The sequence below is a fragment of the Suncus etruscus genome, chromosome 7 (assembly GCF_024139225.1).
Source record: "Suncus etruscus isolate mSunEtr1 chromosome 7, mSunEtr1.pri.cur, whole genome shotgun sequence".
Taxonomy (NCBI): Eukaryota; Metazoa; Chordata; class Mammalia; order Eulipotyphla; family Soricidae; genus Suncus; species Suncus etruscus.
Window position 1 is genome coordinate 32371709 of NC_064854.1, and position 144179 is coordinate 32515887.

General features: G+C 40.7%; 2 protein-coding genes, 1 non-coding gene and 1 pseudogene across 5 annotated transcripts; 3 read left to right on the top strand and 1 right to left on the bottom strand.

Annotated features, from left to right (window-relative positions):
- The first annotated feature begins 682 nt into the window (after positions 1–682).
- WAC (WW domain containing adaptor with coiled-coil) lies at positions 683–82665 on the top strand. 3 transcript variants are annotated; one of them, XM_049777480.1, is made up of 14 exons: positions 683–763; positions 1192–1228; positions 3096–3291; positions 49518–49624; positions 52094–52209; positions 53086–53198; positions 58592–58900; positions 70081–70326; positions 72086–72208; positions 73656–73804; positions 76862–76980; positions 78867–79053; positions 80004–80131; positions 81671–82665. In XM_049777480.1, exons 1-14 carry the CDS (start codon positions 723–725, stop codon positions 81738–81740), a joined length of 1941 nt encoding a protein of 646 aa, XP_049633437.1. In that variant the 5' UTR covers positions 683–722; the 3' UTR covers positions 81741–82665. The 3 variants fall into 3 exon arrangements, with proteins under 3 accessions (XP_049633437.1, XP_049633438.1, XP_049633439.1); XM_049777481.1 differs by having other exon boundaries at positions 78870–79053; XM_049777482.1 differs by lacking the exon at positions 58592–58900.
- On the bottom strand, positions 31301–31434 carry LOC126014756 (small nucleolar RNA SNORA51). The gene has a single exon (XR_007497753.1). It is a non-coding gene; the product is annotated as a small nucleolar RNA SNORA51 (small nucleolar RNA).
- An 8210-nt stretch (positions 82666–90875) lies between the features above and the next one.
- Positions 90876–91017, top strand: LOC126014896 (uncharacterized; annotated as a pseudogene).
- A 22190-nt stretch (positions 91018–113207) lies between these two features.
- On the top strand, positions 113208–118689 carry BAMBI (BMP and activin membrane bound inhibitor). The gene is made up of 3 exons (XM_049777242.1): positions 113208–113416; positions 117211–117498; positions 117955–118689. The coding sequence occupies exons 1-3, from the start codon at positions 113341–113343 to the stop codon at positions 118371–118373; spliced, it is 783 nt and encodes a 260-aa protein (XP_049633199.1). The 5' UTR covers positions 113208–113340; the 3' UTR covers positions 118374–118689.
- Positions 118690–144179: the final 25490 nt, after the last annotated feature.

Sequence of the window (144179 nt, forward strand, 5' to 3'; positions counted from 1 at the left end):
CCGGAAAAAGCCGAAGAGACGGCGGCGGGAGAAGAAGAGGCGAGCCGGAGGAGGAGGAAGAGGAAGAGGAAGAGGCCGAGGCGAGGTGGGCGGAAGTGGAGAGCAGGCGGACTTCCGGGGCGGGGCTTACGGAGCGACGTGGGAGGGGGCGGAGGGAGGGAGTGGCGGAAACAGCCGAGCGCCGCCGAAGGCCGCCGCGGCCGAGTTGCCCGGATGTAGTTGGTAGCGCGGCGGTGGCGGCGGCATCAGCGGCGGCGGCGGCGGCGGCAGTAGCGAAGGAGCCGGCGGCAGCGGCAGCGGCAGCGGCGGGGGGGGAGGAGGGGCGGCGGAGGGAGCTGGGGGCGGCCGGGAAGGTGGAGGAGGAAGAGGAGGAGGCGGAGGAGGCGGAGGCGGAGGCGGTCGCTGCCGGCGAGCGAGTCGGAAGCGTCTTCGGGCTGGCCCCCTCCCCCCGCGGCCGCCTCGGAGTTGGCGCGAGCGGAGCGCGAGAGAGCGAGAGCGAGAGCGAGAGGGAGCGAGTGCGCGTGCGGGGCGGCGGAGGGACATGGCCCGGGCGCGCCGGCGCTTGTAACGCGGTGCGAGCGAGCGACTGAGTGAACGAGCGAGTGTGCCCGAGAGACGCGGCGCCGCCGCCGCCGCCGCCGCCGCCCGCGCTGCGCCTGCGCCAGCCTCTCGCGGCCGCCCGCGCCCCCCGCCCCCGCCGCACGCTCACAGGCCGGGCATTGATGGTAATGTATGCGAGGAAACAGCAGAGACTCAGTGATGGGTAAATGCGCTTCTCGTCTCGGGCCCGGAGCGGGCGGGCGGCCGGGCGGCCGGGCGGGCGATCGGCCGGCGGGGCGGGCGGGGGCGCTGCGCCGCCTCCTCCTCCTTATCTCGCTCGCTCGCCGCCATTTTTGTTGTGAACCCTGCGCCGAGGAGGAGGAGGAGGAGCAGCAGCAGCCGCACCAGCGGCCGAGGCAGCAACAGCAGCAGCCGCTGCCGGGCGGGCGGGCGAGCGATCTCCGCCCCGAGCTCAGGCCCAGCGTGTGCGTGCGAGGGAGGGAGGCGGCGGCCGTGCGTGGGTCTTCCCGCCCCCCCTGGCAAGAAGGGCGGTGGGGAGGGGAGGGGAGCCCCGTTTTTTTACCCCCCTCCGTCCCCCCCCACGTCCCCGTGGCTCACGGCTTGCTCTCTCTCTCTCTTCCTGTTTTTCAGCTGTCACGACCGGAGGGGGGACTCGCAGCCTTACCAGGTAGGCGATCGGCCGACACCCAGGCGAAGCGAGGCGCAAGGAGGCCGGCTGGCTGGCTGCGGGGGGACGCGGGGCGACGCGGGGGAAGGGAAGGGAAGAGAAGGGAGGAACTGCCGCCGCTACTCGAGCGCAGGCTTCGCCACTCGCTCTAGGCCCCTCGGCCGCCACAGCGCCCCAACTCTGCCCGCGCGCGCGGCTCCCCCCGTTGCACGGAACCCCTCTGCTGTCGGGGTGCGTGCAATTGTTTCTGCTATTTTTAAGCGTAGAGGTGTGTTTTTTTTTGTAAATTTTTGTCTTCATATTACGTGGCTGGAAGAGAGGCTTTAATTCCTTTTTTGGGACGGGGGTGTTTTTTTGTTTGTTTTTTTGCTTTTGCTTTTTTGTTTTTCAAGCCAACTTTCAGCTAGCTGCACGGGCCCTGGCTGGGTGATGAGGTGGTGAAGGGAATCTCCCTTGATAGGGTAATGTGGGAGCCCCCCCACCCTCCCCACGCCCCTTTACCAGGGGAAACTGAAGGGGAAAAGTATCGAAATTAGGTTGCAAGGCTCCCCCCTCCCCGGAAGAAACTTATTTTGACTCGCAACTTGTAACACGAATTGTAAATTTCTATCTGGCCATTGGCATTAAAGGGGGGATCCGATCCACAGCTAGATGGGCTCCTGCCGGTTAATTACGTGGTGGAGGGAATCAGTGATAGAGGGGATGTGGGAGCGAGTTCCCTGTTTCCAGTTGAAACTGAAGGAAAAAAGTATCGAATTTAGGTTGCAAAGACCCCCCCCCCAAAGAAACTTAATTGATTCGCTACTTGTAACGTGAATGGTAAACTTCTGTCTTCCCATTTGAATTAAATGCTCAATGAAAGAGCATGCTTTTGTTTATGCAAGCATTGAGATCTATGGATACTTGCAACCCGAAGTTGCAATTTAATAGATGTGGCTCTAGGGATGCGGGCTCCTCTTTGTTAGTCCAGTTGCCATATAAAATTTAAAAAATTGTGCTACATTGATTACTGTTTTTTTTTTTTTTTTAGGGGGGTGAGGGAGGGAATTTGTATTTTGTAACTCTCAGATGACACCAGAAGTATAGTTTGTATATTAAAATAGACCAGCAAGTTCCTAAACCGATCGTTTCTGTTAGGAGCAAATCTGAAAGCACTTTCTTCTCTGATCATGTAGAATGTACAGTGGATCTGTTCAAAAGTGAAACGCTGTTGAATGTGCCCCCTCTAAAACCCAATTTTACGTTGTTGTAAAAGACTCCTGGGTCATGAAGGTCTTATGTACCTGTTAGAATAAGCACAGAGAGTTAGTGCCATTCAATTCTACTATGCTAGGCGTTACAGCCAATATTCATAAATTTCATAAACCCTCAGATTGTCTTGTACACCCGTAAGAATGGTGACCTAGGTCTGAAATGCTTGAATCAAAGAATTAGAGAAATGAATGCTTTTTAAAAATAATTTGCAAAGATATTCTCTTCTTAATTTTGTCTGTCAACATAATAGTGGTAGAACCGAAAGAAGTTACAATACTCAGTTTCTAGTTTGCTGAAATTCAGTTTCTCAGAAAAACTTACTGAAGTGTTAGTGAACCAAGGTACTTTTGTTGTGTACATCAATTTGTACATATAAAATATTTAAAACGAGTAGTTTCCCTTTTAATTTTTATTTTTAAAAACATTAATTTTTATGAGGGCCCCTATGGCTCTTAAGTACTTTAGGTATTGTCTGTATAACTGGAAAGAATTGGAAATGGAAATTTTAGTTTTAGATGTAGACATTCATAAAATTAATAAGGTTACTACAACAAAATGTGATAAAATTAATATAGTGTTTTAATTTTTTCTCTCTTGGAATGATGTTTTGCAGGCACTTAAATATTCATCAAAGAGTCACCCCACTAGTGGTGATCACAGACATGAAAAAATGCGAGACGCCGCAGATCCTTCACCACCAAATAAAATGTTGCGGAGATCTGATAGTCCTGAAAACAAATACAGTGACAGCACAGGTCACAGTAAGGCCAAAAATGTGCATATTCACAGAGTTAGAGAGAGGGATGGTGGTAAGTATCATTTTTGTGGCTTTCCACATTTATTTTTACTAAAAGTAAACTAAGTGACAGTAACACAGTTTTTGGCTCTACCACATGGTTATGTCATCAAAGTACTTTATTTCTGTCAACTCATTGATACCTAAACATGCTACTATAGAATTAAAGGTGCTGTCATGAACTTTCAGGACAGATCATTAAAAAATACATTTGGGGGAGGTTCACATCTACTGGTGCTCAGCTTACTCCTGCTCTGTGCTTAGAAATCATTCCTGGTGGGGCTCCAGGTCCTTATGAAGTGTTGAGGATCAAACCTGGTTGGACAAGTGCAAGGCAATGTTACCCACTATACTATTGCTCAGGCCCCAATAATGCATTTCTGGACATAGTTTTCCAATTGCTCTATTAATGAGAGCCATGCAGGACTTTTTTCCAAGAAAGGAACCCTTTTATTAAGGTTTCCTTTCATTGGGCTTCATTTTTAAATATATGTAACATTTTTTAAGTACACATACAATGTTTCAAAATTATAAATTAGAACTTGTAAAAACTAAAACTTTTTGATGCACAGCTCCCAGTTTAAAACCATTTGATTTAGAATTTGTAAACATTTTAAGTTTTAATATTCTTTAGGACAGGGGTCTCAAACTCAATTTACCTGGGGGCTGCGGAGGCAAAGTCGGGGTGATCCTTGAGTGCAAAGTCAGTAGTAAGCCTTGAACATTGGGGGGTGTGACCCAAACAACTAAAACAAAACAAAGCTAAAAAAAGATTCCTCTAGGGCAGGGCCACAAAATGTTGTATGGAGGGCCGAGTTTGAGACCCCTGCATTAGGATCTTATTGATATAACTTCTATGCTGAGTTCCGATGCTCTTTTTAAAAAACAGCATCTCTTATACAATGCCATTAGCCTTAGCTTGCTTCAGGTGTATTGGTAGGATGCTGAGAAAAAGTAAATTCAGTAACTTCAAACTTCTTTCACAAAAATAACTAAGATAATTATTTTATGTCTCAAGTATATGTTAGAATAACCAACTTTCTTTAAGGTAAAGAATTTTTATTTTCTACACTAAGATTTTTATCTTTTTGTTTTAGTTATGCAATATAAAACATTGATTGTGCTTTTATAAGAACTTCATGAACTATGTGCCTTCCACTTGATTGTCATCATGCTTCTTAATACTTTGCTACTTTTAAAATATAGCTTGCCTCTTTTGGTCTTTTGCCTCCTATAGAAATCTGCTTTACTTACTATGATCAGATATTAGGAAACATTGACCTCCTCTACATATTTGCTGGGCTGGTGAAATTAATAATGGTTAGAAGATTGCATTAAGATGGCATAATTTCTATGACTGCTCGATGAGAGGAATGTATTGTTTTAATGAACATAGCTATAACTTGATGCTTGTTCAGATAAGTCAAAATTTTAGTAACAGCAGGTGGGTTTTTTTTTCCCTATCTCACCGGGATAGAAAATTTTTGGTAGAAGAATTTACTAATTTCAATATCGTGTGTAAGTTTTCCATAGAATTTTAGCTAATAGGTAGTCTGAGATGGTGGATTGCACTATATTCTATAGTCAATTTTATCTAAAATGTTAGCTTTCAGAAGGAAGGTCCTATTTGTACTGTGCTTTGTTGGTGATTGTGAGGTGGAATGTAGCATCTCCTCCTTTATGGACAACTATCTGAAGTTTTAGCAATACGATCAGGTTAGGGTATTTATCCCAAATCCAGAAATTACTCTGTTTAGATTTTTTAGGAAATTCTGGGTATTTTTACAGTGAATTATCCTAGGAACACAATTTCATGTAGCTTTCCATTGTCCTACTTCATTAAAAAATCAACATGTATATATTTGCATTTGCATGTTCACTACCAAAAATCTGTATCTTTCACCTTAAATTGGCCTCTTGGAGTATCCTTGTCTGCTTTACCTTTCTGGTGACCTGTCAGTTTTACAGTGTATATCTGTTTTATTAATTTTTTTATTCACATCTGTTTCCCAGTGTTACCTTTCATTTGAAACTCTTACTAAATTTATTTTTTTGTTTTTGGGTCACATCTGGCTTTGCTCAGGGATTACTCCTGGCTCTGCACTCAGAAATCACTCCTGGCAGGCTCGAGGGGCCATATGGGATGCCAGGATTCAAACCAGGGTCTGTCCTGTGTTGGCCACGTTCAAGGCAAATGCCTTACCCCTCTGTGCTATCGCTCTGGCCCCTACTAAATTTATTTAGAATTGTTAGGCCCCATTTGCAGACTTGCTTTTTAGCTGTTGGCTATCTTTCTCTCCAACTTTTAATTCTGTTCCTGTCTGCTTCATCTTTAATATACCTGCTTGTGTTCTTTATATGATCTAGGGATTTTAATAAATAACATAGATTGCTATCTTGGAGTTCAGCATGCATCTCGGATGCTAATTCTGTCACTTGGATGTTGCATTTTCCCCCCTCATTTGATAGTTATCTGAGGGTGATTTTTTTTGTTGTTAATGTGTTTGCTGCAAAACTTTTTAAACTATGTAATTTTAATAGCAGGTAATTTATATTACTTTAAGTTTTATTTTAAAACAAGTGAATTAGTATTTCACTTTGCAAAAATAACTATCATTCATACAAAGTCTAAACTTTCTAATGAAAAATGCAGCCAAATTGGAATATCTGCTCTCAGGATGTATAAAGAACAATATAAACAGATCCCAGGTTATTTTTATTTATTTATTTTTGGTGGGGAGGGCTTTGAGGCCATACCTGTGGCTCAAGGGTTTATTGGCACTGTACTTGGGGACCACTTCGAATCGGGCTCAGTAGTCCTTTGGGGTTTTCGGAATCGAACCTGGGTTGATCACAGATGTAAGGCAGGCAAGTTTACCTGCCTTACTAACTTTGCCCTCTGGATTCTTTTTTTTTATACTGTGCCCTTTGGATCTATTTTTTATTTAGATACTAGAAAATCCAAATGAATTTCATAAATACCTAATTTAGAAATAAACGTGCTATAGTGACCTCCAGTTTTACCAGCAGCTAATCAAATGTGGAATTAGTACATTTTTTTCTTCACAGAATTAATCTGTACTATTACTTACCTGTATTCTGCTTTTTAGAAAATGATTACTTCTTTTATGACACCTTGGCTTTCCTTGAAAAGTTCCAGTTCAGAAATGTGTAAAAGAGCCTTTGCTGTTAAAATGTAGAATGGGTGTTAGAAGATTTACCAGTGTTTGGATAAAATAAAACTTATTTCAGCATAATACAGTTGAGCTGTTAAAGATATTACCCTTTATTACAAGGAGTATTTGATAGTTTATTTATAGTTATTTATAGTTTGAGAGTTTATTACAAGGAATATCGACTATGTATTGTGAATCAAGGAAATTTTTGTGAGACTATAATAAATTCGTTCATTTATTATATATAATGCCAAACATGTTATTTTTGTTTAAAATAACCAGGACTAAATCCTTCTTGATTATGTGTGAAGCCAGTGTCTTCTCAGTCATTCTAAGGGGTACTTGGTGCAGCACTAAGGTGCTAGGAGCCATGCATTGCTGGGGATCTAATTTAGGATTCCTGTGCAGAAGCCTATCTTCTAGCTGCTCCTTATCTCCTGTTTAAAGGAAAGGGTACCAGGGGTAATACTCAGTTGTCAATGTGGTTCTGGAGCTTTTATATGCAAAGAATGAGCTCTAATGGTTACTTGTATCTTTTTTTTTTTGAACCATAATCTCATGCATTCCAGGCATGTGCTTTGTTTGCTGCTGAGCCATATCCACTCCCTTACCAGCCTTTAAAGCTATTTCCCTGACTTTAGTATCAAAGAGTGTGCGTGTGTGCGTGTGCGTGCGTGCGCGTGTGCGTGCGTGTGTGTGTGTGTGTGTGTGTGTGTGTCTGTCTGTGTCTGTGTCTGTCTTATATAGTCCACGCATATACTCTTGGCTTGGGCATACTCTGGTGCTCAGGGCTCACTCCTGGCCCTGCACTCTGGGATCACTCCTAGATGTTCTCAGGGGACCTATGGTTTGCTAGGATCAAACCCAGGTCATCTATGTGCAAGCCAAAGTGCTCTGCCCTCTCTATTGTCTCTCAGGTCTCTCATTTGTTGATACTGACTTTACCCTACTGTACTCAGGGTTTCTTCTTTGGCTCTGCCCTCAGGGATCACTCCTGGCAGGCTTATGGAGCATTATGGAGTGCTGGGATCGAACCCAGGTAGATCTGGAAAGGGCCTACCCATTGTACTGTTGTTATGGCCCTGAAATGGCAATTTTTTTAAAGATACAGTTGACATCAGATTCCAGAAGTTGTTATCAGCAAGAGACAGAAGTATGAACATAGAATACAAATAGTTTGTCCTTAGGAATTTTGGAATAATTTCCATTTGACAAGTTACATTATTTTTGAGGGCTAGTTGTGATTAGTACAGTTGATCCTTGAACACCATGAGTTTGAAGTACCCAAATCCTCTTATACTCAGATTTTCTTGTTAACTGTATTGGTAAGAACAGTGGGTACTATAAGTAGATTCTTCATATGATTTCTGTGCCTTTATTGTAGGAATATTGTTTAGAATATACTGCAAGGACCTGGAGCCATGTTGGATCCCCCTGCGTCCTTTAGAGTCCCCCAAGCCAGGAGCGGTTTCTGAGTACATAGCCAGGAGTAACCCTTGAGTGTCACCGGGTGTGGCCCAAATAAAAAAATATATATATACAGCAATATTTTTTTTGGTAGGCAGGAACACCTGGCGGTAATTAGGGCATACTCCTGACTCTACTCAGCTTCATTCCTGGTTCATGGGGGGATATATGGGCTGCAGGGGATTGAACCTACCTTGGCTGCTTGCAAAGCCAAGTGCCTTACCCACTTTACTATCTCAGTTCTCACAATAACTGTTAGAAATGTTACTGGTTTTTTTTTTTTTTCAGTCTGCTGCACACAGTTTTGGGGGGGTTATAATTGAGGTTGACTGAGAAGATCAGCAGCCTATTCCAAAATCATTTGTTTGATCAACTTTAGAAAGGCAGTTATCTTAGTAGGTATTCTGTAAATTCTGTAACTTTATCTTCATGGGACTTTTTTTGGGTTTTCCTTATTAGATTTAACTATAAGAAGCTAATTTCAGGGTATATTTGGAATACTTATAGAAACATCACTGGTGATTGGAGCAATAAAGTACAGTGGGTAAGGCACTTATCTTGCATGTTGACATAAATTGACTTCTGGTTTGATTTACATACTGCATACAACTCCAGTATCACCGAGAGTATTGGGTTCTAGCTTTGTTAGACTTGAGTGAATCTGCTCATATTTTTAAGATAATGTCCAAATATTTTAATCCAAAGAAAAATATCCATTAGCGGATAAGTATTATTTCTGAAGATTTGAAACCAGATTGTCTATATGTAAGGCATACAGTACCCTACTTAATGTATATCTACAGTTCCCTAGACAAGAACTTTAAGTGAACAAACAACAGATACACATACTCGCGCATGCACACACTTGCAAGTACTTTAAGTCGGTGCTTTTTATTTTCTGTCATGCCTCCCTAGAAAGAAGAAAACATTTTTCGCGTCCCTTGCGCGACTGTAAATAGTATCTTTGTTAAAACCTGCAAAAAATATATAAAATAATTTGAGCTGATTTTTTAATCAGAGGTGATGTCTGGATTAATGGCTACAATGAGCACATTTTGCAATGCATAGCTTTTCGAAGCGGGGTTTGAAGCAGGACATAGCAACTCTCAGCTCTAGAGACATACAGAGACATAAACACGGGGCTTCGTTTGTTATGACAGTGTTTGCTGAGGTTAAACGCACCCCCCTTTACGAAGCCCCACTATTTGAGAAGCACTGTTTTAAGTGAACAAACAGAACACACACACGCTTGGAACCTGATGCTGTGACAGCCCTCTCCTGCCCCTCGTCATTCCAGAGCACTACCACTATGAGAAAAATTTTAGAGAAAGATTAAAAAGTAGTTAGATATATGTGCATTGGATCTCCATGGGTCAGACCATAGGAAATTAACTTCAGTTAAAATTATGTGTTGTTTATGACAGAATAGTATTTCTTTTTCATAATAGTGTGGAGTTCACTTTGATCTTTTGAACATACTTGGGTGTTTTGGGATTTTTTTTGTGTGTTTTTTGGTGTTTGGACCACACCCTGTGATGCTCAGGGGTTACTCCTGGCTCTGCACTCAGAAATCGCTCCTGGTTTGGGGGACCATATTGGACACCGGGAGATCAAAGCCAGGTCTGTCCTGGCTCTGCTGAGTGCAAGGCAAATGTTCTACTGCTGTGCTATTGCTGCGACCCCTATACTTGGGGTTTTGGTTTGCAATTCATGGAGATATTGTGTATTCTATGTGTAGCTATATGTATTTCTTAGATTCCGTGTTCAGCATCTGTTTATTGTCCTATTGACAGAATAGTTTTGACGTATGTAATTTTGTTAGGCTGTTGGAAAGTGCTGATGAGAGAAATGAACTAGTGTTATAAGGTTCTGTACTGGGATCACATCTGCAACTGGAGTCTTTCTGAGATAATAGACTGAGTAATGGAGATATATTAATCATTTTGAAACCAATTATTTAGAACTTGGAAATACATCTTATATTTTATTGCTTTCAGTGCCCTTTACATGTTTCTCAATCCAGTTACATGGTTCTTTGAAGAAAGGCTATTAGGATTCTGATAAAATTATAATAAAAAGTACTTAGCCTGTTAATATTGGGAGAGCAAGGTTTTTTTTTATGTTTACCTTCAAATTAAACTCAAGTTTAACCAATTTTAGTACTTGTAATCATTATATTCCTGAGTCTTTGTTGGGTATATTTAGGTGTCTTTTAAATGTATCCGTTTTTGCTTCATTTCTTTACCAACACAGTGACCAAGTTGCTTTATTAAATTCACATCACTTTCATGTTCAAAACCCTGCAGTGACTCTTGAGGCCTATAAAAGACCTTGTGTAGTCTTAATCTTATTTTTTTTTTGAAGTAAAATAGTTTTGGGGGAGCATGAAGGGAAGGGCAGGCACACCCAGAGGTGCTCAGGGCTTACTTCTGACTCAAAGAATCACTACTAGTGGTACTTTGGAGACTAGGGTTGACTGCAGGGCAAGTGCCTTGACCCTTATAGTTCCTCACTTTGACTACAAAGTAAGAGAAAGGAAACACATTAAGAATGGAATGTTTCTCTGGTTTTCCAGCCTTGTCACCTAACATTACTGTTTGTGCTGTTCTGTGTAAGAAATTTTTGTTTATAGGTTTGGGGTAGGGGGGTTCTATTGCTTTCTGGATTTTTTCCCCCCGTTTTTTGTCTTTGGGGTGTACCTGGCCATGCGTAAGGATTACTCCAGACTTGGCACTCAGGAAGTACTGGCAGTGCTTGGGGGACCATATAAGATGTCGGGATAGAATCTGGGTCGGCTACATGTAAAGACAAGCACCTTGTCCACTGTACTATCGCTCTGCTTTCTGGTGTTTATCTTTCTGTTATCAACCTGATTCTCTTCTTCATCATAGTAATGGATCTGAGGAAAAGGACCTGGTGAAGGCCTCACAGAGGCCTTCTCTACAAATGTTTCTAACGTGTCCCTATCATTGCCCTTCTCCACTGCTGTGCTCCTTCTTAGAGTTAACAATCTGTTATTAATCGTTGTTCCACTAAAGTCTGACTGCATGCTCCTGAAACTGGAAAGCAGATTTCCTGAAAGTCAGCATGCTGTGCAAAATTATACCTCAGGGTTTATAGGGGGAAAGTAGATAGTGGCATAATAAAAAGAAAGAAATCTAACACATTATAGCAGTTTTAGAAAAGCATTCTAAACGTTACAGAGAAAGTGACATTTTACCTTGATAAGGACCTGAAGTTAGCAGATTCAAATAGTTGTGTGTTGGAAGGGTTGGCAGATTGTGAATTACTGGAAGCTATATCACCAGTTGTGAATGAACATAACTCATAACTCATACTGTGAGCTTTATTTTAGCTGGACAGTGTTTGGTATGTCTTTGTGAGCTTTGTAAATTTGTGTACAATTTGGTTCACATGGGTGCTTTGTTTCTCATAGGTGAAACTTAGAAAGTGGAAGTTTGGTAGGATGGTTCAGTGGTAGCTCACATGCAAAAAGCATGCCTGTGCCCTGAATGGGATGTTGGTTGTTGCACACTCCATCCCAAAAGTGGTAACTAAATGTTTGGTGGATGATTTGCTGATATAACGAGTATTCAAATAGATGAGCATTTTCAAAATGAGTATTGCAGATGTTGCTTAGTTTGTCTCCTGTGTAGTACCGGGTTCACCAGAATAAGTATAAGGTTCACTAAGCAAGGAGTTTGTTTCACCCCCTTGTTGCCTAGAACTGTGTGGGATATACCATGTAACATTTCAGTAAGTGAGTAGATTAAAAAAATATTGGCACTGTCATTGTTACAAAAGTGAAATGAAGTTTTCTGGAGCAGTCCTCAAATAGGAATGTGTATATTGATTATTTGGGGATATTAAATGTTTAATTGTAGTTCACTAGTCCTGGAAAGGGGCCCTAAGTTCTCTTTTTAACAAGATTCCCTGTGATGACCATGTTGCTGCCTGCTTGTGAGAAACAAATGTTCCAAATGGAAATGAATGTTCACATTTAAAAAGAAAGCTTTATTGGTGGGTATATTTAGATAGTGCCAGTCTTGTTTCTTTGCCTTTTTTTTTTCTTTTAGAAAACACTAGATACTGGGCCCGGAGAGATAGCACAGTGCGCGTTCGCCTTGCAAGCAGCCGATCCAAGGACCAAAGGTGGTTGGTTCGAATCCTGGTGTCCCATATGGTCCCCTGTGCCTGCCAGGAGCTATTTCTGAGCAGACAGCCAGGAGTAACCCCTGAGCAATGCCGGGTGTGGCCCAAAAACCAAAAAAAAAAAAGAAAGAAAGAAAGAAAACACTAGATACTGCAGTGTTTTGGTTTAATATGCTTGCTTCTGATTTTTGTAACAATATGACAGAAGAGCATGACCTAATATTGACTTCTGAAAGGCATTGACCAGGAACATTATTAGCCAAAGCAAACATTGCTAATAAAATGCATTATATTGAATGCTAGAGAGATAGTACAGGTTGAAAGGTGCTACCTTGTATGTAACTAACCCTGGTTCAATCCCTAACACCACATATGACCCCTTAAAAAACATGTGTAGCTTAAAAACAAAGAATACATGAGGTTTTTTTTTTTTTTAATTTTTTGGTTTTTGGGTCACTGGTCCGGAATACATGATTTTGAAATATTTTGGCTAAGATAAGGAGAGGATTATATTTAAAGTATTTCTCCATTTAATTGAAAAACCACTTACACAAACTTCCAACTTCACTGTATTGAACGAAACCTAGTGAGTTTGGTTAGTAATAATACTACATTACTGTTTTTTTAATCAGATTTTTAAATCATTTTATTGCGTATCTTATGAATAACCACCTAAGTCTTCACAAAACATTTAAATTTGCTTTTGATTTGGGCGCACTCTGTGGTGCTCCAGGCTTACTCTTGGCTCTGTTCAGGGAACATACTGTCAGGCTTCGGGGTCATATATGGGACCAGGATCAAACTGAAATTCCTGTGCTATTTCTCCAACTTGACATTAATTTTAGTGTTTTTATCTTTGGACCATACCTGGCAGTCTCAGGGCTTACTTGTGGGTATGTTCAGGTGGTGTTGAGGGGATCTTCCAGGTGTTGGGGATTGAATCCAGAACAACTGCATACACGACAAATTCCTTGCCCCTTTTCTATCTCTGCAAGTTCCCAAACTTAAATTTTTAAGGAATAGTAAGGGTCCAGTTTCAAGGCTATACTTTGTAAAACTAACCTAATTTTGTATTTTTCATCTGATTAAACCTGTTCTCTTTGGGGGCAGAGAGGTGGCTCGCGGTAAGGCTTGCAAGCAGCTGACCGAGGACAGACCAAGGTTCAATTCCCCCAGCTTCTCATATGGTTCCCAAGCCAGGAGTGATTTCTGAGCGCATAGCCAGGAGTAACCCCTGAGCGTCAGTCACCAGGGGTGGCCCAAAAACAAACAAACAAAAAAGTTCTCTTTAATTTGAATCAGTGTTTGTTATTTGATAGAGAGCAAAATATATGATCCTTAAGAAACATGCCTGTATGTCAATAAGAAGTAGATGAATTCCTAATACTGAGTTATAATTTATGAATGTTCTTAGGAAGAATATGCTTTAAAATTAGCATTTATTTTATCATTTAATCGCTAGACTTATTTTTAATGCAGGCATAGGAAATTGGAAATGTCTTAAGAGTATAAGTTAATTCCTTGTAAAATAATGCATGAAACTACATAAGGGTGGACAGATTAGAGCAGGGGGCCTCAAACTTTTTTTTTTTTTTTTTTTGGTTTTTGGGTCACACCCTGCGGTGCTCAGGGGTTACTCCTGGCTTTCTGCTCAGAAATAGCTCCTGGCAGGCACGGGGGACCATATGGGACACCGGGATTTGAACCAACCACCTTAGGTCCTGGATCGGCTGCTTGCAAAGCAAATGCCGCTGTGCTATCTCTCCGGGCCCGGCCTCAACCTTTTTAAATGGGGTCAGTTCACTGTCCTTCAGATCATTGGAGGGTCTGACTAGTAAAAACAAAACTTATGAACGAATTCTTATGCACACTGCATATATCTTATTTTGCAATGAAGGAACAAAACAGATACAAATACAATATGTGGCCTGCGGGCCATAGTTTGAGGACCATTGGATTAGAGCTTAATTATTCAGGTGTTGTTTCACTTAGCTAGTAGATAAGAGTTTGCCTAATGGTTATGATCTTTGTTAAAGTCTTGTTATCTGATGCTTTTTCAATGAAAGCTGTATAAAAATTTCATTGCTATGGAACCTCATTTTTACCTTGATTATCTATAATGGGTTGAACTCTAGATGCTCCTTTCCTGTTTTGAAACAGTTTTGGTAAATTTCAAAGATAGCAAAGAATGCAAAGAGGAAAGAATCAAAGCATGTTCTGGATGTTCAGTTCCTACTAATTGAACGTTATATTTCTATCCTTTGGCTGCGGGGTAGGGAATATTGTACACCCAGCAATCCTCGGTTTCTTCCTGGCTCTGCACTCAGGAATCACTTTAGGAGTGCTGGGGGACCATGTAGGATTTGGGATATCTAACTTAAGTTGGCTGTGCGTAAAGGCACGCACGCACTGTATTTGCCCTGGTGTCTCTCTGACCCTGGATATTAAATTTCTTTTATCAAAATTAAAATGCAACATTTAAACAAGGTAGAGACGAATCTGCTATAGCTCTTATCCTGACTTTATATTGGGTAAACGATAAGAGAATTGCTATTTTTGTAAAATCTATGTTCCCACCTAAATTACAGATTACATCACACCATCCCATTGTTTTTCATTGTGTGTACTTAAACGTTTCCCATCTCTCCCTGTTAAAATTGCAACTGTTTTGGGTTTTGGATTCCGGCCAGTGGTGTTCAGAGGGTACTCCTAACTGTTCAGGTGTCGGCAGCATGCAAAGTTTCTATTGATGTACTCTTTCCAGATCCTTTTTGTAATGGTTAGGGCTTCACTTGAACAGTGCTTCTCAGTTTCTTAGTAGGTGGCTTAGGAAAATACCGCTTTCCTTCTGTCATTTGCCAAGAAATATTCCAAGTAGATTTTGGATTTTAGATTTTTTTTTTAACTTGGAAGTTGAAAATACATTGTTTTCTTGAAGTTTCATAATGTTGAAGAATCTTTTCTTACTCAAAAATATTCATGGTTTTTATATGCTGGTGCTCATTTGCTTTTGTATCCATAAATAAGCAGCTCTATTAGATATTAGTTCTGGGCCAAGGTAAAGTAGTTTCATTGCATGTGTGTAGCCTTGGGTTCATTTAGCCCAGCACTGCACAAGAAAAGGATTTCCTTTTCTGTACCTGAGCAACTTAAATACTGAAGTATCTATTTTTGAAAGCTGTTTGAATTTTTTTCTTAGTGTAGCAAGATAGTTTTTATTGAATGAACTTTATTTAGAAAGGATCTGAAGGGAGAGAAAGCCAGGAACACATGCTCAAGAGGACAAGCCCAGTTAATTTTGCTGTGAAACTTTTGGTCTTTGTTGCCTTAATTAAGTTAGAACTTTGATTCTCTTTTCATTTTTATGATTATTGATTTATCTATCTCCAGTTTATTTATAATGTTACAGGTTTATCCAGAGAGTATGGCATGTAGGACACTTACTTGCTTCACACACTGCCAGTCTGGGCAATCCATCCAGATGGTCCCTCGAGCCTGACATGACAATTTCTGAGTGCACTGCCAGGAGTCAGCCCTGAGCATCACCGATGTGGCTGATATATGTGTATATGTAGCAAGAACAGCATTATTTAAAATTGAGCTGGAAAATTGTACATGGTGATTATTGTACCCATCTCTGGTTTAATTTCCACATCACATAGTCCCTTTCAGCGCTGCTGAGTACTGACTCTTGAAAGGTCCTCCTGATCCCCTGTTAAAATAATTTATATTAGACCATGTCAGCATTTTGCCTTTTGTACAATTAATGTATCTTGATCTTTTTTGTATTTGTTGTTTGGGGCTACGCCCAGCTCTGCTCAGGACTTATTTCTAGCTCTGCAACTCCTAGTGTGGCTCAGGGAACATACTTGGTGCGAGGATTGAACTCCACTTGATTCATGCAATGCCAGTGGACCTACCTTTTCTACTATTACTCTGGCCCATATCCTTTTTTTTTTTTTTTTCTTAAGAATCAAACTTAACATGCCTACACCAGTGCTACAGTTCATGTTAATTCAAGAGTGAGCCACCTGAGGTATGCACCAAAGTGTTAAAAGATTGATTTCTTACATAGGTAATTTTGTTTTATATAGTTCTTTTTTTAAAGAAGCTACAAAATTCTCTTTTGTTTGTTTTGGGTAGTGATTGGGATAAGTGCTCTCTCTGGCCCAGCCATTATTTGTTTTATTGGATTCCCCCCACCCCCATTTTCCTTTTACCTTAACTTAGTTGAATACTTTTTCTTTTTTTCTTTTTTCTTTTTGATTTTTGGGCCACACCCGGTGGTGCTCAGGGGTTACTCCTGGCTGTCTGCTCAGAAATAGCTCCTGGCAGGCACAGGAAACCATATGGGATGCCGGGATTCGAACCAACCACCTTTGGTCCTGGATCGGCTGCTTGCAAGGCAAACGCCGCTGTGCTATCTCTCCGGGCCCATAATTGAATACTTTTTCTTAACTATCAAAGCTCTTGTGTGCTGTCTGAATTTATTTTTATTGTTAACATGTAGAATATATACTGTATAATTATAGAATAACTTCATTTTTTTTATTCAGGTCTATATGTGATTTCAATTTTTCTTATTTGAACCACATTTGGTTATTGTTGGATGTCATTCACTGCACGATGCTCACAGAGCAAGCCGTTTTTACCAGGGATTGAACTCAGGCTCTTGTGTGCAAATCATATATTCCAGCTCTTTGAGCTATCTTCTTAGTCCCTAGATAATTTCTCTTTGTAGTCCAAGAGTATTATCTTAATTTTTCATTGCAGATTTTGTTGGCATTCTGGAGTTTATACTTTTCTCATAATTTATTGTATATTTTTCATTTTTTAACACTTTCAATGCAAGTTTTTTAATTATGTAATTCATACATATTTAATACAAGTTTTACTAATTTTAATTTGTTTTCTGGCAGGCTAGTTTTCCAGTATGATAGTTTGCTTACTATTTATTATATTGGTTTTAGGCCCATAAGCTGGTTGTGCTCTGAGTATGTAGTGTCAGGGAATAGGCCTCCTGCATATTGTAAAGCATTTGAAGCTGTTTGTTACATAGGTTTTGCCTTTGGGGTTTTATTTGTATTTAATATTCAGAACTTAACTTTTATGTGAATGTCAGTCTTGAGTCTTGTCATGCTAGTACATGTCTTCATTTTGTTTATATACATGATCTTTTAGATTAAAAATAATTTAATTGGATCTTTATTTTTTTCTGAAGATTATATCTAGATAATTAATTACTATTTCTTGTTGAAATAAGTGTAATGTCAAACCTCTTTCTTACTTATAGGAGGTGTGATTTATAGGTAGGAAGCATCTCCAATTTGCTCCATATTGGAAGGACTTGAATTAAATTTTTCATTCTGCATAATTCTGAAAAATGATCTTTATAAGTATAGGTCTTTTTTGAGCATTCTGATTATTTGTTTATCTGTGTTACATTCCTCAGTAGGTTTTCTGTTTGAATATTATTGTATCATGTTATCGGTACTTTGGATATTTGCTGTTTTGCAATTTATATTTGAGAATGTGTCTATATTGTCCTATAGAACATTTCTGTAATTGAAATGTGTTCTGTATCTAAGTTGCCCTGTATTGTAGGTTCTAGCTCATGGGCTAAGTAAACATTTTTAATGTGATTAGTATAACTCAGAAACTTGAACTTTTAGTATATTTAAATTTAAAATTTGACCCTGTGCATTTAGTCTTAACGCATAGCTATTGATTCTCTTTATCAAGTCCACTGACACCTTTTATTTTAGTCTTTTAATTCTTTCAAGTTATTTCTTCCTTGTTTTGTCTTCTGATGTTGGTTTTCTTTTTTTCCTTGTGTTCCTTGGTTTGTTTTTGGAGCCACACACAGTGGAGTTTAGTGCTTGTCCTGGCCCACACTAAGGGATCACCTTTTGGTGGGGTCTCTGAAGACTGAACTTCAGTTGGCTTGATACAAGGCGAATGAATACCTTACCCACTATACTCCTGACCATTTGTTTTAAAAATAGGGGCCACATCTAATAATGTTGGGGGTGGAAATGTATGCATGTGCTGATCCTGTTCTTTTGTGCTTTACCAGTTGAACTATCGTTCCATCCTTTCTGTTTTCTCTTGTGTGCTGTTTTTCAAATCATTCTTAAAATATTATTTACCTGCACATAAAAATGATAAATCCCTGAGTATTCCTGTTTTGATTAATGATTGGAAAATTATTCTTGGGTTCTCACTGTTACCATATTCTTTTGTTTGGTTTTGTTTTGGTCTACACATGGCAATACTGGGGTTACTCCTGGCTCTGCACTCAGAGCCATATTAAATGGTATGCTGGGGATAGAACCCAGATTGGCCACTTGCAGAGCAATGCTCTTACCTGCTGTGCTGTCTATCCGCCAGCCCCTGTTGATGTATCCTTTTTAAAGGATCTGATATCTGTAAGATTTTCTTACTTGCTGAGTAAGAATTTTAGATTAAATGTAAATATACTGGTCCCTTCATTTACCCTTAGGTTGTATTGATAACAATCTAAATGAGGTTTTCTCCTTTGTCCTATGGGGAATCATTCTATGCAGTTTATATAGAGAACACTGAAATGAAAATCGTTTATGCTAGAAAGCAAGCCCTTAGGATTGATTTTTTTTTTTCTGTTTACAGGTAGTACTTATCCAGTCCTGGAATATCATACACTGTTGGACTTTTATATTTCTTTTCAGTCAGACTATGCTGTACTCTTAATACCACCTTTTTTTTTCTTGGCATATCTTCTCATTTTCACTTAAATAAACATTTGCTTGCTATGCTGTAAGCTTTTAGAAGTCAGAAACTTTAATATTTTTAAGGCCTCTGTACATATGTTAAACTAGTGTCTTGATGTTAAATTACTGTGTTAACATATTATTTGACATAGCTAGTAAATGTAACCTTTAAAGATTTAATTTCCTTTATGGGGTTGTTTGTGTGGGGGTCACACCAAGAACTGCCCAGGAGTCCAACCCTATGTGGTGCTTGGAGTCTGCTGTTGTACAAAGCATTGCCTTAAATTAAACCTTGTACTATCTCCCTGGCACAAGTTAATTTTCTTTAATAGAAGCAATTTCTCAGATGTAGTAAGAGTGAAAGAATTTACTATTCTGGTGTTCTGTTAGTGGTTGGATTGAAGTTGTTTTTTAAATAGTTTATTCAGCTTCTCAAGAAAATATACAAAGTTTACTTGTTAACTTAAAATTTGTGGATGTTATTGATAAGAAATTCTTTTTCTTCTTCTTTGGTTTTTGTGTTACATCCTGTGCTGCTCGGGTTACTCCTGGCTCTGCACTCAAATATCACTTCTGTCAGGCTTGGGGGGCTATATGGGATACTGGGAATCCAATCCAGGACCGTCCCGGGTTGGCCTCTTGCAAGGCAAATGCCCTACCGCTGTGCTATCTCGGCGGATATGTAATTCTAATGCATTTCTAATATCTTTTTCTTTCTCACTGCTGTGTGTCGAGCCTGTGTGTCATGCATATGAAGCATCTGCTTTGATGGTGAATCATGTCCCTTTTCCCAATATTTCATTTGAGTTGATTTTGTGGGGGGAGCCTACTCAGGTGTTGGGGCTGCCAGAGCTCCACTCTGTGCTCAAGAGGCCACCTGCTGGGAATAAAATATGGGACCATAGGATTGAGAGGCATTGGCTACTGCACTTTGCTCTTCTTACTCAGTCTTTACATTGCTAATCTTCTAGTAGACTTTGATTGTCATAACTTGCTTTATTACCATCCCATAAAATATAATTTGCTGGTAATTGGGGAATGAGTTGGGTTATACCCAACTAAGGCTAAGGGCCTACTCCTGGCTGTGTGTACAGAAGTTAATTCTGGGTTGAATTGGTATTGGTCACATGCAAGACAAGCTTCTTACTCTCCCTAATGATATGCAATTTAATAATGACATAAGATTTTGTAAAAAAAATTTTTTTATTTATCATGATTTCTCATGTCTTCTTAAATTTATGTCCCACTATCTATAAGGAAATTTTAGTCTTCTCTATATAATAGTGGAATTGGAGACAAGGAATGTTAAATCATTTTAGACTGTTTCCTAATATAACCATAAATATTCAGTGTTTTACACCCTTTCTGAAATAAAGAATTTCTTTAGAAATTCTCACATGGAATGTTCCATTTCCTTTACCCTGAGGATGGTTGCTCTAATTATTTTTAATTAGTGATTCATTGTATAATGATATTCACTGAAGATCATTTTTATTAGAAGGGTGAAAATATAACTTCAACCTTTGAACTGCTACATTTCAATAGTAAAACTTAAAAAAGTAAATTGATATAATGCGTAATTCCAGTATAGTGATTGTTCAATTGAAGTCTTTTTGAATTAAATCCCCATCTTATGTAAAATCCAAAGTGTCAGTAGCAGATTATTCCTGATTTTGCCTCAATTTCACTTTTTCTGATTGTATTAGCCTTCTTGCTCTCTGCCTTATTTATTATTGTAATTTCATTCAGTTGTGTTTTGTTTTGTTTTACTGCATGCAAGGCTTGTGCCTTAATCCCTGTACATTTCTTTGGGATCTGATCACAATTTTTAATAGTAACATTTATCTTAAAAAATCTTAGATTAATATGTTTATTATATTTTAGACTCAAACTGATTTCTGACAAAGGTTTGTTTTGAGAATTAATATTGAAAATTCCTTAAGTTGATTTTGTTGAAGGTTTCTAATTGCATATGAAGTCTTTATTTTAATAATTACATTATTTTCTTTACAATTTTTTTCTACTGTTCTTAATATATATAGTATGTTGCCAGGATTTTTCTGACTTAAAAAAGTACTAATTGGATTGGGGATATAGCTACTCTTTTAAAGTTTGTGCTACTAGATTTGAGGCCCTGCTTCTGCCGTCACCCCTAAAAAGAAAAATCTATTTTTGCAGAGGGTGTATCATGGTTTTTTTTTTTTTTTCTTGTCTTGGAAACTTTAAAATTGAATAGGAAAAAAATCAGACATACTAGTCAGTGATCCCTAAGTTATGGTTTGTTGGTTTTGTCTCACTCATCTTTAGAACATATTTGATTGGTATCAGTGGAGGATGATTGAGAAGCATGGAGTTTCTGGGTTTTTTTTTTTTTGTTGTTGTTGCTGTTGTTCAGTTAATTTCAAAGACCTTAATTAGTTGGCCTATGGTGTGTTTTTTGTTTTTTGTTTTTCTTTGAATTTTGGGATAACCTGTAATGCTCAGAGACTACCCACAGTTATTTGCATCTTGTGGGTCTTAAGCTAGCAGTGATCCGGGACCAGGATGCCCTGTATCAGGAGTTGAACCGGGTTTTCTGGCTTTTTTTTACAAACATTTTAAAGCTATCCAGTACAATTTAAAACCTAAAAGAAGAGAGAACATTGAGTCATCAAACAGAATTCTATTATTTGGATTCTAACTATAACAAAGATATATGGATTTGGGTGTTCTGTTAAGAATATTACTATTTTGAGGGCTGACGAGATAGTATATTGGGTAGGGCACTCGCCTTGTGTGCAGCAGCACCAGTTTTAATCCCCAGCTTGGTACCCAGCAAGCACCAGCAGAAGCCCTGGGCGCCTATGTGTGGTTCAAAAACCAAAAGGAAAGTTACTAATTCAGTAACAAAAATTAAGCTTTTGTTTTGCTAGCTATTTAGATTTTGACTGTGGGTGAATTATGTAGCTTATTGGCTGCTGTTTTTTATTTTTAATTTCCCTTCTTATAACAGAGTTGTACTTTTTGATCTCTAAGGTCTTTTCTAAAATAATTGACTTATATTGTACAAGAGAACATTCTGATACTGTGTTTTTGAGTTCTTATATATGAAAACTCAGTCTTTGCTTGGCAGATGTACAGTATATATGACTTCTTTTGTGTGTGAAACAAGTTTTTATTCAAAGAAATTAAGACGTGAGGGGAGTGAGAGAAGGACCATGTATGTTCAAGAAGAACCACTGGATAGGAAGAAAAAGGTTAAATGCTCAAGATTGAGTACTTTTTCAATCATTGGGCTTGAAAAGGCAAGCAAGTTGTGTTTCATCGTTTAGTGTGGGAATGTTGGGGATATTTCCTACCAATGTTAACTTACTATTTCTATATTTAGAAGAGTAGAAAAGTATAGGTTTTGCTGTATTTACGTTTAAATTGAGAATTATAACAAGTCCTAGTTTTTACGTACTTGTAGATATTGTAAACATTCAGCTTCCTTTTTGTAAAATGTTTAATTTGTAATCTTTGACAGCATTTTCAACTTATTCAATCTTGAATTACTCTGAGATACAGTATACATTCTTTTTTTTTTTTTTTTTTTTTTTTTTTTTTTTTTGGTTTTTGGGCCACACCCGTTGACGCTCAGGGGTTACCCCTGGCTATGCGCTCAGAAGTTGCTCCTGGCTTGGGGGACCATATGGGACACCGGGGGATCGAACCGTGGTCCGTCCAGGCTAGCGCAGGCAAGGCAGGCACCTTACCTCTAGCGCCACCGCCCGGCCCCCAGTATACATTCTTAAAGTCAGAAAATTTTTCATGCTCTGAATTGAGTATCAAACATGCCAGGTTTAAAGACTAGGTAACCAATTTCTGCATACTTTACTTTTTAAAAAGTGAAAGATAGTTACATTTCAAAAATCTTGTATATTCTTTGTATTGGAAATCTAACACTTTTTTAACATTAAGAAATATATTTCAGGGCCCGGAGAGATAGCACAGCGGCGTTTGCCTTGCAAGCAGCCGATCCAGGACCACAGGTGGTTGGTGCGAATCCCGGTGTCCCATATGGTCCCCCGTGCCTGCCAGGAGCTATTTCTGAGCAGACAGCCAGGAGTAACACCTGAGCACCGCCGGGTGTGACCCAAAAACAAAACAAAACAAAAGAATATATTTTAGATGACTGTAAAACAAGGCTATTATTATTCAGTTACTTAGTGCCATTTCATATTGAGGGGGAGATCTTTAATAATTTTAAGTTTAAGGTGTCATGTGAGTAATAATGTTCTAAATTTGGTGAATTTTAATTCGTGAATATGTATATTTTGAGTTAGTGAGTAAAAAATATCTTTAATGTTCTACCTTTCTTTGGTTGTGGAATGGTAGATGAGTCCTTGGGTTTGTCAGATGTTCTTGTCGATTTACTGATTTTATGATCATAAATTTTCTTGGCATCTTTGTTTTCCTTTCCTTAGTTTTTGTGTGTCGATCTTTTTTATCCCCAGTGCCCCATTGACTGTTAGATCTTATCTCTGAAATTGTTTTTGAATCTACTCTTGGTGGGGGGGTCTCCCTAAAGCAGTGGGCGCACACTGCCTTGCCCTTTAGCCAGAATCGTCTTTGAAGAAAAGTACATTTACTCATTCTTGATGTAAAAACCTTGAGTTTTTTTTATTATATCCTACTGATCTTAAGATAAGGTACAAGTCAAAACTATATTTTATTTTTTAAAAAAACTTTTTAGTTTTTTTTATATATTTCAATTTTTTTAAGATGATGAGCTTTGCTACATGTAGTCACTTCAGATTTCGTCTGTTTTCTGGAATATTCTCCTTTAATGCCTTTTCTCTGCTTAGTTCCTTCCTAGTTTTCAGTTCAAAGGTTACTTTCTCAGTAGACTGGAGCATACACTTTGCATGTAGGAGGCTTAGTATCACCCAGAATGAGCCTTGAATGTTACCAGGTGTGTCCTCCCCATTGACTCTCTGAAAAGCCCCTTTCACGATGCCTTTACTATAGTCTAATACAGTGATGGCTAACCTTTTTGAACCCAAACTGCTGCACAAAACCAAAGAATTTCCTCAAAGATCCAGCACGTCCTCCCAATGGCCAGTCCAGCCCTGTTGCCAGGTGAGCTGCAAAGCAGACACCCACACATTGGCCCTGCCGCATATCTTAATTGCGGACCTTCCCTGGTGCCAGCTGCAAGGCCTTCCGGTGCCATTGCTTCGCCATCGAGGGTCTAATAGGCTTGAGGTAATTTTCTACTCCTACCTGCCCCCCCCCCATTGTTACATCTCAGATCATACGTTCTCAAGTGTTTGTCTTGGTAATTATAGTCATGCTTGACTTTTAGTATCTAGCACTTCAGACATGTTTTTCCCTCTTTCATCTTATATGAATATCTCATATCATCTATCATTTGGATTCTTTGAAAATGACCCATAAAATGTATTATTTTGGATAATTACTAGAAAAGTAATAGTATTGGATGGAATAATCAAGATTACTGTGTTTCTTAATGAAGGCATTGTTCAAATTCTTGGTATTTTATCTTTTCTCTTTACAGAGAACCTAGATAACTAAACTGAAAGAACCTAGATAACTAAACTGAAAGACAAATCTAATCTAGTGCAGGGCCAGAGCAATGGCACAGTGGTAGGGCATTTACCTTGCACGTGGTGGACCCGGGACAGACCTGGGTTCGATCCCCAGCATCCCCTATGGTCAAGCTTGCCAGAAGTGATCCGTGAGTGCAGAGTCAGGAGTAACCCCTGAGTGCCACCGGGTGTGGCCCAAAAATTTAAAAAAATCTAATCTAGTGTAGTTCTTTTGCCATTTTCTACAGAAACTTCTTAATTCTTTGTTTGGAGGCCATACTTTGCAATACTCAGGAATTCTTGGAGGTGCTAGTGGGATCATATAAGGTGCTGTTAATTGAACCTGGGTTGGCTGCATGCAAGGCATACAGTTATCCACTGTACTAATGCTCTGGCCCCTGTCTCATTTTTTTTAACCATCAAAATACTGATAGAATCTTGTCTGATTTTTAATTCTTCAGATCACATGTATTTGAGTGAAACATCTTGTTATTCTGTTTTCCGTGATCAGGATCATGAAGGCTGGAACCAATGATAGTAGAGCAAGTTGGGCACTTGGCCTTGCATGAGGTTAACCTGGGTTCCCCAGGACCCCCATAAAATCTCCCATGCCCACCAGTGCAGAACACAGTGGATGTGCCTCAAAAACAAACAAAAAACTTGATCTTCCCAAGGTTCCACTTTTTATAATTGTATTTATTCTAGAAATGTGCCACTATGGGATTCCTTGAAGTAAACAGTAATTGTAGTCTATGACAAGTGTACTTAAACGTGGAGGAAATATGTGTCAGGCAGGGAACAGTAAATGTAAAAGCATCTGATGGAAGTGCTGTGTTTGAACAGAATAGCCACCAGTGTTTTTTGGGAAGTGATAAAAGATAAACTCAGATAGCAAGGGTCAGATCACTTGGGGCCTTGTAGGCTTGAGAATGGACTTAGATATTTACTCTGAACAAGGTGAAAAGCTACAGAGATCACTATTGCATAGTCAAAAGTCAGGGATAGTATTGGTTTGGATTAGAACTGTACAAGTAGTGTGGCTTTGGATATATTTTGAAAGATCAACTAACAAAGTAGAAGTTAAGGATGAATTTAAAGTTTTTACCTTCTTAAACTTATTGTTTAATTTTTTATGGTGTCTCAGGGGTCTTTTGGTGTCAGGATTGAATCCATGGTGCATCTTATACAAATTTGAGTCAGTTACTCTTATCGATGAAAAGTGCAAAAGATGTTGAAGAGAAACAGGAATTTTGTTAGAGTATTCTTTTGGTAACATACAAAAAGTATGGGGTAAAATAACAGCCTAGGGTTTAAGAACTGGAAAAGATAGTTGGGGGCTGAGATGATGCTTTGGGTGTAAGATTACATCCCTAGCAGTGCTTGGTACCCTAGTTTTCTTGGACTTGGTAAACTCTGAGCATGGCTGGATGTGGCTTGTAAATCAAAGCCAAGAGAATATGGACAGGATTCTTTCATATAGAATAATTTTAATTTACTTTGAATGAAGGTTATTGGCAAGAATAAGAGATCTACTTTCTTTTCTGTGAAGGAAAAATTAGTAAATGCTTTTGGTTTTACAGCCGAATTCTCTCGGAAAATACCTATGTACTGGAGGTGCAATAAGGGTCAAACCACATTAAAACACATTTTGCACATCCTTGAGTAAAATACTTTAAAAAACCTGCTTCTTGGGCCTGGAGAGATAGCACAGCGGTGTTTGCCTTGCAAGCAGCCAATCCAGGACCAAAGGGGGTTGGTTCGAATCCCAGTGTCCCATATGGTCCCCGTGCCTGCCAGGAGCTATTTCTGAGCAGACAGCCAGGAGTAACCCCTGAGCACCGCCGGGTGTGGCCCAAAAACAAAACAAAACAAACAAACAAAAAAAAACCTGCTTCTTAAAACATTATTTAGTTGATCTTTCTAAATATACCCAAAGCCACACTATTCTATTGTACCATTCTAATCCAACCCAGTATTATCCCTCACGTTTGACCTGTCTCTTTAAAAAGTGAGCTTTTCATTCATGGTTATATTTTTTGTCAAAAGAAAATGGATAACTTGCATTCTTAGATTAAATAAAAAATGGGAATAATAAAAACAAAATTAAGATATTTCAGAGGGGGCCCGGAGAGATAGCACAGTGGCTTTTGCCTTGCAAGCAGCCGATCCAGGACCACAGGTGGTTGGTGCGAATCCCGGTGTCCCATATGGTCCCCTGTGCCTGCCAGGAGCTATTTCTGAGCAGACAGCCAGGAGTAACCCCTGAGCACCACTGGGTGTGACCCAAAAACCAAAAAGAAAAAAAAAAGATATTTCAGAGGAACTTAGAATGATATGATAATTTATCATCATCTTGCATTATTACCACCTTAGTGTTTTCTCAGTTGAGAGCCATATAGCCCCTGGGTCCTCAGGATAGTCTAAGGAAGCAAGGAAAGGAAGCTAGTAAGGAAACAAGGTCAGAAAGGGCTCTCAGTCAGAAAAAAAGGCCAAGGATCATTATTATTTCATGTGAAAAGAATAAACAAAGTTGTTCTAAACAGTTAATTTTCTGAAATTGTTCAAAAGAAACTTAAAATAAAATTTCAGTACAAAGAAGTAAATGACATGAGAATTAAAATTAATCTCTTCCATAGATCCTAATCCTGCAAATTATGTTTTTTCTTTTTTCTTTTTTTTTTGTTTTTGGTTTTTGAGTCAGACCTGGCAGCACTTAGGAGTTATTCCTGGCTCAACGCTCAGAAATCGCTCCTGGTAGTCTTGGGGGACCATATGGGATGCAGGGATTTGTACCACTGTCCTTCTGCATGCAAGGCAAACACCATGCTATCTCTCTGGCCCCACCTGCAAAATATTTTAACAACACACCCGCAGCACCAACAAGGACAGTAGTTGTAAGAAGTAGACTTTTTTAACAAAAAACTTTAAAATAAACTAAAAATATTTTAATGTTACTGTAGTGATTCCTCTAGCTATAAAGAAGCAGATAATCAGTATGGACACTGTACTAGTGATAAAGCCGCCTTTTTTCTTATTTACGAAAAATTGCTAATGCACCAAACGAAAGCTTGTTTGTTTGGTTTGTTTTTGGGTCACACCCGGCAGCACTTGGGGTCTCTCCTGACTATGTAGTTGCTCCTAGCAGGCTCCAGGGACTGTATGGGATGTCGGGATTTGAACCACCATCCTTCTGCATGCAAGGCTAACGCCCTACTTCCATGCTATCTCTCCAGCCCAAAAATGCATGCATTCCTTTTACTTGGTAACAAGCAAGAGATTAGAATGAGCAGTCATACTTGGAACTAAATTTTAGCTAGTCAAAAATTTTTTTTCCTTTTCTTTGGGGGGGGGTTGTTTTGGGTCACACCCAACAGTGCTCCGGCAGCGCTCAGGGCTTCCTCCTGGCTCTATGCTTAGAAATCGCTCCTGGTGGACTCGGGGGGACCATATGGGATACCGGGATTCGAACCACCGACCTTCTGCATGCAAGGCAAATGCCTTACATCATGCTATCTCTCTGGCCCCAAATTTTTTTTTTCATTTGTACATTTGCATGCAGTGGCTAAAGTTTTTTTGCAAAGAAATCTAGTAAACCCATTATCCAATGGTTATGATGGTCATTAATGTTGAATGTATACTCTTAACCAAGAAATTGTGGCTAATAAAATTATTTGTACTTGTTCTTGACCTCATCTATTTTGTCTATATCTTCGTGTATGTTTTAAATTCCATTTATTTTTATTGCATGAACAAGTTAATATGACTACATGGACAGTCAAGGTACAGAAAAATTACTTGTGCTTGGTTCTGCAGCCAAAGCTATTTACCTCTTTTCCAAGACCTAGCAACCATTAATCTGTTCAGGGATTTAAGTAGATAGATAGTCTTGATATATAACCTTTTTAGACCATTTTGCACAATGCACAACTTCTTGGGAGTTGGACGGAGAATAAATATCTTGTTTGTGGAATAGTGTTGTATAATTGTTATCTCCATTTGTTGTTTTGTTTGTTTTGTTTTGGGGCTACATCCAGCAAGGCTCTATGCTCAGGGGTCACTCCTGGCAGTACTGGGTAGTACTGGAAGGGATGCCAAGGATAGAATTTGGTTGGCCACATGAAAGGCAAGTGCCTTAACTGCTGTAAATATCTTTAACTCCTGATGTGTTACTGCCATATGTTTTCATGATTCAGATTTGAAAGATACTTAACTTGTTCACAGTTTGGGGGTAACTGCAGTATAACATTATTAATACAGATTTTCATTCCTGTTCAAGTGACTAGGAGTACAATTGTTGGAGTCACAATTGGTAACTTAGTTTACTCTAATGACAGTTAGAAGCAGGAAAATTTTATTTTCATGAATCATTGCACCATGTTGTCGATCATTAAAGTTACAATATCTTAGATAATTACATACATTTTTATCTTTATTGGGTGGGCTGGTGGTTGGACCACACCTGCAGTGCTAACTGATTAGTCTGACTGTGCTTAGCAGTCACTCAGCAGGTGACCGTATGCAGTACCAGGGATTGTAACAGGGTTAACTGCATGCAAAACAAGTGCCTTAGCTTCTGTACTGTCTCTCCAGCCCCAATACCTGGCCTTTTAAATGAAAAACACCTTTACTGGATGTTAATTTATTGTTCAAATACTTTTGTTTAGAGTGGTAACAAACTCACTATGGCTTTTTTTGTTTGTTTGTTTTTGGGCCACACCCATTTGACTTGACGCTCGGGGGTTACTCCTGGCTATGCACTCAGAAATCACCCCTGGCTTGGGGGGGACCATATGGAACGCTGGGGGATCAAACCGCGGTCCGTCCTACGCTTAGCGTTTGCAAGGCAGACACCTTACCTCTAGTGCCATCTTCTTGGCCCCTCACTATGGCTTTTTATTTGGTCAAAAAAGAATACAAATAAAACTCTTGAATAACCTGTTTCCTTCATATTTAGTCAGTATCAGTGGAACATATATATTATTTTATTTGTTCAAAATAAGATTATTTATAATTTAGGAGGTTCTTATGCTCTAAGCAAAAGGTGTTTGGAGAGGAATGTATACTGTTCTGTTTAGACATAAAATTGAGTATTTAAAAAAATAGTGGCAGATTGGGCTGGAGTGATAGCGCAGCAGTAGGGTGTTTGCCTTGCACGTAGCTGACCCTTGTGACCCAGATTTGATCCCCAGCATCCCGTATGGTCCCCCGAGCCTGCCAGGAACGATTTCTGAGTGTAGAGCTAGGAGTAGCCGCCAAGTGTGGCCCAAAACCCCTCACTCCCAATAGTGACAGATTTTTAGAATTTGTCTTAGTGAATTGTCATATCTAGTTAGACTACCATAGTTAAAAAAGCTAGAATCGTCTTCTAAAAATTACTTGAAATCATTTAATTGGCCTTTGAAAATATGGGACAGTTGAAGAGGTTGTATTAAATAGTGTAGCTATGAAAGACTTGTAGTTCCAGATCTGGCTTTCTGTCATAATCACCTGGGAAATTAAAGTAGATTGTATATTTAGAGAGATAATTAATAATAGGAGTTTTAACTATTTAAAATTTTGTTTCACTATATACTTTGAACTCCAGGGGCAGAATGACTCATTTTTGTGGTTGAGAAGTTACCCTCCCAAACATTGCCCAAGGTTTCAGAGGCCACTCTAGGCACATTTGGCCAACCAAAACAATACTCTGACCCAGTGATACTACTCTTTGGACTTAGTGATGTTTGGGACTCCAGAGCTACATTTGGTGGCACTCTGGCATCCCAGTGATAACACCAGTGAATGGTACTGGGAACCGAACTTAAGGCCTCAAACATGAAAGACTTATGCTCCAACCTTTTGAGCTGTCTTTTGTAAAATGGTAGTGACTTTGTAAAATTAGATGAAGAAAAAGTTAAAGAAATATATCCAGTAAGCTAATATTTGCTGTACATCAGTCTTATGGCACAGAGCAGTTAACAAAATACACTTGATATAATTATGATCATATTATAATTTTGATGTTACTGTAAATCCAGCAGATGTATTTTGTCTATTAGTCTTATCACCTTCAATTTATGAATATTTGATTTTTTTTTCAGGCCATTTGATGCTCAGGGGCCACTCCTGGCTAAGCGCTCAGAAATTGCCCCTGGCTTGGGGGGACCACATGGGACACCTGGGATCTAACCGCAGTCCTTCCTTGGCTAGCGGTTGCAAGGCAGACACCTTACCTCTAGCGCCACCTCACCAGCCCCGAGTATTTAATTTTTTAATGTTTTTGGTGGTGGTTTTTTTTTCCTTGAATTTTTGTTTTTGTTTTGTTTTGTTTTTTGTTTATTGGGCCACACCCAGTGACACTCAGGGGTTACTTCTGGCTTTGTGCTCAGAAATCGCTCCTGGCTTGGGGGACCATATGGGATGCCGGGGATCAAATTGCGGTCCCTCCTAGACTAGCGTGTACAGGGCAGGTGCCTTACCCCTTGTGCCACAGCTCCTGCCCCATAATTTTTTTTATTTCTTAATATTTAAATGTGTTCATGACTGATCTCTGGGTTGGAAAAGAATAGGGTGAAAATGATTTACTGGGTCATATCCAGATATCCAGTATTTAAAAATATTTAGCTACAGACAATTTTACATTATCCTCTAGTATGTAGAGTTGCTATAAATCATGATGATCATGCTGTTTAAGTTGAAGAGGGGATCTCTTTTTTGATTTTTGGGCCACACGTGGCGGTGCTCAGGGTTACTCCAGGCTCTGCTCTCAGAAATCGTTCCTGGCAGACTCGGGGGATCATTTGGGTTGTCGGAGATCTAACCTGGTAAGTCCTGCCTCAGCCGCGTGAAGGCAAACACCTTATGGCTGACCCAGAATCTGTTTTTTAATCTTTAAAGGTACTGCTTCTGTTTTAATCTTCTGTTTTGTTTTTTTTTTCCCCAATTCACAATACAGACCAAGCAAAGGGCCTGTGTTGAGTTATATATGGGGTGCATTTACTGTACCTCCTCTTTCTATACAGTCAGTGTAAAGAACACAGCCTGTGGTAAGAATTGGAAGGCCTTACTGTTTTAATCTTCTAATGTTCAAAAAATGATTCATTTTATCAGAATATGAAATTCTGTGTTTGTTTATGATGATTCAATCTCTTAAGTTCTTCCTTTAAAGTAAGTTTTTCTTATATTTGAGCTTCTTTATTTTCCAGTACTTCCAGTTTTATGTATGTAGGAATCATCTTGTATGCTTTGTTGCTGGTGAACCTTGTTTTCAGCACTATTGGTTTTGTTTGTTTATGACCAGCATTGTTTAAGGCTTACACTTTGCTCTATGCTCAGAAATCATTTCTGGTGGGACAGGGTGGGTGGCCATTGAATAACAGAATGAACCTGGGTTGGCTGCCTGCCTGCAAGGCAAGAATTCTACCTGCTGTACTATCCCTCTGACTCCATCAGCAATGGAGATTCTTTTAAATTTATTTATTTATTTATTTATTTATTTATTTATTTATGAGTTTGGACTACATCCGGTGACAATCGGGTCACTCCTGCCTCTGCACTCAGAAATCGCTCTTGGCTGGCCTCGGGATCATGTGGGATGCTGGGAATTGAATCTTGGTCCGTCTCTGGTCTGCCACATGCAAGTTAAACACCCTACTGCTGTGCTATCATTTAGCCCCTGAAGTATTTTCTGTGCCTCTTGATGCTTTTATGTACTACCATCCCCCCAACACAATCTCTCTCTCTTCTCTTTCTTTCTCTCTCATATTTGTATTGATAATGAGTGAAGTTATTTTGGTTTACTCTTCTGGAAACTTCTGATTATATCCTTAGAGTTGGTTGTTTATGGACTGGAAAGATAGATCAGGATCACAGTACTGCTTTGCATGCATACAACTAACCCCAGTTTGATCTCCAGAACACAACCAGTAGTATGCACACCACCTGGTGTGACCCAGCCCCACCTTTCAGCAGTTAATTCACACACACTCCTCCTTGCAAATTAGTGATTCAGAATTTGGTTCCAGATTGGGGAAAGGAGGCATGTCTCTTCAATTGAGAGAAAGAATGTGGAAAGTAGAATCCCATTGTATGTTTTCTGAGTTTCCACAGTATTTGATAACAAGTACTTCCAGAAACAGATTTAGAGTGCCTTGACACTTTGAGCTCTCTACTTAACTAAGGAACCCAAAAGTCAACTTAAGTGTCACAAATTCTCACCTTTCCCACTCACCATGGTTATCAAAGTATGTGCTAACAGACATTAAAGAAAGTAGATGTTTGGTCTTTATTATTTTCTAGACTTGAGTCTGAGTTTACTTGTCTTAACATTAACACAAACCATCTAGTCTACATATGTTGCTTATTGGGTTATACCTAAATCTCTTTTGGATTTGATGAAAGTTTCATTTGAATCTTTTAAGTTAATTTTGGCATACTTCGCTTTTTTGGAAAGCAAATATAAAAATATTCTGACAACTTTATTAGAAAACTTTTTGGTGCCTGAATCATTTTATAATTAAAACATTCCAATCATTGTAGTTACTTCAAAATTAAATTTGAAATAGCCTCGAGATAAATTTTACATGTTTATTTCTAGTGGTTATTCCTACAATAGTGTAAATAAATAATAGATAATATAAATGTCCCCATTTATGTTTTGCACGGGTATACAATGTTGTCACTAAAAATATTGTGGCGCACCACATTTAGTGAAATGTTCTGTGATGTCAAATAGAAAAATCCAAAAGTTAGGTTTCATGATTTTATAATCATTTGGAAATTCGAGGTACACATAGAGAAATAAAGCCCTTTTTAGACTTCATTGCTAACTGAATACCTTCTAATAATACCTGTTAATTTTTGGCAGTTGGATTAAAACAGGTCATGCCTACATCAGGTAGACAATTTAGATTGCTAGTGTGAATGAATGCTGGGGACCTGGCTATAGCTCTGGGCTCTACACAGTCCCTGCTCACTTGGAGCTACCTCCAAACACTGTTTTGGGAATAGTCAACACACCATTGGTATGCACTCCCCCCAGTAAAAACACTAAACAAAACATGTATAACCATCTTTCTTAAATGGTCAAAATAGACATGACTGGGAACGTTTTTGCTTTTATTATTTGATTTTGGGGCCATACCCATCGATGCTCTGCGGTTAATTTTGCTCTCCCAATTAATGGCTCCTGGCAGTGCTTGGGGCCATATGGGATGCCAGGGATCAAATTCAAGTCAGCTGTATGCACAGATCAAACCACTTTGCTATTACTGGCTTACCTTCTTTTAGAAGGTATTACTTGGTAATAAAATGATTAAGTATAGATCATCCTCTTACCAAATTTTTATATATATATGGGGGGCGGTCATACCCAGAGTTACTCCTGACTGCTCAGAAGTCGCGTCTGGCAGGCTCAGAGGACCATACGGGATGCTGGGATTCAAACCTGGGTCCATCCTGTATTGGTCGCAAGCAAGGCAAACGCTTTACTGCTGTGCTATCACTCCGCCCCTCCAATTGTTTATTTATTTACTTATTTATTTTGGCTTTTCGGGCTACACCAGTGATTCTCAGTGGCTACTCCTGGCTCTGCATTTAAAAATCACTCCTGGCTTGGGTGACCAGAGACCATATGGAACTACGGGGGATAGAACCGTAGTCCATCCTAGGTTAGCTTGTGCCACCGCTCTGGCCCTATATTTCATCTATTCTACAGTAAATGCTTCACTAGATAAATGAATACCTTTGTCAGATGTTTTCTTGATAGCATACAGTATACTTGAAAAATTAACTTTCAAGATATATATATATATTCATGCAATTTCCAAAGTTTGCAACCATTGGCTGAGATGTGTTTATATAATTTTAAATTATTTTTATTACTGCTTTATCTGGATTCATGATTCACTTTATAATTTTTTATTTTAATTATTTATTGGTTTGGGGGCCACACACAATGATGCTCAGGAATTATTCGTGGCACAGTGGTAGGGGGACGGTGTGGGATGCCAAGGATTGAACCATGTCAGTTGTATGCTAGGCAAGGACCCTATTTGCCACACTTTCTCTATGTAACTCCTTTTTTTGTTTTTGTTTTTGTTTTTTTGGGGGGGGTCACACCCGGCCGTGCTCAGGGGTTACTCCTGGCTGTCTGTCTGCTCAGAAATAACTCCTGGCAGGCACAGGGGACCATATGGGACAACAGGGATTCGAACCAACCACCTTTGGTCCTGGATTGATTGCTTCAAGGCAAACGCCGCTGTGCTATCTAGCTGGGCCCTCTATGTAACCCCTTAATTTAATTTGTCTGAAATAGATTATACACTCTAGAAATTATTCCTTCTAAGTTTGAAACAATTTCTGAATTACATTAATCTTACTTATGTGGCTCTGACCAGAGCTATTTTTGGAGGAAGGGGTTGAGGAATGGAAATACCTCAGTGACTGAAGATAGAGTGAAGAGATGTTTTGTTCTTTGTCCAAAAGCATGTTGTCATAAAATTGGTTTGTTTAACGGCATATTATTTGGTGGAAGTTTCACGGTCTTTTTTTTGTTTGTTTTTTGTTTTTGGGTCACACCCCGCAGCACTCGGGTTACTCCTGGCAGGCTCAGGGAACCATATGGGATGCCGAGATTCTAACTACCATCCTTCAGCATGCAAGGCAAATGCCCTACCTCCATGCTAACTCTCTGGCCCCAAATTTCACGATCTTAATCATTTTGAACTTTTTCACACACCCCAACTTTTTCATTTTAAATATCTCAAAAGAAGTACTATTTTATCTCTTAATGTGTGTACAATTGGTTTATTCAGTGTGACACTGTTTACTTCTCACTTTAATAATAGTCATTTTGGAGTTGAAATCTAAATGTTCGTAAGGTGTCTGTTATATTAAATAACTATTTTTGTTTGTTTTGGACCATACCCGGCAGTGCTCAGGGGTTACTCCTGGCTATCTGCTCAGAAATAGCTCCTGGCAGGCACGGGACCATATGGGACGCCAGAATTCAAACCAACCACCTTAGGTCCTGGGTCGGCTGCTTGCAAGGCAAATGCTGCAGTGCTATCTCTCCGGCCCCAATAACTATTTTTTAAATAGTCTTGTGTCTCACAAAAATAGAATAATTAAACAGCAGGAATTTTAGTACATTTTGTATTCATGTCTATTAAGCAGTGTATCTGTAAAAGAATTAATGTTTCCTTTGAACTGATTTATGCTGTCTCTTTCCAATACTGAATAATTATAAATTCAGAAGAAAACTTTCAGCTTTTCCACTTTATATTCTGTTTAAGGATTAAGAGAATGGAATGAAAGGGCTTCTCTGGAACCACTTTCAGTAGGACCAAACTCTGCTGGGGGGGGGGTCACTTATGTCTGTGCAGTAGGATTGCCTCAGGTTTCTGGTCCTCTTTGGTACTTAATAGATATAAAGTATCTACCTCAAGCACCATTGATTGCATTTCCTTAATGACTAATGTTAATGAGTATTCTGTTTTTGACTTTCTACTTAGGATACATAATTAGGTCTTTCATGCCTTTTTAAATTTGAAATTTCCTTTTGTTGTTGGAGTTCAAACTAATAAAATAAGATTGAATTTTTCCATCATAAAATGTTATTCTTAATTTTTTTATTTAAAGAACAGTAGCTTTACAAAGTTATTGGTAGGTGAGTTTTAGGCATATTATTTCAATACCAATCCCACCATTTTTACTTCATTTTTACTTCCCTACTTCATCATCTCTCACCTCGCACTCCTCTTTTCCTGCTCCTGCCTGCCTTTCACCTTGGCAGGCACATTACAGAGTTCAGTGCTTGAACTTAACTCACATTTTCTGTGTGTGTTGAGACTGTTTTGGATTTATAGCTATACCACTCTCCCATATTCCCTGTTTAACTGAAGTTCCGCCCCCTCATTCCTTTACTTGCCTTCTTTCTTCCCACCTTGATTTCTTTTCTTTTCCATCTTTCTCCCTAGGCTGGAGATAAGGGTGAGTCAGATGTCAGGCATTCCTCTTTTTACTATGTTTCCTCATCCATTTAGTGTGTGTACAACAGATAAGTGACATCATCCTGTGTTTGTCTTTTTCTGGTTTACTTCACTCAGCATATCTTCCAAGTTGCAGCAAATTACATGATTGCATCATTCCTTGCAGCTGCATAGTAATCATTCTGTATATGTACCATATCTTCATAATCTATTAGGCACATAGGTTGATTTCATGTTTTATAATTGTACTAAGTGCAGCAAAGAATAATGGTGTGCATGTCTTTTTGAATGGATGTTTTAAAGTCCTGGTGGTAGGATACTCTAAAAGTGAAATTGTTGAGTCATATGGCAGCTCAGTTCTGAGTATACTGAGATCTTTCTATACTGTTTTCCACAGAAGCTGAACCCTCCAACATACCTGCTAGCACATATTGTTCCTAAACAATTTTTGATATGTGCCATTCTCCCTGACGAGAGATAACTCATTATCTTTATTTGGATTTCCCTAATGATAAGTGGTACTGAGCACTTTTCATGAGCCTATTGACAATCCACTTGTCTTACTCTGATGAGTGTCATTTCATTTCCTCTCCATTTTTGAGTGGGCTTTGAATTTGTTTTTATTGATATTCATTAGTATTTTATATATCCTGGATAGCAAGCCTTTATTTTATTTTGTTGCCTTTGCCAGTGGTTTCAGATCATTGAAGATGCCTTAGAGGTCCAACTGTTGGAATATTCTGACTATATTTTTTTCAATATAGTTGCTAGTTAGATCTCTATGGCTCAGTTTTCTCAGTACCATTTGTTTGAGGCTATCTTTATTCCATTTCATATTTCAGCTCCTTTATCAAAAATTAATTGTCTATATATGGGATTTTGTCTTTTGCTATTTGCTTCTGTCCCATTATCAGAGATCCTATCTTTATTCCAGTACTAGTAAAATTTGATCACTAATAGCTTTATAATACAGTTCCAAATTAGGTAATGGAATTGCTTCCACATTCTTTTTTTTTTTTTGGTTTTTGGTTTTTGGGTCGCACCCAGCAGCGCTCAGGAGTTACTCCTGGCTCTGCACTCAGAAATCTCTCCTGTCAGGCTCAGGGGACCAAATGGGGCACCAGGATTTGAACTGGAGTCCAACCTGTGTTGGCTGTGTGCAAGGCAAACGCCCTACCTCTGTGCTATTGTTCTGGCTCTGCCTCCACATTTCTTATTTTACAGCATGACTTTGACTATTTGTGTTCATCTCATCAGATTCCTTACAAACTTTTATTCACTTTCTAGTCCTTGCAGAATGACATTTGAATTTTAATGGGATTGCACTGAATATGTAAAAAATAGCATAGTTCGGATGTTCGTTTTAGTAGTATTCTTCCTTTGGAAGAATATTGGAATATATTTCTATTTCCTAAGGTCCTCTCTTTCCTTTTTTTTTCTAAACTTTATTGATTGATGGTTTGGTTTTTGGGTTACACCTGGCTGTGCTCAATGGTTACTCATGGTTCTACACTCAGAAATAGCCCCTGGCAGGCTGGGGGACTATATGGGGTGTTTCGAATCTAGGGAATCTTGGTTTTGTTTTGTTTTGTTTTGGTTTTGGTTTTTGGGCCACACCCGGCGGTGCTCAGGGGTTACTCCTGGCTGTCTGCTTAGAAATAGCTCCTGGCAGGCACGGGGGACCATATGGGACACCGGGATTCGAACCAACCACCTTTGGTCCTGGATCGGCTGCTTGCAAGGCAAACGCCGCTGTGCTATCTCTCCGGGTCCGAATCTAGGGAATCTTAACTGGGTTTCTCTGGGTCTACTGCATGCAAGGCAAACAAATACCCTACTGCTGTGCTGTCTCTCCGGACCCAGGTCTTCTCTTCCTTAAGTGATCTAAAGTTATGGTATAGATCTTCCATGTTCTTTACTGATTGATTTGTATTGATATTTATAGATACTATTTTAAATAGGATAGAAACCATGGTCTTTCTTTTCTGATCTATTTTTATGTAAGAATACAAATGATATTTGTATATTGATAAAAGTCCTTTCTGATTTGCAAGCATGTTCTCCCATTTCATGATTTTTTTTTCTTTTCATGTCCTTTTAAAACAGTGGTTCTCAAATAGTGCCCCCCCTCCCCCCGCAAACACTGTCATAACAAACGAAGCCCGTGTTTATGTCTCTATGTCTATGGAGCTGAGAGTTGCTGTTTCCTGCTTCAAACCTGTTTCCAAAAAGCTATGCATTGCCAAAGTGCTCATTGTAGTCATTAATCCAGACATCCTCTGATTAAAAAAATCAGCTCAACTTATTTTATATATTTTCGTTTTGCAAGTTAAAGTTTTTTAAAATAAAGATACTATTTACAGTCGCGCTGGGGGAGGCGTGAAAAATGTTTTCTTCCTAGGAGGCATGACAGAAAATAATTGAAAAGCACTGCTTTAAGTAGAAAGTATTAGTTTTGACAAAGTTCTTTTTTTTTGGGGGGGTCACACCCGGCAGTGCTCAGGGGTTACCCCTGGCTGTCTGCTCAGAAATAGCTCCTGGCAGGCACGGGGGACCATATGGGACACCGGGATTCGAACCAACCACCTTTGGTCCTGGATCGGCTGCTTGCAAGGCAAAGGCCGCTGTGCTATCTCTCCGGGCCTGACAAAGTTCTTCTTTAAACTTTTTACTTGGTGATGATTTAGGCCACTATTTTGTACTAAGGAATTTTAGCTCTTATGTTTAGGTATGAATGACTGTCTTTTTGTATAGCGTTGAAAGGGATGCAGCTAACTTTGACTGTTGTATAATATTCCTCTTAATTAAGGAATTTTTTTTTTTTTTTTGGTTTTGGTTTTTGGGTCACACCCAGCAGTGCTCGGGGTTTGTTACTCTGGCTTTACTCTCAGAAATCGCACTTGGCAGGCTTGGGGGACCATATGGGATGCAGGGATTTGAACCACCTTTCTTCTGTGTTTAAGGCAAACGCCTTACTGCTGTGTTATCTCTCTGGACTCAAGTAAGAAAGCTTTAAGTAGCACTAAAGGAAAATTTTGCAGAGGTGGGTGTTTGGGTCACACTCCGTGTTGCTTGGGCTATTCCTGGCTTTGTGCTCAGAAATCGAACCCTGGCCTGTCCCAGGTCAGCCACATTCAAGACAAACACCCTACCATTTGAGCTATCACTCAGGTCTCATGTGTAAACTATTTAGCATAGTCATTCAGAATAAACATAGGGTAGAATTGGTAGATCCTCTCAGATAGTGGTTAAGTGTCCCATGGCTCCTCCTAGTGATTTCCAGCCAACCAGGTCTGAATTCATTCTGAGGATGTATTGCTGCAAGGGCCCTGCAGTGCTTGGGTTACTGGGGCCACCCTGGCTTTGCTCAGGGGCCTCCAGGACTGCACTTGACAATATTGTAGGAGTAGGAGGAATTTTCCAGGTTGTGCTGAACATCACTCCTACATAGCTACATTTGTTTCTTTTTGGGTCACATCGGGATGCACTCAGGTCACTCCTGGCTCTGGGCTCAAATTACTCCTTTGCAGTATGTAAGGCAAGCTCCCAACTGCTGATTTTTGTTTTGTTTTGTTTTGTTTTGTTTTGGGGCCACACCCAGCGAAGCTCAGGAGATATTCCTGACTCTGCATTCAGAAATTGCTTGTGGCAGCCAGGAGCGACTCCTGAGCACATAGCCAGGAGTAACCCCTGAGTGTCACCGGGTGTGGCCCAAAAACCAAAAACCAAAAAAAAAAAAAAAAAAAAAGAAAAAAAAAAAAAAAAAAAGAAATTGCTTGTGGCTGGCTCAGCATACCATTTAGGATGCCAGGAATCAGACCTGGGTCTGTCCCAGGTTGGCTGTTTGCAAGGTGAACACTGTACAGCTGTGTTATCTCTCAGGGCCGCTGCAATAATTATTAAAATAAGTTTTTATAACTGAAAATGACTGTGAACTGCTGTTATTTTATCTCTTAAAAGATCTTGTTCTTAGTTCTTAACATAATACTCATTTTTTATAATAGGAACAAATGAAGAAGATAACTTGGCATATGATGGTGATATTTTTTCCTTAAGTGGTAGTAAATTTGAAAGAAGTTTAAAACCCTACTAAAAATTTAAAAGCAGACAAATACTTTGTGGTATAATTTTTACTTTTCTAAATAATTTAGAATACTGCAATTTCTAGGCTCAGTTAATCAGTAGACTTTTCAAACACTGGGCCATCTGTTGGGTGGGAGTAAGTTTGTGGTGGGATGTATGTACACACAAAGAAGGCATTCTTCCCTCTAAATGTCAGTGGACATCTTCACCAAGGGTAGTGTGCTATACAAGTTGGCCAGTCACATGTGTCATTTCAGATTTTCTAATGCAAAACAGTTTATCTTATAATCAAAAAGAGTAAACTGTTTTATATTCTTTTAATTTGTGGTATTTGAATTTGTTAAACATTTAATATAAAAAACAAATCTTTAAGTAAACTAGACACTTTAAAGATTAAGTAGTTTTTTTGTAACTAGTGAATATCATTTGAGTAACACAGATTTTGAGGGAGAAATTTACCTCAGCAGATTGCCAAATGCAGGTATGTTATTTACAGATCTTAGTTGTTTTCCCTTTTCCATAAACTATAGATTGGTTGGCCGCTTTTACTTTTGTTTGCTTGTTTTTGGGTCACATCCAGGTGTACTCAGAGATTACTCCTGGCTCTGGGCTCAGAAATTATTCCTGGCAAGCTTAGGGGTAGGGACATGAGGTGGGGGTGGGGCATATGGGATGCCAGAGATAAAATCTAGGTCTGCGATGTGCAAGGCAACCTGTTGTGCTATTGCTCTGGTCCCTACTTTTGCGGGTTTTTTTTTGTCAGATCATACTGGCAAATTGAAGAATAACATCAATATGGGGATATATTGGTTTTGTGCATGAATTATTTTTCTGGACAAGGAAAATAAGTAATGGGAATAAGGGCTGTGGTTGTCAACAGTAGACCATCAACTAGCCTGCAGTTCTGTTGCACAAGCAAGCCCCCACCTCCCAAATTCTAGGGTGGAGAGGGTACAGCAGGTAAAGTAAAGCTTGCCTTGCATGCAGCTGACCTGAGATTGATTCTGGGCACTTCATACGATCCCTGAACACCAAGATGAGTGACCTCTGAGCATAGAGCCAGGAGTCAGCTCCGAAGACTTCTGGGTGTGGTTCCCAAATATAATAATAAAAACAGACTTGTTCATAGACTGCAAATTGTGCTTTCTTTGTCCTTCTAGCTATCATGTTCAGAACATTTTCATGGAAAATTATTCCAAATCCTACATTTTTTGTCTTTTTCTCCCATTTTTTGAGATTTCCTGAACCTGTGCTGAACAGCTTGCCTGTGCTATTTGAGTTTGTTTTTTTGTGGTGGTTTTTGTTGTATTCCAGTATGTTTTTGAGTGGCTTGCTTTTACTCTTTTCCCATAAAGTTGTCATGATACCCCTGCTCTCTTTACAGAAATAAAAGTTTTTTAGGAAAAATATATCCATGTTATATAGTAAAATAAATTATTACAGATAACTAGTGTGAAGTGAACGATAGGAGGAGGACACAAAGTGTTAAGGCAGTGCAGCATTTAGAATGAGTATGACCTGGCTGCTAATGGACCCAACTGAATGAGTTGTGAGATTAAACCTTGAAATCAACATTTTCACTATATTAAATTTTGGGATCCAGTTAGATCTATCTAAGTTTTTAAGGTGAACAGACCATCTTGATGAATTTGAAAAGCTGTTCAGTGGAAGATGTCTTTGAAATGTTTCATTCAGTGTACCAGATAGATCTTAACAGGTTTTCCTCAATTTATTGTAAATGCTACAATAAGTATATCTCTTCCTTGCTTAAGAGAGAAATAGTTTTATTTTTGGAAAAGTTGTATTTGCCACTGGGTGGTGAGTATGGCACGCCACACTTAATGCTTAGGGCTTATTGCTGACTTATGCTTAGAATCACTCAGTTCTGACTTTGGGGACTACATGGGATGCTGGGGGATAGAACTTGGATCAACACCTTACTGTGAGGACATCTTACTAGCTACTTATTTCTAGTCAGGTGGAGGTCTCATTTTTCACATAACTCCTAGGACTGTCTTTCTCAGACCAGAGGTTATATTTTTCTAACCTTTAAATTTAGCTTCTGAAGTTTTATAAAATACCAAGCAGGATGATTCTGCTTTTTAAATATTGTCAGACACTTAACTTGTCTGATTACTTCTTTGGACCCAGAGTCTGCGAGCTTTTTTTCTAAATCATTGGGTAATGTTTTAGTCGTGTATGTTACTTAATATGTGCTACAACTAAAATACAAAAAGAAGCAAAGTTATTAATATGTCATTGGCTGTACTTATTCCCAATAAAATTTTTTATTTTAAAAAATGTACAGGGGGATTGCTGGAGTCATAGCGCAGCAGTAGGCGTTTGCCTTGCACACAGCTGACCCAGGATGGACCTCGATTTGATCCCAGGTGTCCCATATGGTCCCCCAAGCCAGGAGCAATTTCTGAGCACATAGCCAGGAGTAACCCCTGAGCGTCACCGGGTGTGGCCCAAAAACAAAAACAAAAACAAAAAAAATCACCAAAAAAATGTACAAGGGGCCCAAGTGATAGCACAGCTATGGGGTGTTTGTCTTGCATGTGGCTGACCCAGAACAGACTTGGGTTCAATCCCCAGCGTTTCATATGGTCCCTCCAGCCAGGAGTAACTCCTGGGTGTTATTGGGTGTGCCCCCCACCCCAATTTAAAATGTACAAAATTAGATTGGTGTTTGCTGACCCTTGATTTTCTAAGCTGTTGCTAGCATTGTATACCTGCCTCTGGTTAAACATGAGGTAGGAATTTCTATATGGGCCTTAGGTTCTTCAAGTTAAAAGCATATGCATAAAATGAAAAGGATTAACTCACTTGTGTAGGAGATTTTGATGTGTATTATATAACCAATTTGGATCAGCTTCTCTGAGACATTTGGGCATTTTTTTCTTTAGAGTGTACTGATCCTTTTAAAGAAGCCTTACAAACAGCTTTGCATTGTTACTTTTAACTTGTGGTTGGGATGGGATGGACATCACACAAATTTGTTGTGGCACTGGGGATCACATTCATCCTGAGGCTTGAAGGCAAAGTGCTACCTCAGGCTCCTGTGTGACTTTTTAAGATTAAACAAAAGATTATATATATATATATATATATATATATATATATATACACACATACATATATATATATATATATATATATATATATATATATTAGCATGTTTTGTAGCTAGGGCTCTGGAAAACCTTAACCACTTTTATCACCGTGGGGGGTGGGGGGTGTAATCAGCCACTCACCACTGGCCCCTCTCTTGCTTTAACTTCACTTTGGAAAAGTATTGTGTGGAGATATTTAAAAGACTAAATGAGATCTTCAACCTGTGCCTCAAATGCTTTGGAAGACAATACAAATTTTAACTTTTTTTTTTTTTTTTTTTTGTGGTTTTTGGGTCACACCCGGCAGTGCTCAGGGGTTACTCCTGGCTCCATGCTCAGAAATTGCTCCTGGCAGGCACGGGGGACCATATGGGATGCCGGGATTCGAACCGATGACCTTCTGCATGAAAGGCAAACGCCTTACCTCCATGCTATCTCTCCGGCCCACAAATTTTAACTTTTAATGCAGAGAGTTTTAACGATATTGTCATGTTTAGGGACAGATCTACCCTGCCATCATCATGTATTACCTGAGCTCATTCTTCAGACTGAAATCTCGGAGTATTTACCATTTCTTATTTTAAAACTACCTTAATTTGTATTGAATTCTTTGCAAGAATGCACTTTGGTTTTTTCTTTCCCCTCTTCCCTCCCCTCTCCGGTACTAGGTTACTCTGTCTCCTAGAGATGGAATTGGAATTTAGTCTTTATTTAAAGAGCTCATCCTGGACTGGAGAGAGTACGGTGGATAGGTCACTTGCTTTGAACACGGCCTACTTGGATTCCATCCTTAGCACCCATATGATTCACTGAGCCTCACCAGGAAAGATCCCTGAGTTACCATCAGGTGCCCAGCCTCCCTCCAGCCCTGTCCCCGCGCCTCGCCTCTCCCCACCCCCAAAAAAGACAATGCTTCCTACCTCTAAAAATGATTTTGAGTTTTCACTGGCACTAGTAATAAAACTTGTGAAGTGAATCCTAGATTCTAACTTCATAAGAGGCTTCATCTCTAACATACTATGTTTCGAAAATACATTCCCTGTCACTTTTTAGCAAATCTTGAGTGTGGCATTTTTGTTTTATATGTTTGAATAAGATTGTATGCAAGGGCCAAGACGATTTAAGGCACATGCCTTGCATGGCGCTATTCTTGGTGGTCCTCATGCTATGTAATCCTGTAATCCTCCCTAATATTTCTGCAGAGTTTAACCCTGGAGGCCCCAAAGCATTGCTGGAGTAGCCAACTGATCCCTGTCACTGCAGGTCTTTCACTGCATTATATCTTCCCAGCCTGGCATTGAACCACTGACCTTGGCTGAGAATTGCCCGAGGGACCTGTTTCTCTTGAGCACTGAGAAGACCCCTCTGCCACCCCAATATAACAGAAGAGAATTATGCAAACATGTCAAATAGGTTGTGATCTTTTTAACTTACGTATCATGACTTTAAATTTAATAGTAATGATAATACTCAAACAACAGTTTTGCTCCACTATACCTACCCCTAAGGTGCTCATATTTTTCCATTCATTGTCTCTCGGTACCTTCATCTCTCTCCTCCCATACTTTACAGAACTCAGTTCTATAGATAGACATCTCATGGTCTGTGGTTAAGTTCCTTGATACTCCACACCAGAGAAATTATTCACTCTGTCTTCCTTTGGCATACTTCATTCACTGTGATACCCTCTATTTCCATTCACATTCGAGTGGTCTTGCTTGGGGCTGGAACAGTAGTACAGCCGGTAAGGCATTTGCCTTGCACATGACAAACCCAGGTTTGATTCTTAGCATTTCATATGATCCCCTCCAGAAGTGATCCCTTACTATAGAGCTAGTAGTAGGCCTTGAACACTGTCTAGATGTCCCCTTCACCCCAAATTTCGGTGAACTGCAAGATTCAGTCTCTTCCTGTAGCTGAGTAGTATATGTTGTGTGTATATACCACAATTTTTATCCACTCATTTGTTGTTGGACACTTGGGTTTATAGATCTTTAGACTATTGTGAATAGTTTTGCAGTGAATATGGGATTGCAACTACTTTTTTGAATTGATGTTTTGTGCTCTTGGTGTATGTTCATAAAGGGAACACCACCCAGAGGTTGTTTAGGCCACACCCAATGGTTTTGAGGGGTGTGTAGAGCCAGTGATTAAAGCAGCAGGGACTCCTTCAAGCTTAAGTCCTAAGAGCTTATCTATCTCTAAACTATCTCTATCCCAATTTCTTAGTGGATTACCCTAGGGGCTATTTCTCCATTGCTGCTGATACACTTACAGAATTTTTATGGATATTTCAGCTCTACTACTTGTATATAAAGATGGTATTTGGGTTTGTTCCATATTGTTATTTACTGGTAAACCTACTAGTTAAAAAGGTTTTTTATGGCTTCATCTGAGAATTAGAAATTTTGCCATAAGTCTACAGTTTTCAAAACATGGACTAAATGTTTTTGTTTTTGTTTTTAATGAATTTGTTGGGGTCTTCAGGTGATAAGCACCAGGAGTAGATGATTCTCGAAACTAACAACCCATTTTTTTTGGTCATGGCTATGATTTTTAATAGCTGTAAAACAAAATATTTTCTTTGTTAACAGCACAAGCTTTCTCCAGCAATAAATTCTGACATCACTTTTAAAGTCTTACATACCAGTGAATTTGTATTAGATTTTTGTGCCAAAATTTCATTTGAATTTGGCTGGAAATATTGACCTCTCTGCCTAGCACTTAGGCAGATTCTAATGGACTGCCAGGAGGAAAACGGTGTTCAGTATAAACTATTTTGTATGTATGAACAACTTATTCACAGCAATTTATCAATTTTTGTTTTGTAAACTCTCCTAAAATCTAGTTTTTTACATGCTAGCCAATGTCTGACTGCAAACAGATATTTCCAAGAATAGTTACAACCTCAGGCTTACAATGTTAACTTTTCTGCACATTGAGCTTCTTTTTTTAAATTACTTTATTTAAACACTAGGTACAAGATTGTTACTAAACAGTTGAGGTTTTTTTTTTTTCTTCACAATTGCAAAGTTGTTCATGGTTGAATTTTAATCATACAGTGTACAACAACCTTTACCAGTGCACATTTTCCACCACCAATGTCCCCATTTCTCTTCCACCCTCTCCCCTTGTTTGCCTCTGGGGCAGACATTTTCTGTCTCTGTCTTTTTCTCTCTCCCTCTCCCTGCCTCCCCTCTCCACCCCCCTTTTTCCTTGTAGACACTATGGTTAGTAGACACTGAAGGGATATAGTGCCTATCACTTTATTTCCTTCCAACACCCCATTCTTGTCTAGATTATCTCCAACTGTCATTGTTCTACAGTTCCCTTCTCTGCCCTAACTTCACTCATTGCTGTTTGTGGCAAGCTTCCTACTATGGACTGTTCCTCCTGGCCCTCATCTCTGTTTTCTCTAGATAGATACTCATAGTATCGTTGTTGGGTTTGTTTTCTTTTAATAACCCACAAATGAGTGCAATCATTTTATATCTGTCCCTCTCCTCTTTGACTCATTTTATTTAGCATAGTGCTCTTCATATCTATCCATCCAGTATCCATTCATCAGCAGATTTCATAACTTCATTTTCCCTAACAGTTGTGTAGATGTACCACAACTTCTTTAGCTACTCATCACTTGGGTTGTTTCCAGATTCTGGCTATTGTGAATAATCTGTGTGAACATAGGAATGCAGAAGTTCTGCATTGTTTTGGGGCTCTTAGTATATATTATTTCTAGGAGTGGTATCACTTCTTGGCTTTGGATTTATTGCCTTTTGTATTTTTAAAATTGTGGTTATTTTGCAGCAAGTTAAAAGCACCAGGCACCTCAAGTTTTTTTGTTGGCAATTTATTTTTCTTTTTTGTGATGACTTTCTTGTGCTAGTACTACTTTGTCTTTTGTCACATCACTAGGGTTTTGTTTTTTATTTTTAAATAGAAACTTAGGGGTTTTTAAATCAGCACTTAGGGATTACTTTTGGCTCTAAGCTCAGAAATTGCTCCTGGCTGGCTCAGGGGACCATATGGAATGCCAGGATTCAAACCACATCACTAGTTTTTTGAGAGACTTAAAAATCTTATTTGCCAACCTGGGTCATTTTACCTTTGCTCTTATTCTGTAACTTACATTATTCTGATTCTTTCTTGGTGTGGTGGTAGTAGAATTAATTTGATGCTGGGAAACTGCTCAATGCTTAGGTCCCTCCCTGTTGGGCATAGTAAACCTTGAAGTACTGGGGATTGAAACCAGGTCAGCTGCATGTAAAGCACGCAACTTTAACCTGTATAGTACTATCTCTGACTTCCTAGTTTTTACTACATGCAAAGTAAAACAGGTTCCATATTTTCAGCTCTAGATGAGACTTTATGTATGTTAATCTTGATTCCTAATTCTATGTCAATCTGCTGACTTTTCTATTTAAATACATGATTGTCCTAGTTCACTTTTGGGAGGTGGCTCATGCACGTGTTGCTCGGGGTTACTCCTGACTCTGCACTCAAAAATAGCCCCTGGCAGGCTCAGGGGAACCATATGGGATGCCAGGAATCAAATCACCATCTCCTGGGTTGTCTGTGTGCAAGACTAACGCCCTACCGCTGTGCTATCTCTCTGCCCCCCCCCCCAGTTCACTTTTTTTTAAATCTATTGTTAGTCAGTCTTTTTCATTTTTTTTCCTGCTAATTCCTGAACTTCTGTGTCATTTATTATTTTTTCTTTCAGTATACCCTCCATGCCGTAGCCAGTCTCAATTTTTTGTTTTCGCTTACTAAGTGGTGTTCAGAAGAGAGAATGTGCCCTATCTTGCAAAGCCTTGGGAAATTGGGTGATACTCAAAGGACAATCTACTGATGTCATTGAAGCCAGGTTGTGCCTTTCCTTGTACTGTCTACCCAGTCCTTAATACAAGTTTTTCAAAAATTGAAAAATATCCTTTTTCTGAAAATCAGCATGTAAGACATTTTTGTGGTGAACCTTTTGTGGTGTTTGTTTTCACAACCTGAATTTTTTTTTTTTTTTGTAGAATTTATTTTTTTTTTAATATTTTTATTTTGACAAACGTGGCTTACATATCTTTCACAGTAATATTTTAGGTACATATTAACAATGTATCAGGGGAATTCCCATCACCAAAGTTGTCCTCCCTCACCCTCTGGGCTGCTAGTATAAGTGGTCCCCTCTGTGTCTAGCTTACTACTTAGTGATCCCCTCCATTATTTCCCCTTCTATTTGAGAGGTGGAACTAGATAGTTCAAGTTATGTGGACAACCCTGATTTTTATAGCTTGGCCACTATTAATGCAAATATACCAGAGGATTTAAATATAATGTCGATCTTTTATAAAGTTCATGAATTAAATTCTTAAGTAGGTAGAGTTGTTTGAATCATTAGAAAATGATGTGCTCATCTTAAAACCTTTTTTGAGACTTCTTAAAAATCTAGGCACAGAAAGAAGAAGCACTTTTCTTGCTTTTGACTGTTATGACTTGGCCCCTTGTTCAGATCACTTCACATAAGGTCTCCTGACCACTGCCAAGTGTGACCCCAAAACTATAATAGTAATAATGTTTTTGTTGCGAAAAAACTAAAAGCAAATTGTGGAAATTATTCAATAAATTGAAAAGCAGTTGCAAAAGTATTATGTACTGTGACTTCTGGTTGATATCTCTTATGTTTGGGTGATATCTCTTGTGTTTGGGTGCCATTTTCTCTGTATTATGTTTCTTCCTTTTCCCAGTATGACTTAATTTTTTGTAAATGGTTGCTAGAAATTAAACATATGACATTTTATACATCTAATTATTAATAACAGAGTTGTTTATAAGCCAAATTTAATTAAGGATATGAGAGACCTGTATACTATGTAAGAAACATGTAAGTTGTATTATGTTAAGTTATAATAGAAACATGTTTAAATAAAATGCAGCTTAAATTAACTTTGCTCTTTTTTTTAAAGGGACCAGTTACTCTCCACAAGAAAATTCACACAACCACAGTGCTCTTCATAGTTCAAATTCACATTCTTCTAATCCAAGCAATAATCCAAGCAAAACTTCAGATGCAGTAAGTAATCAAAGAGGCAGTGCTGTTTTATTTAACTTACTGTAAAACAATCAAGTACTGTTAAATCTTATGTCTTAATGCTTTTAAAATAAGTTGGTCTTAGTGTAGTTGAATATTCTGACCATGATATATAAATATTATGTAATATATACATTTTATATATATATGTGCTGTAAACTGCAGGGTTTATCTAGCCTGTACTAGATATGCTAATGAGGTACTAATTTGGTAGAAGGTCAAAGTTCGCAGAAAATTTAATACACACGGTCAACAAAACTTTCAGATTAGTTCAACATACTCAAGTTGCAGCCATGTAGAAATAAGAAAGTATGGCTCATGTTAATAGAACTTTAGGACCTAAAGCAGACTGTAAAAGAAAAAGTGTATTGTTAAAGGAGTTCTGGGAGCATTCAGAGAAGACTTACCTGGAATGAGAAGTGTGCTATCTAACCTGTACAAAAGGAACTGTACCTACATTGACCTAGAAGTGGCAAAAATAGCATAGCATGGTTGAAACCAAGAAATTTGATTTTTTATTTTTCTGGAAGAAAAATAGTGGAAGCTAAAGTTTAGAGGTAGAGGGGAAAAGATATAAAGTATTGCATATCTTGCCAAAGAATGAGTATTTTATAAAAGGCAGTTGAATACCACAATATAACAGATCCTTAAATGGTATCAGTAGGCTTACATTGTGCACATATTATTACATACTGCACTTCACATGTTGATTCTAGCATGCCACTGGTGGCTCATTAGAAGGCTGTATGGAGAATGAAATGCAATAGATTTTCTCTTGGATTATAAGAAACCATGAGACCTTCAGACATTGAAAGGCTCTTTCTTATCTTTACCAGTGTGGGTAGGGCACTTGCCTTCACACAACTGACCTGTCAGTTCACTGTCATCCTTATATAATATCGTAAGCACCACCTGAAATAAAGTTGAAAAGCTCTTAGTATAGAGCCAGAATTTAACCCCTGAGCATCACTGTCACTGTATATGGCCTGGAAAGAAAGATCCTTGGTATTCATTTGTTGTCCCTCATTGAATTTCCATAATATATTGGAAGATTATGATGTTATAAAATTATGTTCATGATTAGATTTAAGCATTAGTGTCTGATTTGGAAAACAATTTATTCTAATTAGTTTGTTGCCAAATTTAATATATAGGATTAAACAAATACTTCAGGTTTTGAAGATTAAAAAATAATACTAAGACAACACAATGTAATTAACCCTTACAACTAAGAAAAGTGGGTTATCAGAACTTGAGTCGAGTAATTGCACAGTTGGTGATAGTACTTCTGAGTGTTTGATGAAGCTAGTTCTGGTTTGGATAAGATCCCGTAAAACTAAAAACAGAAATCAACTGTCACTGCTTAGGTTTCTTGTATTGGTTTGTTTTTAGTTCCTATTTGCTTAGCATAATGGAAGCTAGGTAACTAAACGATATAATTTGACGAGTTGAAATTGTGGGTGGGTGGGTGGGTGGGTGCGTGCGTGCGTGCGTGCGTGCGTGTGTGTGTGTGTGCACTCAGCGCGCCTGATGGGGGTGTGTCCGTGCCTGATGGATGGATGGGTGTGTGTGTGTGTGTGTGTGTGTGTGTGTGTGTGTGTGTGTGTGTGTGTGTGTGTGTAGCTAAATGATGTAATTTGACGAGTTGAAATTTTAGGGTGAAGAATTTCATTATAGAGTTAAGATTGTTTTGAATTGTGATATCATTTGGGGTGACCTGTACAGCTCTTGGAAAACTAGTTGGCCTAATTCATATCTTGGAACTACATCAAGCCTAACTAGAAGAATTAAAATGTTTATTTTAGTTCTTTCTCCTCAAGTTTTTGAGACTTAACACCCTTGTCCTTGGTACATAACATGATGCCCATAGTTAGTACTGTCATGCAGGGTATTTATTCTGTTATACTTCAGTTGGTTATACTCATTAGATTTACCATTTTATGACTGATTTACAGTGATGTTGATAATGGAGTTTCTCTAATCCTTCCCGGTAAAGTTGATATTCATATATTTAGTAATTAATCTGTTTCATTTGAAAGTTTTATAGGGGCTCTCATTATTATTAAACTTTTTCATAGACAAAATTCTCATAATACGTGTATGAAGAGGGGGCTGGAGAGATAGCACAGCGGTAGGGCTTTTGCCTTGCATGCGACCAACCGGGAGGAACCCATTTCGATTCCTGGCATTCCATATGGTCCCCCAGCCTGCCAGGGGCAATTTCTGACTGCGGAAGCCAGGAGTGACCCCTGAGTGCCACCGGGTGTGGCCCCAAATCCAACCAATCAATAAATAAAGTTTAAAAATTTTTAGAAAAATACTTATCTGCAGATATTAACATCTTTTCTCAGGGTATCTTTTATTTCATTGTCTTATGTATGCTTATACATTATATTTCATGTCAAATTAAATACACTTAACATTTCTAATGGTTGAAAATGTATTTTTAAGCCTTATGATTCTGCAGATGATTGGTCTGAACATATTAGCTCTTCTGGGAAAAAATACTACTACAATTGTCGAACAGAAGTTTCACAATGGGAGAAACCAAAAGAGTGGCTTGAAAGGTATTTATTTGCTCTTAATTTATTTGAATAGTTTCTGGAATATCCAGTTAACATCTTAGAACATTAAGCATTCTCTGTCAGTGATAGGCATAATAACTTTTCATGTTAATTGCACTGCTTATTGTGTGGAGAAACAATAAACTGACCACATGATTTGTGTTTGGGAGTTTGAGTATATAGTCCTGGTACTAAGCCTTGGTTCCCAGAGCACCATTAGGTGTGACCCAGCTCTTAACAAAAAGATAAGCAGTTATGCATTGGGACTTGTGCACTGTGAAAAGTCGCGTGTTTTTTTTTTTTTTTTTTGGTGTTTGGGTCACACCCGGCAGTGCTCAGGGGTTACTCCCGGCTCTGCTCAAAAATCGCTCATGGCAGTCTTGGGGGACCATATAGAACGCTGGGATTCAAACCATCATCCTTCTGCATGCAAGGCAAATGCCTTACCTCTATGCTATGTCTCCGGCCCCGAGTCGGCTTGTTTAAGCATTCTTACTCATTTACATTTGTCTTTTTTTTTTGGTCACGCCTGGCAGTGCTCAGGGGTTACTCCTGGCAAGATCGGGGGATGGGATGCTGGGATTCGAACCACCATCCTGAACCCCTACCTCCATGCTATCTCTCTGCCCCACATTTGTCTATCTTTTATATAATCATAATCTTTATCATTCTTAGGACTACATTCCCTATATATGTGTGAATTAATACATACATATGCATGATGTAGCCCTTGTACCATACCAGCTAAACGAGATGGTCATATAAAGGTTTTCTGTGAATTTCTTTACACCATGTGTTATTTTGTTGAATATTTGGTCAGAAGAAGCATATGTCACTCATTGTACTTGATTCAATATTTATCTTTGTTTTGTTTTTAAGAGAACAGAGACAAAAGGAAGCAAACAAGATGGCAGTTAATAGTTTTCCAAAAGATAGGGATTACAGAAGAGAGGTGATGCAAGCAACAGCCACTAGTGGGTTTGCCAGTGGAAGTAAGTAGTAATTTTTTTTCTTAATTCTGTAATTTAATAGTTATTGTACAAGTTTATAATGCAGTCATTTATATATATATATATAAAGTAAAATAAATGGAAACACAGAGTTTCTTTTATGCTGACCCATCCCACGATTCATTACTGTTTTGTTTCGTAAAAAGGCTAAAAGTACAGTATTTGTGTCCTGAGTGATAGTGCAGCGCGGGTAGAGTGCTTGCCTTGAAGGTGGCTGACCCAAGTTCCATTCCTGGTAGCCCATATGGTTCCTTGGAGTGATCTTTGAGCACAGAGCCTAGAGTAAGGCCTGAGCACCACGGGCTGTATCAATGGGAAAAATGTTTTGCATTCACTTTTTAAAGATATTTTCTGCCTGAAGCTCCTTATGTGCAGTTAAACTGAACACTAAATCAGGATATCTTCATCTGTATATTGGTTGAATTATGAGCATAATTTGAGTCCAGATTTTGTTGAAATGAGGGACTATGAATTGCTTACTTTGTTGTTGTTCTTGTAAATAGTAGATTTGAGCTTGAAGTTTTTATTAAAGATTCACATTCTCATTACTCTCCCTTACCTCAAATAAAATTTAAATGCCTCATCCAGTTTTTTTGAAACTTTGCTTTGGGAATTAAGTGACTGCTTCTCTAACTCAGCTCATAGGAGAAGTGGGGGAAAGGCAGGTGTGGACACACTCATGATGTCCCTTCTTCCCTTCCTCCCTTCCTCCCACCTTCTGTGGAGGCTTGGGCACTTAGAGATTATTCCTGGCCCTGTACTTAGAAATCGCTCCTATCAGACTTGGGGGACCATATGGAATGCCAGAGTCCAACCCAGGTCATCCGTGTTCAAAGAAAGCACCCTACCTGCTGTGCTATCACTCTGTCGTTGCGCGCCCCCCCCCCCCCCAACTGAAAAGAAATAAGATGAAATAGATGTTAACAAATTACAAAACTAAATAGTTTTTCGTTTTGTTTTTGCTTTTGGGTCACACCCGGCAGCACTCAGGGGTTACTCCTGGCTCTGTGCTCAGAAATTGTTCTTGGCAAGCATGAGGGACCTTATGGTATGCCGGAATTCGAACCACTGTTGGTCTCCTGGGTTGGCCGCTTGCAAGGCAAACACCCTATCACTGCTATCTCTCCGGCCCCGAGAGACTAAGTAGTTTTAAGATGTTCTTTGGTAAACATTTTTTTTTATATTAGTGAACTTGTACTTTGGAAATAATATTCCTTAAATTACTGTAATTCAAAGTGTTACATTTTGAGGCAAGAGACTTGGGTCCCAATTCCATTGTTCTTTAAACATTTGCTCAATGTAAACTTTGGCAACCAAATAAAATTAAGATAGAAGTTTTCCTTTGGGGGTTAATGTGTTTCATGAAAAATTTAGGGGCTGGGATGAATATAAAGGAATTGTGAAAATGGCTGAAAGAGATATTTTAAAATTATTGGGACAGTTCCCAGGGTAGAGAAGAGATGTGAGCCTAATATATCTACTTTATTCTTTACAGGATTGCTTATTATTTAAGTTATTTATCTTTTTTAGGAGTAAATAAAGGGATATATAGATGAAAGAAATTTGAGAAAAATGAAATCATGCAATTTTGTTTTACATCATCTCTAATGAAATAAAGTGGTCATTTGTGGGTTTTGATCTTTTATCTGTGAAATGTTTTTTAAATGAAGTAGTTCTGTGGTTACAGTAGTAATGTGCTATTGACATCAGTGGAAAATTGCAGTCTTGTGACCCAAGTATATTTGGATACATAACAATGTTTTTTCTTTCTTTATATCACATAGCAAATCACATGTATTTGTTTTACACTAAAAATTGGGATGATCTATTATTTATTAACATTTTGTTCAATCATGTTAAAAATACTTATGTCATTTGTATTAACTACATACATGTTATTTCATATTTTTCATGTGACCAAAGTTGTAAGTCACCCTGTTGACGGGTAGTTTATATGTTTTTCTAATATTTCCATACATAAATAGCCCTTAGTTGCTTTCTTTACCCACTGTTTGATCTTTATTTTTAATGTTTGGTTTTTAGCCTTATTCCTTCCCATGCTCCTTCCAGTCAGTGTTGCTGTTAACATGATGAGAGTCACATACATGCGTGACTGGTGCCATACATACACCGTTGCAGGGTGAGGGGTGGCAGCCTGGCAGCTTAGAGTGACCAGACTTCCGATACCATTTGAGAAAGAATCTTAGCTACTTTGCTTTTGGGGGTTGGTGATTGCTCAGGGCTAATTCTTGACTGTTCAGGGATCAGTCCTGGCAGCATTTGGGTGACCATATATAAAGATTCTGGGGATTGAGCCCTGGTCAACTATGGGCAAGACAAATCTCCTACCTGCTATTCATAACTTCTGTTATGTTGCTTTTTAAATATGTCATACTAAGCCATAATTAGTTTAGTACTAAAAAGTCACTAAATCATTTAAATCCTTTGCCTTGTTTGCTCAGAATTATGTTGCTGTAGTTTTTCCCCATTTTAAGTAGTTGGATGTTCACGTAGTATACAACTGTCAATAAAAGGTAGTGGAGAGAAGCAAGAAAAATTTAGAAAATGTAAAAGATCATTAAAGGTTGGTTTTATTTTATTTTTAATATTATGCCTGAAAGTGTTTGGTGGTTGAAGGTAGGGTAGGGATCATGGCCTCATCTGTTAGTCATGTAGTTGAACACAAGAAAATCCAGGAAAACAGATTTAAGATTTTAGGAGTCCCCTCCCAATATTTTCTATATTGCAATTAATTTTAGCCATATTCTTTTGAAAATTAATTGGGTACAGTTAATATTAATGCTACTAGATTAATTTTTTTATCTATAACCTGTACTTCATAGAATACTTCTTATGATTTAGAGACCAGTAGTAAATGATACCTTTTTTATTTATTTATTTATTTATTTATTTATTTATTTATTTAGGTTTTTGGTTTGGGGGCCAAACTCGGTGATGCTCAGGAGTTGCTCCTGGCTATAAGCTCAGAAATTGCTCCTCTTATAGGTCCATATGGGATACCGGGGATTGGACGGTATCTACTACTGCTGCACTTTCATTCTGGCCCCTAAAACTATACTTTTAATTCGTGTTTTGTGAAATTATAGGATACAGAGCATCATCCCTACTCTCTAGACACTCAGTACCAGTAGTACTCCACTTGTTAATCAATTTTTTTTTTTTGGGCCACACCCAGCGTTGCTCAGGGGTTACTCCTGGCTGTCTGCTTAGAAATAGCTCCTGGCAGGCACAGGGGCCACCGGGATTCGCACCAACCACCTTTGGTCCTGGATTGGCTGCTTGCAAGGCAAACACCGCTGTGCTATCTCTCCGGGCCCTAATTCACTCTTTAATTCTTGTAAACGAGAAAGTAGTCTAGACCTTATGTTTGCTTAAGTCCATGTTTTAGGGAAAGTATGCATAGAATTATTATTTAAACTTAATTCATGAATTGTGAGTATAAAAGAAAGCTTGTTATAGCTATAGTTTCTTAGTTCCTTAATGCGCTGGCATTTTTAATTGATGCTTAGAAATTTAGAGTTGTCTTAACTTTTATCTGAATTCACTTGATATATTCTGGTTATAGTCATATGGAGCTGAAAGGAAATTTTCTTGGTTGAGGAAATTAAAATTCTAAGTAATTTATGACGTACTGATGGGAATTAAAGGTAGTAGTATTTCTATTGAAGCAGTCCTTTAAGGTTTTTAATCATAGTAGTCTTTTCAGTAAGTAATTTAAATAAAAATTATTCTATGTACATGTAATGTGAGTTAATATGCAACAGATTCTTATTTTCTGCTGATAGCTTTATTCGTTCATTTTTTTCATGAGCAATTTATAATACTCTATGAAGTTAAGTCAAAAAACACTATTTTGTTATTAAAGTTGGCAGTATCGGGGCCAGAGAAATACCACAGTAGTAGGGCATTTGCCTTGCATGCGGCTGACCTGGGAGGGACCCAATTTGATTCCCGGCACCCATAAAGTTGGCAGTATCCTGTATTTTTTAATTTTGATATAACTTGTAGGAATTGTGTGCTTGTCTGGACTGAAGGAATCATGAACTGGGTAGGGTTAGGGACAATTCACAGTGCTACTTATATATCAAAAATGCTTGAAGCTTAGATGTTTCTCTTGAATGTTGCCTTAGTTCTCTGAAACCTGTTTTGCACTCTTGGAATTTAGGTGACAGGTCTTCTATTTTTTTGGTGTTTTTTGTTTTGGGAGATAGCAACTTTCAATAATGCTTTTGTAGAAGTATGGTAATACAGTTTAAACTGTTTTCAGTATTTCTTGAATTTTAGTATTTTTGTGGCTTTAAATTAGAAATGGAGGGGCCGGAGAGATAGCCTGGAGGTAAGGCATTTGCCTTGCACGCAGAAGGATAATGGTTTGAGTTCTGGCATTTCATATGGTCCCCCAAGACTGCTAGGAGCAAGATTTCTGAGCAGAGAGCTGGGAGTAACCCCTGAGCACTGCTGGGGTATGACCCAAAAACCAAAAATAAATAAGAAATGGATTCATTTTAATAATTAACTGGTGGTAAATAGCAAATGATAAATTTTCCTGACAATTGTGATACAGAGTTTCTTGAAATTCAGATACTATTATCTATAACTTGAATTTTTTTGTTTGTTTTGGGTCACACCTGGCGGTGCTCAGGGGTTACTCCTGGCTCTGTGCTTAGAAATCACTCCTGGCAGGCTCAGGAGACCGGTATTCCAATACCGGGATTCGAACCGGGGTTCATCCTGTGTTGGCCATGTGCAAGGCAAACGCCCTACCACTGTGCTATCACTCCGGCCCCCATAACTTAGTTTTATACCAAACTTGGGTATCTTTTTAACATTATTTTAAAATGGAAATTTATTTACATAATACACAGTTTATCATAAATCCAGTCATTCTTAAAACAAGATCTTTTAAGCCCGGGTACAAACTAAAGCTTACCAGTTATTTATGTAGCCAGAAAAATCAGCTTTATAAATTCTTTTGCAAATTGAACCACAATGGATAATTTAATTCAGAGAACTTATCCATATTTTAAAAGAACTGTAATTTTTTTCTATTTTTAAGATATTTTAAACCTCTTAGGTTTGTTTTGTTTGAACTCTGACGTGTTTCTAACGTCCCACCCAGCCAGTAGCCCACTTGAAATCTAAGTATAGGTTAATATTTGTAGTTGAGCTACAACTTTGTGGTACTTAGATTCGATAGTGGTAAAACTGCAAACACTAACTGGGCTTGCAGTTTTATAAAGATAGAAGTACAAGTATGTTGCTAAATTAGCCAATGTAAAAGATAGGATTCTAACGTAATCTTTTTTCTTCCCCTTCCGTCATTCGAACTTCTTTTTTCGAACTGTGAACTAAAGTGGAAGACAAGCATTCCAGTGATGCCAGTAGTTTGCTCCCACAGAATATTTTGTCTCAAACAAGCAGACACAATGACAGAGACTACAGACTGCCAAGAGCAGAGACTCACAGTAGTTCTACGCCAGTACAGCACCCCATCAAACCAGTGGTTCATCCAACTGCTACCCCAAGCACTGTTCCTTCTAGTCCATTTACGCTACAGTCTGATCACCAGCCAAAGAAATCATTTGATGCTAATGGAGCATCTACTTTATCAAAACTGCCTACACCCACATCTTCTGTCCCTGCACAGAAAACAGAAAGAAAAGGTATGCCATTATTACTAGATGCTGCACGTTGAACTATAGAATCTAATTATATAACAAGATTTCCTTGAGCTTCAAAGACGTAAGGTATAAATATAAGATCTTTTAGAATGTTACTGAATAGATTGAGGGTTAGCACAAGCCGTATTTAGTTTTTCTTTTAATTTTTTATTATGAAGTCTCAATTGTTTTTGCCTTGATACTTTGTGAGGTTAGGTGCCTATTTGTAACAATTATGATTTAACTTAACAAAACCAAATGTTCATATTTATACAAAAGTAGTTTTTAGTTTTTGTGATAATTGTCTTGATGGTTTAAATTTTTTTAGATTTAAAAAAATTTTTTTAGGTTTTAATTAAGTGTAATATTAATAGAGTGCCTAAAACTTGTAATTTCTATGTAACATGCACTATTGGTTTTTGTTGTGTATTGGAAAACCCGAGTCATGGGACACATGATGTAGTCTTTATTTCTCAATCAGAACTTAAGTCTGAAGATGTATAACTTAAGTTATACATCCCAAATTTGTTCAGTGCTAACACCTTAACATGTTTAGAAATAACTACTTGTTTTTGAATAAGCTAATTTGTCTGGGTCAGTCATAACCCAAGCTTATTTTTAAAAAAAAAAACAAAAAAACAAAACAAGGATATTAAAGGGAAGTAAGCAAGCAAAGGATGGTTAGATCCAGTAATCCATCAGAAACATCAATAATTGGGTTTGTTTGCTTTTGTGAGGAGGGTCCCAGACAAAACTACTGTGGCTTTTTTCTGATTGTGCTCCAAATTCATTTCCGGCAGTGCTTGTGGAATATTTCCTGAGTTGGTGCTCTATGAATCTTTATGTTTTTAATTTGTTTTACAATAAGCAGTCTCCAGGTTCTCTGGGGGTCATTCCTGGCAGTACTTGGCCAACTGTGCATTGCTAGAGTCTGGTGACTGTACAGAATGAGACTACTATTTAAAAAAAAAAAAGAAAAGAAAAGCAAACCAAAAACAACTTCTTTGAAAGAATTTTATTTCCCCCTAGATTGATTTGATTTTGGTTTTAGTTTTGGGGCCACACCAGCAATGTCTCTTATCCTCTGACAATGCTTGAGGGACCATGTGGTATGCCATGGATCGAACCCAGTTTAGTAAGGTGATTACCCTACCCTCTGTACTATCACTCCAACTCTAGATTTGTTTCTTAGTCCTATCAGGTTTCCTTTTGTAAATTTTTGGTATTCATTTCATTTCTCTCTGTGGTGTGTCCCATCCATATTTCTCGATTTTGCCACAGTTGACTTCTCATTAATAAAACTATTCCCCAGATTTTTCCTTGTTCAACATTTCCTTTTCACCAGCAGTTCATGAATTGTTAGCAAATCATCTTACTGTATGCCATCCTGTGGTGTATGTTCTCTATTTATTGTCACTGACATTGAAGTGAGGTCCATCTCCACCCCCTTCAAGTACACTTAAACCCAGGGCCTCACACATGGAAGAAGGCATGTGCTCTACCTCTGAGCCCTAGTCTTGTCTCTAGATGGTCTCTGTTTAAATAATGTTTTATTTCTGTTAGTTCATTCACATCATTAAGATTTAGATTGTATCATGTCATTTTCTTACTTTAAAACTTTTGGTAAAGGGGCCGGAGAGATAGCATGGAGGTAAGGCATTTGCCTTGCATGCAGAAGGACGGTGATTCCAATCCCGGCATCCCATGTGGTCTCCCAGCCTGCCAGAAGCAATTTCTGAGTGTAGATCCAGGAGTAACCCCTGAGCACTGCCAGGTGTGACCCAAAAACCATAATTTTTGGTAAAGGCAGGGTGCCAATATAGAGGTTATAAGGTACTATAGCCACAACAGTAATTCAGATTGTGGCTGGCATCACAATCTCTCCTGTACAGTGCCAGCAGTACTGCCACACAACCCCTCAAGAAAACCCCTCTGGTGATTATCCAAAAGATAAATTCGAACATCGATTTGGTTACCACCTTACATTCTACTTTTATATTTTCTTTCTTTGGAGGGGTGGGGGTTTGGCATTCATCAGCAGCACTCAGGAGTTACTCCTGCGCTCAGAATTTCTGCGCCCAGAAATCCTGGCAGGCATGGAGGACCATATGGGATGCCAGGATTTGAACCATAGTCCAGGCCATGTGCAAAGCAAACACCCTACTGCTGTGCTATCTCTCTGGCCCCTGCTGACGACTTTTATATTTCCAATAATTTATGTTACAAAGTTTGACATTTCTTAGGAAAAGTTTTATTTTTTTTTTTTCATGTTTAGAAATGGGCAGGTTCTTTCTTATATTACCATCCTGTTGAATTTGCTGTTCTCTGAAGAGCCAGCTCATCTGATAGATATTCTTGGGTTCTTGGTGTCCAGTCACTTCTGTTTGAGCCTTCAAGCACCATTCCTTTATGTACTGGACGTGGTGCAAAGAGAGCTTTCTTATATACATGAATTTAGTCTTTTTTTTTTTATTAATTTCTGGGCCATACCTGGTGGTGGTCAGGGTCTAACCATATCCTAGAGTTGCTCTTGGGCAGTAGAAATCTGGTCTTTTATGTGCAAAACATGTGTTGCATCTAATTCTCCAGTCCTTAAAGTTTTTTCTTTAGAACACATTATAAAGGAAATCATTCTCATTTGAAGAACTTGAACATTGCCAATTTTCAATACAAGGTTTTCTAAAACCCTGTTCTCTAAAAATTACCTGCCTCTCAGCTTTGCTGATTGTAGCCCTGGTGTCTGCATCTCATGGTTGCAATACTGCTTACCCCAGTACTTTATCTCGTGGTAATGGCCCCTAGTCTTCAGGAACACATGGGGAGCCTCATTATAATAAACTATATAATAAAAGATAATAAAAGGTCTACATTCTTTTGGATTTTAGCAATTAAAATTTTCTAACATTCATAGATGAATTACGTTCAAATTCTACAAAGTATCTGTTCATCACAAGCTTTATAAATTTTGTATTATATAATGATTTGTTTTAAATTTTATTTTCACTTTAGTATTTGGACTGGTATGTTTGGAATAGAACTCAGGCCTCCAGGCAAGCCTGAGTACAAGTCCTGGCTCTATCTTAATTTAAACTTTTCTTGTCTATGTTCAAGTTAGCTTTCTTTTTAAAAATACAAAGTGCTTATAGTATAGTCGTGTTAAACTAAAAAAAAATGTCTAAAGAGAAGCTACTATATTAGATAGCCATTAACATTCCTAGTGATATGTTTGTGAAGCCACCTACATTACGGTTAAAAATAGTGTATTTTGGGGCCGGAGAGGTGGCGCTAGAGGTAAATTATCTGCCTTGCAAGTGCTAGCCTAGGACGGACCACGACCCCCCAGCGTCCCATATGTTCCCCCAAGCCAGGAACGATTTCTGAGCTCATAGCCAGGAGTAATCCCTGAGCATCAAACGTGTGTGGTCATAAAACCCCAAATAAATAAATAAAAATAATGTGCTTTGGGGCCAGAGCAATATAGCACAGTGGTAAGGTATTCTCTCTTGCACATGGCCAACACAAGACGGACCCCAGTTCGAATTCCGGCATCCCATATGGTCCCCCGAGCCATTCAGGAGCGAGTTCTGAGTGCAGAGCTAGGAGTAACTCTTAAGTGATGTGTGACCCAAAAACTAAAAAAAAAAAGAAAAGAAAACGGGGGCTGGAGAGATAGCATGGAGGCAGGGTATTTGCCTTGCATGCTGAAGGATGGTGGTTCGAATCCTGGCATCCCATATGGTCCCCTGAGCACTGCCTGGTATGACCAAACCCCCCCCCCAAAAGAGAGAGGGAGGGGGAGGGAGGGAGGGAGGGAGAGAGAGAGGGAGAGAGAGAGAGAGAGAGAGAGAGAGAGAGAGAGAGAGAGAGAGAGAGAGAGAGAGAGAGAGAGAAGAGAGAGAAGAGAGAGAAGAGAGAGACTGACTCTGATTTCATTCCATTGTTGACTTCATTATATCCTTGACTTTATAAACTAGCTGTCAGGAGATTGCCCTGTCTAACTAAAAATGGTTACATGCTAGCTCCATACTCAATCTAATAGTTGGGGCTAGGGTTCTCACTCATTTATTGATATCAGATGAGTTATTTATTTGAAATACATGTTTAGTAATCTGAAGTTCATAGTAATATCAAGACTTCCACAATCTTAAGAACTAGAAAGATAAAGATGTGGTATGAAGGAGAAAGATACTTTAGACTTTAGAAATCTAATGTTAAGTGAAACAAGATACAGAAGAATAAATATTACCTTTTTTTTTTGTATTCCACTTACGTTAGGCTCCTAGAAAAGTCAAATTAGAACAGTGGTGTTTATCAGGGAGGCAGGAGAGATAAAGTGAAGATACAGTTAAACTGATTGTAGTTACCTATTTGGGAAGATGAAACCCTTTTGGAACTGTGCTAATGGTGCTTATATGATAATGCACTGTCTTTGCTAGCATTAAAACATTTCAAGAGGGGCCAAAGAGATAGATAGCATGGAGGTCCGGTGTTTCCCTTTCATGCAGAAGGATGGTGGTTCGAATTCCAGCATCCCATAAGGTCCCCGAGTCTGCCAGGAGCGATTTCTGAGCAGAGAGCCAGGAGTAACCCCTGAGCGCTGCCGGGTAAGACCCAAACCCCCCCTCCCCCAAAAAAAATTTTTTTAAGAGAAAAACAATACATGTTACAAATTTAAATTAAGGGTATTTTTATGTTTATTCTTAATATTGGTAGCCGTTATGGGATAGTGGAGATCATATAAGCAAAATCTTAGGTTTTGATATATGTTTATCATTTATATTTATTAGAATAAATATTTTAAGTTAATTAAAACAAGTTGCAAATTATCTTTGGTATCACGCCATATGTACATTTATAAAATTATAAAAATAATAGATTTCAATAAAACATTCAGATAAAATAAAATTTTAAATAAAGTATCGTATATGCCATAGGTTATATACCAGGTATTGTCTGACCTCTTTACGTTTTCTGTTAGACTGTATATTTTTTTTATATTTTACATGTAATACTACTAAATCCAACAATCTGAGCTACCCTGGTTGCAGACACTGCTTCTGTGTCCTTTTTTTCATTACTAAAGCAATAACTCTCAACTCATTAATGGCTGATTAAAACGCAATTAAGTATCTCTTTGGATATTGCTGACTCTTGAAAAGGGTACATTTGGCATGTCAGGAAAATGCGGGTTACAGGTAAAGTGTATTTTTTTTTCTGAAAGGGAGACTAAAAAGAGGTGAGGGATGCTACCAGAGATTTAGTTTAACAGATTGGTAAATTACTCCCTCTGCTGGTAGAAACAGGTAGTACAAATGGGTAAATCATGATTACATGGGCGGGGTAAGCAAGCTTATTGTGGATCATTTTAAAGAATTGGTTAGAGAACTATGGAAAGTAAATTGAATATAAGTTTGAAGTCACTCGGATATTACTAATATACGTGCAGAGATACTTTTACACAAGTATCAACTTGCTACGAAAGATGAGGCTGATCACCAGGCCCTAAAAGAAGGCTTGGGAATGTTTCATTTAAGGAGTGTAATGAAGCTTATCTTCTCAAAGCCTCTCTAGTACCTATTGACCTGACTTAGAATGTAAAATAAAATACTCCCATTTACTCTCGAAAAATGCATCTTTCCCCTTGGGGGGGTGGGGTTCACACCCTGCAGCACTCAGGGGTTACTCCTGGCTCTACGCTCAGAAATCGCTCATGGCAGGCTCAAGAGACCATGTGGGATTCGAACCTCCATGCCATCGCTGGCCCATTATCTTTTCCTTTCGTATTTTCAAAAGGCCAACTTTTAAAATTAATGTGTATTTGACAGTAGTCTGTGTAGATAGATTGATTCTCATAAGACCATACTTTGATTCATCTTAATGAAACTACTGAAAGTAAGATGTTCGTTGTCTGCTTGTTCAGAGACTTAGGGGAAACCTTAGGCTTTCCTCCCATTATTTTTTTGGGAGGCCTACATCCTGCTGTGCTTAGGACTTAACTCCTGGCTCTGCTCAGGGATCACTCTTGTTTGGGGTAGGGCAAAGCTTATGTGAAACCAGGAATTGAACCTGGATTAGCTAAGTGCCAGACAAGTGCCTTCCTGACCAATTTTACTTTCTCTTAGACCCTGACTCAACTTCTTTAATCTTAAGATTTGAAGCTATGGGCTAAGAAAATGCCGTATATTTCCGGCATATAAGATGACCCAATTTTATAGTTAAAACATAGGTTTAGGCCTATATTTGTGTATAAGACAGAATGTTCCTGTGCTGCAACTGTATCTTCCACACACAACAAGCAAAGGTCCAAAGGTTATACTGTAATAGATGTCCTTTCTGACTCAGGCCAATCTGAGCAGGCTTTTTACAGTGTAGATTTGGGTCCAGAACATTGTCTAATTTGCATGCATATAAAAAGCCTGCTTGGATTGGCTGAGTTAGAGAGGCGGTCAGAGCAGCCTGGCAGTGATTGGTGCAGGATCGAGTTGGAAAATTCGTTTTGTGGCAATTTTCAGACAATTTTTGTTCAGCAGCATATTGAAACATTTTTCGGGATATACTTGGCGTATAAGACGACCCCCGATTTTTGGTTGACTTTTTTTTGTTTCAAAAGTCGTCTTATATGCTGGAAAATACAGTACCTAGGTTTGTTATTGTGGAAGCATTTAGTCAGCAAATATGTTGCCAAGTTCTGTTTTGTAGTAGGCTAGAAATATAAATGAAATCGTCTCCTGAAGGAAGAATTCGTGTTCTATGTAAGAAGATGATAGATTATATATTGATCTGCTAGGGCAAGATTATTTTACATGATATCAGTTTATATTAATTACTAAATAATTACTCTCACACATCTAGGTTGAGCCAAGTATATTAAGAATGTTTATTGTGGGCCTGGAGAGATAGCACAGCGGCGTTTGCCTTGCAAGCAGCCGATCCAGGACCAAAGGTGGTTGGTTCGAATCCCAGTGTCCCATATGGTCCCCCGTGCCTGCCAGGAGCTATTTCTGAGCAGACAGCCAGAAGTAACCCCTGAGCACCGCCGGGTGAGACCCAAAAACCAAAAAAAAAAAAAAAAAAAGAATGTTTATTGTGTTACATTCTTCAGCAGGGTGAGTCATTTAGGGGAAAGGGATGAGAAGAGCTTTTTTTTTTTTTTTTTTTTTTTTTTAAATAGTATAGGGGGCCAGAGAGCACAGCAGTAGGGCATTTGCCTTGTATGCAGCCGATTCAGGATGGAAGATGGTTCGGATCCTGGCATTTCATATGGTCCCCCCATGCCTGCCAGGAGCGATTTTTGTGTGCAGAGCCAGGAGTAACCCTTGACCAAAGCAAGATTTACCTGGAAAAGTGGTTTAGTTTTTGTGTATTTGGTCTTTTTCTATATTCAATAATATTATGCTATCATGCAGTATTGGAAGTTCAAGTTTGTTTTGGTCCTTCCTGGTATCTTTTAATTTTAACATTAAAATTCTATAAAGAATTCTATTAAAAACTAACCCAAGTCTTTAGAGAAATTCTAGTTTCAGAAGTACCACTTGTTCAAGAATTTCTGAGTAATAACAGCTGATTTTCATACTATTTATAATCTTAAAATTTTTGTTTTTATTTTTTGGTGGCCACACCCGGTGACGCTCAGGGGTTACTCCTGGCTATGTGCCCAGAAATTGCTCCTGGCTTGGGAGACCAAATGGGACGCCGGGGGATCAAACCATGGTTTGTCCCAGGCTAACGTGTGCAAGCAGACACATTACCACTTGTGCCACGGCTCTGACCCCTAATCTTAAAATTTTTTTAAATAAAAATTTATCCTGGGGTAAATAAACTTTAATGTTTCCTTTTATTGCAAGAGTTTTCAAATGTGTCAAATGATATCTCTAGAAAAATTTAGTAGCACAAAAAATAATTGAAAGTACCACATACTTATTGTTTGTGCCGAAAGTAAAAATACAAAACTTGTTTCGTTCTGAATATTAATCAGACATCCTTTTGTTGCATTTGTAAGTTCAAAACAGCTGGAAGTAATATTCTGTTAGGTTTATGGGCCCTCTATTAAAATGTTTTACAAAAATTAAAGCATTTCCTACAAAGATCAGAATTTGGATTGATAATAACTGAGTAGCATATCCTTGAATGTTCTTAAAGCAGGGTTATTTACTTTTATTACATGGAGAGAGGAAAAATGGTACTAATGGGTGAAAACTCTTCAGTCACCTGTCTTCATTTGAAGGTTGATGAACTTTTGGTTTGTTTGTAGTTTTATACTAAAATAAAACAAATATGGGTCAGGAAGCTAATACAAGTGGTTAAGGCCTTACCTCCTACTATATACCCTGGTAGAAATTCCCTGGCACTGTATGATCCTTCAGCACTGTCCACGCACTGTCCACGATCATTCTTGATTTAAAGCCAGGAATAGCCCTTTAGCACCAAAATCTTAATTAAAATGAAACGTAATGCTATTAAAATTATTTAATGTTTTTCATTTTCTATATGCACCAGAGTTTCTCTAAGGGAATATATCTTCTTTGAAAGAACTGAGAAACTGGGTCAAGAAGTGTTTCTCCAGATTTTCTAAAGTGTATATTTCAATGTGTTTGTTTTCCTTTAGCTCTTATTAGGAAGGTTAGTGTTTCCATTACTCTTTGCCAACATCTATTTTTCAGACTTAAAATATTTTTTTTGTCAGTCTGGTGAGCTAAATGAAGGATATTCTTACTCTTAATTTCCGTTTCTTTGATTATTAATGAAATTGAACAACATGGTTTTAAAATCATGCCAGTTTCTTTTTTAAATGTTATTCTCTCCAACTCTTTGATTTTTCTATTGTCTAGTTTGTCCCTTTTGGAAGTGGGGGGAGAGGGTCACACTTGGCAGTGCTCAGCGTTTGCTCCTGGCAGGCTCAGGACCATATGGAATGCCAAGATTTGAACCACCGACCTGCATGCAAGGCAAATGCTCTACCTCGTACTATCTCTTCAGCCCCCTAGTTTGTCCTTTTATTTTAAATATAAGATCCTTAAAATATTTTGATGCGGGGCCGGGCGGTGGCGCTAAAGGTAAGGTGCTTGCCTTGCCTGCGCTAGCCTTGGACGGACCACGGTTCGATCCCCCGGTGTCCCATATGGTCCCCCAAGCCAGGAGCAACTTCTGAGCACATAGCCAGGAGTAACCCCTGAGCGTTACCGGGTGTGGCCCAAAAACCAAAAAAAAAAAAAAATTTTTTTTGATGCCCAGTATTTGGATATAATTGGGCTTTTATCATTTCCTCCTTCTTGATATCAGTGACATCTTCTGTGTCCCCTTGCTTTCTCTCCTCTTGCACCTTAAATCTACCATAAATTTTTGGGTTTGTTTACTTTAATAATTAGGTTTAAATTCTGACATAGGTACAAAAATCTTTTTTCTGATTTTGTTTTGGCTCTTGTACCACACCCAATGGTACTCAGGGCTTATACCTATTCCATTAGGGATCACTCCTAAAAGCTAGGGGAATCATTTGCATTGTCTAGCATCAAGCCAGGGTCAGTCACATCCATGCATGGTACGAATTTTAACCTTAACCCCTATACTATATCTTCCCTTTTTCCCCAGAAATAAATCCTAAAATTTGTCAATACATTGATTGAATCTATATACTTGCAATGTTAACTTTTAAATAATGTTTAATACATACTTTGTTTTGAATCTTACAGGGTCTTTAAATATTTGAATCTTACAGGGTCTTTAAATATTTTTTCTTTGTTCTTGCTATGCAAGTGATCTTTAGTTCTGATTGATCACTTTAAATGTCAATAAATTTGGGGCCGGAGAGATAGCATGGAGGTAAGGCGTTTGCCTTTCATGCAGAAGGTCATTGATTCGAATCCCGGCATCCCATATGGTCCCCCGAGCCTGCCAGGAGCGATTTCTGATAGTGCAGCCCGGAGTAACTCCTGAGAGCTGCCAGGTGTGACCCAAAACCAAAAATAAATATCAATAATGTTTTGTACATTAATTGCAAGGGCAAGTATCTTTTTTGGGGGGGTTTTGGGTCACACCCGGAGGCACTCAGGGTTAACTCTTGACTCTATGCTCAAAATCGCTCCTGGCAGGCACAGGAGACCATATGGGATGCCCAGATTCAAACCACCTCTGTCTTAGATTGGCTGCATGTAAGGTAAATGCCCTACTGCTGTGCTATTTCTCCGGCCCAAGTATCTCATTTTTAAATGAGAGTCTTCTCAGGCTGCTGTGTAGGGTACAGTGAGTAGGTCAGTTACGTTGCACTAAGCCAACCTGGGTTCCATCCTTGGCATTTCTTATGATCCCCTGAGCCCTACCAGATGAGATCCCAGAGCATAGAGCCAACTTAGCTCTGATGGAAGTGACATCCTGACACCAACCCACCCCACCCCTGAAAAAATCGAAAGTGGTCTTATAGTTATCAGTACTTGGTCCACTGAATGTGATGGTGCCTTTCCTTGTGTGTATGAAAGCCCTTGCTATGTTTTAGCTGTTATTGTAACTGTACATATTTTTTAACTTTAATTAGCAGTCTAAAATTCTTTGTTGTTTTTGGACCATATCAGCAAGGTTCAGATTATTCCTGGCTCAGCAGGAATCACTCTTGGAAGTGTTTAGGGGCCGTATTGGTGGCAGGGATTGAATCTATAAGGCAAATACCTGACTCAACTGTACTATATCACTGGCCCATACATAGAATTTCTAAATTTAATCAAAACATAAAATATCAGATTCTGAAGAACTGTATTACTTCTTTATCCTAATAAGGCCTAGTTTAATATGCATTTAAAATATAGCTGGCTGAGATGCCAGAGAAATACATACCTCCTCAATACCACCCTCAACACCAAAGGTAAATTTCTGGGCGTGACCAAGGGTGGCCCTAGTCTCAGTCGTGGGTTGATTAAACTTCATCTTACCAGCTATTTGTGACTTAAAGAAAGTTACTTTTTGTTGAGTCACTTTAAGTGTGAAATTGGGATCTAATGTCAAATAGAATTGAGAGCATCTATATATTCCTCCCCACTTCTACTCCCTTCCCCCATCCCCTGAGAAGATAAAATTGTTTTACCGTATTAGTTGACTGGTATATCAGAGTTGCTTATTTGAGATTGACTTTTGGTTTTTCTCTATTCAAATATGGTCTTTTCTTTTTTATCTTTTATCTTTTTTATTTTATATAGAATCTGCATCAGGAGACAAAACTGTATCACATTCTTGCACAACACCTTCCACATCTTCTGCCTCTGGACTGAATCCTACATCTGCACCCCCAACATCTGCTTCAGCAATCCCTGTTTCACCAGTTCCACAGTCACCAATACCTCCATTACTTCAGGATCCAAATCTTCTTCGACAGCTGCTCCCTGCTTTGCAAGCCACACTGCAACTTAATAATTCTAATGTGGACATATCCAAAATAAATGAAGGTAAAATTTTATAGTAGCAGATATGCAAAATTCGTACTGTGCAAAATTACATACCATAATTAATGAAATGTCTAATGTAGATATACTTGCTTCATTTTTCTTAGCATTTAAATTTTATTTTAGATCTTCCAAACTTCATTTAGATTTATTTCTTTCACTGTATACTGTGAGACTTAATATATACCTTACAATGAACTTCTTTATTTAAATTGGGTTTTTATTTTTAAAAACAGAAGATTTAGTTTCTACTAAGTTTGAGTCACCTATAAATGGTGACTATAAATTAAGCTTTTGGAGAGAGGTATGTCTAGGTCACACCCATGGGGGCTCATGATTACTTCTGGCTGTGCTCAGGGAATTCTGTGGAATGTCAGGGATGGAACCTAGATTGGTAGCCTGCAAGGCAAACAACCTCCCCACTGTGCTCACATATCAATCTCCTGATTATAAGAATTTTTAAGGGGCCAGAGAGATAGCACAGCGCTAGGGTGTTTGCTTTGCACACCCAACCCAGGACAGACCCAGACAGACCCTAGTTCAATTCCTGGCATCCCATACAGTCCCTGAGCCTGCCAGGAGCAATTTCTGAGCGCAAAGCCAGGAGTAACCCTTGAGTGCCTCCGGGTGTGACAAAAGAAAGGATTTTTTAAATGTTAGGGACTGGAGCAGTATAGTATATTACAGTGGGTAGAGCACTTGCCTTGCACAGGGTCCACCTGGGTTCTGTCACTAGCATTCTATATGATAATTTGAGTGCAGAGCCAGGAGTAACCCTGAGAAGAACCAGTAGATAGTGTTTATGTGGTTGCCATAAATAAGGCATAATTGAGTATAGTTTTAGTTCATATGCTGTTTAGATTTACACACTAAAATTCAAAATTATGATAAATTTTTGTTTAGTTTCACATCAAGTTTTACATATGTAATATGTAATGGTAGTTAATGGTAGTACTTAAACAGTTAACTTCCTTTGCTATTTAGCTGGTCATTAGTCTTAATTGACCTAAACTTTTCTGTAATTTGAGATGATTGTACTGCTCTTGTGCTGGTGATACAGTTCCATTGGCTAGAGTGCATGCATGGCATACAGGAGCCACAGGTTTGCTTTCCAGTACCTCATGGTCCTTGGAAAAGGCTGTAATAAAACTGTCATAGAGGTTTTTTTATTTTATTTTTTTCACTGAGCACATGTGAGTTTTTGGGGGTGATCTTTAAAAATAATTTTTATTTTGACCACAGTGGATTACAAATCTTTCACAGTAATACTTCAGGTACACGGTGGCAGTGAGTCAGGGGCATTCCCACCATCAATGTCCTCCCGAGTATTTTTCTTTTTTATGGGTTTTTCTTTGTTTTTTTGTTTGTGTTTTGGGGGGCCACACACAGAGGTGTTCAGGGGTTGTTGTTTCTGCCTTTATGCTCAGAAATCGCTCCTGGCTTGGGAGACACGTAGGATGCCGGGATCGAACTCACGTTCATCCTGAGTTAGCCACATGCAAGGCAAATTCCTTACTGCTGTGCTACCACTCCAGCCCCTGAGCACGTGATTACTGTGAAGGGAGCTCTGTTTGAGTATCATAGACATCATAAGATCATTTTTCCTGTGCTTTATATCAAAGTCTTTAGGTATGATACTATGTTTCATAGACTTAAGATTTTGATTCAAAACACTGTTTCTGAATTCAAAGGAAGTTATTAATGTAGTTTCCAAAAGTGGGTATTGGTATTTATTTTCATTTAAGATGTAATGTCTTCTTAGTCCTTACAGCTGCTGTGACACAAGCCTCATTGCAGTCTATAATTCATAAGTTTCTTACTGCTGGACCATCTGCTTTCAATCTAACTTCTCTGATATCTCAGGCTGCTCAGCTCTCCACACAAGGTATTTAAGCTCTTAGAAATGCCAACAAATTGATTTCTTAGTAGTTTTTTTTAAGTTAGTATTAACATTTTTTTAGTTGCTGACAAGTTCAGCTAAATAATTTTATATTGTGCTTGATACTTGTATAATATTATGTCGTGGGGTGTCTGGATCATACCTCAGTACTCAGCGCTTATACCGACTCTGTGCTCAATGATCACTATCTGGTGACCTTGAGGATCATAGGGTATACCAGAGATTGTGTGCTCAGCTGTATACAATGGTCCACGCGCTGTACTCTTTCTGACCCCCTATAGTAATATTTTTTCTATTTATCTTTGTGTTGTCATTATATAATCTGTAAATATATAAATATGTGATTTTGTATTTAATGAAATAGTTTATTCCAGAGCTGGCAGTGAATGAGTTGAATGTATTTTAAGAGATTTTTGCTTTCAAATGGTGTTACATGGTATTTATTTAAGGTATAGATGAGTCCTGCTTTAATTTTGCTCATTTCTCTTGTTCATGAAAGTTTTTGTTAGATACAGAACTTTTAAATAAAGGGGCTGCAGTGATAATAAAGCAGGTAGAGCAGGGATCTCAAACTCAATTTACCTGGGGGCCGCAGGAGGCAAAGTCGGGGTGATCCTTGAGTGCAAAGTCAGTAGTAAGCCTTGAACATTGGGGGGTGTGACCCAAACAACTAAAACAAAACAAAACAAAAAAAGATTCCTCTAGGGCAGGGCCACAAAATGTTGTATGGAAGGCCGTTTGAGTTTGAGACCCCTGTACCTTATTTTCTTGCATGCAGCCAACCCAGATGTGATGTTTGACATAGAGCCAGGAGTCATTCTGAACCTGCTCTTGGTATGATCCAAAAAAACATGAAAAAAATTTAATGGTATAGGAATTTCTGGCAAAAAGTTAAAGTTTCTAGTAAAAGGACTTTTGCAACTATTCTGGTTAATTTCAAGAAGCAAGAGACTAGAGCGTAACAAAACTTAAATGAAAACCAGAGAATGAAGATGAGAAGGTAAAATGTCTGCCATGGGAGAATAGGTCATGGCTTAATTTCCTGTTTAAGCTTTAAGAACATAAAGCAAGGGGCTGGAGTGGTGATGCGGAGCAGTAAGGTATCTGCCTTGCTGGCACTAGCCTAGGACTGACCCCAGCGTCCCATATGGTCCCCCAAACCAGGAGCGATTTCTGAGCTCATGGTCAGGAGTAACCACTGAGCGTCACCGGGCTTAACCCAAAAAAAAAAAAAAAAAAGAACAATAAAGCATTATACTATTGTCTAGCTAAGTCAGTGTGACGTCTTGAGTATTTTTGATTGATGAATTTTCTTTTAAAAGGAGTAAGATAGAGTGGGGTAGGATGACACATGTAGAGAAATGATGGATTATCCTTCACATATATTACAAAGGTTTTTTGGTTTATGTAAAATTGTTTTACCTTTCTACAGCTCAGCCATCTAACCAGTCTCCAATGTCTTTAACATCTGATGCATCATCCCCAAGATCATATGTGTCTCCAAGAATAAGCACACCTCAAACTAACACAGTTCCTATTAAGCCTTTGATTAGTACGCCTCCTGTTTCATCACAGCCAAAGGTATGTTGCCATTGAGGAAAATTAGTCTTAAAATAGCTATTATAGAGGGGGAAAATGACATGTGGGAGCTAGAGAGATAGCAGGGAGGAAAGGCTTTTGCCTTTCATGCAGAAGAATGGTGGTTTGAATCCCAACATCCCATATGGTCAGGAGCGATTTCTGAGCATAGAGCCAGGATTAACCCCTGAGCGCCGCTGGGTGTGACCCAAAAATCAAAAAAAAAAAAAAATCACATGTGACTGCTATTAGAAAATACGAAATTTGCTTATATATGAATGGATATGAAGGGATCCTCAAATTTTCTAAATGGGGCCAGTTCACTGTCACTCAGACCATTGGAGGGCCAGACTATAGTTTTAAATAAAAGGAAATGAGGGGCTGGAGCAGTGGTGCAGCGGTAGGACATTTGCCTTGCACTTGGCTGACCTAGGACTGACCACAGTTTGATTCCCTGGCATCCCATATGGTCTCCCAATCCAGGAGTGATTTCTGAGCGCATAGCCAGGAGTAACCCTGAGCATCCACAGGTGTGGCCCAAAAACAAAAAAAGAACATGAACAATAGTGGCCCGCAGGCCATAGTTTGAAGATCCCGGCCAGAGACTGAGAAGAGTTGAGAGATAGAGAAGGAGCAAAGTCAGAGTGTGTGACGCACATTCCACACATGTGCACTGCAGGTGTGGGACAAGTCACCTGCTAAGCAGAACAGGAAGTGGCAGCAAAATTACCTAGTAGGCTGGATAAATGTCTTCTGCAAGCTGTAGTTTGAGGACCCCTGATTCAAGAGTATTGTGCTGAGCAAAATGAGTCAGAGGGATAGTGTTAGACATAGAATGAGCCCACTCGTTTGTAGGATATTTTCAAAAAGACAGTGAGTATGATTATGGTACCTGAAAATAATAGAAATGAGGGCCAGGAGGACCAGTACATGGCAGGGAGATTGGCACAAATAGCTGGGAAGAGCGTTAGAGCAGAAATGGGTCACTATGCATATGAGGTCTTCTAAAACATATTCAGGACTCAAGATTGTAGGGTGTTTTCCACATTTGCATATAACCCACATGGACTCATCTGCACTATCCAACATGGTCCCCAAACATCACATAGGGTAATTATGACAACAGAGCCAGGAATAATCCTGAGCATTGCTAGATATATTCCCCAAACAGAAACAACTGAAATCCCAAATGATTTTCTGAGTGGTATTTCAAGGAAGTGTGATGAATGGTGATTATATATCAAATGGCAATGTGCTTACATAATCATTTCAGGGTAAGTGATGTGGCTTAGCAAGTGGTAGAGAATGTACTTCACAGGTATAGGCCACTCAGTTCCATTGCAAGTATCACAGGTTAGCATTTTGGATCTCTTTAAAAAGAGTTATTCTTTTAAAAATAAAATTGCTGTTATTCACAACCATTTCCACTTTTGTTTTTAATGAGGGGCCAGAAGTTTAGTGATAGAACTTTCTTTGCTAGGCCTTGAGTTTGACCCTTAGCATTGGAATAGAGTAGACTAAAATAATAAAGGTTCAGTCTTACATACATTGGGCTTTTATTTTTCTCTTTTGGTTTTTGTGTCACACCCAGTAGTGCTCAGGGGTTATTCCTGGCACTGCACTCAGAAGTTGTCCCTGGCAGGCTCCTGGGACCATATCGGATGCAGGGAATCGAACCCAATCCATTCCAGGTTGGCTGAGTGCAAGGCAAACGGCTTATCCTTGTGCTGTTGCTCTGGTCCTTAATATATTGTTTTTTCTTTTGGGGCCACCTCTGGTGATGTTCTAGCTCCACCCTCAGAAATCACTCCTGGCAGTGTTTGGGGATTCCACATGGGATGCCGGGGATCAAATCTCTGTCAATTATATTCGAGGCAAGCACCGTACCTCCTTTATTATCTCTTTAGTCCCTGAAATGAGAGATTTAATCACATGTGGGTCTGATTTCCTTTAGTACTCTAATTTGTGCCATTGTATAAAGCCTAGTTTTCTCTTTGTGGCACCTGAATATGGATAGTCATGTGTATCAGGCAGGAGTCTTTCAATCTACCTCTATAGGGTAAAAGTCATACAAATTCTGTAAGGACCAGAATTTTTGTCATAAGAGATAGATTGATGTATTCTGAGATTAATCTATTGCCATAGAAATATAAGTGAGTCCAGAAAGATGTTCTAGTGCATTAGGAAGAAATCTGGGCTAAAACTGAAGAGGCCCGTATCTGACTATATTATATGCTAACAAAGTTATTTTATGACTTTGGATCATTATTTTATAAAGAAATTCTTTTAAAACTTGACTTTTGGGGCTGGCAAGGTGGCTCTAGAGGTAAGGTGTCTGCTTTGCAAGCGCTAGCCAAGGAAAGATTGCCACCACGGTTCGATCCCCCTTCGTCCCATATGGTCCCCCCAATCCAGGGGCAATTTCTGAGCTCTTAGCCAGGAGTAACCCCTGAGCATCAAACGGGTGTGCCCCCCCCCAAAAAAAAAACAAAAACAAACAAAAAAAACTTGGCTCTTTTTTTGGCCAGGTAGTTAAAAGGACTGGCATACATACTTGACATAGGAAAATCCCAGATTGAGTCCTGACATTTTCTAAGGCCTCCTAGTACTTGTGGTAGTAAGAAAAAAATAAAGAAGGGGGCTGAGCACTTGTTTTGCATGCAGCCTCAGCTGACTCAAAGCCAGTTCCCAGCATCTGATGAAGTGCCACACCCCAGAGTGATTCCTTAGAGCGCTGCCCGGTCTGGCCCCAAAAGTAGAAGGAGGGAGGGAGGGAGGGAAAGGAACATGCTAAGAGCATGCCCCTTAACAGTTAATTTGTAAATTAACCCTCAGGTTTTACAGTGCTTAAGATTAGACTCTATGGACCTGAAGATCTAAGTAATTGTAATTTGCATAATTAAATGTTTATCAGTAATCACAAAATAGGGCAGCTTTTGTTATCTTAAAAATCACTGAAAAATAGAAAAAGGCTTCTTTTGTAGAACTATTTGCTTTTATCCAGTTTTCATTCTGTCTGCACATGTGATTGTTTACCTCCATCATATTTTGACTTTTCAGGTTAGTACTCCAGTAGTTAAGCAAGGACCAGTTGCACAGTCGGCAGCACAGCAGCCTGTACCGGCTGAGAAGCAACAAGGGCATGAATCCCTCTCTCCTCGAAGTCTTCAGCGCTCAAAGTGAGTTTGAATGGCATACTGAGGCACCACCACCCTCTCCTGTACACACCCTTCCACACCCTTAGAATAGTATATTGCTGGGCCCGGAGAGATAGCTCAGCGGTGTTTGCCTTGCAAGCAGCTGATCCAGGACCAAAGGTGGTTGGTTCGAATCCCGGTGTCCCATATGGTCCCCCATGCCTGCCAGGAGCTGTTTCTGAGCAGACAGCCAGGAGTAACCCCTGAGCAACGCCGGGTGTGGCCCAAAATTCAAAAAAAAAAAAAAAAGAATAGTATATTGCTTTTCCCTTCCACACCCTTAGAATAGTATATTGCTTTTGTTCAAGTATTAGGGATACCTTTGTATAGTCAGACATTAAGCTTACAAAGGCAGGTCTTGCAAATGATTATCGTCTTTTTTTAGCGAAGCCAACATACACAGTTATACTACCTTCATTTGTGTGAAATTGCATTATTTTCAACTTTTACATTACTAGTTTTACCTTGGAGTGTGTTGGTAAAGTAAAATAATCTTACATCTAAATCTTGTGTTAATATTTGCCAGTGTTGTGTGTTGGGTTTTTCTAAACAGCATCAACTCTAACCCAGACAGATGGCTTATCAGCACTGTATTGTTTTTCTTTTTTTTTTTTTGCTAATTAACAGATACATAAAATTAATTGAATTGATATTCCTTTCTTGCTGTGAGGTGGCAAAATAACTTCACTATTTTTATTTTCTGAACAAGCATTTCAGAACTTAAACGTGCAAATTAAAGTTGTTCTTTCAAAATCACCTTGGTAAGAATCTACTTAGTGTTGCAGTTTCTTTGTCACTTGGGGCAAATTCTTTTTAAATTGTTCTTTGAGGCTTTGGCATTATTTTAAATATGGTTGGTAGTGAAAATTCTTCATTCTTTTAGAGATTTAGATTTGGGAGATAAGTGAATTTCATTCACAGCCAAGTTTGATAAAGCAGGTGGCTAAGAAATCAACTTGGGTCATTAAATTTTTACTTCTTACCACTGTTTGGCCAAACAGTAAGCTAGCCATACAGTTTCAAAAGGTAGCTGGTCTCAGTGTTCCTTTTTCTTTCTCTTGCCACTAGACTCATTCTTGCTATCAAAAGATGCATGTTTTTCTTTTGGGGCTACAGCAGGCTATGCTCAGGAGCTAATCTTGACTTTACATTCAGGAATCATTACATGATGCTGGGAATCAACGTACAACCCACGCCATGTACAACACAAGTGCCTTATCTGCTATTTTAGCTCTCCAGTCCCAAGATGTCTGTTTTAGTTGACATTCTCACTTAACACTTTGTTCTTAAGGGATTGCATTTTTTTTTACAGCAATTCATCTACTTTTTTACATTTCCCCACAATGTACTATGTTAATATTAATTTACTCTGAACCATATTAACATAATAAATACATTTATAAATATTTTTAAGATAGAATAGTGAGGTATGCTGTATACAATGAACTGAAAATGAGATCACTTTTTACATTCTTAGTGTTTTGGTTAGTAGTACACAAGAATAGGGTTTGCTCTTGTGTTTTGAGAATACTTTTAAAATTGACTCTGGGATTTATATCAGACTTTTCACCCCAGAGAAATACTTGATAAAAATATACTTTTAATTTTACACTGTTGGGGCTGGAGAGACTTCACAGCTTTAAGGCGTTTGCCTTGCATGCAGAAGGACAGCTGTTCGAATACCCGCATCCCATATGATCCCCCGAGCCTGCCGGGGTAGACCTGAGTAGACCTGAGCTGTGACCCAAAAAAAAAAATTTTTTTTTTACATTGTTTATTTTGATAATAGATATTAGTAATGTCTAGCATAGCTAGAAAACATGTTTAAAAGCTATATATGCAATTCTTATTTCCACCCCCAATCACAGTAGCCAGAGAAGTCCGTCGCCTGGTCCAAATCATACTTCTAGCAGTAATGTATCAAATGCAACAGTTGTACCACAGAATTCATCTGCCCGACCTACGTGTTCATTAACACCTACACTAGCAGCACACTTCAGTGAAAATCTCATAAAGCATGTTCAAGGATGGCCTGCAGATCATGCTGAGAAACAGGTATGTTGATATGATAGCATATTTTTACCTTTCGATGGTCAAAATACTCTTGATTCTGCTTTTTGAAATCTTAGCTGGAGATGAATGGATAGAACAGGAGTTAAGGTACTAGCCTTGTCACACTCCATATGCTCCCACAGAGCCAGGAATAGACCCTGAGCACCTCTGGCTGTGGCTCCAAAACACCCTACCCTAGAGTAAGCGCTGGACTGCTGAATTCAGGATGTTTTACATAACTAATTCATTATAATTACTTTACAAAATACTTTATATTTATAAGGATTTTATAACTTTGTAGTAGTATCATAAAATATAATATAGTTGCCATTACATTGTCAGATGTTAGCATTTAGCTCTGTTTTTAGTGTTTGTGTTTATTTTCTGCACTTAAACCTGCTAGCTTGTACAGATGTTTTGTTCTTCCAGTGAGGTTAAGATCAAATAGACCATCCCAGGATTACATGGTTAAATAAAGGAATGTCACTCAAAAGCCGTTATGATTCTCCTTCTCTCCTCTCCCCTCTCCTTCCTTCCCCTACCCTTCTTCTCCCCTTCTCTCATCTTTTCTTCCCCTCCCCTCTCCTTTCCTCACCTCCAAGTCAGCAATTTTGAGTGTTCTAGAGTAGGGCCTATTAGTGTTATGCTAGTGATTGTTCTTCTAGACTAGCAGGTAAAGAATAGGAATATTTTCGTTCTGGGAATAATGTATGGCCCCCTTAGGACATTTAGTTATTTTATTAGCCTCTTTTATCAGATAACTGGCCCTTTAAAAACCTGTGTAAGTTCACAGAGATAGATAGATCCCTAACTACCTCCTGCACCCATATCAACTGCAGGCCATGGGTCTGTTCTAATAAGCAACAGGGAAAACAGTTAATCTGTAAGCTTGCTGTAGGTAAAGTTCTCTGAAATTCATTCTTTTGTGCATTGTTTTTTGACTTATTTCTTAGGCATCAAGGTTGAGAGAAGAAGCCCATAACATGGGAAGTGTACACATGTCAGAAATTTGTACTGAATTAAAAAATTTAAGATCTTTAGTTCGAGTATGTGAAATTCAAGCAACTTTGCGAGAACAAAGGTAAATTTTTCACTGAAATAAGACATCTTTTCATCATTAACCCTAAGATCTAGAAATACTTAAATTTAAAGTCATCTTTTTCCCCCTCCCCTTAAAGTCATCTTTTTATCTATCTATATTCTATGGCAATTCTGATGAGTAGTATTCTTTTTAGTATTTTTTAAAATGGACTCCTGATTGTTACTAATTATGAAAACCACATCTTAGGGGCCGGAGAGATAGCATGTAGGAAAGGCATTTGCCTTGCATGCAGAAGGTCGAATCTTGGCATCCTATTTGGTCCCCTAAGCCTGCCAGGAGCAATTTCTGAGCATAGAGCCAGGAGTAAGCCCTGAGCGCTGCTGCATATGACCCAAAAACAAAAAAACAACAACAAAAAAAACGCATCTTAGACACTTCCTCCAGTTCCCCTCACTCGGAGTAGATGCTATTTGTTTCCATTGAAATTCAACCCAAAATTTGGATCATTAATAGATATCTTGGTAATTGTATATAGAATTTAGTTTTTGTGATGCGCATTATTTATTTTACTTTATACACTGATGTCTGCATTGCAGTTTGAGTTAAATCACATTGATATGTGAGCCATTAGTGCCAGCCTCAGTGTGCTATACTACGTGTCCTATTTTTTTTGTGGGGGAACCATATGGGATGCCAGGGATCGAGTCAGTGTATTGAACCAAGTTCATCCTGGATCTGCTGCGTACAAGGCCCTGTGTCCTATTTCTTTTTTTTGGTTTTTGGTTTTTGGGCCACACCCGGCGGTGCTCAGGGGTTACTCTTGGCTGTCTGCTCAGAAATAGCTCCTGGCAGGCACGGGGGACCATATGGGACACCGGGATTCGCACCAACCATCTTTGGTCCTGGATTGGCTGCTTGCAAGGCAAACGCCACTGTGCTATCTCTCCAGGCCCCTGTGTCCTATTTCTTAATCTATATCCCATTCAAATTGTGTACACACATGATTTATCAAATACCTATTACAAAAATTAAGGGCATACATTTAAGTGACTTCAGTCTAAATGTTTGGAAACCTAATTTTTTTTAACTATAGAATTGATCTGAAAGTGATTCTAATATGCAGAAATTCTGTTTATACTTTTTGTCCTTTTTATTTATTTATTTATTTTTGCTTTTTTTTTTTTTTTTGGAGGGTGCACACTCTGTGATGCTCGGGTTACTCCTGGCTATGTGCTCAGAAATCACTTCTGACTTAGGGAACATACGGGACACTGGGGGATCAAACCATGGTCCGTCCTAGGTTAGCACATGCAAAGCAAACACATTACCCCTTGCATCACGACTCTGACCCCTTTTTGTCCTTTTTAAATATGAAAATATAGTGAACATTTTTAACCAGGTGGTATTTGCAGTCTCAACTTTTGCAAGTTGGATACATTAAAATATAACTTATATTTTATAGCTAGCTTTTCTCAGTTTTTTTTTATTAAAAATCAAAATATTAATTGTTCAGAGTCATCTTTAGGGTATTCTTGTAGTTAAAAGTTTGTGATGTTTAAACATACTTTTATTTTTCAGGATACTATTTTTGAGACAACAAATTAAGGAACTTGAAAAGCTGAAAAATCAGAACTCCTTCATGGTTTGAAGATGTGAATGATTGCACATGGTTTTGAGTACAGAAATTATAAATCTCTTGCCCAATCTTAACATTTTTGAGCTGCATCTAAGTAGACTTTGGACCGTTAAGCTGGGCAAAGAAAAATGACAAAGGGATTGGGTTTGTGAGAGGCAATTCAGGGGGAAGATACAAAATTAATTTGTAAAACCCTTGAAATGTAGATTTCTTGTAGATGTATTCTTCACGTTGTAAATATGTTTTGTAGAGTGAAGCCATGGGAAGCCATGTGTAACAGAGCTTAGACATCCAAAACTAATCAATGCTGAGGTGGCTAAATACCTAGCCTTTTACATGTAAACCTGTCTGCAAAATGAGCTTTTTTTTTTAAATTGGGGGGTTAATTTATCATTCAAAAATCTTGCATTTTTAAAAATTCAGTGCAAGCGCCAGGCAATGTGTCTATGGATACAATTTTGAACCATACGAGCAGTGTACAAAAATATCATGAAACAACTGTTTCCACACTTGCACCTGATCAAGAGCAGTGCTTCTCCATTTATTTTGCAGAGAAATGTTTTCCATACCCGTGTGTTCCATTTCCCTCTGAAATCTTTGATCTGATTTTATCCATTTTTTAAGGCTCCTCTTTTTCTCCTTTCTTAAGGCACTGTTGCTATGGCACTTTTCTATAACCTTTTCATTCCTGTGTACAGTAGCTTAAAATTGCAGTGATTGAGCATAACCCACTTGTTTGTATAAATTATTGAAATCCATTTGCACCCTGTAAGAATGGACTTAAAGTACTGCTGGGCATGTGTGCTGAAAGTACATTGATTGCTCAAATATAAAGAAATGGCCCAATAAACTTGGTTGTGGGAGGGAAAAGAGGAAACAAAGGTAGTCAGCTGTGAACTGTATCTGTTGTAATAAACATGTTAAAACAAAACAAAAATTGTTATTTTTCTTTTCCTTCTTTCTTTTCCTTCGGTCAATGCATATTAGAATTTGAACTACCTGGGGATTCTCTTTATCAGAACTATTCTTGTTGAATATTTTTACTTAATTGACGTAATTCCTTAAGGAAACTTTTTTGTTTACGTCTATTAACAGGAAATTGTGTATAAGATATTTAAGGAAATAAATATGAAATTCAACAAGAATGATTAAGTCTCTTCCCAAGTGGTTGTCCTTTGTTAAGCCCTGGTTTACCTGTCTTGCTATTACGACATTTCATATGGAAGGATGTTTGTGTTGTAGCTAACTATTCAAGTCTGGTGCTGACTGCTGTTCTTAGCCATCACAAAATGCTCAATTTGTGTAATTGGAGCTTCCTGCTGTTAATCTGGAGATGGTAGGAAAGCTCGGCTTTGTATATTGTTTCCCAAAGTATATTAAAATAAAAAAAGAAACTATTGCTACTATAGATTTACCTTGGCTTTTTTTTTTCTCTTTGGTCACATGGCCTTAGCATGACACTGCCAGTATTATAACAAATCACAAGGGTTTCTTTATGCAGAAAAAAAACTTAATTTTTAAAATTGTAATCTATTTAGAGACTTTCTTTTGTCTTTTTGAGGCAGATATACTCATGTGTATTCAGAACTGCCAGCACCAAGGGCTTATTTTGTGATGCTAGACATTAATGTTAATACATTCTGGGATACTACAATTTTTAAGTTGTGTTTTGAGCACAGAGTATGAAAAAATAATGCTTAAATTTGGAGCAGCTATTTAAAAGGTAAACTGTAAGCAATAGTATGAATATTTCCTCAGAATATAAGATTATCTAGTGTAATAAAGAACAGAAAGTCTATACTGGAAACTGACTTTTTTACATTGTAACTTGGAAATACTTTTAAACTGTAAGAAAAAACATGTCACAAAGTCTTATCATCATGAAATGTTTATACTTGTATGAGATTGTTGACATTTGCTGGACTGATTAGTGCATGTAATTGAAACTCCAAGCTGAGCTATGTTAAAAGCAAGAACCCTTACTCATGAGTCCTGTATCTTTCCTGAAAAATGGTGGGCAATATATGCTACAGTAGGCAGATTTGCTGATGATAATATATATGGTAATTTGACTTGGAAAATCTAAGTTGGTTTGCTAATAATTTATTCTCTTATCATCGTACTCCTTTGTTTTAAAAATGTTTACATTCTTAAATGAATTGCTCACATATGTAGTAAAATATGCCTCATTTAAATTTCTTGGTGAAATTTTTTTTACACATAAAATTAACGTTTTGTGGGGCTACCTTTTTTTTTTTTACAATAATTCACTGAATCTTTTCAATTATTTTAAATATTGCACTTTAATACAGATACAGTGTTCAGCTACCACTAACCTTGAGTAACCAGGAATGTTTGTTAAAATAGGCATGATAAGTGAATAAATTCTTATCTAGTTGACCTATTGTCACTATTTTGAACATGTATCTCATTTCAGTTGTCACTTTGGTTGAAAAACTTGCAAGTAGACCTACATATAGATCTAGGAAACCTCAGGGTTTTAATTTTTTATATTTCTCTCTTAAAAGAGATAGTCTTATAATCAATCTTTAAAAGCTAATACTGTAATAAGATATATTTTGTGAAGATGGGTCTGTTAGAAAGGCTTTACCTAGAAGAACCAGCTTCTCTTTTTTTCCTTTTTTTCCCTAATAACTAATTGTTAAAACTTGGACTATATACAGGAAACCCTGTGGTTCACCATTTTTTGATAGTCCAAGTGAATGACTTTTGCCTTCTAAATTTTGTTTTCACATTTGTTAAGTCTCTGGAAAGGTGGTGCTTAAAACTTTGCAAAGAATGAATTGTTAACTCATTTCACAAACAATATATTATTGTTCTCTTGAAACACAACCTTAGCTTCAAGGATCATTTCAAAGGGGAGGGGTGGGGACAGGGCAGAGGGTGCCTAAGTAATTCACTGCAAACCAGAACTATTATTGTAGTTCAGAATTTAAAGCTACTGTATTTAGATGTGGGGTTTGAATATACAGTTTCTTTTCAATACCTGTAAATATGGCTATATTCTTGTATTTGTACTGGAGTGTACAAAATGACACTAAAAAGTAATAAATATGTTTTGACTATATTGTGCAATTATTTCAGAACAGTCTTTTTGAAAGTTCTAGTGCTTCATTTTCATGAGTAAGAAAACCAGATAACTGAAATTTTAATAGCCATCATTGTTTCAGTAGACTCATTTCTAAATTGGGATTCTTTATCCTATTATATTTGCTATACCTTGTGTTCCTGATTTCTAAATTTTGTTTACCTTCGTATATCACATAGACCACTGGTTCTAGAAATCCCGGTCTTAGGGCCAGAGAGATGGTACAAGAACAAGGTGCTTACCTTGCATGAGTAAGCTCAGGTTCAAAACGCTCAGTTCCAGATATGGTTCCTTGAACACAGAGCCAGGAATAGGCCCAGAATACTGTTAATGTGCGCCCTAAACCCACCCCCCAATAATTCCTATTCATGACTGATCTTTACTGAGTTTCAATAACAATTTAGATAATTTAGGGGCTGGGTAGGTGGCGCTGGAGGTAAGGTGTCTGCCTTGCAAGCGCTAGCCAAGGAAGGACCGCGGTTCGATCCCCCGGCGTCCCATATGGTCCCCCCAAGCCAGGGGCGATTTCTGAGCACATAGCCAGGAGTAACCCCTAAGCGTCAAACGGGTGTGGCCCAAAAAAAAAAAAACCAAAAAAAAAAAATTTAGATAATTTACCGTAGCATGGCTAGTTTCTTTGAAGTTTTGATTCAGGCCTCATTTTTAGTTTCTTGAGTCCTCAAAAGGAAATTACCTTTATTTTTAATATCAAAAGGTCCAAAAGTTGCTGAGAGTTGCCACTTGCATTTGCTTACTGTTTCATTCTAATCCACAATCATTTTTAACTCAGCTGTTGCTCCAGTCCTCCTTTTGGTCTTTGTTTCCACACAGTCCACTCTCCACACGGCCAGCCATCTGAATGAAATGGTCAGCAGTCCAAAGGGTGCCAAGTCTCATACCCCCAAACAGGTCTCATCTGCTGGTTTCTCCATTTTCCTGAACATCTGAAAGAAAACCTATCACTGTCCCTTCACTATTGTTTAAAGTATTGGTAGTTTTCCCTAAAAAGATAAGGAGACTAACTTCACTTAAACTTTTTCCTGCAATTTACTACTGGTTCCCAAAACCTAACTCCAAACCATGTTGTTAGCCTTATGAAATATAATGCTTCTAAGTAAGATGAACTGAACTGTGTTTGTGATAGCCTAATACATACTAGTACAGGGAAATCAGAGGAAAGGTAGATAAAGCCCTGCTGGGGTAGCAGAATCTGACCTGCTTCTGCATGGCATGATTGGAGAGTGAATAAGAAGTGGAGCCCTGTGTTTCTGTTTCAGAAGTTTGGACACCTTGATATAGGCCATTTGTGGTTTAGGTGATGTATAGACTAACCAGACATGAGGGAGAAATAGACACTCTAGTTGTAGCTGCATCTAACTAGACCCACCTTCAAGAAAAGTGGTTATGGTGTGAGAATTCAGCCTTTGAGAATTGCATTTTATATATCACAAATAGCTTATCATCTTTTAAGGTTAACCAAGTGAGTAGTCTGCTTGCACCAAGAGCCAAAGAGTATAGGCATTACATTAAAGGGTTTCCCTTTCACATGTCTACAGTTGACCTCAGTCCAGTCCTTGACTCCACATTAGGACAACACACCTCCTGCCACCCAAATAGGTCACAAGGGCAATTTTTTCTGATAGTCTTCACTTAGGCACACAATTATTTTTTGCTAAGATGAGGCTGTGGCTGCAACACTGATTAGAACTGTGTCAAGTACCATACCTGCACACTGTCCCCAGCTTTACCAAGTATGACACAAAAACTAGATGTAGGGAGAGGGAGGTAGATAAACATTCAGGAACGTGCCTTGGGTATGATTAATCCAACCTCAATCCCCAACTCTCCATCTGGGGAAGTCCGCTAGGAGAGGTCCCTATGTGCAGAACCAGGAGTAAGCTCTTGAACACTGCCTGGTGTGGCCCAAACTAATTTTTCCCTCATTTTGATGACTTTATAACCTTCATGATTTTTTTTAATAAAATGACTAAAATTAAATATGGGTAGGCAGAGTACAGTGCCTAAGGCCTTGCATGCAGCCAACCCAGTTTGCATAACCCTGACCCCTACCAGGAGTGACACCTGAGCATAGCCCCAACCCTCCAAAAGAAAACATGATTAGTAAGAACTAATTTTTTTAAAGTGCCAATATAGTCTGAATAATTTGACAAGTTGCATTAGCTATTTAAAGAGGAAGGGATTTTTATCAAGCTTACCACAGAGTGATGAGTGCAGTTAGAGAAATAACTGCACTAACTGCTGTGACAGAAAATGCCTGTCTCAAAGACAGGCAGGAGATGGGGATGGAGGGAAATGGGAAACATTGGTGGGGGGAAAAATAACACTGGTGAAGGGTGGTGTACATTGAATGACTGAAACCCAACTGCAAGCATTTTTATAACCACAAATGCTTAGATTATTATCAAATAAAGAGGAATTTGAGACGAGGGATAGCTCAGACAGCTGAATAAAGAAAATAGCTAGGGTACAGATATGAGGAGAAGCAACAGAGGATGGGGGATACAACGGGACCCAGTGATCCAGGCTATTGGCATAATATCTGAAGCAGGGAGAGTCTCCATGGTCCCTTTGCTAGTTCTGCCTCATTAGCACAACTGACCCAGACTAGAAGAGATTGGGAGTGTCCCTATAAAGCTGTGAAAGAAAGAAAAATAAAAAAATCAAACGAGCAAATTATACAGCACGGTTCTCATCCACTTACAGAACAAAGAAAAGAGACTGGAAAATTTTAATGAATGTTTAATTGAATCACCATAAGATACAGTTAAGCTACATGTTTTGGTTTTGGGGCCACACCCAGTGGCACTCAGGAATTATTATTGGCCCTTTGCTCAGAAATTGCTCTGGTAGGCTCAGGGGGCCATATGGGATGTCTGGGATCGAACCTGAGTCAGCCATGTGTAAGGCAAATGCTCTATCCCCTGTACTATCACCCCAGCCTCCTGAAGTCAAGATCTTTTAAAACATCATGTTTGTTTAGTTTGGGGACCACACCAGTGATGCTAGGTGGTGACACCTGGTTCTGTACTCTAGAATTACTCATGGCAGTGCTCAGGGGACCAAATGGTAGACCAGAGATCAGGGTCATCCAGATGCAAGGCAAATGCCCTACCCACTGTCCTATTACTCTGCCCCCCTAGACCATGCAAATGTAAGCATTTTTTGATCAAAAGTAATGAAGCAATGTTTATAGGCCCCTAAGAAATGTCTAAGAAAATACGATGCAATCTTAGTGTATATAGTAAATGGTTAGAGATCAGTGGAGAGGTAATTTAAATGTTGGTAGTTTGGAAGCAATTTACACATGCCACTAGAATGATGGGAAATAGATGTGAGTAGTAAATATTGCAGGGTAGAACTAAGTGATTAGGAGAGGGCACTACTGGCAGACAGACAGGGAGAGGCCCCTGGCAACAACAATTTTAGGAACAAATAATATCAAGATGAGATTTGAAGAAGTTGCCCAGACACCAGCCCCGAAGCAGCCTGAAGGCATGAGGGCACCACCCAAATCCAGAAACAGGCACTGCCCAAAGAAGGGTGGATTCCCTCAGAAAAGCAACTTCCAAGAAGAATCTTGAGAATATGTCAAAGATTATTCATAGGCCAAGGGTCCTTTCTTAGCTATACCCTAATAATACCCTAATTTTACTACACCCTAATAATTATAGGTGGGGCAGATTGAGAAAAACCCCATGGTAAAAGCCCCTTTATAAAGCAAACGGTGCCCTCTCCATTTTGGGTGTCATGAACTGAACTGATTTTTGTACTCTCTGGCTAGTTTTTCTGGACACCTGGTGGCAATCAGGGATCAGTTCTGTAGAGCCTGGAGAGCTTATGGAGTGCAGGGTTTAGGTTCCCTTCAAGCAAGCCCCTACCCTCTGTAGAATCTCTCCATTTCCCTTCCCTTACATCTTTCTAAATTAAAACTTTTACCTTCACATTATATGCTCCCTTCCTGCATTTCTTTTCTGTGAGAAAAGGCAATAATCCTGGTAAATCTGGATTAGGGGTGATTTTCCTTTTTCTTGCAAAGAGCAGTTCTTCACTCAGCTTGAATTCGTGAGCTCCCTGAGCATCCCATGTGCCTGATCACATGGATTCCAGCTGCAGCTTGACAGCTTTGTTTTTTTTTTTTTTTTTTTTTTTGGTTTTTGGGCCACACCCGGTAACGCTCAGGGGTTACTCCTGGCTATATGCGCTCAGAAGTCGCTCCTGGCTTGGGGGACCATATGGGACGCCGGGGGATCGAACCGCGGTCCGTCTCCTAGGCTAGCGCAGGTAAGGCAGGCACCTTACCTCCAGCGCCACCGCCCGGCCCCAGCTTGACAGCTTTGTTGTGGGGTTAGTGAGATGTTAGCACAGAGTGCTCACAGAGAGCTGTACCATCTCTAGCCCATCTTCCTCATGCAATGTGAATAGTTTTAGACAATCTTGGCGACCTGGAAGAAAAAGGATGCAGGAGGGTGGAGGGGTTTGCTTGCCACATGTTATCTGGTCCTTGATTTTGTGCCTCTCAAAGGTGTCTTCAATTTTGTGAAGAAGTGGCAAATTTGTCAAACATTTACATTCACTAAATATATGTCCCAAACAAAAATTGTTCAGGTCACTGGAGCCATTGCCTTCAGAAAAGGTGGCCCTCTCTGGCCCACACTGCTATGTGCTTTCAAATGCCACTCCCAGGGCCAGACTGTTTTACCTTGCACACTGCTGGATTCAGTTTCACTTGACAGCAGCTCATATGGTCTTCTAGAGCCAGGAGTAAACCAGGATATAACCCCCTCAAAGGTTTTGACTTACTCAGCATCTTAACTGAGTCCCTCACCCACCATTTGCATTGTATTCCTTTTATAAGCACCAAGAAATTCCTCCTTCACCATATAAATAAAAAAGTGGGTGCCAGAGAAATCCCCATTACACATGCGTCCCTGAAGCCACAGGGAGTGAGTGTCCTTGAAATACTGAGCCAGAGGAATTTCCATCCCCACTGGTCCCATCCCCACTGAAGTGGCCCCAAACCCAAAATAAAACAAATATAATGCCCCCTAATAGAAAGGCAATTGCTGCTAAATAGAAACAAATCCTGTCTCACAGAAGGAAGGGGGCTCTTAGGGACGTGGAGCCAGAATAAACTGTTACCACCACCTGCCAACACACACACAAACCCTGTCTCTTAACCACCCCACAAACTTCAAATTTTTACTGCAGGCCAGTGATGCAATCTTGGCACTTTCCCTACTCCCAGTGGTCCATTTGTGTTGGGGATAATATGAGGCTCTTCTCTTTCTGTGGTGCAAGGTTCATTGTGTTTGGTTTGGTTTGAGCCACTGAGTTTATGAGTGCTGTGGCCCAGAATTGCTTATCTTATGGAGAGAATACAATGCCTTTGCACTCTGAGCCACATCCAGTGGTAGTTGCTGGGGACTGTGCCTGCCCTCTCAACTTCCATGTGCCAGTGATGCATGTGTGAGTTTCTTAGTTTGAAAAACATTAAACACACAAACTGTGGAGAGGACTATGCAATGGACCCTGTATCTCACCCATTGGGAGTCTCTAATTAAAAATGTCAATCTTCCTGCCACCCTTCTCTTCTTAGTCCTAACTGCCCAAGGTATTTTGCTATTCCACACTTCGGTGTGTCTCTCCTAAAAATAAGGCTATTCTGTCCTATATAACTTACAGTGATATGATTATACCACTATAGCCTACATAGATTCTATCTTATATTGTCATGTAAATAAACTAGATTCTATATAGTGGCCCAGTAATACCACTACTATCACAGCAGACACTTGGTGTTTTGTTTGTTTTGGGGTCACACCTGTTGTGCTCAGGGTTTACTCCTGGCTCTGTGCTCAAAGATCATTCCTGGAGGGACTCAGGGAATCACCTGGGGTGCTGAGGACTGAATCCATGTCAGTCACATATAAGCAAGCAAGTACCCTGCTTGTTGTACTATCTCTTGTGCCCACAACAGGTGGGCATGCTTTGATAGGAAGGGATTAAGGGAAAGAATTATACTTGCCTGGCACAAAGGTGGTTTTCCCAGGGCAAGGTTCATCCATTGGATGTGCTTACCCCTGTGATTTTCCCAAATGTGGGAAACTCAAATGCGTAATAATTTGTGGGAGTGGGGGATTACATTCGTGTTCTCCCTAAAATAATTAATTGATTAGTTAAAACAAATAAATAAAGGATAACAATTATCCACAGAGAGGCCAATGTCTCCTATGATTGAATTCCAATGATCAGAATTTGCTTCTAGAGTCATTCTGTGGGTGTGTGTGTGTGTGTGTGTGTGTGTGTGTGTGTGTGTGCATGTGTGGGTGTGTAAGTTGTGTGTGCTTTGGATTTTGTGCCATACCTAGCAGTGCTCAGAAATTACTCCTGACAATTACTCCTGGTAGTGCTCAAATGGGAAGCCATAGTTGAATCTGGGTCCACCACGTGCAAAGCAAACTTGCCTATACCCACTGTGCTATCAATCCAGCCCCTTAGAATCATTTCTTTATTAGCGTTCTCAAAAGTGTTTTACTGAGCATGTTCTTTCTTAGCAGTGAAAAAACTGGAGTTTTATCAAGCAAAGTTAGCTGATCTCAGCTATGTGAGGGCAGGGCCATCACCTCTGACATTAGGTGGCAGTGTTGGGCTGCATTAAGCCAGATCATCCCAACTGGTGTGAAACTCTTGGAGAAAGCGTAGAGATAGTAAGTACAGCTAGTAGGAACTATGCTAGCCGCCTACGTGTCCCATACAGGTGGTAACCCAGATACCTTATCTGACCCTCCACTCACCCCAACCCACCAGCAGGGGGTGGCACACAGAGTCAAGACTAAGTCTGAGCACCTCTAGGTGTGGCCCCCAAATAAAGGAAAATCCAAGAAACTACCACATTACCTTTTTTAATTATTTATTTTTAGTTTTGTTTTTTGGGTCAAACCCAGCAGCGCTCAGGGGTTACTCCTGGCTCTACACTCAGAAATTGTTCCTGGCAGGTTCGGGGACCATATGGCATGCTGGGATTTGAATCCCGACCGTCCTTCCGCATGCAAGGCAAACACCCTACCTCCATGCTATCTCTTTGGCTCAATTGTTTGTTTGTTTGTTTGTTTGTTTGTTTTGGGGCCACAGCCGGTGATGTTCAAGGGTTACTCCTGGCTATGTGCTCAGAAATCGCTCCTGGCTTGGGGGACCATATGGGACGCCGGCGATCGAACCGTGGTCTGTCCTAGGTCAGCCATGAGCAAGGCAAACGCCCTATCACTGCGCTACCGCTCCAGCCCAAAGGATTTTTTGGGGGGGGGTCACACCCGGCAGTGCTCAGGGGTTACTCCTGGCTCTATGCTCAGAAATCGCTCTTGGCAAGCTCGGGGAACTATATGGGATGCAGGGATTCGAACCACCGTCGTTCCGCATGCAAGGCATATACCTTACCTCCGTTCCATTTCTCCAGCCCCCCAGAGGATTTTTTTTAATAGAAAAAAAAGAGGGAAACTTGAGATCATGGAGCAAGAAAAGAACATCTGGACTTGCAAAATAAAGTTTAGAATTAGGAGCAGGGCTGAAGAGAAGGGAAGGAGGTAGGCCAGGGAGCTTTGGCTTTAGTGGACACTCTGGGTATTGCCCAGCCAGAGACGTGTAGGCTTGGGATTGAAACCCAGCTCTGGGCTCGGCTGTGAGGTCCTGCCCTGGCAGGTCTTCCATTGACGTCAGATAAGGTCTGCTCAAGAGAAGCATTAAGAGGGTCTTGGGCGGTTTATTTATCTTGACAACTGAATCTAGGTTGGACCTAAAACCAAAACAGCCAATGACGTGTCAAGAGCAGAGCTGTGGGAGTATCCTGAAAATTCTCAGAGCCCGATCATAGCTTCTGTTCACTTAGAATTTATTTAGGATGGCAACCTTCAAAGTTCTTGGACTTTGTGGAAATCTACTGCATTGTATAATCTGCTCTGCAGCCTTCCAGAAATTAAAGCCAGCCTGCACCTCTGGTGTTGGAGGACTCCCTTCAATCCTAACTTTGCTGCCTATGGAGAAGCGCTGACTTCATGGAGTTTGGCATAAATTGCAATAAATTGCTCTTCTTCCAATTAGATCTTTCTTGTTGAAACAGGATTTGAGGGTCATTAATACTTATATAGAGGAGGGTGACGTATGCTGGGCATCTAGCTTCTAAGTGAAAAGCTTGCATTCTGAATATGTCTCTGTACACATTACTTGGACTTCAACCCATGAATGATGGGAGATTACAGATGTTCAAAGAACTGGCGCTCATCTCTGTGTGTGGGTGCCCAAGCACCTCCAGGAATGACTTAAAATATTATTAAAATTTTTATATTATGTTGTATATTACTAATCATTTGCTTAGACAACTTTTCTAATTACCTTTGAATGTATGTCTTGATCTATGGATTGTTCAGAGGTGTTATACTTGCAATGTTTCTGCCACTGATATCTCAATAAAACTTGGAGGGAGGTAGAATATTATTTTACTTTAAACATTTTAAGTTTGCTAGGTTAACCTATTAATCATTACTAATATACACTCTCTTCTTGGTAAGGGATTTGGGGTCACATCTGGCATTCCTCAGGGCTTGCTCCTGGCTCTGTGCTCAGGGATCACTCTTAATTGGGTTTGGAAAGCTCATATGGGGTGCCAGAGATGAAACTTGAGTCTCATGTGTGAGGCCCCTACAATTATCTCAAATTTCTATCTTTAGACTGGGTTGGTCTCTTTTCTATAGTTCTCCTAATTCACTGTTTCTGTTTTAGGTTTTTTTTTTTTTTTTAACTATTGCTTTCACTGTGGATATGCCCTTTTAGACTTCTATTTATTTTTGTTTTAGTTTTGTTTATTTTAGGGCCACACCCAGCAGCATTCAGGGATTACAGGAGTAACCTGGCAGGTATGGGGACCATTTGGGATGCTGGGGATAGAACCGGGGATAGGCAAATGCCCCAACTGCCGTGCTTTCACTCCAGCCCCAAGACTTCTATTTCTTTCCTGGGAGAGGGGAGGGGACATACTCAGTAATGCTCAAGGGTTACTCCTAGCTCTGCACTCAGGAATCATTCCTGGTAGGCTTGTGGTACCATATGGGATGTCAGGGAGATAGAGATCAAACTTCGGTTTGATCAAACACCCAGTTTGGTGCAAGGCCAGCACCTTACCTTCTATACTGTCTTTCCAGCCTTTAGAATTCTTTTTCCTAATTTCCCAACCTCTGTGATATGTTAATGATGTGGGCATACTTCATATGTTTACCAATTACTTCTATACCTTATACCTGTAAATATTAGAGAAGTAAGAGTTTTTCCATACTTTAATAATATTTAACCCCTTCACATGACATCTTCCCTGTTGAGAATGTGCCACTGTTTGCAAGGCATTCTTAGGGCCTTGGTAAAGGCTACACACGCTGTATCCCATCCCCAGGAAATGAGTCTGGAACAGGGGTTGCCACAGAAAATAATCCAAACCAGGCTGAGAGGGTGAATCGTGTAATCAGATAGTTTTCTGCCTCGTTGAGTGAACAAGAGAGAAAGAGAGAGTGTGTGAGAGAGAGAGAGTGTGAGAGAGAGAGAGAGTGAGAGAGAGAGAGAGTGAGAGTGAGAGAGAGAGAGAGAGAGAGAGAGAGAGAGAGAGAGAGAGAGAGAGAGAGAGAGAGAGAGAGAGAGAGAGAGAAGATGCCAGAACTACGGTTTTTACTGAAGACAGAGACAATCTGTGGGTGGGGAAGTAAGGACAAAAAAACGTATCCTGAGCCAGTCCTGCCCAGTATACTTGAGACACATAGAACAAGATGGCAAGCAGGAAAAATCAGTGTTTTGGGTGAAACCAAGTTGTAAATTGTGAACTAACAGGCCTTTTCACCTTTTCTGTTTCTTGCCCAGAACCCCCCGTCTACCATAAGGCTGTCTAAATTCTCCATCCTTCCCAGCACTTACAGAATAGTCTCTTTGTCAGAGACACTTGGTTACTTGGTTTCTTGATTTTATTTTTATTTAAGCTTTAAAAACTAATCATAGCTTTTGTACAACACCCAACTGCACTTTGGGATCACTCCTCGTGGTGCTCTGGGGAACCATATGTGGTGCCAAGGATCAAATTGGAGTTGATGGTGTGTAAGGCAAGAGCCTTATTCGCTGCACTAAATGCATTAAGTTGGGGTACTTTCTAGGGGGCTCCAGGGCCTGCACACTTTAGTTGAGGTGGTTACACACTGTTGCTTTATCCCAGTGATTGCTCCTGTCATAGAGATTCTAAACAGCAAAGCTACTGGAATCGTATTTGGTGTTTGTGGGAGCCGGGAACTGAGCTCTCCACCTCGATCTCACTCTTACAGGCCGGAGTTCCGCTGCTGAGTCACCCCAGGAACCCTCATCACTCTTTATTTGTATTTCCCTCATGTATTTGAGGGCTGCACTTGCTGTTCTCAAGGCTTTTAGCCCTGCTCAGGGGTTTCTATAGGGAGGACTCAGGTACTGTATATGATGCTGGGAATTGAATTGAACTGAATTGAATTGAACTGCGAATTGAACGCTTCGCTCCATATTATCACGGGTGTTCATTACTCAGCTTTTTTTTTTTTTTTTTTGGTTGTTTGACTTCACAAAAATTTGGTTACAGCTGTTGTTTGTTTATTTATTTTTTTGTGTGTTTGCTGGCATCCAGCCCATCCCTTGACATGGCAAACTATGAACATTTGTCAAGGGCTTGAGCTCTGTGCTTCCTTGCCCTTACCTGCCTTCACAAGTGTCTTCCTTTGCAACATATTCTCTGTGTCTTTTCTTTTCTTTTCTTTTTTTTTTTTTTAAGTTTTTGGGCCACATCCAGCGGTGTTCAGGGGTTACTCCTGGCTGTCTATTCAGAAATAGCTCCTGGCAGGCACGGGGGACCATATGGGACACCGGGATTCGAACCAACCACCTTTGGTCCTGGATCGGCTGCTTGCAAGGCAAATGCCGCTGTGCTATCTCTCCAGACCCCTTTGTGTCTTTTCTATAAAAAATATTGTCGGGGCCAAGTGGTAGGGCGTTTGCCTTGCACACGGTCAACCCTGACAGATCTCTGTTAAATTCCGGCAACCCAGAGCCTTTTTTGTTTTGTTTTGTTTTGTTTTGTTTTGTTTTGGTTTTGGTTTTGGTTTTTTTTGGGTCACACCCAGCAATGCTCAGGGGTTACTCCTGGCTCCATGCTCAGAAATCACTTCTGGCAGGCTTGGGGGACCATATGGGATGCTGGTATTCAAACCAATGACCTTCTGCATGAAAGGCAAACGCCTTACCTCCATGCTATCTCTCCGGCCCCCAGAGGTGATTTCTTAACCAGGAGTAACCCCAGAGCATAGCCGGGTGTGTCCCAACAACAACAGCAACAAAATTCTGTCCTTGCTAAATTGAGTACCAGCTTTTCCTTGGCCCTTCTCTTGGTGCTCTCTTAAATATTATCAAATTGTTGGAGTAGGGGAGCACACTGTGGTACTTAATGTGATCCCTGGTGTTACCTAAGGAATCAAATGGAGTTAAGGGGAATAAATAGGGCCCCAGCATGGGTTCTAACCCTCTGATTCATCTCCACATCCTTAATAATATGTATCAAGTTCTTAGAATCAATTGTTTAAACAAAATTTCTTTGCTTCTTGGTCCTATAGGTCTGAAAACTGTTCTGGAACCTCTTGGGTATTCACCATTACAACTCCATTTTAGTTCCCAGGAATGCCAGTTTTGTATTTTTACTGAAATTGTATACATCTATGGCCAGTTGGACTCCAAGGGGCTTTTGAATTCAATGTGTGGACACGAGGCCAGGAGAGAAGACCATTTAGTTCTCCGGCTGATTAATGCTGCTTAAATAGGCTTTGGGTAGATTTAAGTGGTCTTGAGCTCCTGAAGTGAAGAATATAATTTTTTTTTTGCTGGTTTTCATTGCATTAGATCATGTTGTTTTAACCCAAGGGCTTCAGGAAGTGCATAGTAAATTGGAACACTCAATCACATTTTAAAAAAATATGCTTAGACTGAGTTATAGTTGGTCATGCCACAAATGCTAAAGTTCAAGTTGACATTCCAGGCTGAGCACATAACATTATTAGTGAGAAACCTGTAGCAGTGGGAGGACAGAGGGTATCCAGCTTCCAGCCGTTGGTTGTGGCTTTTGTTACTTTAGGACAATATAATCCTTACAATATAATCCTTATGATAACCTAATGCTTTTGTCTTGATTCATTTTCTTGTGCGTGCAAAGGTCAATTTGGGGCCCAACAATAGGATTTCTTATACTCTGCCAAAGAGATAATTTGTTTGAATTCCATCTGATGGAATGAAAATGATGGACCCAAGCAATGATGCAGGAAATAAGGGGCTTGCCTTGCAGATAGCTGATCTAATTTGATCCCTGGCACTACATATGATCCCCTGAGCACTGCCAGGAATGATTCTCTGAGCACAGGAGCATGCCCTAACAACCTCAGGTTATGGCCAATACACCTCTCTCCAAATTAAAATCTAAAAGGCCAGAAACTAATATTCTCAGTTACATGTAGCCTGGGAGAGTCCACTGGCCAGCACATATATCCCCTCGTCCAATCCCCCACTTATTGATTTCTCTAAGGAGAGATGCAGGAACTTGTTATGGGGGAGTTACTCAGAAGCAAAGAGCATGTTTTTTAATCCCTCTGGCAAGAGTTCTACTCTGAGAGACAGGCTTTATCATCCAGATAGCTTGGTGAAGTCATGGCAAGGTAATCCACTTGTCCTCAAGTAGAAATATTTAAACTGTTGAGTGACTGCTATTTTAGAGCCCTTTACCTAATAAATGGGCCCAATTCCTTCCATCTGTGCTGAAATTTCAGCAGAAACAATCTTCATCGTCAGTGTTCCCTGGAAGAATGATGGAGGATAAACCTGGCCTAAATAGCAATACTTGGTTCCAGACTTGTTACAGCCATCACTATCTTTTCCATCTGTAGCTGTCTCTCTGGATTTGCTTTATTATTATTATTATCATTATTATTAATTATTATTATTCCATTTTCTTTTTTATCTAAAGTTTTGGTCACAATCAGTGGTGCTCAGGGTTTACTCCTAGCCTACACTTTGGAATCATTTCTGGTGGCCTTGGGGGATCCTAAAGAATTAGGGTCAACAAGACAAGTGCACTAACCACCATTCTTTACATACAATACATATGCATATATACATATATTGTACACCATGCTATACATATACATATAGCCCTGGACTTGTTATTTTTTGCTAACTCTGTGGAGGTTGGAAGGAGACATACCCAGTGCTGCTCAGGAGATGTTCCTGGTTCTGTGCTCGTGGAACTTGGGATCAGGTGTGGTATAGGAAATTGAACTAGGGTCGGTATGTTCAAGACAAACACTGTAACCCTTATATCCTCTCTTCAACACCATACTGGCATTAATTGAAGCTAGGAAGGCATCATGAAAGTGTGGAAAGATTAGGAAAATGAAAAATTGAGACCTATGTGTTGAATCTCCTCTTGACACACAACCTTATCCAGGGAGTCTTAAAATACTTGAAGACAGTGCTGAAAAATGACTTGATATCATTAGTGGTGATGAGTGAAACACCATGCAAACTAGTTCATGGCTTCATGAGCTATTGAAGAACCAATTTCTAATATGTCAGGAAGAGCCTCCAGGCTTCTATTGGACTATGACAGCCTGGTCAGAGAAAATAGCTTTGGAAATCCTAGAGCTTGGCACCTATTGAAATGCCTTGGGCTGGTAATGTGGCTCAATGGTAAAGGGTATGCCTGACATCTATAAAACCTAAATTAAATTCCTGGCACCCTTCCTCAAGAGACACCTCGTATATATGTAGTATGTAGTAATGTATACTCATGGGTGGGTGGGTGGCTGAAGAGATGGTATAGGGGATAAAACATTTACCCTATGCTCTGCTGACCCCTGTTCTATCCCTGGCACCACACACAGTTCTCCGAAATACTACCTGGAGTCACTCCTAAGCACTGCCAGATGAATCTCCCAAACACAATTTGGTGAGTTTCCTACAAACAGTTTCCTGTAAGCCACTATGATCAAAATAAAAATTATATTTTAAAAAAAAGGAATATTATGCTGCCGTCAGGAGAGATGAAGTCATAAAATTTTCCTATACATGGATGCACATGGAATCTATATTGCTGAGTGAAATAAACCAGAGGGAGAGATATAGACAGAGAATAGTCTCACTCATCTATGGGTTTTAAGAAAAATAAAAGACATTTTTGCAATAATTCTCAGAGACAAATGAGAGGAGGGCTGGAAGCTCCAGCTCATGACATAAAGCTCATCACAAAGAGTAGTAAGTGCAGTTAGAGAAATAACTACATTGAGAACTATCATAACAAAGTGAATGAATGAGTGAAGTAGAAAGCCTGTCTAGAGTACAGGTGGGGGTGGGGTGGAGAGGAGGGAAATTTGGGACATTGGTGATGGGAATGTTGCAGTGGTGAAAGGGGGTGTTTTTTACATGACTGAAACCCAACTACAATCATATTTGTAATCAAGCTGTTTAAATAAAGATATTAATAAAAATAATAAAGTAAAAAAAGGGGGGGGCACAGGCTGCTCTCCAATTCCCCTTACCCTGCCATTAGCTGTGAGACACTGAGCAGACCTGAGCACCCCGGAAGGCAGTGTCCTATAAAAGGAAGGCTGAAGGGCCAGTGCCATAAAGTACTTAATTATCTTGTACATAACTGACCCTGGTTCAATTCTTGGCACTCCATATGGTTCCCTGAGCTCGCCAGGAGTGATTCTGTAGTGCAGAACCAATAGTGATTCCTGATGACTGTTAGGTGTATGCCTCCCTCCAAATGAGGGTGATAACAGGACCAAGGATATAACTCAGGCACTTGTCTTATATGTGTAAGGCCCTGGGGTCAATCCTCAGTAGCACAAAACAAACAAAACAACATGATTAAAAAAACATGGTGGCAGTTTGTATAACAGGATAGTCAGGAAGAGAAGGGAACAAAAAAATAACAAATGTGTTAGAAAGGAGCCAGAGATAGCATAGAGGTAAAGCATTTGCCTTGCATGTAAAAGGACAGTGGTTTGAATCCCGGCATCCCATATGGTCCCCCGAGCCTGCCAGGAGTAATTTCTGAGCATAGAGCCAAGAGTAACCCCTGAGCGCTGCCGGGTTTGACCCAAAAGCAAACAAACAAAAACATGTGTTAGAAAGAAGCCTTGGAAAGTCCTGCCTAAATATCACCCGCATGACCTTTTCTGAGTCTGCCCTTCAGACATTGGTTGTGTTTCTTGTGGCAGAGAAATTTACAATCTCTCACAATTTTACACAATCTTTTAGAGCCTGGAGGTCATTGATGTCTCCTGTATAATTCTAGGTCAATGGCTCTTAGTTTTCTAAGTGTTGTCCCAGGCAAGTGGGAGCTTATTAAAATACAAAATCTCAAGCACCATTTTTGCCCTGATGCCTCAGACCATCTAGATGAGCATGGAATCTGTTTTAACAAGTCCTCAGAGCTTTCTCAGGCTCAGGCATGTTTGAAAACCCTGAACTAGGCCTTTGGAGCTTCTGCAGAAAACCGATAACAAGTACCCCACTTTATTAGTTTCTTTTTTGGGGGGGTGTACTCAGGGTTTACTCTGTCTCTGTGCTAAGCAATTATTCCAGGCAATGTTCAGAAAACCATACGAAACATCAGGGATTAAACCTGGTGAGCTGTATGCATGCAAAGCAAGCGCGTACACACACATACACACACACACACACACACACACACACACACACGTGCGTCTTCTCTGTACTATCTTTCTGGCCCCACATGCCTCACTTGAACTCATCCTCTGCAACTACAGAGGAGACCTACAATTCTAGAGCTGGCACCAGTTAGAGAAAAAAAAAATCATTTTCAAACTGAATTATTTTGTAGCTGAGGACTCTGGAAGAGAAAGCCATAGAGAGCTAGCATCAATCCAAGTAATTCTCAAACAACTGCTCTCCCCATGATTCCCCTCTTTCCCAGTCTCTTTCCCTCAAATCACATGCACCATGCCACTGTGACTCACAGAGGAAGTTCAGCTCAGAGAAGCAAAAGGAAGCCGAGGAGTTGGCTCACTCAGTTAGGTTCTGCCCAGAGGTACATTGTGGCCCCCTCCTGTACTGGGTCAGAGATCAAGGAATGGGTGGGTGTCTCATCCACAGACATCAACATGGGAGCAGACGAGACCACAGGAAGCTTTCAAGGACCCCCTTATGAAATAATTTCTCATAAAAAGAAAGCTGGGCTTTCTAGCAGTTTCTGCTTATGCTTCTAGAGAGCACTGAGGGCCAGGAGGGAAATTCCCATTTTCCACAGGAGAAGAACCTGGTTGTACAGAAGGGGTCTGCAGAGCATATCAAGTGTCAGCAAAAACAATTCCAGAGAGTTACTGAAACAGTGAGTTCCTGAGACAAAATTGATGGCTGGACCTTGATCCATAGCACAGTGGGGCGGGGGGTTACTTGTCTTGCATATAACTGACCCATCTTCATTCCCCCCCCCCCCCACCCCATAGGGGGCCCAAGCCTCACCAGGGGTGATTCCTGAGTGTGGATCCCTCATTATAAACTCTGGGCACTACAGGTGTGACTAAAGAAACCTGAGATCCAAGTGTCATTGAAATTTGACTTCAAGTTCATCAGAGCCAAGAACAGCCAGAAGAGTTGCAGTCAGCCCTTAGCAGTCCTCACTGTTCCCCGGAAGAGTTTCTCTTCTCTCCTTTTTTTGGTTTTTGGTGACACCCCCAGTGACACTCAGGCTCCGTGCTCAGAAATCGCTCCTGGCTTGGGGATCCATATGGGACGCCTGGGGGTTGAACTGAGGTTCGTCCTAGGCTAGTGCGTGCAAGGCATCTGCCTTACCGCTTGCACCACCACTCTGGCCCTTCTCCTCTCTTCTTGCCTCTTCATCTGGGCCTCCAAATCACCCCACTTGTCAACAGATCATTTTACATGATGATGATGATGATGATGGCACTGCTAATTTGGGGGATACATCTGGCTGTGCTCAGGTTTTACTCCTGGCTTTACTCCCAAGGATTATTCCTAGTATGGTTTGGGGACACATCAGGGTATCAGGAATTGAAACCGAGTTGGCAATGTGCAAGGCAAGTGCCCTACCCTCTCTACTACCTCTCCAAGCCCTCATTTTAACCTTCTAAGAATGCCACAGTGTTTCGTCGGAACCTTAGCTCAGAAATCTAGCATTGTGCTCATTGCTTAAGGAGAAGTCAGCCAAGGGGAAAGAAGCCCTTAACTACAGCTGCTCACCTTGGAAATGACCCAGCAGAGTTTGAAGCCCCAGGGTTATCACCAGCTCTGACCTGAGGGACCCCTCTGGCCTGTATTTTTTTTCTGTCAGGAATTATTCCAGGACTTAATTCCTAGTGGCTGACACCCAACACCTATGTCTCTCATTTGCAGGACTGTTGGAAGCAGTTGACAATGGAACATAAGAAAGGAGGGAAGATAGTTCAGCGTTAGGGCGTTTGCCTTGCACCAGTCAACCTAGGAGGGACCCCGTTCAATCCCCAGCATCCAATATGGTCTCTTGTGCCTGCCAGGAGCAATCTCTGAGCTCAGAGCCAGGAGTAACTCCTGATCGCTGCGGAGTGTGACCCAAAAACAAACAAACAAACAAAAAAAAAAAAAAGAGAAGGGAGTCTTTGTTTAGAGTTTCAGAGGTTCTCGGCTCTCAGTGAAAAGGTTTGTGGCCATGGAGAAACAATGCCTACATTTAGAACTGTATAATTCGGGGTAGTGCCCTATGGTGATTCTGCTCAGCTCACACATTTCCACTCAAAAACACCTTAATCCGAGGAGCACTCGAGTGTGATCCAGAATTTGGCCCTGTCCCGAGGAGGAGCTGGGCTGGCTGATGGGTGACTCCGGCTCCCTGACCCAAGGGTGTTTTTTCTCTGAAGAACAATGGTCACTGTTGTAAGTCCCAGCATACCTGGGCTTGCTACTGCACCTCCTCCCAGTCCTCCACACAGAGAGAAAATTGTTCATTATTGTCTGAAGCCCTAGAAAGATTCTGGGAACAGGGCTCACAGTCCTCTTGCTGACATCAGCCCACGACATCAGAGACACGGTCGTTCCAGTTATCACTTCTGACTAAATTTCCCAAGGACCGACATCTATGTCAGCGGTTCTGAGCTCCCAGGACGCGGTTCCAACGCACCACTAGAGGGCGAGAGAGACAAGCGAGAGGACCCTCCATCTGGGCCTGAGGGTCAGAGGTGCAGAAGTTCTTGGGCTGCCAAGACCAGGAGCATTTTATTCTCTGGAAAGCAAAAGGGGGTATTGATGTGAATGTTCCAGTGCTGGCATAGGAAGAAAGGTTGCCTTAAGCTGGGGAGATTTAACTTCTCTCAGAAGGAAGAACGTTCTTTTAAATCACATTAAGAATGTACCACTGGGGGCCGGCGAGATGGCACTAGAGGTAAGGTGTCTGCCTTGCAAGCGCTAGCCAAGGAAGGACCGCGGTTCGATCCCCCGGCGTCCGTCCCATATGGTCCCCCCAAGCCAGGGGCAATTTCTGAACACTTAGCCAGGAGTAACCCCTGAGCATCAAACGGGTGTGGCCCGAAAAAAAAAAAAGAAAAAAAGAATGTATAACTGGTGGGACTGGAGTGGTGGCGCAAGAGGCAGGGCGTCTGCCTTGCACGCGCTGACCCAGGATATCCATCCTAGGTTTGATCCCCAGGCGTCCCATATGGTCCCCCAAGCCAGGAGCGATTTCTGAGTGCATAGCCAGGAGTAACCCCTGAGTACCACCGGGTGTGACCCAAAACAAAACCGAAAAAAAAAAAAGAATGTACAACTGGAGACTGGCACCATAGTACAGTGGGTAGGGTTCTTGGCTTGCACGCAGCCAACCCATATTTAATCTCTGCCATCCCTGTGAGCCACCAGTAGGAATTTGTGAGTGCAGAGCCAGAAGTAACCCTTGAGCACCGATGGGTGTGGCCCACCCCCAAAAAAAGAATATTCAAGTAAAGTTTGTAAACCATGATGTCCAAAATAAAAAAGGAATATTTAAATTTAAAAAATGAATGCATGCATAGAGGAGAGAGAGAGAGAGAGAGAGAGAGAGAGAGAGAGAGAGAGAGAGAGAGAGAGAGCAAGAGAGGGGGGGAGAGAGATATAGATCTGGAGAATTTCCCCTGTTTCTCTGTTTTTTGGGGGAGCAGGCTGAAATCCAGTCTTTGCATGTAGGAATCTGAGGTTCAATCCTTGGATTGGCTGAACTACTGGGTTCCACAAAGCACCCCTGGGAGCAAACCCTGCATCTGAACTGAGGTGAAATGAGCAAACCCTAAAAACTGAGGTGGAAGTAACTGGTAACACTGACTGTGGCCATACAACAGTAAACCATAGACCATAGCAAAGCCAAGATCTTGTTCCATGTGGTATGTCTGCCTATAGGTCATCCTTTGTGGTTCTTTCTAACTCCTGCCAAAGACCCCTCCTGTGAGAGGAATGAGGACCCCAAGACAAGGACTGGCCCAGAAGTCTCCCCCAACTCCTCACCCCTGCTCAAGCTCCCGCTCCTGTCTGCCTCAGCAAACATCCCAGGTCTGGGAATAGCTCAGAGGATCTAGGAGTGATGCCTGTGTCCTTTCATGACTTCTAGTGCCAGCACTTTTTCTACTAAAATTACACAGCACTGCTACCTCTAATAGTAAGGACAAGACAATGAGAAACTTTCCCTGTAATGATGGTGTCTCAGGGTTGAAAGGAACCTTCAGGTGCCTCCTCCTCCAGGGAAGAGTTCACAGAGACAAAGTGACACGGAGAGAGGAGAGACACAGGCAGCATGCAATTAGAAGGAGCAGACATGGAAGAACAACCCTGAGCATGGGCCCAGAATCTATGCCCTGTATCTGCAGAAACGGACCCTTTCTACTCCCTTTTACTTTCCCATCTTGCATGTCTTAAGCCCAATGCAGAGCATTCTCACTCACCCCCCAGGAAAGAGGCTTGCCAGGATTCCTAGGTTTCCATACCTCCCTTCTCTTTTCATCCATTCCCTTTCTCAAATAAAGTTTCTGTTGAGGAGCCACAGCAATAGCACAGTGGTAGGGCATTTGACATGGCCAACCTAGGTTCCATCATCAGTATCCCATTTGGTCCCCTGAGTCTACCAGGAGTGATTTCTGAGAGCAGAGTCAGGAATAATCCCCAAGCACTGCCAGTTATGCCCCCAAACAGTGCTTTCTGTCTCTAGAGACAAGCATTTTTTCCTGACTTAGGCCTGCCTTCTGCTTAGCTGGTGCAGATTGAGTCTTCTGCAATTGGACAAAAAAGTCTTATTTATTCTTAAATTATTTTTGTTTGTTTGCTTTTTTGTCACACCCAGCGGCGCTCAGGGATTATTCCTGGCTCTGCCCTCAGAAGTCACTCCTGGCAGGCTCAGGGTACCATATGGGATGGCGGGATTTGAACCACCTCTGTTCAAAACAGCTGTGTGCAAGGCACACAAGCCCTATTGCTGGGCTATCTCTCCTTTCCCTCTTAAATTATTTTTTCAAAAATAATTAAAGCCAGAGAAATAGTCTAGGAAATAATGTACTTGCCTTGCATGCAGCCAACCTCTGTTCCATCCCCAGCACCACCAATACCCAAGCATAGAGCCAAGGAATCGCCTGAACACCACCAGGTGTAATCCAAACCAGCCTCCTCCCTGCCAAATAGAAAGGTCATTCATTCTTAATAACTACCTCTACCAAACATGGTCACTCTCTTTCATCAAGGGCCCTTTGAAGGTGCCACAATGCTGATTTGAGTTCAGCATTCCAGAATGCTATGATTATGTTCTGCCGTGTCCAGCAGAACAGGCTTTGATGTAGTGCTGGATTGTGCCCTAGTGCAGGGCACAAGCAGCCAGGCCACGCATCGTGTTTCACCCACCTGACACGTGTTTTTCCAAGGTGCTCTGGTCACATTTCTTGGAAACATGCCATTTCTCAAGCAATTCTCTTGTATTTGGTTTGGTGGAGAAGGAAATGTCAGTGACTGAACGGGGATCCAGCTTTCACTTGTTTGTTTGTCTGGGTATTTGGGGCCATATCCGGCGATGCTAAGGGAAGGGGGGGGCGGTGTCTCTGCACTTAGAAACTGCTTCTGGAGGTGCCTCTTCCTTTCTGCACTTCCCCAGGATGTATAATGGTCCATGATGTTTGCAATCAGAGTGTTTTTCTTTATGTCTTGATGTGAAGTCTTGATGTAAAACATTACCACTTAAATAGGAACAATAAACACTTCCAAGACTCTGTCCCAGGAGAAAGCCAGTCCGAAAAAAAAAAAAAAAAAACAACCCGACCACTCACCAGGTACTACTAAATAAAATCAAGTGATTCTGGAATCTCGCCTGGGTGGGAAGTTAAACCTAAAAAATTAAACCTTAGTTAAACCCAAAAGTTTTTTGCCTATGGCCTATGCCTATGCCGGTTTCATTCACACCCACTTTCAAGGGCATAAAGACCTTCTCTGTTAGGGCCGAGAGATAACATAGGGGTAGGTGTTTGCCTTGCACGTAGCCGATCCGGAACAGACGATGGTTCGAATCCCGGCATCCCATAAGGTCCCCAGAGCCTGCCAGGAGCCATCTCTAAGCGCAGAGCCAGGAGTAACCCCTGAGCGCCGCCGGGCGTGACCCAAAACAAAACAAAACAAACCAAAAAGACCCTCTCTGCAGCTTGAAGACCACAATCAGCGAAATAGGGAAAGGGGTTGCGACTCGGTGAAAATCAGGACCCCACCATCTGGGGTCAGAGTTTCTCCAAGCCGGGTGAAGCGGGGGAAAGTGGGGCCCCGATCTGGCCACGTCCAGAGTGTTTGCACCGCCCCCAGGTGCACAGCGGGACCCCGACAGTCGCTCGACCCACCAAGGCGGCGCCGCAGGGGAGCGCGCACCTGACCGTGAGGTCTGCGGGGCGCGGAGCTGCAGAGCCGGCCCGGCGGGAGCGGAGCGTCTGGGCCGGGGCCGACTGAAGTGGAAGAGCGAGGAGCTCCTGGCGCCTCGGCACCATTACCTCCAATTATAGTAATTGGTGCCTCGCTCCCGCGGTTGCACCCCCACACCCACCCCTGGGCGTCCTCGAGGGCTCTGGGTCGGTGCATCTAGCTCGCCCGGCTCTCGGCTCCAATCCGGCCCCCTGGACCCACCCATTCAGCCTCCATCTCCATCCTACGGCTGCATCTATTCTGGGGTGCTTCTTCCAGCACCCCTTGGCCGCCCTGGGACTGATGCTAAGCCCCCAAACTGGGTGCAAAAGGGCGCTCGGGCGGATGCTGTTTTTCCTGTTTTCAGTGCAAAACAGAACCTGAACAAGCACTTGGTTTCTATTCTCTCTCTCTCTCTCTCTCTCTCTCTCTCTCTCTCTCTCTCTCTCTCTCTCTCTCTCTCTCTCTCTCTCTCTCTTTCTCTCTCTTTCTCTTTCTTTCTCTCTTTCTTTCTCTTTCTTTCTTTCTTTCTTTCTTTCTTTCTTTCTTTCTTTCTTTCTTTCTTTCTTTCTTTCTTTCTTTCTTTCTTTCTTTCTTTCTCTCTTTCTTTCTTCTTTCCTTCGTTCTCTCTCTCTTTCTCTCTTCTATTTATTTATTTATTTTGGTATTTTTGGATCACACCTGGCAGCATTCAGGGGGTTATTCCTGGCTTTGCCTCAGATGTCACTCCTGGCAGGCACGGGGGGTGGGGTGGGAGGGACCATATGGGAGGCCGGGATTAGAACCACCATCCATCCTGGATCGGCTTCGTGCAAGGCAAACACCCTACCGCGGTATTATCTCTCTGACCCCCTGCTTTCTACTTTCAACTCTCTCTCACCAGGTATTCCATTAAGCCGGGAAAATACATCTTATTCTGAGTAAACTTTCTCGAAAGTCCTGGAGACGCTGGTATGGAAATTCCCGGCTCCTCCTCTCCCAACTCTTGCAAGACTTGGGCTGTGAAACTTTAGTTGTCTTTGCATTTGATAAAATCATAGACACACGGGTCTTCTTTCTCCTGCGTTGTCTACATGCATCAGATCCAAGCTCATATTTCCAAGAAAAAAATCTTCATTTTTTTCTTGTCTTGAAGAACTTGGGGTGGGGTGGGGGAATGTTAGTTCCTCCCTGCTGCAGCTTCCACCACGGATATTCACTCTCTCAAGCTACCTGCTGGGCTGCTTGAAGCAGGAACTTCATCAGTAACTATGCGGATCCATTATTCTCCAGGACAGGTCTCAGGGGTCCATTACATCTTGAATCAATCGGAGCTGGATAGGAAATCCTCTTCTGCAAAAGCAAATAAGGGACTTCAGTTTTCCCTGGGAAATTGTACTGAACTGAGGATGGGACCTACATGGATACTGGGTTGGGGTAGAAGAATCTTGTTGGGTTTCCCAGGAGACCAAAGACGTGAATTATGGCTGCTGGGAGCAGCTAAATTTCTTGCCTAATGAGGAGGTAGCCGACCAATTTGTCTAGGTTGATTCTTGGACTATCCCAGTCCTGTGAGCTAACCTTTGTTGGCACAGTTCGTGCTGTGTTTAGAGAGATAGCATCACCCTGCCCAAGCTGGATTGGCGTCGGCATCATTTGTGCCTTAAATCTTCAGCTCCAGGGAGAAGAAAATCCGGAAACCACCTAGGAAGTCCTGAAGCTAGCATAAATCTAGCCAGACGATTAGAAAATAGACTTGACCAGAATCTTTGTTTTGGTTTTGGTTTGGGACTCGCTCTCTGCAGGGCTCAGGTTTTACTCCAGATTCTGCGCTCAGAGATCACTTGTGGTGGGGCCTAGGGGGCCATTTGTTGTGCCTGGGAATGAACCTGGGCCAGCCACATGCAAGGCAAGTCCCCTACACACTGTATTATCACTGTAAAATTTTGGTTTCTAGGTAAAGTCATTGAACATTTTTCTAGGGGTTCACAGCCTTATAGATAGGGATAGATTGTGAGATGACTCCTAGCATTTCTTATGGTAATCTCAGAAATAATCAGATCCCTGACCATTTTTGTTCTCTTAAATGTTTTATTTTGAAGGGCTGGGAAGGAAATCAAACCCAGGCCTGATGCATACAAGGTCTCTAAGCTTTACCATCAAGCCATATCACCAGCCTGCTTTGCCCTTATTTTATTGAAGAAGACAGTGAAACATAGAAAGAACCATTGATTTGCCCAGGATAGCATCCTGACTAATGAAAATTTGAATACAAATTCAGTCTCCTTTTATTTAGTGCTTTCTCATCTCTACACTAACTTTTCCATTAAAACTTACTCATTTCCATTCATTCATTAAAAATTAATTTTTATCCAGGACTATAACATGAAGGATACCAAAGGGAGAAGAAAGGACATATTTTCTGCTCTTGAAGTGTTTGCAGTCTCCTTGACGAGTCAAGAAAGAAAGAGAGTGGCCAGCTGCACTATATTCTCTGCCCCTCCCATCATTTTAGTTTCTTCTTTTTTTGTGTTTGGGTTTTTGGACCACATCTGGAAGTGCTCAGGGGTTACTCCTCGCTCTGCACTCAGAAATTATTCTTATTTGTGCTTGGGGGACAATATGAGATGCTGGGGATCAAACCCCAGTTGGTCACGTGCTATCACTCCGGCTCTATTTAGTTTCTTAGGCCTAGAATAATCTTCGATTTTTGCCTTTGGATGCATAGTTCCCAGATTGTATTTTCAGAATTCCCTTCCTAATTATAAAGAGAATTTTGGTCACTGATTTTTCTTTTATTCAAACTTCCGAAGGACACAAGAATATATACTATGTCCCCTCTTATCAGCTTAGCAAGCAGGAAAGTAATAGATGAATTGTGTACAAAATGCAAGTAAAATTCTTTAAAGAAGCAATTTTCCTTAAGACTTTAAATTGAATGAAAAGTGTTGCTTATTCTCTCCATTATTGATATGGCCTCATAATTGGCATGTTAATCCCTAACCCAATTTTGATTTTTCACGTTGATTGAAACACTCTCATTCACTTAGTTGAAAAGTCTGTGCCTACTTCCAGACCATTAAAGTACAGATTTGTTTCTCAGGAAACTAATTTCTAACTATTTGAAAGGTCTGCTTATTAAGCCAAAAGAGGTGAAACAATTGTCTGATGGAAGAAAGGATCATGAATTCCTCTTCTGAACTGTGTGTACTTATTTCCTTTGTTTGGGGGTGGGGGGTTGGCTCACCTTGGGTGATACTTTAGGGTTTACTCTGGCCTTGTATTTGGGACGTGCTCCTGGAAATACTCAGGATCATGAATTCCAGGGCACAAACCTAGGGCCTCCCCCCATGCAAATCATGCACTCAGCCCTCTGAGCAGTCTCTGCAGCCCCATAACTGTGTTTGGAACAGAAATGTATACATGGGAAGGCTAAAATGAATACAAAGAAATCAGGGTGCAGAACAGTGATAGAACTACTTGCCTTAAATGTGTGAAGCAGGTTTGATCCCAGGCACAGAAAAAAATGCTTAATAAAATGCAAATACGATAGTTTTAGTTCTTTGGGTAGAATGTTCAAAGCAAGTGAAAGGGCAACTCAATAAGGTTGTTGCATTAACTTGAATGTTCAACCCAAGCACCAGAAGTAAAGAAAATGAAAATGCATTTGACTTACATCTTCACTTTCAACATTTTTGTCATATTCTCCTTTCTTTTTGGGGTGTGTGTGATATGTGGGGGGGGGGTTGTACACCCTGCATTGCTGTAGGGGGTGACAGAGGTGTGTATGCTAAGACTCAGATAAAACTCCAGGCCTCAAGTCTGCCAGACCACTGGTTTTTCTCTCTTCTTTCAGAGGTGTGGACTACAAATTTGCAAGTCTCCTGTGATCTCTAGAGATTGATCTCAGTCCAAAGAGCCAGTGAATATTCTCTGAAGTGGGCTGAGAAGACGCTTAGAAAGTATCTTTAAAACAACTTTCCTCAACAATCCTCTCCCCTCTTCCATTAAACAAGCATCCAGGAAACATAGTTATTTTCTAGTGCCTGTCTGACCTCTCCTGGCTTCGCATTTTTTACTCTTGAAACAAAGAAATTGCTTGTAGTCCCATCTTTCTACTCACTCACATCCCCCCAGACCCTTCCTTCCAATCAATGGATTTCCTCTGTGCTGGTAATGATAACTCTCCATCCTCATTATTCTTGGGGAGTCATGCCCCATGTCACTACTTCTAGGAGAGCTTCCGGCCTTTTCCTTCCCGGACTAGTTATCTCTGCTTTCTCTAGACATCCTAACATTGTGCACAGACTTTTCTATCCCCACCCACTTCATTGTTTGTGACTTCCTCTTTTGGGTTCTAAAGTCTTTTTCATCCTGGACACTAAGCCTGGTCTACCTGGACAGTTGCAAAAACGGCTAAATGAAGCCAATTCTGAAAGTTTTCTTTCAGCGAATGATTGACTGTCTAGTTAATTATCTTGCATCATTACACAAAACATATTGTCTGCTGAATCTCTTACAATTGTTGACTTGTCAAAGCATTAGTTGCCAGGAAGTTCTAATCAGACTTCTCACCAGGTTCTGCCTGCAGTTTACTGGGTGACCAGAGCATATTCATTTCCTCTTAAATTTCTCCTGCATTGGCCCCCAATGCCAATTTCAGATGTTCTTTTGAGGGAGTGAAGTAATGTTCTGAGGATCAGCTTGTGAAATTATTTTTTCTCTTGCATCTAAAACCATGACTTTACAAAAGACGATTTTATTAACTACATCCTGTAGTTCCTTGCACTCGCAACAACTTTAAATTACAAGGTTCAACTTGAGTTTTCAGTCTTCCAGACATATATTTTTCTTAGTCTTAATGATCACTTCTGCATCCTCAGGTTGACTTTCTATCTACTACCTGAGCATTAAATAGGCTAAGCAACCCCCCCTCCACCCCCTGTTTCTCTTTGACATTTTATCACTAGGGAAATGTTGGCTGATACTCAAAAGGAAATTTTGCAAACGGTTAACTTTTTGTTAATCTCAGAATTGGGGGGAAGGGAGTTTCAAAAGAGCAGGTCCCCAGATAAGAATTTCTCATTAGAAAACAAAGCACACACACACACACACACACACACACACACACACACACACACACACACACACACACAATAACAACAGCCAAACCTCCAGAACCGCCTCTGGGTACGTGGAGCCGGGAGGCCCAGTCCTGATAAATGAATTAACATCTTAGGGAGCTCACTGCTGGGTTGATATCGATCGGGGGGGGGGGGTGGTCAGCCGTGTTTGCTGCGATGGTTCGGAGGGTGGTTAAATAAGTGTCACTCTCGGGCTTGTGTCGTCTCGCTGGCGCCGGGTGCTTTTGGATTTGCTAATTTTCCTTAAGTGTCTCTGGCCGGCTACTCGTCCCTGGGTCTACCCAGGAGAACTAACCGGCTCCTACGGATCAACAGTCTGTCTGTCTGTCTGTCTGTCTGTCTGTCTGTCTGTCTGTCTGTCTGGGCTTTATTGATCAGGGGCCATGCGGCTCGAGAAGAATGAGTTGAGTGAATGCAAGGGTGGATGGGGGGGGGAGGGACGATGAAGGGAAAGGTTTAAAAAAAAAGCTGAACGAGGACCCCCAGCTGCAAGTCTCCCCCTGTTTGCAGTTCCCTCCTGGACTCCTTTCCGCAGCCACCACGACACTGCCCCGGGGCCAGCTAAGCCCGCCTGGAATCAACAACAAAAAATGACAGGGGCCGGAGCGGTGGTGCAAGCGGTAGGCTTCTGCCTTGCACGCGCTAAACTAAGACGGATCTGGGTTCAATTCCCCCGGCGTCCCAATAGGGTCCCCCTAAGCCAGGAGCAATTTCGGAGCGCCAAGCCAGGACTAAGTAGCCCGTGAGCGTCACCGGGTGTGGCCCAAAAACCAAAATCCAAAAAGCAAAAGACAACTGGGAATTGTAGCTCGGTGTAGCATCCTATGGGTCCTGGCTGGACCAGCACTGCAGCTCCACGGGCGGCCGCTAGAGGGGGCGCCGGAGCCCGCGGCTGCTCCGCCCGCAGCCGCAGACGCCGGCGCCGCTGGAAGCCGCGGGGCAAGGTCCCTCCTCGCCGCCGTCTGGCCACGCCCCTTGGCGGCTGCGAGAGATGATTGACGTGTCCGGGCGGCCAATCGGACGGCGCCGACGGGCCCGGGGGCGGGGCGGCGCCGGGCTGGCTGCGGGCGCGGGGCGCTATTTACAGCGCGCGCAGAGCGGAGCCGAGCCGAGCCGAGCCGAGCCGAGCGCTACGGAGCGGGCGCTGGCGGGGCCGAGCGGGTGGCGGCGTCGGGGCTGCTCGGCGGGGATCGGGGTTGCCTCTCGTCTCGTCTTCCCTCGCCTCGCGGAACCCGCCCGCCCGCCCCGCTCCATGCCGCGGCCGCGCTGCTGACGGCGCCCGGCGCTCCGGGCCGCCCGGCCCCCATGCACTTGGCGCCGCGGGAGTGGGAGTCGGAGGCGGCCCCGGGGCTCGGCGGGCAAGCCCATGGAGCGCCACTCCAGCTACTTCTTCGTCTGGCTGCAGCTCGAGCTCTGCGCCATGGCCGTGCTGCTCACCAAAGGTGGGTGCGGGGGCGCCTCGGGGGGCCGGGCCGGGCTTTGTTGGCGTTCGATGAAAGCGGAGGGCGAGCTCGCGGGCTCTCTCCTCTCTCTCTGTGTCTCTGTCTCTCTGTCTCCCTGTCTCCCTCCTTTCTCTCCTCTCACTGTCTCCTCTCTTTCTCCTCTCTCTCCTCCTTTCTCACTCTGATCTTTCTCCTTTTTCTCTTCTCTCCTCTGCTCTCTTCTTTCTCTCTTCTCTCACTGTCTTCTCTTTCTCCTTTCTTCTCTCCTTTCTCACTCTCTCCTCTCCTCACTCTCCTCTTTCTCTCCTTTCTCTCTTCTCACTCTTCTCTCTCCTTTCCTGTCTCCTCTCTTTCTTCTCTCTCCTTTCTCTCCTCCTTTCTCTCTCTCTTCTCACTGTCTCTCCCCTCCAGTCTCTTTTTCTTCCCAGATCTCTCTCCCTCTCTCTTCCCCACATATCTCTCTCCCCTCTCTTCCCCACATCTCTCTCTGTCTCTGTGTCTCTCTGTGTGTCTCTGTCTCTCTGTCTCTGTCTCTGTCTCTGTCTCTCTCTCTCTCTCTCTCTCTCTCTCTCTCTCTCTCTCTCTCTCTCTCTCTGTCTCTCTCTGTCTCTCTCTCCAGCCCGCAGGTCGCTCCCTTCTGACAAGTCACGGAGGTTAGCTGAGCCGCCACCCCCTTGGGGGAGATCCCAGGCTCCCCCCCCCCACCCCCGGGCGGTGAGAGTCAGCTTAGGGGCAAATAGCTGTCACCGCGGGTTTTTTTTTTTTATTTTTTTATTTTTCCAGTTTGCATTAAGTCGGTCGTGAACTTCTGAACCACCCGGTGCAGCGAGGGTGGCTCAGCTCGGCTCGGCTCGGCTGGGCTCTGCGGCTTTGCAACCCCCGGCTGCCAAGTCGCACAGTGCCCGTGCGTGTGCATGCATGCGTGCATGTGTGTGAGTTTGCCCGTGCATCTGTGTCTTTGTGGGTCTGCGCGCGCGTGTGTGTGTGTGTGTGTGTCTTCGTGAGCAGGAACCGGCGAGACTTGTCTTCCCCAGCATGCTGCTGCCCACCGTGTGTTGGTGCATGTAGCTCAAAGGTTCACGCATGTGGGTCGTGTCTGTTGCATGTAGATGGTGCAGGCAATTCTGTTTCGTGCAGGACCTCCACGCCCCATTCACCTCTTTTTTTACTAAACCTGCTCTAAGGGTTGGAAAAAGGCAGAAGAAAAGGCAAAAAAAAAAAACCAAAAAAAACCCGAAAGTTTCCCCCTCCTCCCCTGAAGGCGTTTTAGGAGGTGCCTGTAATAGATTTCAAGGTCCCCTAGCTTCCCCCAACTCCTTGAACCCTGCCTACTGTTCCCTGCACATTTTTTTTTAAAGTAGGAAGCGTTATTTAGCTTCTGCACCCCCACTTTTCTCTAATTGCAATGTAGCAGGCATGAGGTTAAAGGATAAAGCTAGCCCAGCAAGGATGATGTGCTACAGTATTTATTTATTTTGGAAGGAAGGGTGTAATTAACCCAAAATAACAGGCCTTGCAGCTTGCAGAGGGGGGCGCCGGTCCTATCAAAGGCCGGCAGAGCTGGGAGGGACATGGCTGACATGAAGTCACAGATACCGAAACTATGTGCCTGATAATGATATAATTAGGGGATCAGAGAATTCTGACTGCTGTGGACTTCAAAAGCTTTCAAAGAAGCCAGCAGACTCTCCTGTAGCCATCTTGACTCAAGCAGACATTTTTTTGTTTTAATCACTACATACAGTTACAAGAAAAGGGGGTAACAGAAGAGCATTGTTCCCTGTTTCAAAATACCAGTCCCCTTTTTGGCCTTTTGCATGCCACGGGAAGAAACTTTATGAAACGACAGAAATATAGTTTTAATACAGTCATACAAAAGTCCATTCTCCCGCAGAAAAAAAATGTGACTCCAATTAAAAAAGAAAAGTTGTTAGAACTTTCCTAGTGACTTGTCAAAATTTTATTAGACTGTTTTGGGGTCATTGAAAATATAGTATTTTAAATAGGTTCTCATAAATAGTTAATCGCCGCTTTACTTGTTTTAGTTTTCTTTTCTTTTCTTTCTTTTTTTTTTCCTGTACTGAGGTCAGAAGCTGTCAGGCTCAAGATGAACTTTGAATCTGTTTTATTTCTACCTTACACATGGATGTGGAGTTTGTCAGATTAGGAGCCTATGGTCATCCCCACTTAAGATATACTTTGTGCAAAAAAGAAAGTCAGCTGGAAAGAGAAAATTTCTTGCAAAGTCAGCATAGGACTTGACAGTCTTCTGGAAAGATCTGGGGGAATGAGGTGGCAAACCTGGTTCCCAGGGCCAGATTTGAGGAGCCAAGACCTCGGAGGCTTTAGATAGTTGCACTAAGATTGCCAAAGGTCTGGATTGAGTTGGCATTTTTTTTTTTTTTTTTTTTTTTTTTAAGAATCCGGCATTAGCAGCCTCAGGTGAAAACTGAGACTACCATAGGTGGCCTGGAATTTGGACACATAATTAAATGAGACACCTTACTCTGGGCATTCAGAGAGAGGAGGAGGAAGAACGTGAGGGTGGAAAGAGTTGTGAAAGCAGCAATGTCCTGGTGTCTAATTTCAGAGTGGAGGTCCTTAGCACTCCCCAGAACCAACCTCAGATCCAGCAGCTGGGAGGAGACGTGTGCCTTAAATTCAATCAGCAGTAGCTTTAGCTCTGGCAATGACCTGGAGTCCACTGAGCTGGATAGCAGTAGCTAGCACCTTAGGGAGATCTCAGACCCAGATGATTTCAACGAGGAATTGATGTTACAAGCCTCCAATCTCGCATCTTGCAGCAAAATGTGAACAGTGACTTGTAACTTGCAAAATAAGTTTTATAAAGGAAACATTTAATCACTTCCTGTAGAAAAATTTGAGGTTTCCTTAAGGATTTTTCATTCAACCAGCGGAGGATTTTCAGTTTCAGTGTTTCCCCCCCTCCAGATCCCATGTTGAATTACTTGTATAAAACTAGAGAGTTGGAGGGGGGGTAGACGAAGTTAGTCTTGCAGCTTTGCCCCTCTCTCCCACCCCTAGTTTTATGACTTTCCATTTGGGCTGAAAGAAATTGACTTTGGCAAGCAAACCACTAATTGTAAACTGCCTAGTTCCTGTTTTACAATATACTGACTAAAAGCTCCTCTGCATGAAAAGATCTTTATAGGCAAAGTTTGCCTTTTCTAGAGAGGCTGCAAATAGCTGCCCGGCTTCATAGTTTTAAAACCTCCTGACCGGAGCAATTTCTAGATTGTTGTGTTACCAGTTAATAACTTTATAAGGTGTTAGCTAAAGCTCTTAAATCTTGGCACAGCCCTTTGAGGTAGTAAACAATTCAGTAGTGCCGATCAGATATTTATACTGAAAAAAAAAAAAAACCCTCAAAAGTCTAGCATTTTTCACATGGTATGTCATATAGGATTAAAATAAACAAACGATGGCATTTTCCTTAAGAGTCAGAGATCATCGTGATTTTCCATCAAAACCCCCAAGTATTGTTTTTCCACACTTTTGGAGGGTAGGAGGAGCTGACTCTTTAGAAGCCAAAATCAAATTGTGATTCTTTGCTACTGGGATGAAAAGAAATCAAAATTCTGTTAAATTGGCTTGAAATGTAAACACTGGTTTGCATTGCAGGACTTGCCCCTTTTACCTGGTTTTGGCCTTTTAAATGTAAGCAATCAGCTGAACCTTCTCAAAAGTTGGTGCTTTTGAACTTGAGCTTTGGCAATCGCTTTTAGAGAGGCTCAGAAGCAGAAGCTGACTATATTTTCTTATGTTGTTTCCAGGGGAAATCAGATGCTACTGTGACGCTGCCCACTGTGTGGCCACGGGCTACATGTGTAAATCTGAGCTCAGTGCCTGCTTCTCGAGACTTCTTGATCCCCAGAACACCAACTCCCCACTCACGCATGGCTGCCTGGACTCCCTCGCCAGCACTGCAGACATCTGCCACGCCAAAGAGGCACAGAACCACTCTGGCCCCAGCATGCCCACGTTGGAGTGCTGTCATGAAGACATGTGCAATTACAGAGGGCTCCAGGATGTGCTCTCTCCTCCCAAGGGGGATGCCGCAGGTAGGTTGAAGCCCTTTCAAACCCAGCGGCTGGCCTGATCTATGGGCCTGTGACAGCCCCAACTTGGTATGTCTGCTATTGATTTTGTTGCTAATGTAATTAGGGACACCAGCGGGAGAAGTAAGGCTGGCTGGCTGCAAAAAGATGCATCTCTGTGGAGTAGCTTTTATGTCTGCCCTGAGCATTAGATGTCTCTCTCCATAATAGGCTTTGCCTGTTTTTTCAACATTTTGAAGACATTAGAAGACCATTACCACTTAGTAATGACAGCCTGTAAACAAATGGCGTTGTAAGCGTCTGTCTTGGAATCGTTTTTTTGCTTTTTTTCTATTTTTGAAATACTTTGGAGGGAACTGTGCGCTGTATTTTAATGGGGTGCTGGGTGTAAAATAGGGTAGACGGTGTAGTTCTAGAGTGGAGGGGCGAACTTTGATTATTCTGTTTGTACTTCGCTAGGACAAGGCAACCGGTACCAGCATGACGGGAGCAGAAACCTCATCACCAAAGTGCAGGAGCTGACTTCTTCCAAGGAGCTGTGGTTCCGGGCTGCTGTGATCGCAGTGCCCATAGCTGGAGGGCTGATTTTAGTATTGCTTATCATGCTAGCCTTGAGGATGCTGCGAAGTGAGAACAAGAGACTGCAGGATCAGCGGCAGCAGATGCTGTCCCGGTTGCACTACAGCTTTCACGGACACCATTCCAAAAAGGGGCAGGTGGCCAAGTTGGACTTGGAGTGCATGGTGCCCGTGAGTGGGCATGAGAACTGCTGTCTGACCTGTGATAAGATGAGGCAAGCAGACCTCAGCAACGATAAGATCCTCTCTCTGGTTCACTGGGGCATGTACAGTGGGCATGGGAAGCTGGAATTCGTATGACAGAGCCAGAGTGGACTGTTTGGACGCTGAAAGGCCTTTTGAGTTCTGCTGGACAGGAGCACTTTATCGGAAGCAAAAGCAAACTTTGGCGTCATCATCTTTGAGAAACAGAATGACCTCTGCAGACAGAATCTTGGCTATTTCTTCTGAAGGATTATTTGCACAGACTTAAAATACAGTCAAATGTATTATTATTTGCTTTAAAAATGATTCAAAAGCAAGGAGGAAGACTCTGTACACACTATTACCAGGGTTCTTTCCATCGGAGGGAGCGAAAAATGGAGTGCCTAAATAAACTCAAATGTGCTCTGTGCAAGTTCCTGCAACTTGACTTATTGTAAAGATTTTAAGATACAATATATATATATTATATATTTTGTCTGAAATTTAGCGATGTCTTGTCCTAAATTAAAAACGAAGTGGAAAATGTAAAGAACTACATGTTAATTATACCAATGAAAATCTGTTGTTGTTCATGGTTAGTTCTTGACTCAGAATTTGACCAGTTTTTTTTTTTTTTCTTTCGCACAAAAACAAAATCTTGTTTATTCTTTGACTGCACCTGTGTGATTTTTCTCAATAAGGAGGATTTCTGAATGCGTATAGTTCAGTGATTTAAACACAACATCTTGGGTTAATTCTGGTTTTTGTTTTTTTGCTTTTATCTAAGAAATCACAAGTTTATTTATACTGCCTGATATGGTGATCATTTTTATGAATTTAGCAAAGGCAATCTACACGAACTTGATCCACTTGCTCTGTAATACTTTTGAAAATGTCTACCTCCAATCAAGAAAGACACACTAGGGGCTGGAGCAGTGATGCGGAGCGGTAAGGCATCTGCCTTGCCCCGCTAGCCTAGGACGGACTGAAGTTCTATCCCCCAGCGTCCCATATGGTCGTCCAAGTCAGGAGCGATTTCTGAGTGCATAGCCAGGAGTAACTCCTGAGCATCAGGGGGTGTGGCCCCCCAAAAAGTAGCTAATCTCTACTTTTCTAGTTTTACTCTTGATGAATTTGTTCCTCTCAAAGCAAAATATTTGGGGCCCAAATTGAGCCATATTTATTGTCTGATTCTCCTAGTATTCTTTTTTTTTTTAAGTTTTTGGGCCACACCCGGCGTTGCTCAGGGGCTACTCCTGGCTGTCTGCTCAGAAATAGCTCCTGGCAGGCACAGGGGACCATATGGGACACCAGGTTTCGAACCACCACCTTTCGTCCTGGATCAGTTGCTTGCAAGGCAAACGCTGCTGTGCTATCTCTCTGGGCCCAGATTCTCCTAGTATTAAGGTTAAGAACTGGGCCAGAGCACTCGTACCGCCTAGTCGGGTGCTTGCCTTGCATGTAGTCAACTTGAGTTCAAACCCTGCCATTGATGTGGTCCCCTGACTTCAGGTGTGGGCCAAGGGACAAAACAATGACTTAGGTCAAAGCAATAATACAGGGGGTAGGGCACTTGCCTTGTTTCTTTTTTTAATTTTTTTAATTTTTTTGGTGTTTGGGCCTTGCCTTGTACTCAGTTGACCCAAGTTTGATCCTGGCACTACCTGTGGTTCCTTCAGGCCCTATCACCAGGTGTGGCCCAAAAGCCAAAATATAAAAAGCTTCAGAAAAGTCTTCAGCTTTACATACCAATTGTGATTGGAATAACAGTGCTCTACTAGACTTCCTAACCAGAGTGTCCTCAGAAACGTAAGAAATGGAAGACTGGCTTTAGTCTAATCCAGCAAAGGAACTGTGTTCCCATGTCTACAGGACTTTTACTAGCCTGATAACTTTGCTAATTTGAACTATACACAGGTCACATTTGTGTATTTTCCTCCAAGTGGGTCTTTTTTAATCTTAAATGTGAAAATAGTTTGCCATGTAGGGTTCTCCCCTTCAGTTCTTTTTGTTTTATTTTCTTTTTTGGGTCACACATGGCCCAAAAATTCTTTTCGGGCTCACTCCTGCCTCTATATTCAGAAATCACTCCTGGCAGGCACAGGGGACTGTATGGGATGCTGGAATTCGAATCACTTTTCGTCCTGGGTTAGCTGCATGCAAGGCAAATGCCCTACTGCTGTGCTATCTCTCCGCCCACCCCCCTTCTGTTCTTTTTATTTGAAACTTTTTCTTAAAGTTCAACCTATAGCCTGCATATTTGAGTATGGGGGTTTCTTTAATCAATGTTAAAGGATTATTTTCATACTTTCTGATACATTAAAATGAGTACCTAGACTATTTAATAGTTAATGGACCACAGCCCCATTCAAATTAGGCTATGGAATAAACAAGCATTTTACTAAAGGGCAGCATTTGTAGTGTGCCTTTATTTATTTTTAGCTACACCCAATGATGCTCAGAGGTCACCCCTGGCTCTGCACTCAGGAATCACTTCTGGTGGTGCTGTCATTGAACCCAGGTTGGCCTTGTGCAAAGCCAGCGCCCAATGCACTGTACTATCGCTTAGGCCCCAGTAGTGTGTTTTGTAAGTTCGACACTTAACCTGCCATCACTTATAAAAGGGATAAAGTTTGGATGTCACCTTTTGAGGTAGCTAAAAGAGAGAGGCATTGATCAAAATTGTAACTGGTGAAATGTCTGCTTTCCCTTACACATTCTAGCTCTGTTTGCGATAATCTTGCAACTTGCAAAAAGCAAGATACTCCCATTTTCATTTCATGCAAGCCTAATGAGTCTTCAAGTATTTAAGCACTCTGGGCTCTGCTTTTATTTTCTTGACACCTCATTTCTTTCAAGCACCACTAAACTAAGAACTCAGTCATTTGTTGGAAGAAAGAAAGCAATAGACCAAAACCAGATTCTTTGAGATTCTTTAATATTTAGTAGATTTCATCCAGCAGGAAATACTCGGGGTCGACCCATTGCCACTCTCTCAAGAACTGACTTGGTGAGAGTTGAAAACAGTATCTTCACTTGGTTCTGTAGTTGCTACCCTTATTCTAGTTTTTTGATTAAGAAAAAAAAAAAATCAGGGCCTGGAGAGATAGCACAGCGGCATTTGCCTTGCAAGCAGCTGATCCAGGACCAAAGGTGGTTGGTTCGAATCCCGGTGTCCCATATGGTCCCCCGTGCCTGCCAGGAGCTATTTCTGAGCAGACAGCCAGGAGTAACCCCTGAGCAATGCCGGGTGTGGCCCAAAAACAAAAAACAAACAAAAAAAAAAGTCTGTTCACTTTCCTGGTGGGTATGGCACCAGGTTAGTCACACTGAGTATTTTGGGGCTCTTTCTAGTCAGAGAATAGTCTGGCCTATCTCATTCAATACAATTCCCCAACCCACTCACCTCTACCCAGTTACCCTCATTCACAGAATATTTGCACACACCCTTGCCACTGGTTTAAAGTCTAATCTGTATCCCATGAGCTTTTGACTGAAATTTTGCAGGTTTCTCAACTTTGATGTTTACAATAATCTAAATCTAGATTCTAGAATTGCTTTCTGATGAGTGTAGGTGTTTCCAAGAGTGGAGCTAAATAGCCTTCATGGAATAACTATACCTGATGCAAGAAAAAGCAGATGGGTTAAGTTGCTTTTCCCTCTGAGATGAGTGCTGTTAGTCTGAGGTGTTGTTCCAAGGGAACAGATCTTGGTTTATTATTGGTATAGAAACTCGTCCCCTCAAAAGTCATTTTCTTCCTAAGTGAAAATTTGCCCACACAGGAGACAAATGGGAATAGATTTACCTGTGTATAACTACACACGTTCCATTCATGCTTGGAAAACATTTATCTGTATGTGATTATGTCTTTTATGTTATTTTTCCTACCTTATTCTTAACGGTTCAGAGACTTCCTAGAAATGGACTAGTGTGTCTCTAATTTCGGCTGAACTGATTTTATTAAAAACACTGCACCATAGGGGTGTTTGACCTTCTAAAATACCAAACATGTCTGCTTTAGAAAATCACAAAGCTCTCCTCTTTAGAGCTGTAAATCTGGTTTCAATATGGGTTGATTATAGGCTAAGAGCTTGAAAGCAGTGGCATCTAGTATCATGAGTTTGGAACTAGCATTTTTGGGGCCAGGGCAGCTTTTCCCCCTTATAACCTCTAATTGGTTCTCTTTGTCTCTTAGGCCAAAGAATTTCAGACCTTCCGAAGTTACAGGGTGTGATGAGACTCAACCGTGAAGTGCTCAAGTGCATGCAGAGTTTCATTGCCTGACTTTGTCTCCATGAGCTGTCTAATCGTGGGCAAATGATTTCAGCTCAGCTGTGTTACCAATAAAGTGAAGGAATAATAGTACTCTATAAGATTATTTCTAGGAATGTAATAAGCATTTTTGCTAATGTGCTCAAGACTGGGATAAACGAATAGTGATTTTCAGCTTGTTTCAGACTGCCCCTTTCCTGAACTTTCCTTCCCGTGATCCCCCGAGCTGCACAGGTTGGGCCCCCTAGTATCAATCTCTGACTCCCCTGTTAAGCCATTTCCACCTATGGGTCCCTTTGAATATTTTAGGGGTCAAGAAGGCCACATTTTTTTTTTTGGTTGAGAAATACCGCCCAATATTTTCTCAAAAGGTCTCAACCTTTTGCCTATTACGTGTGCAGTGGCTATTTGTACTTGACTTTTTTTTTTTTTTTTTTTTTTTTGGTTTTTGGGTCACACCCGGCAGTGCTCAGGGATTACTCCTGGCTCTACACTCAGAAATCACTCCTGGCAGGCTCCAGGGACCATATGGGATGCCAGGATTTGAACCACCGTCCTTCTGCATTCAAAGCAAATGCCTTAACTCCATGCTATCTTTTCAGCCCCTGTACTCAACATTTTAACATTTCAGACGTTTTTGAATTTAGATCTGCAGACTGGATTTCACTTTGAGGGATGGTAGGGATTGGGGCCACAACCAGTTGTGCTCAGGGACAACTCTTGACTGTATGCAGGGGTCAGTACTCAGAAGTGCTGGGGATCAGAACTGGGATTGACCGTGTGCAAGACAAGTAAGTGACTTAACCTCTGTACTATGTTTTAACATTTTTGAATTCAGGTAGTTCCTGATGAGTATATTATCTTCTCAGACAATTTGAGTTTTGGCATTTTGCAGAATGACACCCTATTTAGCTTTTTCAGCTTTTCCAAATGGCATTCACTGAGGACATCAAGAATCAGACACCATATCAGAATGACTCCAACAGTTTGTGTTTGAGTCTAACCAAACTACTACTATCAATTTCAATTTGCCACGTAGATACTTCTAAGAAATTGTAAATGATTCTCTAGATAGTTTGGGGAAAACCTTCAAAATTGGGGGAAGAATGCAATCTTGGTGAGTGAAAAATCTAATGAATTCTTCTGAATAAAGCGACTTCAGTTAATGACGCTTTGAGTCACTCTTACAGTGGGAAAAGATATATAATTCCAGACATCCACTCTCTCTTCCCTTGACCAACTCTGTGAACGCTGACCTCAGTCTGCAATTTCAAAGGCAGCAAGCTGGGCTGGGGTCACAGCTCAAGTGCAAGAGCCTACCCCTAAAAGTGGGTAGGTTTGAGGTCACAGCTCAAGTGTCAGTGCCTACCCCTAAATTCCATTGCTGGCATTTCCTGGCCCCAAGAGTTGCCAGGTTTGTCCCTGATGGCACCCAGTATTATTGACCAGGCCAGATAAATCACTGTGCCAAGCTTTGCCAGTGTGAACCCTGTAAAAGTCTTTGAAAAGGCCAGGAATGCTGTTCAGAGATAGAGCACTTGCCTTTCATGAGAGTCTGGTTATCTTGAGCATCACGAAAAAATATATTAGTGAAAAGAGAAGTAGTAGTCTGGTTAAAAAGTCAAGTCTATAGGACCAGAGTGATAGCACAGCAGTAGGGCATTTGCCTTGCACACAGCTGATCCAGGAAAGATGGTGGTTAGAATCCCAGCGTCCCATATGGTCCCCTAAGCCAAGAGTGATTTCTGAGCGCATAGTCAGGAGTCACCCCTGCGCATCACCGAGTGTGGCCCAGCCCCCTCCCCCAAAGTCAAGTCCAGTGAAAACTGATGAAATACTCTTTCAAATTTGGACATTATAAATTGTCAAGTAAGCTAACACTGCACACCTTGTTGCTGTTTCCCCCTGCCCTTTGTTGTTGTCTGTTGTCATTGCAATGTCTGAGGAGCACCAGATGTGGCTCTCACATGTGGTCACATGATCCTGGTGATTCTGGGGATCACAAAAGGAGTCTAGGGAGAGTCAGTGGAGGAGACAGTGATGAGCACATGCCCTCACCTCACTCTTACAAGGCTGCTACTCTGCCACTGAGCCACATCTTTGCACCTGGTACCTGGCACTGTACGTATGGTTTTGCAGCATAGTGAAGAGAATGCACTTGTCTGATCTTTGGGAAATTTGGAGACAGAAATAGGAAGGTGGTATAGCTAAGTCCAACCAGATAAGAGTCTTAACTTCCTCCATGAGCAATTTCTCAGAGACTCTACCTGCTATACTTCTTTTTTTTTTTTTTTGAGGTGTATATATATATATTTTTTTATTTAAACACCCTGATTACATACATGATTGTGTTTGGGCTGCTATACTTCTGATGTGTTTATGCTGAGCGGAGAGTTACAAGTCATATTACTACCAACTGAAAAGGCACTAAAGGAAAAAATCATCCTGGAGAATACTCCAGGTAGCTCTAAAGATATTTAGGAGATTCATCTAGAAGGGGTGGCTGGATAGTCCCTTCTAGGGACTATTTCAAATGTGTTAACTTACCTCTAGTTTATAGGCTACACTGGTGTTGGACTAATTAATGCTGAATAGACTACCAGAAAGATCAGCTGATAACTATCATATGCCAAAGGGTTCCATAGTTTCAGGTCAGCTGAATGATCTTTGGCATGTTGGAATAATTTTATATCTAACCATTTTCAAGGCAATATGTCAGTAGATTTTGGAATTTGTGAGAAGTCAGCGATTTGTTTTTAGACATGTGAAGACAAAGTTAGCTGTGATGAATTAATAAAGTCCGAGGCTGTTGTGTAAATTCACTCGGAAAGACCTTGCATTACAAACTTAATGGAATAAAAATTGTTTTAGCAGATAAAGGCAAGAGAAATACAGAAAAACTCTTTATCCCTGATCTCTTCCCCTTGGAATTTCCCTAGGGAACTAGGAGGACAGTGGAAAAACACCACACTTCTCAGGTCTCAAGTGTTAGTGACTTTAATATAATAAAATCAAATAATCTAGATACTAGACTTTAAATCACAATTGCCTCAGTAAATAGGGTATTTCTCACTGGAAGTTAAGATTTAAACTGTGAACTCCCAGAGGAATGAGGATCAATAAATAATCTTTGTACATTTTAACAATCTGGCTCAAAGGCAGAGTGAAATGGCCTCCCTCATTAGGCATTTGAATTTCAGATTATCAGCAAATAAGCAGAATTTGTTCTTCTCTTTAGCCCCAAAACCATTATCTTGCAGATTTATAATTTTTGCACGGGAAGTCTAAAAGAAAACAAACTGCTAATGAAGGGAGTTTGAAGAGAACATTCAAATGGGCCTGAAAATTAATGAAAATTAATGAAGCATTGCCAAGGTCAATTGGCGCAGCCCACCTTCGAAACTTGCTAAGCTAAAGATTCTCATTTCCACTGAGGTATAAACTAAGAGTAGTGTTTTGATTTTAGCATTTTAAAATATGTAGGATTATTAGCTAATAGTATTGCTCTAAAGAATTAAGAAGAGAAGTCATGGAGAGTTTGGGTTCAAATAGGGAGAGAAGCTGGAGGGAAGCTGAGTTCATATTTCATCTTGAAAAGCTTATCCCACCCACCCAGGACAACTTTGGCAATTTTTCTGGTTTTCTTCCCTTGGAAATGAACCTTTAATCTGAGAAAACAAAGGCAAAGAAGAGCTTGTTGTATTTGTTATTTAAGGACATACTAAGGGTTACAAATTGCCTTCTCCCCACCCAGCCTTGACCTCTACCAGCCCCCAAATACTTAGCATTTTCATGAAAAGATTACCTTCTACTTACAAACTTACATGGCTTTTATACATCATTTGTAGTTTTAAAATTTAGACTTTAATAATATGTTCTTTTTTTTTATTATTAGATGGCTCTTAGAAATTTATTATCTTGCTTTCTTTTTAAGGGACAAGGCTTCTGGGCCATACCTGGTGTTTCTGAGGATTTTTCTATCTCTGCACTCAGAAATTACTCCTGGAGGTGCTCAAGGGACCATCTACATTGGGGCGGGGGCTTTAATGGAGGTTGGCAGTGTGCAAGCTAAGTGCCTTAGTCCCTGTTAAAGTCTTATCTAGTTCTCTTAAAAGTATTACTTATGGGGGCCATAAAGATGATAGCACAGCAGTAGGGCATTTGCCTTGCACACAGTCGATCGAGATTGGTTCAAATCCTGGCATCTCAGATAGTTCCTTGTGCCTGCCAGAAGTCATTTCTGAGCACAGAGCCAGGAGTAAGCCCTGAATGCCACCGGGTGTGACCCAAAAACCCAAACCCTCCCAAAAATATTACTTAATGCAGGCTGGAAAGATAAAACAGTGAGCAGGGTGCTTGCTTGCCTTGCATGTGGTCAACCCCAATTTAATTTTTTCAGTATCTCATATAGTCCTCTGAGTAACATATAGGAGTGTTTCTTGACTGTAGAGCCCAAAGTGAGAGCAATCCCTCAGCATTGCCATGTGTGACTCCAAAACAAAACCATATATATATATATATACATACATATATATGTATATATACATACATATATATGTATATATATAGTTGTATATACATGTATATAACTATATATATAAATTTGTGTGAGACTAGGGCTATATCTCAGTGATAATGCTTATCCTGAGTACCATTTTCTGTTCTTTGAATAGAGATTAATTTAAATAATCAAAGGCAAATTAAAATTAATTTTAATGTAATATCCTTATGCAGAGTTAACTTTAAGCAACCAAAGGCAAATTCATTTTAAAAACAACAAAAGGTGTTTACGTGTGCTTATTTATTCCTTCTCAATTCCCAATTTATTTCTAGTGTCCCACCTTCCTTTTGTTTATTAGAAAATGTTTTATTAATACACCAATCGATATTTTCCTAAGAACTCTGACTCAAACCAATGTCAACTTGCTTCCCACAGTGTTTGTTAAACATTTGTGGAAAAGAGGAATCCCTGTCTCTTTCCAAGTAACATTGTGGTGGTGGGCAAATTTGAAGGCAAGTTTGGCTAGTGGAAAACACATTTTATCTGCCAAACTTGATGGAGGATGAGCAGGGATCGTGGGAAACCATGTCTGTCTCCTGGGTTGGGCTATCCAAGCCAGGAGGAGAGGGGCCTCTGGGTTGGGAGGTTGCCTGCAGGGGCTCAGAGAGGGGGGCTCTGGGTTGGGAGGCTCCCCATCAGGCTTGCAAAATTTCAAGGGTCATTTCTTCCTGCCCTACACTCTATGGCAAAGCAGGTTAGAAGTTCAATTTGTCAAAGGACTTGGTTGGGACAATAAAAACCCAACCTCCTTAACTATCTCTTCTAACAAGGGGATGTTGTTTGTTGGCATGTGTATGCAAATTGAGGTGATAGCTAACATGTTGCTTTGAAATGCTCAATTTGTTTATTGGATATGGGAAGCCAGACCCTTTCTTTGTGGCAGAAGATTTATGGCGTCCTTTTCTCCTGCTCCCAGCAATGAAGCATATCCAGCTGGGTCCCAGGATTTTCATTAACCCAAGTTTGACTTGCGCAGCGGAAATGCTGGGCTGGCCTGTCCTCATGTCCTGTGGCCTCTGGATAGGGTGACCCCAGGGGCAGTTTCTGGACTCCTTGTTCCTGTGTCCCAGAGACTCTGGATTAGGCACAGTGCCACCCTAGCAGCAAACAAGTGAAATTAAAAAAAAAAATCAAAACCAAATAAACCCTTCTTCAGATTATCCAGCAAGTCAATACCTTCCAGGGGGAGAAGTTGGTGAGGTAATTCTGAAATTGGCTATCTTCTTTATTCCTGTTTTAGGAAAACAGGGCCAAGCACCTGAGTCTGGGACTTCCACTTGGCCTTGTAGAAATTTGTGTGAAATAAAAACAGGAGTTGGATGTGACCATGCTAGTGTTTCTGTGGCTATGGTGTAGCAGTGAATGGGTTGGGCTTTCAAGAGACCTGGGTTCACATACAAACTTGGCTTTCTGAGCCAGAAAGATGGTACAGAGGGTAGGGTAGCCTTGTACATCCTGAACAGGGGTTGATCCTGGCACCATACATATATGGTCCCCAGAGCCTGCCAAGGGTGGTGATCAGGAATGGCCCCAAAGCCAAAAACAAAACTCTTGACTTTCTTCTCCCTTGTATTCCCTTTGCTTTTGCTGCTGCTGTTTTGGGCAGGGTAGCAGCTCAGTTCTTAACTCTTAGCTGTAGTGCTTGTACACATTGATTCTGGCTTAGAGCTCACTGTGGGTTACACTTCTGATCACAGTTCCCCAACACACCAACCGGTGGATGCTCTGGAGTTGCACTGTATTGGACAGCATAGTTGCAGGGATGCAACTTAAGACCTCATGCTTGCCAGGTAAAAGTTTTTGCAGCTGAGGCATCCCTAGATATTTTACTGACGGTTTGGCCTCCAGAGTATTTATCTCTCTGCTTCCTGAGTCAGTTAACTGCAAGTATATTACCAGCAATTGGGCTGTTGGGTTCAGTGAGATCATGCAAATTGCAATTTGACTCAATGCAAAGTTGTAAATGTTGGCCAGTCGTACCAGGCACTGCTTCTTTATGAGTCCTCACACTGGTTAGAACAAATACACAGTGATATGTGGGAACACAGTAACAATGAGATTCAAAGACCGAATGATGTTAATCCTTTATTTGTGGTCACCTTTAGGTTGCCCAATTTAACCTGTATGTATTTTACTCAGAACAGTAGTTAAATATTTAATTTTGTTCTATAAAAACATTTCTGTTTGGTTTTAGTTTTTAAGCCACTCCCAGCAATGCTCAGTGCTTACTCTTGGCTCTGAGCTGAGGCATCTTTCCAGGCAGGGCTTTGGGACCATATGGAATACCAGAGATTGAATGCAGGTGGGCTGCTTGTTAGGCAAGCTCCGTACCTTCTGTGCCATCAATTTGGTTCCAATGGACAAACATATTGAAACATTAATATCCCTTGCTGAAAACTGTTACTTATTAAGGGTATTTGTATCAGCACCTAGCAGCTTGGGTTAATCCTCTCCCAGCTCAGGAAGGAAAGTTATGTGCTCCCTGTTACCACAAATACCTTGCTTTTGTATCCTGTTAATGAATACACACCTGTTGAATGATAGTAGTAGTTTGTTTGCTCTGCAGAATTAGAAGTCCACAGAGGGCCAAGTCACAGTTCATGGAACACAGGTGATATCAGCCCCTTAGTCTTGTTCCTTGGGGATCTGTGTAAACAGCTAGAGAAGGTCATCTCCATAGGAGCACAAGAGAAGCATTTAAATTTTATTTCAGACCTTACTTGTAGAACACAAATTAAGTGAGGACTACTAAGAAGGCTTGCTTTCTGGTTTTTTGTTTTGTTTTGTTTTGTTTTGTTTTTGTTTTTGGTGGGGGGTTCTTCATAGCAATGCTCAGAGATTACTCAAGGTTGGTGCTAGGGGGTTGTTGGTCATTCCTGATATTTTTCAAGGGTCCAGAAATTGAACCAGGGCATCCTGCATGCAAAGCATGTGTTTTGTAAGCTGTTTCTCTGGCCCCTTTTGTTTTCAGCAAAAGGAGCTATTGTTAAAACAACAACAACAACAACAACATAATGAATGGGAAAAAATATTCACACATCATGCTTCTGGAGAAAAAAAGGCTAATAGCCAAGATAAATAAAGAATTCCTAAAACTCAACAATAGAGAACAAACTGTGACATAAACAGTGCAACACCATTCAGCTTTTTAAAAATGGTGAAATTATGGGCTGGCGAGGTGGTGCTAAAGGTAAGGTGTTTGCCTTGTAAGCGCTAGCCAAGGAAGGACCGCGGTTTGTCCCCTGGCGTCCCATATGGTCCCCCGGAAGCCAGGGGCAATTTCTGAGCGCTTAGCCAGGAGTAACCCCTGAGCATCAAACAGGTGTGGCCTGAAAAACAAACAAAAAAAATGGTGAAATTGGGGCCTGCGATTTGGTCAACCTGGGTTCAGTCCCTGGCACCACATCTGATCCTTTTAGTCTGCCAGTGATCCCTGAGCACAAAGCCCTGAGGATGGCCAGGTGTGGCCACAAACAAAATTAAAAAGATGAAATCTTGCCTATTGTTACCTGGATAGTACTAGCGTTTGTCTATTAAGAGGTATCATATATGGCCCCCTGAGACGCAGGAGTGTGATTTCTGAGTGCAGAGACATGAGTAACCACTGAGCGCCGCTGGGTGAAAACTGAAAAATAAAATAAAATAAAAAAGAAGAGGTCAATCAGTCATTCAGAGAGAGATGTTGGATAATTTCATTTATAGATGGTCTATAAAGAAGCAAGGAAAGGGAACAGACAATGTTCAGTGAAAACAAAACTTTGACTACAAAAAAAACAAAACGAAACAACTTTGACTACAGAATTGAGGTCACCAATGCTGATGAGAGAGCATATGTGAACGTGAATAAAATTAAGAAAACAGAATCAGTGCACCTCATTTTATTTTATCACTATTCATTTTTGATACTGGGATTGAACCCTGGGCCTCCTACATCTGGAAAGCAAATGCTGTACACAGAATTCAGAGAGATCTGTCAGACTGAAAGTACACAGCAGCTTAAATACTAGGCACACCAGCTTAGTAAAAAATTTGGTACGGAGCAGGCTCTTCTGAGGAATGTGGTGACATGGATGCACCTGAGTCTTTTATTGCTTTTCTAAGTGAGCTTCATGCTCCTTTTTCTTAAAACACTGACACATTGGACAGAAGAGATAGTGCATAATTAAGGTGCTAGTCTTGCATGCAGCCAACCCCAGTTTGATCCCCGGCCCCACATTTGACCCTTTGAGCACTGCCAGGAGTCTTTTGGACAGAGCCGGGAGTAAACCTTAAGTACTATGATATGTGTTGCTCCAAACAAACAAGCAAGCTAACAAAAAATATATCTGGACAGATCAAGTGGCATTACCCCCAGGTCCAGGGTTTTATCTGGGTCCCTCTCTTCTAAGTGTATCCATAGCAGCCACCTGCCAATCTAACTCTCCTCACATGCTGAGTGATAGGCAGAGGCAGTTAAGGTTTTTCTCATCCTCTGACCCTGACACAACTCCTAAATCTTTCCAAATCTCTGGGTTTTGCTTTTTCTATTTCTTCTGTGTCTTATCCAAACCCCTTGAACACTAGTTTTATTTTTTATTTTGTTTTGGGGGTGTTGTTTGTTTGTTTTGGGGTCACACCTGGGGATGCTCAGGGGTTACTCCTGGCTATGAGTTCAGAAATCCTGGCTTGGGGGACCATAATGGAATGCTGGGGATCGAACCGAGGTCTGTCCAGGATCAGGCATGTGTAAGGCAAATGCCCTACCGCTGCGCTATTGCTCCAGCCACTGGTTTTATTTTTGATTATAAGTTTAGCCACACTTTTTCTTCTAAACTTCGCCATTTGTCTGTGTCTTCACAGCTCAAGCCATTTCTCTAAGTTCTGTCTCAAGCTGGTTCTCATCTCCTTTGCTATGACTTAATCTTTATTTTCTGTTTTTGTTTTTGTTGTTGTTGTTTTTAGTTTTTGAATCTACCCTGCAGTGCTCAGGTTTTACTCCTGACTCTGAGAACAAGGATCACTCCTGGTAGAGCTGGAGGGACCAAAACGGATTGAATCCAGGTCAGCTGCATACAAGACAAGTTTCCTACCTGTCGTGCTATCGCTCCAGTCCCCAATATCTCTTTTTTGATCATGAATGAATATTCAGGTTTTGTTTTGTTTCTCTAGCCCGCTTGATTGGACAAAGAATTATGGTTTTAATTGGGAAACTTTCTTGTCAAGCTGGCAGATCAGGCCTGTACCTGTGTGCCAGAGCCTAGAACATAAAAACTCTTGCTTATTTAAACATACCATTGGCCATGTCCTCAAGAAGCACATTTTAGGAGAAAGCGAGACAGTATAGAGGCTCCATGCTGTTGACCCCAGTTCAATCCCTGAGCACTGCCAGGAAGGAGTAAGCCCACAGCACAGAGCCAAGAATTGGTCCTGAGCAATACTAAGTATGGTGCAAAAACTTTTAAAAAAATCACATTTCATCTCTCAATCCTATATTTTCCTTCCTTCCTTCCTTCCTTCCTTCCTTCCTTCCTTCCTTCCTTCCTTCCTTCCTTCCTTCCTTCCTTCCTTCCTTCCTTCCTTCCTTCCTTCCTTCCTTCCTTCCTTCCTTCCTTCTTTCTTTCTTTCTTTCTTTCTTTCTTTCTTTTTTCTTTCTTTTTTCTTTCTTATTTCTTTCTTTCTTTCTTTTCATTAAATCACAATGAGATGCAGAATTAAAAAGTAGTTGCAGGGCCGGAGAAATAGCATGAAGGTAAGGCATTTACCTTGCATGCAGAAGGACGGTGGTTCAAATCTCGGCATCCCATATGGTTCCACGAGCTTACCAGGAGAGATTTCTGAGCATAGAGCCAGGATTAAACTCTGAGCGCTGCCGGATGTGACCCAAAAAACCATAAAAAATAAACAAATAAATAAATAAAAATAATAAGTAGTTGAGTTTCAGTCATACAATGTTCCAACACCCTCATCAATATCCATTTCCTGCCACCTATTTTCCCAGTTTCCCTCCTATCCTTTCACCCAGATCCTGAGGCTGCCCTATGGCAAACACTTTTCTTCTCTCTCTCTCTCTCTCTCTCTCTCTCTCTCTCTCTCTCTCTCTCTCTCTCTCTCTCTCTCTCCCTCTCTCTCTCTCTCCCTCTCTCTCTCCTTCTTCCCCTTCTCCCCCCGCTTTTTCCTTTTAAGTACTATGGTTTGCAATATACTGTTTCTGAAGGGGTAGCATGCATATCCCTTTACTTTCTTTCAATTCTCAATGTCCCGAGGGATCATTTTCCACTGACTGTAGCCCTACATTATTTAATGAGAGTTCCCTATGCAGTACTGATGTGGGATTGACCCATGGACTAGAAATTAGGAGAAAAGTAGAAATACTCATGAGCACAATGGTGGTTCAGACTAGGACTGAGACTGTGTCAGCAGCTTCTCTAGGGCCTCTGCGAACCCCTGAACTGACTGCATCACCCCAGAAGGCAATGAGATCTGATATAATTGCCTAATTATTGCTGTAGGCAGAACAGTCTTGGCTGCCCATGCTGATGAACCTGAGCAGACAGCATTTTCAGTCACTTCAGCTTGGTCATTGGACTGGGATATACAGGAACTGGTCTATGCCTTCAGAACATCCTCTCTATCTTTTTTTTTAATTAAATATATTTTTTATTTAAGTAACATGATCATATTTGGGTTACAGTCATAACCAGAACACCCCCTTCACCAGTGCAACATTACCCTCTCCCCCCTTCCCATCCCCTGCCTGTATTCGAGACAGGCATTCTACTAGAGTAATTTGTTTTTAAATTCAGTAAGTTGTATTTTTTTCCTTAAAGGATGAGTAAAAAATATAGTAAAGGTGTGATAGTGGCAATCGCAATGTTTGCATGGGTCCAGAAAAAATGGAGAAAATGGAAAAAAAAATCCTTGACCTAATTACAAAAAGGCCTCACCCCAGAAGTTTATTGGCATAAGACAGACTCTGGGTTCCAGGCATACCAGTTTATCCAACTCCAGTCATTCTCAAGGTCCCGGTGAAACTTTTTCACACTTTAGCTATTGTTGGTATCAGACTCTTATATTTAAAGACTCTGGATTCTGTGCATTTCTTTCATTGATGTCAGGCTGATGTGGAGCATCCTCTAGTTTCAGCATATCATTAAATGCGGAGCAATTTGCCCTGCATGCAGACTGTTGCTGAGTTGCCTGGGTGTTGGGAGCACTCTTTGGAGTAAGTCAATGCCAAAGCAGTGGTAGGTCTTCTCTGGTAGAGGCTTGAATCCTAATAATGTTAAAGACAATTGTGGTTGTTTCTATAGATGGTATTTATTGTTCAGGTGTGTGTGGGCGATGCCTATTCTTCTGAGGCCTGAGCCAAATCATTATGCCAATAGAACAACCTCTCTTATAAGCCCAGTGGACCCTTTCCTGACCATTCCTGTTATGGTGGTGCTCTCTTTGAAGGTCCTCCAGGCCTTCCTGGAGGACAAGAGCACTGTCCCCTGAGTTGGGAGTCTGAAAACAGCTAGTCTCTGGTTGGTGGCAGGCAGTGCTGTGACTTTGGCTGTTACATGCAGAGCACTTGAGGGCTGTCCTGTGTGTTCTGGTCAATCCTTCATTCAACTGGTAGCACCATCCCTAATGCAAAGTAGGTGGCCAGGCAAATCATCCACAGTTCCAGCTACTTCTTTGCTAGCATCCTCTTTTTGCCTCTGTGCACATCTAGATAGCTAAGATAAAATTCCGTTTCAGTCTCTGAAGCAAGAAACAAAGCCATTGCTGTCACAATTTTCTACTGATGAGTAAGATTTAGTAAACCGCACCATCTTCTAACTCCATTTTTCTCATTTATAAGATGAGCGTTACAAAGCCACGTTTCCCCTCCTTCCTTAAATGTGTGCTGTGGGAATTCCACAGTTCTAGGGAGGTCCTTTGATCTCCCTGGGAAAGGCACAATGAAAGAGACATGATTAAAATCCCATGGAACCAAGATAAGCTTTTCCTGCATGCATTTCCAATTTTTATGTCTTCTATACTTTCAGTTTTATTACTCTTTCAAAATAGGTTTGGGATCATGTCTCCTTCGTCTATTTATAATTAAACCATAAAGTCTGTACGAAGACAGAAAAGAGTGTACATGACAGTTATGTGCTTAAGGCCATTTTTCCATTTTTTAACTAATAAAAGCATTACTCATTTGGAATATTGCTTGTAATTGAATTTACATTTACAATGAACTTCAGGCTTCAAATTTGGCTTGAGTGGGCAGAAAGAAAAGAGAGAATAATCCAAACAGTATAATTAACAAAAGTGGTAGCAGCATTGTTTGCACAGTTTGAAACAAACATACTGATTTTTCTTAGAATGGCCTTAATAAAAATCAAACAAAGCAAAACATAAAGTTCAACTCCCCCCCAAAAAAAAGAGAAAGAAAAAAAGCAAAACAAACCCTTAGAGACAATTCTGCTTAAAAATAATTTTAACCTTTATACTTTTACCCTACTTCAGAGAAATATTATATAACAATGAAATTGTCTTTTGGCTTTTGAAAATTTTCTTCAATTAGTTGAAATGTTAAGATTAATAGACTGGAGTCAGGGCAACAAAAAGGAAGTTTTTGGTGGGTCTGCTCTAAACATTAATATTTAGATATTGAAATATGGGTATCTTGCTTACTTCCAACTTAGAAAACTGATGAAACATTTAAGTGACTTGTCCGCAGCCATACTGTGAGCAGGAATTTCTGTCAAGGATCACAGAGCTGAACTCCTTTCTTCCCAATGGAAGTTGGAAATTTGTTGTGAGAGAAATAAAGTCAAGTTTACAAAGTTTTGTTTTCGAATAAAACTTCATAAATCACACATGACTGAAATAGGGTTCTTAACTTTCAGGCAGATGAAACATCATTAAACTGTGTGGCCTGGACAGTACAGTGGGCTGGGTGCTTGCCTTGCACAGGGCTGACCCAGATTCAATCCTTGGATGGTCCCTTAAGTCTGCCAGGAGTGATCCGTGAGTGCAGTCTTTAGTAAACCTGAGCACAAATGGGTGTAGTCCACCACCCCACCCACACCAAAGACAAAATAACAAAAAAGAAAACAACACAAAGCAAATAAACTACAACAACAACAAAAATCTACTCCAGTACCCTCCTCAAACCACATGATTCCTGCCACATGATTTCTACCCCATCCTTCCCAGTGGCACCAGGGAGAAATTCTCTACCCAGCTTATTTGGGGGCTTGGGGACTGTGAAGAAATCTATGATTTTTTTCAAGAGTTGAATTTTGAGAGGGGGAAAATAAAACCCTACATTTTCTATGTTGTTCTGTCAGCTCTGAGATTATTTTTTCCTAATCTCTTCTCCAAATGAGCTCTGTTCTTTGGAGTTCGAATTCAGAGCTAACTTTCCTTGGCTGGTTCTGGAGAAGAACAGAAAAATGAGTGTCCAGACACAATCTCATTGTCTCTCTTACTGCTAGTTTTATTCTTACAAACCATGCCCCTGACCATGTCAAAACCAATTGATCCTGGTCATTTTTTTCTTATCCAATAGAAAAATTAAGAGTGACATTTTCTTAAAAAGAGAGAGAGAGAGAGAGAGAGAGAGAGAGAGAGAGAGAGAGAGAGAGAGAGAGAGAGAGAAGTTTTCTTTACTTTTTTTTTTTAAGTTTTCTTAAAAAATTTTCTTGATTGATTTTCCTCTTGGAAACAGAAGTCTTTCGAGGACATAAAAATGTGTTAAATTCACTCTTTGCCTACTCTTGATTTTTTTTTTTTTTCATTCTTAGCTAAAAGCAGAGTGACCCTGCTACAGTTTCAGTGAATAGTGTCGGGCTTTATTTTGAGTCATAAAACGTCAAACTTCATGTAAATTGTATTTCTAAAGCCTCAATAGCACCCAGAAACTGTAATTACATCTGGACAGTGTCTTTTTCAGCAAAAGAGACTCAAACAGTTTTCTTTACGGTCATGCTTTGACAACCTCATTCACTTTATTCATAACACTATGCGAAAGGAATTTCCTTTCAGAAACCAGTCAATGAGCACAGCATAGTGGGGATTTTCTACATGATTGCGTTCATGGAAGGGCAGCATTCTATTTCCAGAATAATCAACCAGTCAGCGACATTCAGCTTCTCAGAATGATGAATATTTGAGATTTCAGAATGAAAGCAAGCAGCGTGATGGGGGGCTGTCGGCATTGATAAAAAGCTAGAATCAGAAAGCTAAACTCTTAGATTACATGCATCATTCCACCTGAGTTGAGTGTGGAAAAAAAATCTATCAGACAGAGAGAGAGACAGACAGACAGACAGACAGAGACAGACAAAGAGATAGAGACAGAGAGAGACATAGAGTTTTTGGTTTGTTAGTTGATGCATTAAAAGGTGCTCTGGACAGGGAATGAGAAGAAAGTTTGAACTGTTCTAAGATGTGAAAGTCACCTACACAGATCTGACTGACTAATTATGCTTTTCTGTGTTTCTTGATTGCTTAAAGAGAGAGGAGGAGGAGGAGGAGGAAACGGAGGAGGAGGAGGAGGAGGAGGAGGAGGAGGAGGAGGAGGAGGAGGAGGAGGAGAGAAGTAGGCAAAGAAATCTGAATCGAAAACAAACAAAATGAATGAGAAAAAAAAAGAAAGGAATATTAAAAGAGGAGGAGAAAATCCATTCCCCCGACCCCCTTAGACATGGAGAAGGGAAACAAATGGAACAAGTTAGTATTTCATTAAATGGGCCATTTGGGAGCTTCCAAACTACCCTTCAGGTCTGCTAACCTAGAACCTGGGGCATTCACTCCACCTCATTAAGAAATGGAAAGTCTGGTTCCTTGCTTGCTCTCTCTGCATTTTGTACTGAATTACAGCTAAGTTAACCTCCAATGCTTCTTGCATTTTCCTTAGTTTTGCTCAAAGGACTCAGGGACAAGGTTACTTAGGGTATGTTCCATGCAAGGGATTAGTCCACAATAGTTTTGCACACATTTGTAAGAGGTAATCACCACATTGAGCGCCAACATTTAGAAGCTTTTACAATAATTTTGATGCAGAATTTTGTCTGTTGAATTTATCTTTACTTTTAATCTTTTTTGTTTGTTTTTGGGCCACACTGGTCATGCTTGGGGTAAATCCTGGCTCTGAACTCAGGAATTATGCCTGTTGTTGCTTGGGATACCCTATGGGATGCTGGGATAGAGCCCAAGTTGGCCACATACAAAGCAAGTACCGTACCCTGGACTATCACTCCAGTGGTCCTCAAACTTTTTAAACAGGGGGCAAGTTCACTGTCCTTCAGACTGTTGGAAGGCTGGACTAGAGTAAAAACAAAAACTATGAACAAATTTCTATGCACACTGCATATATCTTATTTTGAAGTGAAGAAACAAAACGGGAACAAATACAATATGTGGCCCATGGGCCGTAGTTTGAGGAACACTCAAATTTAGGCTAATCCCTGATTCTAATTTTAAAGTGGGACTTCATTGTTCAGATCGTGGTCTTTTCTTTCGTTTTTTTGGCTAGTGTTACATTTTTATTGCATCTTGCAAAGTGTTGGTCTGTGAGAGACTGAGGAAAGGTGTCTTCTATCAGAGGTAGTGTAGAGAGCCAGGAGAGAGTGTTTTTTGCAGAAAGACAATCCAACTTCCAAATGTAAGTGGGACCTAGAGTGTAGAGGAGAGTCAGACAGTTCTCCTGGAAAGAGTGATCAGAGCTAGGTCCTCTACTTCATGGCCTTCTTAAAAGCAACAATTCTCAAAGCATATTTGTCCTAAATTTCCCTATAAGCTTCAAAAAGTTTATCCCAGACCTACAATTGTACCACATATAGTTAGTGCTCAGGGTTTTTTTTTTTTTTTTCTTTTGGGACCATAGCTGGCAGTGCTCAGGGCTTGATCTTGACTTTGTGCTCAAGGAAATACTTTTGCTGTGACTCAGGGTACCACGTGTGGCATTGGGAGCAGACCCTGAAACAGCTGTGTGAAAAGCACATGCTCTACATGGTATGCTATCTGGCTCATAAACATTTTTTTTGATGCATGAAAGCATAGGTCTTATTGATGGATGGCATGGGAAGTCTCATGATTGTTTTTCAGTCTTTTTGTATATTTTAGTTTGCTTCTAAGTGGTGACCATTATTTATGACCCAAAGAACACATTAGCAAGAAGAATGATAAATAATATTTTAAATCAGTCTTCACTTGGTTGTCAAAATAAAAAATTTTTCTATAGGTTAGAATGATTACCCTGGTACTAGAACAGCTTCTAGATAATTGAAAAATCAAAAGTGTGTGTCCAGTGAGTAGTACACACATGGGAAGGTTCATGGGAGGGCACCTTTGTTTAATCCTGAGTTTTGCCAGCCTTGACCTCTGAGCACAGAGCCAAGAGTAGCCCTTGAGCACCCTTGGTACGACCACCAAACCCTCCATTTCTAAAAAAAAAAAAAAAAAAAAAAAAAAAGACAACTTAAAAAGGGAGTTACTTGCCATTAGTCAACAGGAAAGTGAATATTACAACCCTAATGAAATAGCTTCACTCTCATTTGGAAAGAACTTATGCACCTTTCCAGTTTTCCTCTGAGTTAAAGTTCACTCCATGCTTTGATATTTCCTTTGTTCTTTCAGCTTTCCTTAATTTTACCATTAAGGTACTTTTGTGAACATAAACTCTGGAAAATAAAAGGAAGAAAGTCAGAGATTCTCACTCATGAGTGAAAAATTCTCTTCCTCCTGCAGAAAAGGATGGAGACCAAATTGGATAGGATGAGGTTAAGCATACCTTTGCCATCACATATACCCCTTGTGAAATGATCAGTAACCCTGGGGATGAGACCCATGAAACTATGTCTGGGGTCACATCCAGAGGTGCCCAGCAACTATTCATGACTCTGTGTAACCAGGTATTGTGTCAGGATAGACAGGATGCATGGCAAACACTCTCTCTTTGATGTCTGGCCTTGCATTCTTGTAAACATAAGATATTTCGGGGGATCAGGGTTAAAAAAAAAAAGATATTTTAGGTAGGCGGCCTCTATGGTTGAGTCGTTATCTATTTCTGACCAGGACTCCAGCCATGAACAACATGCACAAAAATTAGCCTTTAGGAAGGAAAGTCAACAAGGGCTTCACAGGGTTTGAGCCTGGAATGTGGGTTCAGACTTCAGTCCTTCTGAATGTGAGGGATCCTATCACTCTAACATACATAAATATTAATGGTATAAGTCCCAGCTCAAAATCAGATGATCAATGTAACAAGAAATAAGGCAAAAAGAACAAGTTCAGTACCTAAGAAATAGGTGTGTGTGTGTGTGTGTGTGTGTGTGTGTGTGTGTGTGTGTGTGTAGGGAGTGGGCACACCAGAGAAATAGTACAGTGAATAGAGCACTTATTTTACAAGGAATTGGCCTGGACTTGATCTCCAGCATCCATATGCCCCCCACCCCCAACCCCACTTGAATGTAGAGCCAGGAGTAAGTCCTGTGTGAAGCTGGGTGTGTCCACCCCACCACTAAAAAGGAAAAAAGCAATAGGATAGGGAATAAGGTACTTGCTTTGCATGCAGCTAACCCTGGTTCAATCCCTGCAACCACACATATTCGAAGCAGCTTAATGGTAATCCTTGAGCTCAGAATCAGGAGAAAGTCTTGAGCACCACAGGGCACAGGTTGACCAAGAAAGAAAAGGTTGAGTTTACCCTTATTCCACCTTTCTCTTATATTTTGACTGAACAGATGGGTATTATCTTTCCACATCAAGGAGAGCAGCCTGCTGACCCAGTGCGATTCTAAAGCTAACTTCATCTGGAAACACAAGCGCGACATATGCAGAAATAATGTTTAACCAAATATCTGGGCACCTTGTGACCCAGTCAAGTTGACACATAAACTTAACCCTCCACAAGGGCAAAATAAATTCCAGAATCTAATTACTGCTTAGGGGGCTGCTCAGAGAGCCTTGTCAGGCTGGATCAGAAATGAAAGGGCAGGGGGAGAGGGGAGAGACAGAGGAGAGAGCAGCAGAGAGAAGCTGGATCAGAAATGAGAGAGAGAGAGAGAGAGAGAGAGAGAGAGAGAGAGAAACAGAGAGACAGAGAGACAGAGAGACAGAGAGACAGAGAGAGACAGAGGCAGAGGCAGAGAGACAGAGACAGAGAGAGACAGAGAGACAGAGAGAGACAGAGAGACAGAGAGAGAGACAGAGAGAGACAGAGAGAGACAGAGAGACAGAGAGGAAAGAGAGGAGAGAACAGCAGAGAAAGAGAAACCTACTTGCCTGGAAAATCAAGGATGGACAAAGGCAAAATGAGATGCAATTGTATTTCTGGATTCAATTTAATTTTCAGTATTTTTGTTGTTGTTCTAGGCAGGGGGTATGGGGGAACTTTGGGTCACATCTGGCAGAGCTTAGGGAATATTCTTGGTTCTGTGCTTAGGAGCAACTCATGGTGTTGCTCAGGGTACCATGTATGCTATAGATTCAAACCAGGGTTGTGGCCACAGCTGCATACAAGGCAAGTGTATTACCTATTGTACTATATCTCCAGCTCTTAAATATTTTTTTTTTTTTGTAATTTTTTGGTCACACCCGGCAGTGCTCAGGGGTTACTCCTGGCTTCATGCTCAGAAATTGCTCCTGGCAGGCACGGGGGACCATATGGGACGCCGGGATTCGAACCGATGACCTTATGCATGAAAGGCAAATGCTTTACCTCCATGCTATCTCTCCGGCCCAAATATTTAACTTTTTTTTTCCACCTTTTGGTTTGGGCCACAGTTGGTGGTACTCAGGGTTTACTCCTGGTCTGGACTCAGGAATCGCTCCTGGTGAGCTCTGGAATGCAGGGTTCTAACTCAAGTTAGCCACCTGCAAGGCACGCATCCACTTGCACAATTTTCCAGCCTCTCAAACTTTAATTCTTGACACAAAAATCTAAATCAGGAGAGGTTAAAAACAGCTAACACAGTGGGTAGGGCACTTGCACATGGTCAACCTGAGTTTGATCCTTGGCATCCCATTTGGTCCCCTGAGTACCACCAAGTGTAATTTCTGAATAAAAGAGCCAAGAGTAACCCCTGAGCACCACTGCGTCTGGTCCCTAAACTAAAAACAAAAACAGCCTCCCTTCCCCCCAAATTTCCCCCACCCACCTAATACAAGCTAACCCGCATGCTTTGCATGGGCCAGTCCTGGGTTCCATCCCTCTAACTGTGCATGGTTCACTAAGCACGTTCAAGAGTGATCTTGAAGCACTAGCCAGAGGTAGCTCTTGAGCAGCACAGGATCTGCCCGAAATCAAAACAAAGAAATAGAATGATTGAATGAATTCATCAGTCATATCCTGAGATTTCTGGTTGATGTCACTTACAGGACTTCTTGTTTTATACTACCTTCTGGGTCCAAGCATCATGTAGCTAAAGACATCCGCAGACCTTTGATTCTTCTGGATTTTAGTCTTGTTCTCCTGCAGACAATCTACATTTAAATATGCAGCCCCCGGGGTTCTATAAACATGAAGGAGAATTAGGGTATTCTTCTGACTTCTGGTCTCTGTCTTTTGATGTTGGTGGTGGGGTTTGGACCACATCAAACAGTTTTGGAGGATCACTCTTGGCTCTATGTTCAGGAATAACTCCTACTGGTGCTCACAGGACTATCTGGGATGCCTGAGACTGAGCCTGGGCCAGCCATATTAACGACAAGCTCCTTACCTGCTGTGCTATCTCTCTGGCCTGAAGCTATTGGTTTCAGAGTTGCTACACCAGTCTTCCTACATTGTCCAATGGTCTTCCTTTTTTCCTCCTTATCATCCTCAATTCTCAGTTCTCTTGATCATATCTCAGAGATGGTCTCCATTGGAGATTGCCTAATACCTTTTTATGTTTCTTTATACTCCTCCTATGAGAAAGATCATCTTGTATTTACATCTTATTTTACCTCAAAGATCATCCCTGGTTCCTTTGTATATTTGTCTACAACTTGGATTTACCTCAAAACAGCGATTGTCTTCTTTGTAAACTTGGATGGGGTAGGCTCAGGATAGCTGCCCCACCTGGATGTGGTCCTTGTACTCAATAAAAACAGCTGTGGCCGGCAGCTTGATACTAGATAGAAGACTGCCAGACTACATGTCTTTCACCCTCAGTCTGTTTTGGATTATTTCACTCACAACTCTGATTTGCCTGGGCTTGGAGATATGGTGCCTGGGGTGATTTTACATTTATCTGTTTACTTTCTGTTTCACTCTACATAGTAGGAAACACTTCATTCCTTCCAAGTGTAAGGAAATAATAACATTTCATCTTTTCTCATAGTTGAGTAGTATTTCATTGTACGTGTATACAATTTATCCATTCAACTCAAGTTGGGAGCTTGGTTTGCTTCCAGATCTTGGCAATTGTGAATAGTGATACAGTTAACACAGGAGTGCATATTTCCTTTTGGATGATACTTTTGTATTCTTGGAACTGACAGGAGTGAACTTGCTGGGTCATACGGAAGTTCTTGAACTGATGAAGGCAGGGAGTCACGTGGTCCTTCAAATTTAGAGATTTCACAATTTTTTTGCTCAGTCTCCTCTGCTAATATGTATGTTTCCTAAAATGGACTCTGAGAACCAGATGTCATTTTCTGTCTTTACTTGATTTCCTTTTCTGGGTAGATACTGAAACTCCAGACTGAGGATATTCTCCACTGCTGCTCTGAATAACTTCTTGTTCTGTTGTTCGAGAAGTTTACTTTGCATGCAAGCAGGAAATTGTGTGTGTGTCTGTGTGTGTGTGTGTCTGTGTGTATGCATGAGAAAGAGAGAGAGAAATATGATACTAAACTATCTTGGGTGCTGAAGAGATAATATAGTAGATAGGGACTTGCCTTGCACGCAGTTTCATCTCCAGCATCCCATTTTCCCTGAGCACTTCCAGGAGAAATTCCTGAGTGCAGACCCAGGAGTAACCCCTGAGCATTCTAGTGGGGCCCTAAGGCAAAACATACAGTTCCCCCCAAACCTACTTCTCTTTGTGGTCATCTACATTTATTGCATTTGGAGATGGAGTCCCCAAAGAGGGAATCCATTTGTGATTATCCATTTAATTGACTGGTGAAACTCAGTCAACTAGAC

Excerpts from the sequence above, each read along its gene's own strand:
- WAC (XM_049777480.1), top strand. The coding sequence starts at position 723 with ATGGTAATGTATGCGAGGAAACAGCAGAGACTCAGTGATGG. Across the intron at positions 1,229-3,095 it reads GGGACTCGCAGCCTTACCAG|GCACTTAAATATTCATCAAA; the intron begins GTAGGCGATCGG and ends GATGTTTTGCAG. Across the intron at positions 79,054-80,003 it reads CAGATCATGCTGAGAAACAG|GCATCAAGGTTGAGAGAAGA; the intron begins GTATGTTGATAT and ends CTTATTTCTTAG.
- BAMBI (XM_049777242.1), top strand. The coding sequence starts at position 113,341 with ATGGAGCGCCACTCCAGCTACTTCTTCGTCTGGCTGCAGCTCGAGCTC. Across the intron at positions 113,417-117,210 it reads GGCCGTGCTGCTCACCAAAG|GGGAAATCAGATGCTACTGT; the intron begins GTGGGTGCGGGG and ends TGTTGTTTCCAG. Across the intron at positions 117,499-117,954 it reads TCCCAAGGGGGATGCCGCAG|GACAAGGCAACCGGTACCAG; the intron begins GTAGGTTGAAGC and ends GTACTTCGCTAG.